Consider the following 144,179-nt stretch of genomic DNA (forward strand, 5'->3'; position numbering starts at 1 on the left):
GTTTGAATTAAATTAAAATTTTTATCTAATCGATTTCCATCTTTTCAACAATATCTTCAATCTACCGAAATAGCTTTGCATGCAATCATGTAGGAGAATGGATGTGCCTTGTATTACTACATGTGCACTACCTCGTCTGGCCCCACTAAACCACTAACTCGCTGACTACACGACAAAACAGTGCAAAATTATTATTAATTTTTAAATGCAAAATTCCCGGATAATAAATATCCAACCAAACTACTACGAATAATCTAGTTTATATAGTAAATATTGAATGCTGGAAATTGTAAAAGCACTTCAACTGCTGCCATTGAGAAGGGTGTTAGACAGGGTGAGTTTTAGCTTGGGCCTGGTTGAATTAGCTTTTGCATATGTCTCGTACGGACTGATGTGGTGTCGCATATTTTTAGTGATGCGTGTTAAAGTTTTTGGAAATCTGACAAATAGTACAAATCATGTTAACCAGGTAAATGTTGAAGAAGTTTTTGAAGGTTCATATGTAATTACTGGATATGACAAGTTAAATATCGAAATAATTTTTTGTCGGTGAAATTTTTTAAGTAACACCATTTGGGCTCGGGCTTATTAGGTCAATTGTAGGCTTGTAAAATTTTTAGCCCATTAGAAGTTGGAAAGTGATTTTTATTCCCATTTATCATAATGATAACTTCTAACCGATTAAAAATCGAATCCATTTAGAATTTAAAAAATGGAATACATTTACAAACGAAAAAAAAGGAAGCCTCAAATAAACAGTAACCTCAATCCAATATATATATATATATATATATATATATATATATATATTGTTGCTTAGTGATAGTTTGTATTGAGTTTATACTAGCTGGAAAGAAGCCAATGAACAAGTTTTAAACTTCACCTACCCAGCGTTTCATTATTCCAATAGCCATGAACAATCATCATTCTGCTTTAAAGCTAGAATGTATATGATTTCTTCGGAGAAAGCGGCAACGTTTGAACTGAGTAAGATCTCATGTGAAGCATTTGGTCAAAAGCTTTTATTGTTATGCAGTGGTGCTCGTAGGCATCCTGTTGTGACATATAAGGACCATAATGAAATTTTTCACTGTGCTCTCCTCCTTCCACCTTTTATTTATATGTTTTGTTTTGTTTTTTTTTTTGAATGTTTGTTTAATTTTCTTCTGTTATGTTATGCCTATACTGACAGGGCTTCTGGTAATTCTGGGGGAGGAGTTTAATAGTGACTTTGCCATTGTCACTAATATGGAAGAGTGGTTGTTAAAGGCCTGCTACAAGACCGAAATTCTTGATCCTTGTTTCTTCAAGCAAGAATGTTTCTTGAGAGATGATGTTTTGTACTACAGGTTCACTGTAGTTGTTTCTGGCGACCCATTTGAGATTCCACTTGCTATTAAGGGTTGACTTTCTTTAAATGAAAAGACTACACGAGAGGATGCTGCACTAGAGATGCTAGACCGCATGTTTGATTTATCTGGGAAGGAGATCCGCTACTTTAATTACTCGAAGGTGAAACTTTTTCACAACTCAAACTCTGCACTACGTGCAAAGGTTGGTCAGCTGAAAGATGCTTACGAGAAACTCATGGCTAGCTACCAATCTCTGCTAAACGCCCGCATCGAAGGGAAATCACCTTGAGGCCATTTTGAAATTTATGTTTGTTATGTGTGAAGATTGGAAGGTTATTTAGTTAGTGTTGAGATGATTTTTATGTTTTGTTTAAGAATATTATGTTATTTCCTAATCAGTTGTGCTTGTAGTACATTAATTTAGTGTATGTATGTTTAGGTTTAGTTTGTTATAAATTAGATGTTAATTATGTTTGTTTTAGTGTTTTCAATTGGAGTATAACATGCATATTTCTGAATTAAATTTCTCCTTGTTTTGGTCTACCGCTATTTTTGTTTGAACTTTAAAAAACTAATATCTTGTTGTAATTTACAAATTTTTAATGCAAATGAACCATTGTCGTTTTGTTAATTATAGCTCCGACTCTAACCTAAAGCTTGTTTTGCAACTTTGTGGGTAAATGGTATCTATCATTTTGTGTTAAGTGATTTTGCCAAGCTAGATAGGACATATTCATTTAATTCCATTAAAAAGTGGGAGATAAAGTTTTGATAGTTGGTACAGATAATAATTAATTATTGTGGTTTGTATCGCAGTGGAGAGCTTTAATGTATTGTGATCATACAAGGCTTGCTTTTTTGGAGCTTTAGTTTATCGTGGTGCAATTACGATTATTTAGTGTTGATCACACTAGACAATATTCGGTTTCTAAAAATAAACACGTGTTAAATAAGATGGAATAATGTGAACATAGAACACAAGAAATTAAAAGTTTAGCCCCTTACACGTGCCTCGAAGTAGTTAGCAAATAATTAAATTGTCATCTATTCTTACCTTTTCCATTTTCTTAATAAACTCGTAGTAGTTAATAAGCCCTTAATCACTTCCTTATCATAGCCAAATAAATTATAAAAATGCTAATGGCCATGTTAATAAGAGCAGGATGCGGCTTGCATTGTTTGACCATGGTTTACAGTCGTTCACGTTTCCAGGTCCGACTACTTTCATCGTGTGTTAGACCAACGCTAGGGTTGTGAAAGCTTTAGGTCGTTGTGAAAGTCAACAGTTTCATAGATAGGAGGCATCAATTTTTCCATATGCACAACATTTCGTAGAAATTCCATTTCCGGTAGTTGTGGCTGATGTAGTCAATTAGCTTCCGCTTTATCGTGTTCTACGACTTCACCATGAACGGCGAGGTTGGCAGTGAATATCTGTCACACCATGAGTGCATCTTGAAATTTGTTGTAGGATTAGTGGATGTTTTCTAAAATTCTATCAACTTGCAATTGGTAAGTCGGCCAGTTGTCGTGAATTCTAGGCACTTTATCTTTGAAAACAACATAGAATTTCTTTTTTACAATCACCATGTTACAATAGTAAGATTTTTCAGAAGTGTTGATAGTGAGATGAGTTGTGAGACAGCTTCGTCGAGGAGTTTATATAGTTCAATGTGAGGCAATTTTTAGATAGGGTATTCAATGGAGCAATCAATACTCGTGTTTATTTTTCCAACCATTGCTGAGGTTTGGAATAAATGAAACTAAGATAGTAATATGGCTCACGTAGATAAATGACTTCGGGCCCATATTAGTCAGGAGAAAATCTTTGTCACATATTTCCACATTTATGAACTATACAAATATTTGTTAAATGATCCTTTATTATTATTATTTTTACTCGGAAAGTTGTGAAAAAAACACACTATTAATATGTTATTTCCCTATTTTCATTCGCCCTAACTTGTTCGCATAATATCCATTGCTAAGAGCCTACCATAATGCACTCATCCAATCGTTGCTTTACCTTTGAGACCAATGTTATGAATGAAGTTATCTCCAATCCTAATGGTTCAGTGCAAGAACCAGGTTGGTCTGTTGAGATCTTCTCGTAGGACCCTGATGAGCCTGTCAGTCCAAATGTGGTCTGGCCCTGTAAGGTGCCTCATCAGGAGCACTTGATGGAAGAAGTCATTGGTCATGAAAGTACTATATTGGTAGCTCAAGACTTTGAGGATGGTGAAAATCCCAAGGCATGAAACTGCACCTGCTGTGAAGGAGAGGAGGGTATTCCACTCACGTGCCTTGCGAGCTAGTGGATCTGCTCTAGCTAAGCGGTTAAGAGTGAACTCAACTTCAGGGACAACACTCGTAAGTAATTTTCTTTTTTCCATTGGCACAGTATAGTGTATGGAAATGACGTCTATCTATATTGATATTACAGAAGTCCTCGAAGCCAAGATTCAAGCCTAGCTACGATATGAACTTAATCCAGGCAGATATCCTTTTATTTAATTTGTTATTTTCTAATGAACACCCGGAAGAGTATACATCCATGCTTTTATCTAACCCTTATTTGTTTTTGTCTGACTTATTTTCTTAAAAGTAGGGCAATGGATCTTTTTGCTTGTGTATAAAGTAAAATGATATCTTTTTACGTAGTAAAACCATGGTGAGGATGCATCAATATAGGCTCACAATGTGTGATATTCAGTACCTAGACATCCTATTGATGGTAAAATCATCAAAATAGTGGCCATGAGAAATACTTGTTTCATATAGCACCTTAAGCATCCACTTTTCTAGTGCCTTCCACCATCATTTTTAGTAGGTGTCTATGTTTACAAATTTTTTGTTTTGAAGTATTTCATATTGCTTCATGTAACTAATGTGTGTATGGTGCTTATAAGATGATGTAATCAAGGATGTTGGCACCCAAGAACTAACAGAGTGTTGCATGCCCTTTTGGATAAAATCAAGTAGATTTATTTTGCGTGAGTTATTAGATATAATTTTAGTAACATCGTTGGTATGGTGTATTAGTATCCATGTTATACTATCTTTGACAGAGACTATCATTCCTCTTATGCTATTTATTTTGTAACAGATATTCACTGCCGTCGAAGACATTTTCATGTATTGGTGTTGAATGGTGGTAGACTTTGGGGTAGGACTGTGTACCATCTCGACTCTTATCCAAATTCTAATATGATTTATGATAGGAAGCAACTCATCCGAAAGATTGTAAGTAAACCAGATAGTTCACTGCTTCTATTATTTTTTCCATGAAAATATATGCTTAGTTAAAATAATGGTGACTTTTTATATGGGTAAATTACATGAAATCATGACTTCCGAGACGTACGGATGTTTTCGGTGGTATACTTTAGACACCTTGCGAATTGGCCTGTAAAAAAGGGCCAAGGAGTTCTAAACTGCAATACAAGGTAATATATAACTTAATCATGCAATCATAAGGATTTGACGAACTATTTTTTAATGTGCAACCCAATATTAACATGTCAAAAAGTCTATCCATTTTGGTGATAGTTCAGCTTTATGGGTTATCTCCTGGCTCAACCCAAATGAAAAGTTTAATGCTTTAAAAATTAGCGGCCTGGTGAGTCTATACCAGTTAAATATAATGTTTTTAACGATTATAACATGATAGATTTATAAGTAAATGTATCCATTTGATATCAACTTTGGCAACTTGAAGATTCCAACATCAGAGGATTGATTGTGATATCTCTTGTTGGAGGCCCTTTCAACACCATCGAAAGCACTATTAGGATCAGAGAGACAGTGGCAAAGGTGTTTCGTCGTATGAAACTACAAGATAAAAAAATTTCACTGGAACACACTATTAAGGCTCTGGGTGAAGTAGTTCATAGGTCTCAAGATAGTTGATAAACTCTTGAAAAAAAAACAAGATTGTCAAGGTTTATTATACATGTCCTTGTTGGCAGTTATTTTATTTTCTTTCGTAGCATTGAATTCCCTTTGTCTGGCTAGTTTAGGCTTTTGCATGATTTGTCTCCATGGTTATGAATATAATATTTAGTTTGTATGTCCTATATGTGGTTCACTTCATATGTGAGTCACTACGTGATAAATTAATACGAATTTTATGGATCCAATGGCATGTCTAGCGAATTTATTTTGAAAAAGGATAAACATCTGCAAACATCACCATTATATTATTTATTAACATTAAATTGATTTTGAAGCATTATGAAGACATTTTGGTGCAAAGCAAATTATAATTAATAAATTTAAATTAGAATACCTTCTGGGTTTTACATACCATTAACCCGTTTCAAACATGTTATCATGGTTGAATTGAAAACTCCACGAGTCAAAGATACAACCTTTGTATTCTACTTAATTATTGGCAATAGATGTGACAACATTATCGTACTATCTTTTTGACAAGGCGTAGGATTCGAAATGTTGCTGCCATATTTGATATTCTGAGAAGAACTATATTTGGCGATCAGTCTTTAGCAGTCTATGATGCTCCTCGATATGTGATAAGGTTCAAGTTTAATCTGCCCGACTTAGTAACGTTGACTGTGTTGATGTTGTTCTATGATAAAAAGTTACTAGATACTGCATGTTACACAATAATGAAATTACTTAGACAATATCTTTATCCGCTTATGCTGGATTCCAATAGTGGTAATGACAATGGTCATCTATGTGCTGAGACAAGTGATTTTTGTAAGGCAAGCTATTACTTGCTCGGAAATGCTTTAAAAGAATCGTTGGAGTCATAGTGGAGCCACGAAAGTTAAGCCATTCTCCAATTCCTTTAAGAAATGTCATCTCACCAAAAAAGCCATTCTGCAAATCCGAATGACCAATCTCTAAAAATCAATGGAGACAAGGCCAACAAGGGTTCACCTCCTTCGGAGAAGGAGTTGGACTTCACACAACAGATGCTAAAAATCCCTAGTGAAGCTACCTTAACAGAACCATCTCATCTTGTAAGCATGGGTTTGCCTCTTTATGTATAACTTTGCGTATAACATTTATCCATGGCATCCACATTAAAGCTGTTTGCTAATATATTCTTTGTAGAGCCAAGTAACTTCTAATAGCGAGGTAACGTCGTCCATCAACGCTTAAACTGCTGCAGTAGACCACTTAGCATCGAAAGAAGTAGCATGTGAAATCAACCAGCTTGAGCGAGACCAGACACTAGACAGTATGCATTCTATTCTTCTTAATATCCAAGCTAGGGTCACAAATAAAATAGAGAAGGAGTATTGAGACGTTACTGGAAATTTGTCTACGACAACAACACCTAAGAGAACGGTATACAGTCAGAGCTATGGTAATCTGGACGAGTTCAACACAACCATCATGGTACCCATATCCATCTATGATGACAAATCAATGACAAACCCACCGATGAGGCCATCGCAGTCAACCACTATCCACGGTAGAAACCAAAAGAGTGGTGGTTTACAAAGACCAATCAAGGTATGGTGATATCTTTTTCTTTTTTGGTTCTTCTGAAAATTGACTTCAAGAACAGTGTTATTTTTTGTTAGGTCCATTGTAATAAAAAAAATGCATGTTTTTTTTGTTTGGGAAGATTCCAAAAAAGTTTTTTTTGGGATATTTTTTAACTTTTTTTACAGATTGGGGTTAAATCTGACTTGAAGAAAAGTGTGTTCTTCTTTTTGGTGTTAAAGATAACTTGAAAATGATCTTTTTTATTTTTTGGTATGGACAAAGTGTAGAAAGGATACTTTCTTGAATTCGGATATGTCATGTTTGTAATTGGATAAGTTTTTTTTAAATTGAAATGGATACGTGATTTATTTATAAGGCTCATGAAGCTTTTTGTTGGGCTACTATCCAGATTGAAAATAATATTTTAATGTTATTTTGCATTACAACGGGTTGTAACAAAAGTAATTACCTTAATACTGAACAACTATGCTCTAGATTAGAACCCTAATGCATTACAACGATGTTGCAACCAGCAGTGGACATTGTGGCACACCAAGAGAGGAAGCTGATATTCACTCAAGGGAACCATTTCACCCGCTTAGTTGGAGCCTCATAAAACCCTCACACAACTTTGCATGGATATCCTACAATGATGACCAAGAATAACTACGGGCGCATCTCGGCGAACTTACTAAGAATGGGTTCCATTGGTGGCAACTCAAAATATGATGGACTAGGAGCTGCTGAACCAATACAAGACTTCCTAGTGAACCCATCTTTCATAGGTCATGTTAATGGTTCAAGACCACCACCATCCATGAATATTAGATTGTTTGGTATTTTGATGAACACAATGAGCTTGGACGCCATGTCAGGGGTTCTGGCGGACAAACGATTCCTAAAGCCAACAGACAACAAACTCACTAACTTGTAGAGAACAGTTGCTGCATATGCGTCTAACCTAAAAAGAGACGCCATGTAAGTTTCGATCGGAAAAATTGCTCTGCAATTATGTTACCAATTTGTGAACCATATTTATTTTGCTTCTCATTGTTAATTTGTGATTTAAACACAACCTTGTAGGGAAGAGCTCGTTAGGTTTGGACCTTTTATCTTGAGGCGACACAACATAGTAACCCTCCAATCGCTTCACATGCTGAATGACTGTATTTTTGAAATGTTTGCTTTATGGATGAGTCTGGCCACTGGTGGAACTGATGGGATAGAATTCTGGACGATGGGGTAGAATTATGGACCTTACCTCCTGGATGATTAGCAAAGACAAGGACAAGGACATAGTAAAATGTAAGTTTTAATTTTTATTATCGATGATTAGCAAAGAACTGTAAAGGTTGATTTTCGGGACGGAATATCTACTGAGGAACTGGTGAGTTGGTGCAGAATTTTAGATCCACAAACTAACTGGCAAGTGCACTGGGTCGTACCGAGTAATACCTCAGGTGAATGAGGGTCGGTCCTACAAGGATTGATGGACTGAGCAACAATGGTCGAATGATTTCTTAGTCAGGCAAGCAGAAAGTGGTATTTTGGGGTTCAAAAGCATTAAACAGTAATTCAGCAAGTAGGAAAGAAAACAGTGAGAATTGTGTGAAATATATATATAGGAAAGTAGTTAGGATATCGGAGATGTTTATTCTTTCGGATTAAGTTTTCTTACCAACTAATTTAATTATGTAAGATTCATTTCATGGCAAATTGTCAGTGACTAAACGCTAATGTCTTAGTGATTTAGTCTCCTCTAACCTAGTTAACCACCAATATCTTGGTCACTTAATTTCGATTAGATGGTTAAATTCAATTCTAGTTTATAGCCACAAAAACCCTAATCACCTAGACATAAAAAGATTGTATGTCATGTATCCCGTTAAGTCCAAGTAATTAGCAATTTAGGAGGAATTTAATTTCAGGCTATTGTTCAAGTGAGATAACTCTTCCAAGAATCACAAGAACGCATATAGAATAAGGGTTATTTTTCCTATCTACCCAGATTCATAAGATGAAGAACAAAAGTAATCCTTGAAACTGAATCAATACATTAATTAAAATAGAAAAATAATAGTCTTAATCCATAGAAATAAACAGAGCTCCTAACCTTAACCGAGGAGGTTTAGTAGCTCATGCTTCAGAGAGAAAACTAAGGTTTAGAAAATTGTGAAAGTGCAAAAATGATAAGATTCTCCCAAAGGGTGAATCTTTTTCTTTTTATATCTAACCTAATTTGATTTCAAACTAAAATAAAATAATAAATTCTAAACTTAAAAGATTTTGTTTCTAATTAAAAATAACTAAAATAATATAAAATAGAATAATTAAAAGCTAAATCCAACTAAAGATGCTCCTTTGGTGAAGTTTAGTTCGCAACCCGGGTCTTTAGCGCCCTAGGAGGCAAAATCTCTCCCTTCGTTGCTGGCGCTAAACACCAGCTGGGCATTTAGCTCCTTAGTGAACAGCTTTTAAACTCTTCACTTTTGCACACGAACTTTGCCAAACTTACTCGAACTTCACCTGAAATAATTAAAAACCTAAAACAACTCAAAGTAGAATTCAAAGAGGCTAAGAAAACTAAAATTAAATTAAAACTCATTAAATTATAACTTAAAATAAACAAAAAATTAAGGTAAAGGTGCTCATGCATCACAAGTCATTACAAGAAGAGGTGAATGAGGCTTCTAATAGCCTCAATTACGTAAGTCGTTATCGTAATTGTCATTATTGTCGAAGACTCGAATCATTGAATGCCTCACAATTGTTTGTATTCTTTTAGGTTCATATCCCCGTGAATGATGTATCTAGACATTGGTATCTGGTGGTTGTGGCATTCTGAGAGCGTAATTTTGTATTATTTGGATGCTAATATTGGTGAAGAGAAGAGCATTCGTAGAAAAATGTTTGTAAGAAACCTGAGGGAGGCCCTTTCCCAAGTGATTGTTGTTGAGGAGTATTCAACTCCATTAGCTAAGAAGGCCGTAGCCCTTACCTGCTATGGCATTGCTAGCGCAAATGACCTCCCTTTGGGACAACCGAGGTAAATTATTTATCTTTATTCAAAGTGATTTTCTGCTGTTTGCTATTTGTTGATTGTCTCAATTTTTTATTTTCGTTAGGGAAGATTGTGCAGTTTGGGTACTCAATTGGATGGCCATGGCTGGCACTTTCTGACACAATCTACTACCTTATATGGAAAAAAAATCGTGAGACTACGCATAGCTCTGGGTCTTTTGATGTCACCTGTCATTGAGGCAGCTGAACGGATCAATAGTTATGTCCCTGGTGGTTGAGTACCATGGAAATGATGACCTCTTACATTTGGAACTTATTTATAAAATCATATGTTGTTTCTTTTGTTGCGCACGTAATAGCTTGGGACACTCTTCGAAAACTATTTAGTTTGATGTATTAAGTTATTCTAAGCTTATGCTCTTGTTGAGAATATTTGCTATGTATTGAGTCTTTTAATGTCTAGTTCCATTTTGACGTATTAACCTAACGATGGATGTGTGTATTAAGACTTTTAATGTTAAGTTATTGTAAGTCATTCCCCCCACTCAGCTTATTCTTTACCTAACACATATTACCTCGAACACATGTTTAATACAGTAAAGTAGACAAAAATATAATCATTCAATTATAAGTGATAACACCATGTTAAGACTTTAAAGTCGGGCGCCACCATAACTAAGTGAAACGAACATAACATAAAATTAAAACTAGTCTGAAAGCAAACAGTAGAACTAAAAGATTAAAACCACCAAAAATAAAGTAACATGGTTAAATGGGAATCAACAACTGCTTTAGAGTTGCGAGCTAAAATATGAGTTTGAAAGATGTGCATCTCCATGTCGAAGTCATCACCATCACCGTCACCATCATTGTCCCAAAAGAAAGTAGAATATTTCGCATTAGTCCATTATGGCCTATAACAATCGTCCTAGGGGCTTTGAAAAAACATATAGAATTACACATCGATAAGAATGAGGAACCATAAGTCACTAATGAAGTAGAATCAAAACGAAGGCTATAAGTCTATTTGCTTAACAAAACTCAACGTTTTGAATGTTCTCCTATAATGCATTATTATAACGATGACTATGTCTGCATCTCCGGCTGTTTAAAGTATATGACACCCTGTTATACCCAACTCAGTGACAAAGACCACACCTCTTAACGCCTCTAAGTGATGAGTGATTCATGGAATCCCTTTTTTGGCACCTATTGCGACGCATCGTTAGGGGGTTCCTAATGCAACCCTCAAGGGTGGTTGACTCTGCACGCGGCTCAAACCTTTCCCTATGAATACCTTTTTTCTTTCCTTAAGAAGTACTATCTCATTCTGGAATTTATCCATCAACTCGGAGAATTCAGCATTGCCAACAGAACCAAGAAGATATAACTCCCTGCAAAGATCGCTTAGCATCCAATTACGACAAGTGACCATTGAATCCCAGCAAAAAGGGCCATTATCCATATATGCACAAACCCATGAACACGCATTTTTTCCCACCTATCCAGAATGAGACTCTTTCGGTATCTTAGTAGCATCAAGATGAACAAGGACGACAATAACATGATGACATGGTATGCCAAGCGATTCCATCCTCAGGCAACTACACTTAAAGATTTTCTTATTTGGATAGTAAGATACCTGCCACTCTTTATGCAAGCTTCTAGACCGTGAAAGCATGTAAATCTTAGAAGTTGGTGTGTACGTGCATGAAAGTACCTTTAAAGTGCAAGCTCGTGAAAACATTGGAACCGACCTCTCCAAATCATGCAATGCGTTTTGTAGTACTAGGTCCCTAATGACTAACTGCAAATCAAATTATGTCTCTCTAGATCTCATTTGGAAAATACATCAAAAGAACTATTCAATAAAATCTCTAAGGTTATGCCTAGAATGAACGAATTTTCCAGATATAGAATATAATCTCTCCCATCTAGCGGTTGTGCAAAAGCCTCCAAAAAAAATTTCCTATAATGTGAGCAATTGCCCACATCTTACGCCTGCATAAAGGTCACATACCCATTCATTGTCATGAAGACCCAGTTAGACACCAACTTTTCCCATTTCTCTTCGAACTCTGACACCTCATAATAAAAAAGTATGCATTTTTTAAACTCAGAGGTAAACGTCAGGTTGCTGAGGTTTGATGTTGCATTCTTTATCAAGTGCCAAGCACATAGGCAGTGATAAGCACTTAGAAACACAATCTCAATGTCCTTTTTCAATGTTCCATGACCATCAATAATGACACACCCAAGCGTCTTTCCCTTCATGGAATTTATAAACTGTTCAAGCAACCATGTATAGGTGGCCTCATTCTCATTTACAATAAGCGCAGCCGCAAACACAATGGTTTGGTTTTGATGATTTACACCAGAAAACACAACTAAAGGGCACATATACTTGTTCCTTCGATAAGTCGCATCAAATGCTACAATATTCCCAAACAAATGGTAGTCTAATTGGCTATAATTGTCTAACCAGAAAATGTGGACCAATCGACCTCATCGTCTGCCAGGTATCGCATGAACATTCATGGGCTCTCTTTCGCTGTTGAGTCCAAGTACTTAAGCAAGCCATGGCATCCCCGCCTACGAGCCTCTGTTGCTTGTCTATCTGATTATACATATCTCTTTTAAAAAATTCCATATTCTGAAATCCGTCTACAGTGTGTACAAATGATGAATAAGTCTGAGGTGTTTTAATACCAACTTTCAGCATCATGTTCATCGTATTAATTATAACAGAATTCATCTTCCTATGCCCAAGAAGCATAAAAGTTAACGATTCATCAAGAATCTCATGGTTATGTCCTTCTTGAATGTAGGTTACAATCATCTGCCTATTTTCTCATGTACATGCACGCGCATCTTTGCTTCGCATCCACATCTAGTTGTAGGTTTCGATTCCTATTTTCGTTGAGCAGCATCATTATCGAAGCATGGATCTCTAAAACCCTGTCTAAAGCATACAAATGCTTGTTGTTTCACCTCTTTGTTCACATTGCATGGTATCCGACTCATCCTAGCAGCAAAATCATTCATTTTGGCATACAAATTGTAGAAGGAAAAAAGCAATCGATCGATCGGGAAAATGAAGCCTTCAAATCTGATTTGCAGTTAGCTCCTTAAAGTTGACAGTTTTGAGGTCAGCAATCTCGTCAATTGATCTTTCGTCCCAGTTACCATAGAAGTTATCACCAAGATAATCATGGGAATTGGAAACAAAATCAGGGACTCCTTTCTTGGGACTCTACATCATCCAACAGGTTCACTCCTTTGTTGCACATTAGTGCTTTTTGCTCTGCACGAAAGTCTTCCTCGCCCACTACAGAACCGTTGAAGGATACATCTTCTGCTAACCTGGCATGGACCATATTGACAGAGACAGAAGTCTGTCCTAACAAAATGTCATAAACAACATTGAGCCAAAAAATATTATTGCTAAAATGAAATATAATAACCTTACTATGAAAGTTGGCCGACACGACAGTATCCTAACACTTTAACGACTCAACACAACCACAATGCAATCACAAGGTGGCTACCATTGACACTAGCAGACTAACCATTCTAGGGTTAGTTTCAGAAAATTCAGGGGATTCATGAATACCCAAATCGTGAGGCCATGGATGAGTGGCCTTTACTTGTTTTTTTTTAATCTTACAATATGACAACCTGATCAATTTTTTGACCAAAGTGTCCATGCCTATTAGGAATTTGTCTTCAAATTTGAGGCGATTTTGCAATACGAAGAACACCATTGGTTCAAAACAAAAAAAAGTAAAATAGGACACAAATTCCAAAACCTGTGTCAAACAGTACGAGATACATGCGAAATCTGATTCAACTAGGTCCAGACTAAAACTCACTGTTAGACAATCAAAAATCCTAAGAATTAATGTGATCACACATGGGTCTTTCGCAACTCTAAACCCTAGCACTAATACCTATACTATGGATCACATGCCTCTACAAACAGAGATATACAATTGTTTTATATATTTTAACATAAATCAAAATTTCACATAAATTTCATGCTACATGACCTTCACCAAATTTAAAAAACTTCTCATGCATCAAAAAGTCAAAATGTAAAAGCTACAGGCATAAAAAGGTTAGAGTTTAGGGTTATGGATCAGGGGTTTTATTTAGGATGGGTCCAAAAATATTAAGTATTTGTTTGGATTAAAGTTTGCAAATAAAAGTTTATAATAAAATGATTTTACAAATTCGATTTTAATAAAAAAAGGTAAATTGGAACTAACGTGATTTATGTTTGGTACTTTTATATCAAGATAAATTATAATAAAATTAAATGTTGTTTGGATTACATTATTCAAAAGTACATTAGATAAAAATTATTAAAAAAATATGAATTTATATCATTCCAAATCATATTTTTTTAGTACTCTTTGACTGTATTTTGTTTAATAGAACTTAAATTTATGTGTTAAAATTTAATACTTTTTTAGTCTTAATTTTTCAATATTCTTTTTGTATTTAATTTGATATTTCTAATAAAATTAATAATTTATATTTAAAATAACAATGGTAAATAAAGTACATATTTATTCAAAACCACAGCGCGAAAATTATACAAAGCCAGACAAAAAAATAACAAAGTTCCATACAAAAAATATGTATTAATAAAAATAATTAAAAAAATTATATAAACAATGAGTATTAAAAATTCCATTACAAAGATACAATAAATTGTATCAGATAACATAAAAAAAACTCTAAATGAAAAATTGACCCAAAAAAATTGATTAAAAAAATCAAAACTACTTAGAAAAGAATACTAAAAATGATAGTATAAAAAAATATTTGTTTATAAAAAATGATCATGAAAAAATAAATACAAGAATTCTAATGATTGTTTCTTGTATCTCCTATTACAAATAAGATTGAAGGGCAAAATTAATAAACAAAAAATAAAGGAAAAGTCTAGGAGACCAGCAGTTTTATTGAATTTTGGCAAGCATGTAACCAGCAGTTTTATGCAATTACTTCTCAATCTAACAAACGAACCAAAAGTTATAATTTGTTATTTAAAACATAGAATTATGTTTGCCTTAACAGTTAAATTAAAAATCTGAAGTTTAAGAAGATTAAACATGCTTTCTATGTTTTAAACACTAAATTAAACACACTCTAAATCATGAGGATAAATATATAACACATTTTAAAAAAAGATATCAAAATGTGTTTAATTAAAATACATAAAAATAATAAATATTAAGTATTTTTTATTTATTTATCATCATATTAATAGGTACTAACGTCATTACTAATGGACTTTTTTTATGATTTAAATACATGTAATAATAGTAAATGTGAAATTAGCACGGATGGTAACGTGATTGTTAATTGACTTTTTTTTTATGATTTATATATGATAAAGACTACTTCAAAAAAAATTTATATGTTAAAATCCTTTACATTCCTCTTATATAGTTTAAGTTTAATTACTCAATTAATTTTTATAATTTTATTAAATTTTTAATTATATTCATACAGCTTAAAAGTTTGTAATTAAACTCCTATGTTAGAACAGAAAGCTTCACTTAGATATCCTTTCTAATTATATCTAGTTTTTGTTAAAAAAATAACATTTTTTTTCTTGAAATCACATACTCATTTTTGTGTTTAATGTTCAACAATTAAAAAATATTATAAAAAAAATTATTTTGCAATTAATGTGTTTTTTCAATTAATGTTTAAATGACTCTTAATCAAATTTAATAGTACAAAAAATTTTAATTTACTAATAAATATTAAAATTAAGTAGAAAAAATTCAACAATGTGATTTCACCTAAATAAATTTTTTAATTGAATAGTATCACCATATTCTATTTTGTTAACTTCATTTCATATACATATATATTGTATTTTTAAACAATTTAATAACATTTTCATTTCTTCTATGACATTAGATTTAATGATATAAAATTTGACCTCAAATTTTGGCATAATTTTAGCTTTTTACATGAGAGCAAAGAGCTACGTAGCAAATTCAAAGCTGTAGTAAATCAACTGGGCTTTGATAGTGAGTTTTGTTTCTTTGACTTGAAAACATGGCACTTGGATGAAATAGTTTGATAGATATCTCAACAATGTGTACAATGAATTATTTATTTAGGTTGAATTTAAAATTAAAAATAAATAATAATTAATTAATTTAATTATTATTTAATTTCAATTACAAAAATATTTTTATTGTACACAATATACACCAATTACATTATTTCTTCATATTTTTCTTTATGTAGTATATTCCAAATGTGATGTTTCAAGCTGGTATTAGACAGTTGAATCCAGCTAATATTTCAAGTGATAATTCTTTATCTGGATTCACAATTAATAATCCACTGCTACAAGGAAAGTATCCAGAAACTCATGAATTAAATACATTTAGAAATTATTCTCCTCTTGGAACTGCTTATGTGAGAGCAGGCTCATTCGACACTGGCATCAGTGGTTCATCTAATTTGCTGGATTATTATCCGTGTAGCGATGTCACACAGATAAAAACTAAGTTATCCAGAGTTCGTGTCAACTTTTTCCCGTCTAGTCAGTCTTTCAACAATGATCAACTGCCTCATAGTAACTTGAAGTTTTCCTCATGTTGGGAACATTATAGTTGATCTTTCTTCAAGAAGTGAAGGCCTAATTGGGAATATCATAGAGGCTTCATGTAGTATCCCTCAGCAAGGTTTGGAGCAACATAAGAAGTACTTAGATGCACGCATTTCTTCTTCTATTGGAGACACAAGTTCTTTGGGACATGCTTCAAACCAAAATAACAACATTGGCATAAAGAGAGTTGATGCATTTTTTGTCAGCCAGCAGAATGAGGCTACTCCTTCATTCGACCAGAGCGCTGAATTTGAGGATGTCTGTGTCTTGCAGCAGAATGACTTCCATTCTTTGGATGACATATTAATTGATAGGGTTATTCTCGGGTGGTGATGAAGGTAATTCCCTTCTTCATATGATGAAAGTGACGTGGGTGCATTAAATAAATGACACCAGCGGGGACAACGATTTTTCATAAAAGTTCTATCAGCTTTTTTTCTCTTTAATTGAAATTGATAGTTAAGTTTAATCTTATGGTAATGACTAATTTGTTTATTGGACTGTTTTTGATAGTGTTGACTATTTTTGTTAGGGATTACCATTTTTTGTTTCTAATATCAAGTGTGTTTCTCAATTTCTTTTTATTTTAGCTGGTTTAGATTGAAGTTTTTGGTACAAGGACAAGATTTTTAAAACATCGTTTTGGATCACAGAAAGGACGACAATAATTGCATATAAAAAAATAACAATAATTTTTAAATAAAATATAAAAATTAAATAGCCGAAATCACATAATCTCTTTAATTTTTGTATTCATTTAAAACACTTAAAAGATTTAATTTTGTATTCATTTAAAACACTTAAAAGATTGTGGATTCGATTCTTCTTATCTTTAATAAAAAAAAAAAAAGAAAAAAAAAGCAAGTCATGTGTCAATGTTTGAAGAATCTTTGAAAATCGCCTAATTTCCTAATCATACATATATGGTAATTTGGACGAAAAAAATAATAAAGTAAAAAAAATAACATACACAAAAATATCCAAAATTTTAGTATCAACATTATCCAAAATATCCAATAAAAATTTACAAATTATACAAGTAAATAATTTATTAGTGTTACTACAGTCCGCATACTGCTCTTTTATATAATTATTAATTATTAATATATTGATAGTTCTAACACAGAATATAAGAATTCTAATCCTAATATAATTGGTTAAATCATTCTCTCTTGTTGCTAATGAGTAATAGTTCAAATGGCATAATTTTTTCATATTCAATTAAGAGGTTGTGAATTCGAGTCTCCTATCTTTGGTAAAAAATAAAAAATCATCCTCTCTTATTTTACCTTTTCTATTTTGAATTGAAAACATATCTTTCAAAAAATAAAACAAAATTATACTATTGTTACTTTATAATTCATTAGAGAAAAATAATTTTACAATCACTAAACTTTGGAGAAAAACATCCTCCTTACTCCAACTAGGCTTAGGAACCAACACCATAACTCTAAAATAATTTTACCATTTATTGCCTCCATCATATATTCTTGGTTCAATTTTAATTTTTTTATTTTTTTAAACTAATTCTCATTTTTAATGTTGAAAATTATATTTTTTACGCGGTATAAATTCAATAATTAAACAAAATGTCCTGTCTTAATAAAGTTAAAATCCTAATTCACATTTCACATTCAAAATTTAAATTAAAATATTCAACCATAATTTGATTATTTTTCTTCACGTAGATTTTATGACACCTTTTTTTACTTAACTCTAAATCTTATAGACTTCAACAAACCTTAAATCCTAATTGCCTCTGCTCAACCCTAAACTCTATTTGACTTCAACAAATCCTAAACCCTAATTACATATTGATATTGCTAAACCCTAAATCTTAGTTAACATCGCTAAATCCTACATAACCTCACTAAATTCTATACAGTAGTTGACCTCACTAAATTAAACCATAGTAAAAATTCCTAAATTCTTCTTCAATAATAAACTCTAAATCCTTACTTAAGGTTTTTTACATTGGATCTTATCACATTCTACAACATACTATAATTGCTTTATAGCCAAATTAAAAATACATAATAAATTAGCCAATTACTTTGTTGCCAAACTGAAACTTAGTCTTTAAAACACATACAGGTCAAATTATTATTATCTTTCTTAATTATTATTTTCTTTTTAAGAAAATAAAATTCTATTTTACATTTAACGTTAGATGTTTCAAATTCAAAATTTAAATATTTTTTAATTAATATTACAATAAATAAAAAGTCTATATTATAAAAAAAATAGTATATATAGATACTAATAGAAATAACAGAATTTTATATATATCAAAAATATTAGAAAGATGGAAGAAAGAGAGAGAAAGAGAAGAATTAATTAGCATTAGAGAGATCAAATAATGCTTTTTCGATCCTAGTGAAGATTAGGATATGGTATCTCAATTTACATGAAAATTATTTTAAAATGTTCCGATTCTGCATAAATTTAAAAAAAAATCTACGATGAAAAACTTTTTTTGAATTGATTTATTTTACGATTTGAAGTTGGTGAAAACTCAGATGCAATACAATTAAGTGTACTTGAATTTTCACTTTTAAAATGATCTTTTATTTTATTTTAGAAAAATGTCCTATTTTACTTCTTTAAATCAGTTAGTTATAAAACAATATATCTCTGTTGATCAAAAAAATATTTTCGATATAAATGAGTTGAATCGAAGAAATAAAGTGCAGTTTTTTGAGAAGACATACACGTGAGTATGAGGTTAAAAGTATTCTGCGCCGATTGAACTTTGATTGATTGAATAAGTTAAATCGAGTCAAAGACTTGATTCAATAAATTGAGTAAAGTTTTTCGAATAAGCTGATCGAATACTTGTGGAAGCGGAAAAGTTCGTGGCTTTTTCACACGAGGAAAATATGGGAAATGTCTAGAATCACGCAGTGGGAACGGTTACCAAGAGTGATTGTATTTCAAATTTGTAATTCTTCATTTAATTGTAATTAATTGTAATCAAATTAACTGTTATGTAAGATCGTCTATAAATGCTGTGAAGTATTAGGGAATAAGGGTTGGAACTTTTACTCAGAAAAAAAATACTCTAGCACTCTCACATCCCAGCAAATTCCCGAGTTTGCAATCGAGTTACATTTTTCTGTAGGATTCCTTCCATCTTCTTCATTTTCTTAATTTATCTTTGATGTAATTTTAACATTTCAATTAATTATATTTATCAAGTGTTATTCACTTTATTTATCTAATTTATCTTCTTGCATTTCGTTCTTTCTGTTAAAGTTCTTTGATTTATTTCAAGGTATCTTTGTTGTTCTCTTCTAATTTTCATGCAAAACTTGCTCTTCGTCATTTATCTAACTTTCAAAACTTTAATGTCTAGGTCTCATTTATCAGCTTACAAATTTATTTTGTTTCTTTTATTTTTAATATTTGTCTAATCGGAGACGCTTTGATGCACTTCTAGAAAACTGGTACTCGCACAGAGGAGTAGGTTTCGCTCCCAGACCATTAGATATCGAACCACCATCGATTTGTTAAAAATCGACAAAACAAATTGGCACACCCGGTGGGACAGTTTTTAAATCGAAGTGTGTCAAATACATTCTTTTCTAGTAATTTTAGTGTATGCGATTACGAAGTGGGAAGATCATTCACATGGCTGATGAATTATCAAATATGAATGGTGGCTCTTTCACCAATGATAGCATACCGGTATCCATGCAACAAGCCAACGTATCTTCGCGTTCGGAAGGTGTAATTGGAACTGAAAGTATAGCCGTTAAAATGTTGGACATAATACTCATCCACGTGGTCCTGTGCCACCATATCAACCTCCATTAACCGCTGGTTGGCCTCTTTATGGTCTTTCTCCTGGTTATACCCCACCGGTGGGTGGTTTCATGCCGCCTGTCCGTTTTGGGAATATAAATGGAGTGAATAATGCTCAAAATCCACAACAATATTCCGAGTATTCTCGTGATTATCATGTGGACTCCACTTCGAATGCCGCCAATTCAATGGCAGTATATCGACAGCAAGTGGAGGAAAGTCATCATGACTTAGTTAATTTATTGACTCAGCAAATGACTACAATTCTGAATCCCATGATGGCTGATCATGAATCGAGATTCGAGCGTCTTGCCAGACAAGTCGAGAGGATTGCTCGAATCGTCGATTATGATGAAGGCGAAAGGCATAATGCCCGGGGAAATAACGAGGGGGTGGAAAATATTTTTCAAAATGAAAATCATATTCCAAATCAAGAAAATCCTCGCGTGGTTCTCCGAGGAGAAAATGTTGATGATGTTTTAAATGGATTGCGTGGTGATCGCTATCAAGTCACTAGAATTGTAGAAAAGGTACTGAATTGTGTTGGATTGAATGTTGGTTTTATGAATCAACCACATTTTTTATCTGCTTTTCCTTAAGTGATTCAGATGACTGAAGTGCCAAGAGGGGTAAAAAATCCAAAAATAACCACAAAATTTGCTGGAGAAGTCGGAGAATCCACTACTGAACATGTGGCTTGGTATTTGGTCGAGATCGGGAATTTAGCCAATGATGAAAATTTAAAAATGAAATTCTTTCCTTCATCATTGATAAAAAATGCATTTACTTGGTTCTCGAATCTTAGACCAAATTCAACTACAATATAGAATCAGTTGAAAACTGCTTTTCACGCTCAGTTTTACCGAGGGGAGATGAATGTAGCAGTTACCGATCTAGTAGCTTTAAAACGTGAAGATGGTGAAACTATCGATGATTATTTAATATGTTTCAAAAATGCTAGAAAGTTGGTGCTATGTGACATTACCTGAAAGTGAGATTGTGAAAATAGCGACTATAGGGTTAGAATTTTATATGCGCAGAAAATTGCTTAATGTGCATATTCCTGATTTGACCCATTTGGCTGAGAAAGTTCGACAGAACAAACTCATGAAAAAGGAAAAAGAAAAACATAGAAATGAGCAGAGGTCGAAGAGTAAACCGTTTACTCGAAAAGAAAAGGTTGCTTATGTAACCATGGAATCCTCAGAGGAGGAATTCGATTTCGAAACAGAAGTTGATTTAGTTGAACTTAAGAAAGGTCCTCCATATGTTTGCTCTTTACTGAAAAAACTTTCTAATAGTGAAAAGTCGAATGATTCAAAACTTAAGAGTGTGAAAAAATATAGTTTTGATATCTCGAAATATAATCAGATTTTCGATGTGTTACTTAAAGATAAACAGTTAGTTTTACCTGAGGATAGAACTTTACTTTCTGTTAAAGATTTAAAGGGAAAGCCTTACTGTAAATTTCATCAAGCAACAAGTCATTCGACTAACAGTTGTGTCCGTTTCAGGGATTTGATTCAAGAAGCAATCATGGAAGGACGGTTGAAATTTGATGATGGCAAGAAGGAGATGAAGGTTGACGTTGATCCCTTCAAAGTTGATACTAGTTATGTTGAGCCCTACTTGGGGGTGAACATGGTTGGCATGTCTTATGATTTCGATGTGACTCTTGATGATTTTGAGTCACAGGTGAGATCTGTTTATCCCAAAATGGGGGATGGCTTGCTAGATTTCTTAGTGCAGCAGAAGATCAAAGACCGAGACGTATCTATGTGTCCTCGGTGCAATGCTGTCTTCGATGCTGAGGCGGCAGAAATCTTTGAAAAAAAGAATGAAGAAGAAATTGGCTCATAGGAAAGAGCAAGCGCGTCAGAGGCAGCCAATTCATCGTATGGAGGGTTCTAGTTCAAAGATTCCTCAGTGTGATGTAACTACATCTTTGAGTCAATCTCAGGCCATAGGTGTTCAGTGGATAAGAAATTGTCAAGAATTCCAAAGGCGTGATCATTTGTATCGATGCAATCCTCAGTGGGGGCATCGAGCTCCGTCTCGAAATCAATATGCTTTCTATCGAGGACGTGTCAGGAGTTACCCAAGAGGAAGAGGTGGAAGAAGGAGTTTTACTCAAAGTAAGAAACTTCAAATAGAGACAGGTAAGGAGGAAAGCGAGGGGACAACACCCTCTGTACATTCTCGAATTGTCTTTCCTTTTGATGGGGAGACTTATCCTAAAGAAATTCCATCACTTATAAAGATGAAGAAAGGCAAAGCAGTTGCTCAGTCTTCTGGAGTCGACAAAAATAAGGATGTCGACATTGATGAGGAGTATTTCGATGAAGGGGATGATGACATGGTGGGAACAATTTCGATCATTACAACTGAATATCTTGGAGAATTTGAAAGTAATCCAGATGAGGATTATGACCAGGAAGACGAAGAAGCTTATTCCTTCATACGTATTGAAGATGAGCCATGCTATTTTCCTCAGCCTATTGAGCGGCAAATGTCCCATTTACGCCCTCTTCATATCATCACTGTACTGAATGGATTTAGAATAAACAAAGTGTTGATCGATGGTGGGGGAGCTATTAGTCTTCTGCCTGAGAGGATGTTGGGAAAGATAGGAAAACATCCTAATGATTTGGTTCCTACAAATATTGTTGTGACTGATTTTAGTAGGACTTCTACGCCAACAAGAGGGTTAGTCACTTTGACTATAAAAGTGGGGTCATCAGAAAGGCACTCCGTGTTTGTAGTAGTGCCATTGAAGGCCAGTTATAATGCCTTGTTGGGTAGGGATTGGATCCATAGTGTAGGTGTGGTACCTTCTACAGTGCATCAGAGCGTGCTCCTATAGACTAAGGAAGGCAAACCTGAAGTTGTCAAAGCATATTCGAGTTTTTATGTCAAACAGATGCATGTCGATTTTATGATATATAACCACAAGTTAAAGCCTTTAAATGTTGATCGATCTCTGAATCCTTACAATTGTGAAGGGTGTTATCTGACTTCGGAAGGCCTTTTGGTGAAGCTGCGTTACCCAGACTTAGGTTTCGAGCTGACAGGTTGGGACTGTCTTTCTTGAAAGCCTTCGAAGGCGGAACTATGGACCAGGTTGAAAAGGTTTTCGACTACCTGGTAACTCTGCATAATTATTTAAATAATTTTCAAGTTTTAGAAAATAAAGATGATTCTCCTGATAAAGTCGAATCAGATAGGATTAGTAAATTTACTTATTTTAGTATGTTTGATTCGACATTTCTAGTCAAATTTAGTTATGATTTCCCTATTACTTGTAATAAAACTAATGATGTGAGTCAGCTACCGATTTAGTAGCAGAAGCTCATTGTGTAGAAAATAAAAGTAGTGATGAATTAATCAAAGATCAAGTTTCTTTTATTTCTAATGATTCTATTGATTTTACTTTTGATTGTATTTATGATTTGGAACCTTTGGGATTTGAAAAATATTCGACTAAAGAGGATGATCATTATAAAGGGTTCGAATCTCAGGATCCTTTAGAAGAAATTAATTTGGGGACTCATAATGACGTTTGAATTACGTATATTTGTAAAGATCTTGTTGATCCTTTAAAGATTGTTTTGCATGGGATTATCATGAGATGCCTGGTCTCGATCGTTCATTAGTAGAACATCGATTAGCATTTAAACCTAATGCTCGACCAGTGAAGCAAACTCCGAGACGGTTTGCTCCTGAAATCAATGTTAAGATTAAAGAAAAAATAGAACGCTTGATCAAAGCAAAGTTTATTCGAACTGCTCGATATGTAGAATGGGTATCGAATATTGTTCTAGTAATGAAGAAAAATGGAAAATTAAGAGTATGTATCGATTTTTGCAATTTAAATAATGCTACTCCAAATGATGAATATTTTATGCCAATTGCCGATATGTAAATCGATTCTACAGTAGGAAATGAAATTCTTAGTTTCATGGACGGTTATTTTGGATACAACCAGATTTTCATTGCAAAAGATGATGTGGCTAAAACTGTCTTCTGTTGTCTTGGAGCTTTAGGTACATATCAGTGGGTAGTTATGCCTTTTGGTTTGAAAAATGCTGGAGCGACATATCAATGAATAATGAATGCTATTTTTCATGAATTTATCGAAAAGTTTATGGAAGTCTATATCAATAATGTGATGGTCAAATTGATTTCTGTAAGTCAACATATTGACCATTTAAGAAAGGCGTTCTTTACTATAAGGAAGAAAGGATTAAAAATGAATCCTTTGAAATGTGCATTTGGGGTATCGGCTGGAAAGTTTTTAGGTTTTGTTGTTCATAAAAAGGAGATAGCTATTGATAAAAATAAAGTTGATGCCATATTAGCATTGTCTGCGCTCAAATTGAAGAAGGAAGTACAGTCGTTTTTGGGGAAAGTGAATTATCTTCGAAGGTTCATCTCGAATCTTTCAGATCGGACTAGAGTATTTGCACCTTTAGTAAAATTGAAAAATGATTCACATTTTGAGTGGACCATAGCCCATCAGTCGGCGTTTGATTCAATTAAAACTTATTTGTCTCAAGCCCCAATTATGGCAAATGTTCGACTTTTTGAACCTTTAAAAGTATATATTGCAGCAACTGAAACTACTATAGGCTGTATGTTAGCCCAAGATGATGAAAATGGGAATGAACGAGCAGTTTATTATCCTAGTCGAGTTTTGACTGATATTGAAACGAGGTATTCCTCGATTGAGAAATTGTGCTTATCTTTATATCATGCTTGCATAAAATTAAAGTGTTACATGGTGGCTAAAACAGTGAAAGTTATAGCACAGATTGATCTCGTAAAATATATATTGAGTTTCCCTATGTTAAGGGGACGGTTGGAGAAATGGATGTTGGCATTAACAGAATTTGATTTACAATATGTTTCAGCTAAGGCTGTGAAAGGACAGATCATTGCAGACTTTCGTGTGGATAATTCAAAAGCTCTGAATAACCAGGGGGACAAATATAGTTGATGTGGAAATCAACTATTGGAAATTGTATTTTAATGGATCTAAGCATAAAGATGGCGCAGGAGTTGGAATCCTCATTATTTCACCAGAGGATACTCCATCAGAATTTTTATTCGAGTTAAAGTATCCTTGTTCTAATAACGTGGCTGAATATGAGGCTCTGATTTTGGGTCTTGAAATTTTAATCGCAAAGGGAGCTTTAGAAGTTCAGATTTTAGGAGATTCACAGTTAGTTTTAAAGCAGTTGTCAAATAGAATATAAGTGTAATAATGAGACGTTACAGAAATATTTAGTAACTACTTTGGAGTTATTAACGTCTTTTCAAAAAGTTTCTCTAGTACATATCCCTAGAATTCATAATGAAATTACTAACGAGTTAGCCCAAATTGCTTTGAGATATCGGGTTGGTCCAGAAACTTTAAAGAAATTATCTGGTATCCATCAAATTTTAATTCCAGCAAATGAAAGAAAAGTTTTATGTGTGGATGAATGGGAGGATTCTGATTGGAGAAAACTTATTGTTCATTATTTGAGAGATCTCATTATTACGATCGATAGAAAGGTTAAGTTACAAGCAATGAACTTTATTTTAATGGCTGATGAGTTATACAAAAAAGGGATTGATGGAAGTTTATCAAGAAGCTTAAGTCGAGAAGATCAAAATATTGCTTTGGGTGAAGTTCATAATGGAATATGTGGTGCACATCAAGCAGGAAAGAAAATGAAATGGGTGTTATATCGCAATCATGTATATTGGCCATCTATGATAAAAAATTGTATCAATTATGCAAAGGCATGTCAAGAGTGTCAGAAATATGGCTCGATACAATAGATTCCAGCAGCCGAGTTACATTCGATAATAAAGCCATGGCCATTCAGAGGTTGGGCTTTGGATTTAATTAGGTTAATTCATCCTCCTTCATCCAAACAGCACATTTATTTTAGTAGCTATTGATTATTTCACAAAATGGGTCGAAGCAATTCCCCTAATAGAAGTTGGTCAAAGTAAAATAATAGACTTTGTCGAGGAACATATCATTCATCGATTTTTCCTCAGACATTAAGTACTGACCAAGGAACCATGTTTACTGGTCAGAGAGTTAAGAATTTTGCAGCCTCAAGGAGAATTAATATGATTACTTCGACTCCTTATTATGCACAGGCTAATGGGCAAGTAGAGGCAGCAAATAAAATTCTGATAAGTCTAATTAAAAAGCATATTGGAAATAAGCCTCGAACATGGCATGAAACTTTAAACCAAGTACTATGGGCTTTTCGAAATTCGCCAAGAGGGTCAACAGGAACTTCACCTTATAAGTTGGTGTATGGTCATGATGCAGTATTACCATTGGAAATTAATTTAAATACTTTAAGGGTATCAAAACAGAGTAATTTGCCAGTTGATGATTATTGGAATAAAATATTTGATGAGTTAAATGAATTAGATTCGGAACGAATCCTGGCACTCAATAATGTGATTCGACAAAAAGAAAGTATGGCTCAAAGTTACAATCGTCGAATTAAAGAAAAGTCTTTCAACATAGGCGAATTAGTTTTAAAGGTAATTTTACTGATGGAAAAGAAGTCGAGATTTCTAGGTAAATGGTCCCATAGTTGGGAAGGTCCCTTTCAAATAACAAGGACATATTCTGGAAATGCCTATCAAATTAAAGATATCGAGTCAGGAAAGGTGATTAATTTGGTCAATGGAAAATACTTAAAACTCTTCTATTGTTGGCAAACTTAGAAGTTCAACATATATTAAAGTTCAGAAAAGATAGAAATTACTACAAAATAAAGTTAAAAATAAAAAGGAGTTCAAGGTGCCAATAGTTTTGCCAAATCAGAGCGCAGTTTTGTTCTTTTGCTTTCCAGGATTGTAAGCAATTAAATCTACCTGAGCTTGTCAGTTTGGATTTTCTCAAGTTATTTTTCGTATTCTCCCCGTTCGGTGTCAATTGAGACAAGTTTCTGGATAAGAAGATGTTGCTCTTGTTGGTCTGCGGCCAGAGGTTTGGCTAAGGTGGCTCGATTTTGGCGAACAGTGATAAGTTGTTCTTGAATCTGACCCAATTCTACCTCGAGTCTTGCTTCTTCTTGATCATGGAAAGTTTGAACAGAAATAGCATGGGAGATCTTGAGATCAAACTCTTCACGGGAAACTTGGATTGGTTGTGCAATTGCAAGACAGTTTTCTATTTTAGATTTGGATGTAGCCTCCTCAGTTTTGGTTTTTTGGAGTTGAAATTGAGATGCAACACTTTCATTGAGAAGTTGTTGGAATTCTTGGATTGAGGCAGAATGTGGTGTGTTGGTTGGCAATACAAAGGACGAATTCAAGCAATCTTCCAGAAGTTTGTTGAGAATAGGGTCATTAACCCATGTGGTAAGAGGATGATCCAAGAGTTTGATGAGTGATCGAAGTTGTTCCCAAGTGTTGGGATCTAATTTGATTGGAGGCTTCAATGTAACAGGCCTTGAGATTGCTGGTATAGGCACCGACACTTTGTTTTCTTTGATGATTTTATTTAAAACAGAAGTCAAGTCCTCCAAGGTAGCACTAGTTGGAGCGGCAGGAACATTCGATGTCCCTGGGTTTAGTCTTGGAAGAGTCTGGAGTGTAGGATCAGGTTGTAACTCTGGAGGGGTTTCTAAAATTTTAGATCGAGAAGAGTCTAAATTGGTGTTGTCAGCAGCCTTAGAAGCAGAGTCGAAATCTAGGACTGCTTGGTTCTCTTTAGTAAAAGCCGCTTGATCATTTGGTGAAGTTGATTCGAGTCTGTGGGTTTCTTCTGGAGAGAGTTGCAAAGGATTTGTTGTTGAATCAATCACCTGTGTTGTATGAGAAACAGGTGGAAAAGCGGCTGAAATTGTTTGAGTGGATCTTGTGAATTGAATGGAGTCATGTGATGTAGATTGTTCTTGACCTTGCTGTTGTGGCAGAATTGATTGGTCAAGAATCCCAGCAGTTGATGTCGAGTGGGCAATATTGACAGGCTAGTATAGAAGGTACACAGTTACAAATTTGAAATTTATTTTAAATTAAAGTATGATGTGTGTATAGATAATGGTATTACCTAAGAGAATCTGGATCTTAATACTAGCTGAGAACCAGGATCAGAATCGGCTGCATCTTCTGATGGAGAAGAGACAGTAATAGCATCTTTATTGATTGGCTCACTCTCATCAGCGCTCTCATTCGATGTCAGTAGTACTAACTGATAAGAGATTCAGAATTGAGTATAGATAGAAATATATAACTTATAGGGTTTTTAAGTTAAAGTGGAAAATTCAAAATTATTACCTTTCGAGAAGTTCTGGTTGGTGTTCTTCTACTCTTGGATGGTGGTGGTCGAGCAGTGTCGGCTTTCCTTTTTTGAGTTCTTTTTGGAGAACTCTCAGCGACAGGGGCAGTCCAAATCACAGCTTGTTGAATCTCTTCCAAGGTACGGGTGTACCTAGAATAATAAGCAGTCCACCATTCAAAACAAGATTTGGTGATATAAAAGCTGCGATCATACACCACAAAATTCAAACGGTCCCTGCGTTGTTGATTCTTTAAGAGGCAAGAATTAAAATCCTTTTGAGTAGTCAAAACAATATGGTAGAAAGGATCATCATTTCGAGGTTATGGTGTTGGAATGGCCTGAGAAAATCCCAATTGTCTGGCTGTCAAATGTGGGGCATACAAAGTAATTTTGAATTTTTCTTTCTTATGCAAAGGTAACCCTATTGGTATTACTTGTAGAGCCAACATATTTGCCCAATGTTGATTTACAAGTTTGTTCTCTTCATTAGTATCAGGGAAGAGTAAACGCTCCAACCAAGCAGGGCCACGGTTGTGACGCAAGAAAGGGGTGAAATTGAGTTGGTCATTGTCAAAATCTTTACAAGTATGAAAAAGAGAAAAAACAGCCCAAAACTTATCTTCATCTGATTCGGTGTTTGGAAAATTGGGCTTGAATTCAGACAATCAAAAGCCATCAATCTATTGCTTATCAGTATTGCCACTTTCAGATTTTGTCATGAAAATTTCAAAAACGGCATTAAGCCATAGTTGAAGAAGCCATAGGGACCTCCTGTGCTGATGATCTTGTTGTCTCGAAGATCACAGACAAATTGACCAAGTTTTTCGAAAATATATCCTAGAAGAAGCTTGGCCAAATTGAGGATTTTTTCTTCGTGGAGAAGAGTAGCTAAAGGAAGATAAAATTTTGATATTTGGACACTTCGAGAACAGAATAGGATGGCATTTAACGAATAAAACAAGAAGGTAACATGTTTATTGTCAGTGATTTTCGCACCTTCTACGCCCATGTTGTGGGCGATAAAGTCACTGTAAGAATTGGCACATTGTAGTGACGCTTTAATTGCATGTCAAGAGTACAATCTGAAAAATTGATTGGGAGTCCAGTAATAGCAGCCACGTCCAGAAGAGACATTTCGATCATTCTACATAGAAGGTGGAAGTTGTTGGTTGTTCTATTCCAGAAACAGGTTACGGCCCCAATCATCCAAGGGTATGTGGTAAGCGAGAAGTGGGAGAGCCTTAGTAATTCATGAATTCCTAAAGCTTTCCAGTCGGTGCTTTTAATTGGTTCAAGACTTCGATACCAAGCTATAAAATCGTATCCCTGGGGGTTAATTTTTGGATTGTTCCTGAAAGATTTTTGATTGATAAAATGGGAGATGTTAAAGGCTTGGTTTATCAATAAGTCTTCTCCTCCAGCGCTTGGAAAGTAAGAGAGTTTCTTATTTGCTTTTTCCAGAGATTCAATCAGTCCGAGAAAGCAATGCGTATCAGTACCAATTGTAAAAGGGTTAGGATTCTGGTATCATTAGGTTGCAAGTGAGGGTCATTAATGACTTCATCATGGACTTGATTGAAAATGTGGAGAGCTGGCAGTGGTGGCGGTGCTATCTCATGACCTTCATCATTGTCTTGGGTGGTAGTCTGGGAAGAAGAGCCAGCCATTATCAGAAAGAGAAAGAGAGAATAAAGTTGGAGACTTTGTGAAGAGTTTCTCAATGTAAGGAAAACTTAGAGAATGATGAGGTTCAAGAGATTTGGACAAAGGAGAGAATGAGAAATTTAAAGCATTACTGTAGCTGTTACTGTAGCCGTTACTGTTGAAATGAATGGAGGTAACTTCACGAGGAAGATGAAGTGGTAGAGAGAGAAGACGTAAGTCTCGGGAGACGTGTCGAGTGAATAAGTAGTAATGGGGTGATAAGTGGAAAATCAGATTCCAACACAAAACTCACCGGCAAGTGTACCAGGTCACATCAAGTAGTAATTACTCACATGAGTGAGGTCGATCCCACAGGGATTGATGGATTGAGAAATTTTAGTTAGGTGATTAGTTTAGTTAAGCAAACAGTTGATGATTTGAGTGAATTGTGATCAACAGGAACTAAATTGCATGAAAATAAAAGGGAGAGGGGAATTTGACAGAATCTAAAGGTGCAGAAGAAATAAAAGAGCTGAATCTTAAAGTGCAAGTAATGTAAATGAGTGAAGCTTAGATTGCCATAAACGTAAATAGCTGAAGCTTAGAGTGCAACAAATGTAAATTACTGAATCTAAATAATTGAGAAACTTAAATTGCTGAATGAGTAAAGGGAGTTGGGAGCTGGAATTCAGAAATTAAACAAGAGAATGTATAGAGCAATAGATCAGAGAAGTAGAAGATGAAGTAAGTTGCAGCAGATCTCAAAATAAATGGAAAATTTGCTTGAAGAAACAAAACAGAAAGAAACTTAGCTCAATTATAAAATCTAAAAGAGAATTTGAAGATCCAAGAAAAGCAATGAGCTCAGGAAGCAGATTTGGATCTCAATTCTTCCTTTGATCAAACAGAAAACGAATTGCAAAAGAAATGTAAATGAAAGTAGTAAGTGAAAGTTGGATTAAATTCTTCAAATCTCAGAATTATGCAAAAGAAGAACAAAAAGGAATTTCAGATCAAGAATTGAAATAAAATTCCTTCAATCTCAATCCAAAATTCAAAAACAAAAGAATGAAGTTACAGAAGTAAGAACAAAGAGGAAGAGAACTTAGATCACAATCCCAATTCCCAAATTCAAAGTGAAAACTAAAAATTCAGCTAAAGGAAATCAAAAATGCTAAAAAAAGGTCCTTTACAAATCAAACTAACTCCTATTTATACACTTTCTATTTTTTATTTTCAGAACTTGGAGTGGGCTTTTCAAATTCGTGAAGAATTAGATCCAAATTGGTTTTTAATTGAAATTGAACCAAGGCCACATCCCAGGGGAGCGCTCAGTGAATTAACCAAACGTAGCGCTCCCTTTGCTTTGTTATTGGGTTCGTGCCAAGCTTCCCATAGCACTCAGTTCATTATTTTAACGTAGAGCTACAAGCTTTGGGTGGGACTCCTCCTTCGAACCATGGTGAGTTCAATTGTGCTCATCTCCTTTGTGAAGAGTAGCGCTCAGTTAGTTGTTTCAACGCAGCGCTACATGCTTGAGTGGGACTCCCCCTTCGAATCCTAGCTCTCCCATTTGTGCCAATTCCCTTGCACACTAGCGCTCAGTTAGATAAGTTAACTTAGCGCCCTTATTTGCTTGCTCTTGTTCCCTTCTTCGAATCTTGGTGAAGCCATTTTGATCAATCTCCTTGCCAAGCCTTGTAGCGCTCTTTCCTTGCTAGCACAAGGTCCCCATTTCGAATCCTGGCTCCACCTTTCCTTGATATTGCGCCTTGCTTTCTTCATGAGGAGGCCACGAAAAAGTTAACTAAGTTAACTGAGCGCCATGCTTTTGCCTTGTGAATTTTGGTTCCTTTGGGCGCTCAGTTACAAAAAATCAACGCAACACCTTGCCTTTTGCTTTTGGTGCTGGGTGCTTGGTCTCTAGCGCTCACTTTTTGAGCGCTACGCTCATTATTCGAGCGCTATGCTTGCTTCCTTGAGTGAGTGCCACGCTTGTATGTCTTAGGCCACGCTTTGATAGGCACGCTTTCCTTGTTTATTTTTTTTCTTCACCTACAAGTAATCAAAACAACCAATCAAAGCATCACTAAATTCACAAGGTTTATAAATCATTCAAAAACCAACTAATTCTAGCTTAAACCTTATGATTTTGTGTCAAATAAAGGATGGTTGATTGATTTAACATAACCATGAAATTTCATTCCAAATCACTTATAATGCAAGAAAGTGCATAAAACCTAATGAAACAAGTGAAGAATGCTTGAAAAGCTAGCATAAAATGACTTGTCATCATGGGGTTTAAATGACAATTATTCCTGATTTAAAAAAAACTGACGTCTTTTGGATTAAGTGCTTTATTTATCAATAATATTATCGAAAGCAACCACATTAGTCCAAGGGGGCAATTTGTTGATCGAAAAAATATTTTCGATATAACTGAGTTGAATCGAAGAAATAAAGTGCAGTTTCTCGAGAAGACACGCACGTGAGTATGAGGTTGAAAGTATTCAGCGCCGATTGGATTTCGATTGATTGAATAAGTTAAATCGAGTCAAAGACTTGATTCGAGAAATTGAATAAAGTTTTTCGAATAAGCTAATCGAATAGTTGTGGAAGCGGAAAAGTTCGTGGCTTTTATCACACGAGGAAAATATGGGAAATGTCTACAATCACGCAGTGGGAACGGTTATCAAGAGTGATTGTATTTCAAATTTGTAATTCTTCATTTAATTGTAATTAATTGTAATCAAATTAACCGTTATGTAAGATAGTCTATAAATACTGTGAAGTGTTAGGGAATAAGGGTTGGAACTTTTACTCAAAAAAAAAAAAAACACTCTAGCACTCTCACATCCCAGCGAATTTTCGAATTTGCAATCGAGTTACATTTTTTTGTAGGGTTCCTTCCATCTTCTTCATTTTCTTAATTTATCTTTGATGTAATTTTAACATTTTAATTAATTATATTTATCAAGTGTTATTCACTTTATTTGTCTAATTTATCTTCTTGCATTTCGTTCTTTCTGTTAAAGTTCTTTGATTTATTTCAAGGTATCTTTGTTGTTCTCTTCTAATTTTCATGCAAAACTTTTTCTTCGTCATTTATCTAATTTTCAAAACTTTAATGTCTAGGTTTCATTTATCAGTTTACAAATTTATTTTGTTTCTTTTATTTTTAATATTTGTTTAATCGGAGACGCTTTGATGCACTTCTAAAAAATTGGTACTTGCACAGAAGAATATGTTTCGCTCCCAGACTATTAGATATCGAACCACCATCGATTTGCTAAAAATCGATAAAACAATCTCCATGCTAAATATTCAATACATTATTAGTCAAAAATCTGTTTAATTCTTTTACAAAAACTCTAATTTATACAAGGTTTTATACTCCAACCCACTCGAATTCATTTAACTATATGCTTTGTAGTTTTTTTTTCGTGAAGTATAGTTTTATAATTCAATCTTAACAGCAAAATAAAAGGATAAGTATTTCTATGGAAATCTTATTTTTAACACAAAACCAACCGCGTGAGTAAAATTTTTTTTTTCTATTCAAACTCAAACCTAAAAGATACTTTCTGGATACTAGATTTGTTTTTACATGCACATCCAAAGTTTCTATTCAACAGTCCTTCTCGATATTTTTATATGCACATCCAGAGTTATTCAAAACTACTCAAAAAACACAACGAAAATTAAAAGGAAAAAAAAAATTATGATGTAATATTTTCTTTAGAGATGTACCAAATTAATAAGAGTAGACCTAATATTACCAATAAATTAAATCGATCATAACTAAAAAAAAGTCCAATATTATTAACACGAAATGTTTATGTGTTAACTCTACGAAAAGAGGATAGAAGAAAAATAACGTCTCTACTTTAACAAAGATGGTGAAAACTCAGGTAAAGTAGACTTTACGTGAAGTTGATATCTAAAAGTCGTTGGATGAAAATTTAGTCAAATTATCTAACGATTCTCAAATATCAACTTTACGTAAAATCGACTTCATATGAGTTTCCACCAACAAAGATTATATCTGAAATTCCAAAATTAAAAATACACGGACTAATTCAGTGTATAAGTCACATCTTTTCATTCCATGAAGAACGCAACGTTTATCACCAGAGTATTGGACTATTGGCCTTATATTATTTGTGGTTTTATGGTTCAATGCGAAATTAAAATGCGGCACGGGTCGGTGTGAAAGCTAGGCCATTTTGTGCGTTTTGTCCCATTCATATAAACCACAAAAGTTGAAAAAATCGTGTTCTCGAAGAAATCTGATCTGTTGATGAGGATCCAGAGTTACTAACCCTAGATTTCATATCCTCATCATATCACCGTACCTCCAAATTAATAAATCTTACCTAGCTTATTCAATTATTTTTCGTTTTATATATATATATAGTCAATTAAAAGCAACTTAATTTTACAGCGTACCATCTAAAAACTCGGGACCGACTTTTTTTAATTCGTCAATCTTTAATTCTTTACTACCCACTTGTATGATAGGTTTGGTTCAGCCTCATTTCATTGTCGTTGCTGTCATTACTATTCTTGAGATTATTGGTTCTTTTGTGTTTTGGTCAAACCAAATGAGTCTCGTTCTCATTTTGCTTTTATTTTATATTTTATAAAATATTATATCAACAAATATTAACGTAATATTTTGTAGAATAATATATTATAAATAATTATTTAGAATTAAATATAAAATTTGTCATAATATTTAGTTTCAATTTAATTAAATTTTTTATTATTTTATCAATATAATTATATAAATAATAAAATTTTATTGAATTTTTATTATTGTCTGAGATTCATTTCATTATATTTATCAATTTTAATTTTAAACTAATTATTTTTTTAAAAATATTAAAAGATATATTCTAAAAGTATTAAAATTGCTTTCAACACTCAGCACGTGCACATGCAAGTTTCAATCTGGGCCCCTCCACAGTGACATTCAAAGAGCTAATATTCATAGGTGGTAGGCCATTTTCTACATTCTCGATCATGTAAATAAATAACAAAAACTATCCTAACTTAATGATAAGAAAGAAGAAAAATAGAAAATAACTAAGTCTATTTGATCACTTTCTGATCCTCAGTAGTTAGCATGAGTCCTCCTTCCTCTAGAATCTGGGATCAAGTATGGTGGGTTCCAATTTCTGTCTCTTTCTTAAGAATCTCATGCTACGGACGTAATTAGAAAAGAAGGAAACTCTGTTTACTAAGAAAAAGCACCCCTTCAGCTTAATTTCAATGCAAACTAGCCACGCGTCACGTTTCTCCAACACTTATTACATGAAAATTTTCAGCGACATTACTTGTCTTCTTGATTTACCCGAAATATCTTTCCATGGGATCGTGTCTCCCAAAATAGTAAGAGAAAAAAAAATACATGTTATACGATAATTACACTTTCTTTGTTGAAAAGTTCTATCTCATGAGATTTTTTGGGCATTAAGATATATATCAGATTAAATATTTCTAAAGTCTTAATAGACCATCTACCTATGTAAATGATTTATTTCACTCAGTTACGTAATTATATATATCTTATTCTTTCTATAATACAATGCAATTAGATGATGAGTCGATCAAAATTTACACTATATAGTGTTATTTTAAAGATGAAATTGTTTTATTTTTTTAAAACTTACGTAAGTTTTGACAATTTCATTTAAATAAATTAGAAGTCTTATGTTTTATTCGGGATTTAATAATTTAATCTAACATTAGATCATAAAAATGGGTCCAATTCTGAATTATTATTTTTCATAAAAAATTAAATTAGAAACAGAGGACATAGAGAAAGCACAGGATAATTGTCACCCAAGGAGGTAGCAACAGAATCGTTGAGCAAATAAAACTTGTTATTTAATTAAGTGTTAAACACGTGTCAACAATGTAAAGGCTTTTATTACTATGCAGAATTGAAGATATCTATAAGTATGTGGCTTGTGGCCAAACATTCGTAGGTGCTTTCGGCCGCTGGCACCGTTGAAACCGAGGGTAGAATCCAAGACAGCGTTGATTAAAAGAAGTAAAGAACAGAGAGAGAGAGAGAGAGAGATGAGGGTGTTTCCGAGGTTGAGATCTCTATCAAGAGCAGTGCACCAAGAACAAGTAGAACAAGAGAAGGAGAGAAACAATAATGATGAGTACCCTGTAATCAAAATCCAAGAAGAAGGAACATTAAAGAGCACGTGCTTAACAGTATGGAGAAAATCTCTTGTCATGAATTGCAAGGGTTTCACAGTCATCGATTCCCACGGAAATCTTGTCTATAGGGTCGACAATTACATCCACAACCCCAACGAGGTTGTTCTCATGGATGCTTCTGGAAACTCTGTTCTCACCATGTGCCGGCGCACCAAGGTATGTAATGTCAGAATAAATTGTTCTTAGCTATAATATATTAAGACGTGTTATGTTTGATGTGATAATACTTGTATATGCAGAAGCTTGGGTTCGGACATAGTTGGTATGTGTATGAAGGGGAAGGTAGGGAGAGTCCAATTTGTTGTGTAAAGAAGCATGTGAATATTTTACAGGGAAACCCCAAGGTTCAAGCCTACGTGTACCGGCGGCATAAGCCATGTGTGGCGGCGTTTACGGTGGAAGGTTCGTACGCGCAACGGACGTGTAAGGTGTTGGACGAGTGTGGAAGCGAGGTGGCTCAGATCAAGAGGAAGGAAGCGAATACGAAGAACGTTAACGTGTCGTTTGGGATGGACATTTTTCAGTTGCTTGTGCATCCTGGCTTTGATCCTGCTTTCGCCATGGCACTTGTCTTGCTTCTCGATCAAATGTTTTCTTAGCACTGTTTCCCCGTCCCCTTTTTTTTGTTCTACTTCTTGTACTTGAGGAAATCCATTTTCAAAAATAAGATGAAATACAAAAACTATCCATTATTGAACTGCTTGATTGTGTGCTAATAATGAATTTATAATTTTAATTTATTTTTACTTTTTATTATACAATTTGACTAAACCTAGTTTAATCTAAATGGTTGCAACCTTAATACTTTGTGAATTCATAACACTGAATTTAAATTTTAAACTATGAATATAATGAACAGAGGTGATAGGTTCGAATTGGTGATAGATTCGAATTAAAATTAAGGTTGTGTTTGGTCAGTATCTTTGAGATTTACAGACATATACACTAATATATAGAAAAATAAAGACACAAAAATACACTAAAATTTTAACATCAACTTAAATTACTACTAGAAACTCAACAAAAAATTTATATCAATAATTAACTCAATAATTCTTATTTTTAAAAAATAAAAATAATTTAACCAAGGTAAAAAGAAAGAGGAGTATGCCGACAAAGGTGGAGGAGCGAAATGGAGGTGGCGCAGAGTTGGGAATACTCAACGTCTAAAGCCTCAGTGAATTGCTGATGGTTTGTGATCCGGTCTTGCCATCGTCCTCGCCTAGGACGCTAGCCCATCCCTCTTTTGCTGCTGATAATCATAAAATGGGTTATCTACGCCAATGATCTCCGGTCTAGACAAAAGAAAAGAAGATCTGGAGAATGAGATAAGGAGGATGAAGAGAGAAGAGTATTGATGGTTGAGAGAAGAGGAAAAAGGGAGGAGGGAGAACAAAGAATGAAAAGGTAAAAAGGTCAAATTTTGTGTTATATGTATATCCATTGTGTATTAGTGTCGTAGTTTTAAAAAAATACAAAATACATAATTTTATATGTATTTATGTACTATGTTCATCAAAAATTTATATCTCAACAAATAAACAGTAAATATGTGTCACTGTGTCTATGTATTAGTGTTTATGTCTTGACAAACAAACACAGCACAATAGAACAATAGACCAAGCTTTCGAACCAAAAATAAATGTGAAAAGTGAACCATCTCCTGATAGCTCAACCAAGCTCAGGCCGCTTCGCACCAAGAAACAGTCTATATGGACAAAGGACTATATAACACCATAAGCTAAGAAGTAGCATTGCAAACCCCAGAAATAGGAATATGAAAATTTCATGAGTTTTTTCATTAGGATAATGAGTTTTCACTTGAATAGGAATGTTTCCTTTCTATATATCGTTCTCGTAATTTCAAATTTCACTCTTCCATTTCTACAATTAATAATACATATTCACACACCTTAATTCTTCATCATTCTTCACTCTAGACTAACACGAGCACTTATACTTCAAATCTTTCTTCAGTATTTTTTTTTTTTTGAACTAAAGGAAGCTCAACACATTAAAGTGGAGCATACATACGAAAGAACATAAACATACATAGCAACACCCATAACACACCACGCTCCTAGCAATCCAGGACTGCCATCAGCCTCACATCGGATCCCCCCCCACACCACTCTGTGCAGTTCAACACCGTCCTTGTTTGAATTATCTCAATACTTGCCCTTGTATTATTGAAGATCCGTGCATTACGTTCCAACCATATGTTCCATATCACTGCAAAGAACGCTGTCATCCACACCTTCTGTCCTTGTTGTCTATTGTGTATGCCACGCCAACTCTCAAACAGCTCTTTAATGGTTCCAGGAATTATCCACTCTCGACGAAACAACCGCACCCAATTACACCACACCTGTCATGTTACCTCACACCGAAGAAATAGATGCTCAGCCGATTCGGTTGCCTTGGTACATAGCACACAATTGCTATCACTCTGAATGTTAACTCCTAGTTTAGTCAATCTCTCCTTGGTGTTGACTCTACCTACTAGCACAAACCACCCAAAGAGCTCAATCCTCGGAGGTACAAAGCCTTTCCAAAGTGTACTTGTAAAGCTATAGCTTGTGATCTCATCCGACAACGTTTTCGATTGTAAGACCTGTATAATGGATTTCGTAAAAAATACACCTTTATTGTCCAACTTCCACATCACATTGTCCTCGTGCCCAGCTGACAGCTTCACTGGCCTTAACCTCTCATGGAGCTGACGGAGAAGTTCCAGCTCCCATTGAAACAGCTCTCTCCTCCATTGAAAATTCCATATCCACTCTAACCCATTCCAAAATCCGCAGTCCCCAATGAAAAACCCCTGTTGGCTTGAAATAGAGAAGAGTCTTGGAAAACTCACTTTCAGAGCACCATCCTGAACCCAGTTATCCTTCCAAAATCGGGTTTTCCTGCCATTGCCTACTTCCATTGCCAGGCCACTAACCACTTTATCACGAATGCGTGGTTCTTTGATATTCAGCTGACAAATGTCTTTCCAAGGCCCTCCTCTAACTGGCAACGACTGAGTTGGAAGCATTACACCCGGGTTCAACTTGTTGCATGAACATACAATCTTCTTCCACAGCAGACAATCTTCCTTGGAAAACCGCCACCACCACTTAAATAAGAGCGCTGTATTCCGCAACACTGCATCACCAACCCCTAATCCCCCCGCTTTCTTTAGGGCCTGGACCAACTCCCACTTAACCAAAGGTATACCAGAGTTACCGTCCTCCTTGCACCACATAAAATTCCTTTGTAATGCTATAATCTTGTCCGCCACCGCCTTCGGCATCCTGTACAGACTTAGGTAATATATGGGTAGGCTATTCAATACCGATTTGATAAGTACAAGCTTACCCGCTTTATTTAACACATGTGCTTTCCATAAACTAAGCTTCTGTTCCACCTTATCGATGATTGGTTTCCAAGTTTTCACTAGGCGCGGATTCGCTCCTAGAGAAATACCCAAGTATCTAACCGGTAACGCGGCTTGCTGGCAACCCAGTAGTCAACATGCACGATCGATCCATCCCTGCTCACAGTTTACCGAGATCAGACTCGACTTATCAAAATTGATGCTCAACCCGGACATCAACTCGAAGCACCACAACAGCCTCTTATAGTTTACAATTGTTTCAGTCTCCAGCGGGCAAAACAAAATTGTATCATCCGCAAACTATAGATGCAACAGTTCAATATGATCTCCCCCTACCAACAGTGGAGCAATACGCCCATTCCTCACAGCTTCCCCCACCATCCTATGCAAAATGTCAACAACTAGTACGAACAGGAATGGAGAAAGTGGGTCCCCTTACCTTAGTCCCCTCTCCATCTTGAATGGCTTGGATGGTGACCCGTTTACAAGGACTGCCATAGTAGCCGTAGTAACACACTCCTTCACCCAATTCCTCCACCTTTGGCCAAAGCCCATTTTCTGAAGCACAACATCCACAAAACTCCATCTTACTCTGTCATAAGCTTTTTGAAAATCCAATTTGATAATAGCTGCTGTCTTTTCTCGAGTCTTCAGCCAATGAACCGTCTCGCAGGCTATGAGTGCACCATCATGAATTTTTCTACCCTTCACAAACGCCGTCTGTGTCTCTCCGACCAACCCCGGCATGACAGCTCGCATCCTTCTCACCAACACCTTTGAAATTACTTTATACACACATCCCACCATGCTAATCGGCCGAAATTCCTTCACCTCCTTTGCACCTTCAAACTTTGGGGCTAAAGTCGCCCATGTTACATTCACATCCGTTGGCAGCTTAGCACTTTGAAAGAACCCCAGCACCGCTGCTATGAATTCCGGCCCAATATCTTCCCAACATTGCTTGATGAAGTTCATATTATACCCATCACTCCCTGGGGCCTTGAAAGATTCGCAGTCCTACACCGTCTCCCTAATTTCCTCCTCCGACGGCATCACTTCCAGCGCTTCAGCCTCCTCTCGCTGGATATTCTTCACCAAACCATCCCTCAGTCCAATCCTCAGAACATATTCCTGTCAATATAAATCCTTGTAGAACTTCCTAATTACATCTTTTATTCTCGCCGGATTATGCACAAGTCTTCCCTGTACCATCAGGGCATCTATCCTGTTATTCCGTCTTCTGGCTGAGGCAATGTTATGGAAGTATCTGATATTCTTATCCATGTTGGCAGCATGCTTGGACCGAGACATCTATTTCCAGTGAATTTCCTTCCGAATGTACCATTTTTCACAAAATCTCACAAGCGCCTTCCATCTAGCCTCTATTGTACCATCATAGATCCCATCACTCACCAACCTGTCCAGCCTTGTGATCTCCTCCTCAAACTGCTGGAGTTTCTTATCCATGTCCCTAAAGTTTTCCTGGTGCCATTTCCGCAGTGGTACTGTTAGCGCCCTCAGTTTACATGTGAATTGGGCCTCTCCCAAGCTTCTCCATTCATTCTTCACCATTCGCAGAAATCCCTTATCGTAAACCAGGAATCCAGACTTCGGAATGATCTAGGGGCCCCCCTCCTAATCTTGTACCTTCCAAAATCAGCGGGCAATGATCCGACAACCCCCTTGGGCCCCCTTTTAGCCGAATATTCGGAAACCTCTCAGTCCATTCAATATTGACCAGCACCCTATCAATCCGACTGCATGATCGTCCCCTAAAACCATGTATACTTTCGATCAGTAAGAGATAAATCCATCAATTGCATGTCATGCACCCAACTCTTAAACTCTTCCGCTGATGCCGGCAAACTAGCCCCCCCTTTTCGATCCTCAACATGTAAGATTTCATTAAAGTCCCCTAAAAAGCATAATGGAACCTGACATAAACCTGCCACATAGCTTAGCTCTTCCCACACCACCTTCTTCGCCTCCCTCCCATGCGCCCCGTACACCAAACAAAAAGCACAGGGGAAGTTGGTCCTGGTTAACACTCCTTTAACGCATAGCCAACGCTCACCTTTATATCTATTATGTACTTTAAACACTCCATCATCCCACATCAATAACAGCCCCCCAGCCGATCCTACAGACTCCACAAATTCCCACCCAGCATTACTACTTCCCCAAAGCCGTGCAACATCATATTTAGTAAGTACTTCTCTTTTTGTTTCAATCAGTCCTAACATGTTCAAGTTATATTTATTCTTCAAAGATTTCACCATGCTCAACTTTCTGTCCCCCCTCAACCCCCTAATGTTCCAACAACTCACAATCATTTAAACAAATTTTTACTCACCTTGTTCTTATTCTGTGGGCGACTCCTTCTTGCCTTTTCTTTTTGCTTCGTTAGTCTCCGCTTCGCCACTATTTCTTCATTTTGTGCTTGAAAAATTCCTATAATATCGACTTCTTCATCATACAAGACCGCACCCGATTTCACTGCCAGTGCCCAGGTTGCGTGATTTTCTTGTACCTGCTCGTCCTGTGTCTCCTTGTACTCATCCCCCTCTGCCTCCCCCTGTTTCTGTTTCCTCCCCTGCTCCTACCCATCCGGGATCACCACCGTTAGGCACAGCCGGCATGTCACCCTCCATTTTGCCGTTCACGCCCAAAGTCCTCCCTTCCCTGCCTGCCGTCTCAATCTCATTGTGGCACACTGTTTCCCATCGACCATGTCCGAACGACCCCCTTCCTGGGTTTCCTGCGGCTGCCGCTGTATTGCCACTCAGGCGAACAACCCCCATGCAACCCACTCACTCTATCGCACTCTATTGCCTCCCCGGTAGGCGGAACAATGCCCTCCACCTCCTTCTGCAATTCGTGGGTCACAGCCACTACCGAAGACCAAGCTACGGGCATCGCTCCTCCCAGCTCGGCAGCAACCTCCTCGGAGTACCCTGGCCAGTCTCGCACATCATCCCTGGGCGCCGCTGCACTCAACACACGCGAAGCCTGGCAGAAACCCGGATCCCCGACCCGCTGGCATCCCCAAGGGTGTCCGATCCAAGCGCCCTTGAACCCAGCCTCCAACTTTGGCCCAGCTCAATCTCTGGCCCACTCACCAACCTAGCCTCTGCCCTTCTCACCCAACGCTCCCTATATGCATCCCCCAACCCAATTCCACCCTTGATAGCTGTTGGGCCAGATGAAGGACAGCCCAATTCATGCCCCACACACCTCCCAGCCTGGCATCCCACCAGACCCACATGGTACACCCCAAACGGTCTCACACACGCTATAGGAACCCCCCGTCTCGCAGGTCCACACACCTGCGAAACTGTTCTTTCCGACTCACCCTCATTAATCCCCTCAACTCCCTTAACAACCTCATCTCCATCTTCCTTGGTACCACTAACTGAATCTGGTACATGACTAATCTTTTTGAAATTCAAATAATCAACGTTCAGATCATTCAAAATCACCTCTCTAATTACTCTTCTGTCCTTCTCCGATTCATCCACCATAGTACTTCCGGCGATCAGTGTCACCGCCGGATCCCACTGCTCCGCCACCTTCTCCCGAACCTTACCAGGGGCCCTAAAACTATATTCTGAGCCCTGACCCTGAGACTTCCCCCTCAGTGTCCTCACCACCTCCCTGGGCACCCACCTCCTTCACGAAGACCCCAAAGACATTATTCCCAATAGCAAGTTGCATCCATTCTCGAATTTCATCAAACACCTCCGTCTCAACTTGAATCCTCACATCACACTGAAGCACGTCTCCCCACTGTCCTCCTATCTTTTTAAATGTGTCCGGCAACCATGCATGTAGAGGGATTCCGGAGCACTCCAACCACACTCTGCAAGTGATACAGCGTTCCGATTCCTCCCAACGCCCGATCTTGTTAAAATAGTTCAACAATGTATCCATTTTGAAAGTAAATGCTTCGCCGGCGTGCTCCACTGTATCAAAGGTTAACAGAACTTTCGACGCTCCGATCTCCCGGACATCCACAATATGAGGCACCTGCTTACACACCCTCTCCTTCACCGCTCCCAGGTGCAACAGTTTTAAAGTTTTTCCCACTAAACTCCGCACCAACCAATCCATATTTGAGTCAGCTATGGGCACCTCAATCCTTTTCATATCGCCACCCCTCGTTATAGGTGTCGTCTGGTCCCGCAGCAACTGTCCCGCAACAATGTGGGCATTAGCATCGCCATTCCCATGATGGGAATCCCCTGGCTCCCCACCAGGCTTGCCTAAGAGTACCATTCTCCTTGGTCCTACCCTCGTCTGAGATGGTCTTCGAAACTTAGCTTCACCCACGTTGATTACCTTATCCCGTATTCTCCAATGGTTCATCTCTGCAATAGCCTTCAGAGCATCACCTTTTGTCGTGTATCGAACAAAAGCAAAAAGATAAACCATTCCACGCTTCCATTTGCGGCAAAGATATATGTTGTTAATTCTTCCCGTCCAACAAAACAAGTGATACAATTCTCTCCTTGAGATACTCTCTGGTAGATTATCCACGAACACAGAGAACAAATCATTTTCCAGTCGTTGGTATTCCTCACGATTCCATACCCTATGATCCTTTTCTTACGGGTGAAAGCCCCTAGTTCTGCCTCCCCTGCCGTTTCCCCCTCTATCCCGTTCTCGATCGTTCATATCCAGAAGTTACATGTGCTTCTTGACTCCTTCATTTATTAACCCACATGACACTTAATTGAGTATCAAAAGACAAATTAATTTTTATGATGTAGATTAAACTAACAAGGTGTTATTGCTTATTAGATACCAATAGAATAGCAAGAAAGGGTAACATAGTGCAATTCTATTGTTCTGAAAATAATGCCTTCATTTCATTCCAATATGATTGCTAATCAAACATTACATTTGATAGATAGGGGTAGATATTTCTTTTGTTTTCTTTTCTAAAGTCTAAAAGGCATGATCCACTTGACTTCATGTGCTTAATTTTTTGTCAATCCATCAATAAACTGCTTAACCGAAATTTGTTTCGTTGATAAATAATACTGTGTTATTTCTAAGTAGTTAAAATTAACCAAAATTTTCATATCATTTTATTTATCTAACTTAAAGAGATTTTTACCTTTAAAACTGGGTCTTTAAAAACAAAAGGACAAAATGTTAATTGAAAAAACTAGATTAACTAAAAGAATATATTAAACATGCTAGTTTATGGGCTAAATAGGTAATTCGTTTAATTTTTTTTATCATGTTGCATTTCAGAAGTTAATTTAGTCCAATCTATCTATTCTATTATATAACAATCAGATTTCTGCACTTAATGATGGAGTTGACGTGGCATGTTTCTGAGAGTGTTTTTCAATTTATTTCTTTCAATTCTGTAAAGCAAATCAATTATAAATAATTAATGATATCAATTAATTAATTTGATTAAACATTCAAATCTCACAATTTATTGTAATTTATATAAATTGATTAATTATAATTAATTATATCAATTAATTAATTTAGTTAATTATATTAATGATTTGATTTGATTTGATTGGAGTAAATATCAAATTATTTTAGTAAATAATAAATATGATAACAAAATACATGAATTAATTTAATTAGTTTATTTTTTTCAATGACATCTATTTATACGAAATCATAATGTGTTTTTTACTCATTCGTTCTCTTTTCTCTCTTTTCTCTTTTTCTTTCTCTCTCCCATCTCTTGTGTTTAGGACTTTAGGGTACAATTTTGTAATTTATTTCATTTTTATTTCTTTTATCATTATTTATACATTTTATTTTTTATATTTTTTATATTTTTTATCTATTTTAGTTGGTCATCATTAGTTGCATATTTTTCCCTTCGAGCTTTTGATTAACAAAAGAGATGTGTCTTTTTTACGGTATTTTTAAATAATCTTACTATAATTTTATTTTGTAATATTCTCTTTTATCATGTGTACTTCATGTGTTTAAGGAGTTGACTTAAAGTTATAATATGATATATAAAATTATAGTATGACTTACATTATGCTGAAATATTTGGACATTATCGTATAGATATTTTTGAATTTGTCCATTAAATTCAATCATATAGGATCTTGAAAATTATGCAATTATGTAATTATTTATTTTTTCATATAATTATTGTATTAGTCATTTACATTAATAAGACTATTTTTTTATTAATATTTATAAATATACTATTATCTGTATAATTAATTGAATCATCTTATTCGTTTAAGTATAATTTTATTGAATTAATTATTCGAAGTGTCATCGCTATTTTTATTTTTAAAATTTTTTTAATATTATTTAATAATTATAATAACATGATGATAGTTAAAAAAAGACAGAACAAAAAATTTTTTAATGTGAAAATAGGATAAAAAAATAAATTTATTTAATGTGAAAATAGAGCAAAAAGAATAATATATGTTTCTTTTTTTATAGATAATTATTGTAAGGTATCAAAAGTTCTAACAATTATTAAGAATAAATGATCGCTATAAAAACAATGCCAATTTAAATGATATACAAATAAACCATGTCAAACATAACGTACAACTTAAAAAAGTTACTTACGAAAAAATATAATTTATGACATTTATTTTTTTTTACTATTTATTTCAAAAAAAATCATAATTACTTAACAATCTTTATTTTTTAAATTCACTATATATATATATATATATATGCAATTTTACTCTTTTTTTATAAAATTCTACTTGTGATGCTAATTCTTCTAATGATGTAAATGCTGATAATTATATTTTTACTTTTTTTATGATAGTTTCTATTTATTGATGTTAATGGTTGATTGTTTTTTTAAAATAAAGTGCATTATAATTTTAGGTTATTTCATAATTAACATTAATGTTTGATTATTTCTTTAAAAATAAATTATATTATGATTTTAGGTTATTTTATAATACATAATTAATGTTCATAATACTAAATTACTCTAAATTTTCTATTTTCTATGGTTATTAGTTAATCCCAAATTAAAAAGATTATGTTGAATTATTAAATAGTCCAAAAGTATAATTGAGGTAATTAATTTAATTTATTTGTTTATTAATATATTTGATCGAAAGCATGAATGATAAATAAGACAAGAAAATAATTAAAAAAATAAAATTTTAGTAATTACTCAAAATAAATAAAAAATAAGTTATAAGGTAGTCTTTTATTTAAATTATTAATAATTATAAAAATAGAAGATCGGTAATTATTTTAAATAAACATTGAATTCAGTTTTATGGTACTAATTTATTTGAATTGTTAATAAAATTTTATAATTTTCAAATTTATATCTATTCAATTTATGTATTTTATTTGATTTTACTTTAACAAAAAATTAAAACGTGTCTTTTTAATTTTTTTTAGAAAGTATAGTGAAATGAGTTATATCAATTATAATTAATTATATATAATTAAACTAATTGATTGTGTTAATTTTTAAGATAAATAACACATAATAAATGGTGTGAAATTAATTATAATAAGTTAATAATTAATAAATAAATAATATTGAACCAAATCAAGTATACTAATTATTTGTACTAACTAATTAAGTATTTTTTTAATAGGCTCTGCTAACTGTGCCCTTAGAACATAGGCTAAAAACATTATAAAAAAATATTTTATGAAAATTATTAAAAAATAAATATTTTTAAATGTATCCCTAAGAGACAAGTTGTAACATCCTAAGTTAATATTCTACCTTTAAAGACCTTTAAGTAGGGTGTCACACTTAATATGAAAAAGCAAAGAACTAAATCATTAGTTAAGAAAAGAAGGAAAACACGCGCGAAACCTTGGGTGGAAATAGAGTAGTACTAAAAGGATGAAATTGAACAAAACTCAAAGAGATTCAAGCAAACATAAAAGAATTTCCATGAACACGGTTCTAAAGGAGATAGTGCTTAAAGGTAACTATGACGAAAAGGAAACTAACGCATCCTAACTAGTTTCATCGAAGAAACTTCCATCCTTGTGTCATGTCCTATCCTTGGCTCGGGTTGTCGGATTCCTCTTCCTCGGTTTCGGAATCAGACTCGAGGTGTACCACCTTAGATGACCGCTTCTTAGATGCTGAAGCGTTCCTGTCTAGGAAGCTTACGACGGGCAGCTAGGGTTCTTCTTCCACGAACTCTCGATCTAAGTAGATAGTTTGGAGCACGGTAGTAGTGGTCGCAACTACCCACGCATGCTTCGAGGGGTCATACTCAGAAGTTACCTTCGAGGGACACTGCGTCGTCTCTATCCGCTGTGCCATGTTCCTCTGGAGACAGTATGGGAAAAGAAAGGGAGTGAGAACCTAACGTCTCAGTAGGAGTGCTATGCAACACCTCCATATCCATCTCCAGCCCACGTGCGGGATTTTTAAAAAGAGCGTATAACGTGGCATGTAATATGTATCTTTCTTGTAAAACATATGTGCAAAAAGGAAAAAAATAGAAGGATAACATCTTAAGTAACATCAACATAATCACAATTAAATCTAAAGAAAAAAAACATAAACATCAAACTTTCATTCATGCTTTCTTAACTTTTAACTTTTATGGAAGGTATTGAGCTCAAACCAGTATAAATGAGAGTCCCCTTCCCTTACCGAAGGTTCTTATCTCGAGTGTCTTGGCGATCACCTTCCCTTACCGAAGGATCATCTCGATCGATCACCCTCCCTTACCGATGGATCATCTCGATATCTTGTCTTTGGGAGTCACCTTCCCTTACCAAAGGATCACTCCCTCAGTTCAATTTACAATCAAGGTTATTTAGACATACACAAGAAAAGAGTTATATCAACAAAGATATATTATTATATAAAATTGATGGGAGTTCCCTTCCCTTACCGAAGGTTCCCAAAGGTTTGCCGATCACCTTCCCTTACCAAAGGATCATCTCGATTCGATCATCTTCCCTTACCGAAGGATCATCTCAATTATCTTGTCTTTGGGGGTCACCTTCTCTTACCGAAGGATCATTCCCTCAGTTCAATTTACACTTAGGTTGTTTAAACATACACGAGAGAAAAATCATATAAGAAGAGATTATGGAAGAAAAGGAACAATTGTGATAATAAAGGGATATATAAAAATCATGAGACTCTAGCATGTGTATAGATTTTTTAATTAAAAGATCTTGGTAATATAATAGCATGGATTGAAAGAGGTCATATCAAAGTGCAGAAAATAGGGCATTTTAAATAATTACACAAAATATTAAAGAAATTATGTATTCTCGATCCTAAAGGAGTAATATAATGGTGCAACGATCATATAATAAGAATAGAGTATATTATATATTTGAATAAAACATTTAAGAAAGCATGTACTCTTGACTTTGAAGGAGTAATAATGACATAATGATATGCACATAGTAGAATAGGGTATATTAGATGTTTGAATAAAATATTTAAGAAAGCATGTACTCTTGGTTTTAAAGGAGTAATAATGACATAATAATATAACAGGTCACATAGATGCACATAATAGAATAGGGTATATTAAATTTTTGAATAAAATACTTAAGAAAGTATGTACTCTTAACTTTAAAGGAGTAATAATAACATAATGATATGCACATAAAATATTTGAATAAAATAATATAAATAGTAATATAATAATGTAAGAGATCACACATATGCATATAATAGAATATGGTATATTGAACAAGACAGTATAAGAAGGCATGTACTCTCGGCCCTAAGGGAATATTAATATAATAATATAGGAGATTGAATAAGCATTATAAGAAGGCATGTACTCTCGATTTAAGAGAATATTAGCAATATAATCATATGAATGAGCACAAAATGAGTATAGTGAATAATTGAATGAACATCACAAGGAGACATATACTAACGATTCAAGAAGACATGAATGACATGGTGGACAGACATGATCAACATGAATAAAGGATGAGTGAAAGATAATTAATGCTATGATAACATTCGTGAATGGAAGAAAATAAAAATGGAACATAACACATGCCAAGCATTTTAAAAAAAACATAATTCCCTACACTTTTTCTAACGCTTCCTTGTTGCCTATGAGCTTGCCTCTTGTGTTCCTTGTGTTTGCACACAGAATATATTTTTGTAGAGAGAGAAGGGAGAGGATTAGTGTTTGAGAGAAGTAATTTTCTACCTATAGGTGCACCCCTATTTATATACATTTGGTGATAGGATGGTTGGGATAATTTTAAATTCAAACGGAAGGTGGTTACTAGATTCTTATCCATAAATTCAAAATTCGAAACCCAACTCCCAACTGACTTTCGAATTTCGAATTTAATTTTTGTTTCTAGAAGGGGTGGTTGTTACATTATCACCCCGTAAAAAAAGAATTTGTCCCCAAATTCCATATCCGAAATTGGTCGATGAGGATTGTTAAATAACTTAGGGATCTTATTGTAATCTCCTACTGTTGGAAAGGAAATCTTCACCATGATCGTTACCTGTAAATAATTTCGGGAACTTCTGTCTTATGTCAGCATCTCTTTTTCCATGTGTAGTCCCTTGAATTGCCACTACCCCATGCCACTTTTACCAGTCGTATCGTCTTGCTCCTTAGTTGCTTCATGCTTCTGTCTACAATCTTCACGGCTGGTAGTTCAAAGGTCAGGTCGTCTTTGAGTGTTACATCCTCTTGCTGCAACACATGGCTTGGATCGTGCTGGTATATATTTTTTTTTTTGGAGCTGGGACACATGGAACACGTTGTGTAGTCTTGATAGATTCGGTGGTAGGGCGAGTTGGTATGTCGACTTTCCTATACGCCGGAGGATTTGGAATGGGCCCAGGTACCGGGGGCTTAGTTTCCGTACCTTAAGGGCCATTCCTACCCCGGTGGTAGGGGTGATTTTTTTTGGAACACGTGATCGCCCTCCTGAAATTCGAGGGATTTTCTTCGTTGATCTGCATAGCTCTTTTGTCGACTTTGGGTGGTACGTATTCTTTTCCTTATCCTTTTGATATCTTCTGTGGTCTGTCTTACTAATTCGGGTTCTAAGTAGCCTTTCTCTTCTGGTCTATACCAGCATAAAGGAGATTGGCACTTTCGCCCGTAAAGTGCCTCATATGGTGCCATCCCGATGCTATTATGGTAACTGTTGTTATAAGCAAACTCGATCAGTGGTAAGTGACTTTTTCGCTCTCCTAGTCTGTCTAGGACACAAGCTCGTAACATATCTTCCAACAACTGAATGGTCCTCTTCATTTGTCCATCTGTTTGCGGGTGGTATGACGTGCTTAAGCACAATTTTGTCCCGAACGCCTTCTGCAATGCGTTCCAAAACCTGGAGGTAAATCCGGGGTCTCTGTTCGAGACTATGGTTGATGGTACCCCGTGTAACCCCAGGATCTCTTTGATATATAGCGTGGCTAGTCTTTCTAACGAGTCGATCGCCTTGATTGGTAGAAAATGGGCAGTCTTGGTAAGCCGGTCCACAATGACCCATATGGCGTCACGTCCTGCTTGAGTACGAGGTAGTCCCATGACGAAATCTATCGATATGTTCTCCCACTTCCATTCTGGGATGCCAAGAGGTTGCAATACCCCCGATGGTTTTTGATGCTCGATTTTTACCTTCTGATAAACCAGACATTTATTCACGACTGTAGCCAAATCCTTTTTCATCCCTGGCCACCAGAACATCTTCTTCAAATCATGATACATCTTTGTCATGCCTGGGTGAATGGTAAAGTCTCCTTTATGGGCTTCTTCCGCAATCTTGTTTTGAAGATCGCCTTCTCTTGGGACACAGATTTGACCTTGGTATCTCCATACCTTGTCCTCTCCTTTGGTGAAACCTTTCAATTTTCTTTCCTTGACAAGGCGCATGATTTCTTGAAAGTCGGGGTCGGAGCTCTGTGCCTTAGTTATTTGTTCCTTGAATTGACTTGTCACTGTTAGGTGGCTCAAACGTATGCTTTCTGGAGCGAGGGTGACTTGTAAGTTCATGTATCTGAAATTCTTTATCAACTTTGCCTCTTTTATCATCAGCCATGATGCCTTGAGTACCTTCCAACTTGGAGCGTCAGCCACCAAGTTAGCCTTCCCCGGGTGGTAGTTTAGAACAAAGTCGTAATCTTTAAGAAACTCCATCCACCTCCCTTGTCGCATGTTGAGTTCCTTCTAGTCGAACAGGTACTTTAAGTTCTTATGATCGGAGAATACTTGAAACCCAACTCCGTACAAATGGTGTCTCCATGTCTTCAGTGCAAATACTATTGCGGCTAGTTCAAGATCGTGAATTGGATAGTTGGCTTCGTGGGTCTTTAGTTGCCTTGACGCATATGCCACTACCTTCTTGCATTGCATTAGTACGCAACCCAAAAGACATTACTGTAAACTTCGTTCGAAAAGCCATCTTCGGAATGTCTTCTTCTTTTACCCTTATTTGATGATACCCTGATCTCAGGTCAATTTTTTGAAAATGCCGTTGCATCTTGTAGTTGGTCCATTAAGTCATCTATTCTTGGGAGGGGATACTTGTTCTTCACCGTGATTTTGTTGAGTTGTCTATAGTCTACGCAGAGACGCATACTGCCATCATTTTTGAACAATACTGGAGCTCCTCAGGGAGAGACGCTTGGTCTGATGAATCCCTTTTGCAGCAGTTCTTCTAGTTGGTTCTTTAGTTCAGTGAGCTCCAACGGAGCCATCCGGTAAGGGGCTATGGAGATTGGCCCTATTCCAGGCACCAATTCTTTGGAGAACTCAACTTCTCGTGTTGGGGAAAAGAGGGTATATCTTCAGAAAAGATATCTGAAAAGTCTCGTACTACTGGTATCTCACACAACTCCTGATTGGGATCTTCTTTTACCGAATTTAGCAAGGCACATTCTTGTCTCGTACTTGTACCTTTGGAGGATCTTGGAAGGTCATTTATCACTTGTGTCATGTATGGATGGAGAAAGAAAGATGACTTTTCTCTCTAACAAGACTCGGTTTTTGTTGAGCCAATCCATTCCTAGGATGATGTCTAGTCCTACTAAAGGAGGCACACTAGGTCAGCAAGGTATGACCTATCTGAAATGAGGATGCAAGTCCCCTGACAAACCTGTCGAGTTTTAACACTCTTACCGGCTGGGGTAGTCACCAGTAGGACATATGGTAGTTTGGTCATGGGTAAACTGATTCTACTAGTAGCAGAGAGAGATATAAATGGATGAGAAGCACCAGTATTGTAAAGAATAGTTAAAGGAACTCCATTAATTGTGCACTTACCCTTGATTCAATGTTCTGACTGGTGGGCTCCTTTGGCTTGCCATAGGTTTTCCTGTTCATGGGTAACTATAAGGAGAAGTTCTATCAGTCGTACCTTCTAAAACAGGATCTCTAGGATCGACTTTGCTCTGATACCAATAATGTAACATCCTAAGTTAATATTCTACCTTTAAAGGCCTTTAAGTAGGGTGTCACACTTAATATGAAAAAGCAAAGAACTAAATCGTTAGTTAAGAAAAGAAGGAAAACACGCGCGAAACCTTGGGTGGAAATAGAGTAGTACTAAAAGGATGAAATTGAACAAAACTCAAAGAGGTTCAAGAAAACATAAAAGAATTCCCATGAACACGGTTCTAAAGGAGATAGTGCTTAAAGGTAACTATGACGAAAAGGAAACTAACGCATCCTAACTAGTTTCATCGAAGAAACTTCCATCCTTGTGTCATGTCCTATCCTTGGCTCGGGTTGTCGGATTCCTCTTCCTCGGTTTCGGAATCAGACTCGAGGTGTACCACCTTAGATGACCGCTTCTTAGATGCTGAAGCATTCCTGTCTAGGAAGCTTACGACGGGCAGTTAGGGTTCTTCTTCCACGAACTCTCGATCTAAGTAGATAATTTGGAGCATGGTAGTAGTGGTCGCAACTACCCACGCGTGCTTCGAGGGGTCATACTCAGAAGTTACCTTCGGGGGACACTGCGTCGTCTCTATCCGCTGTGCCATGTTCCTCTGGAGACAGTATGGGAAAAGAAAGGGAGTGAGAACCTAACGTCTCAGTAGGAGTGCTATGCAACACCTCCATATCCATCTCCAGCCCACGTGCGGGATTTTTAAAAAGAGCGTATAACGTGGTATGTAATATGTATCTTTCTTGTAAAACATGTGTGCAAAAAGGAAAAAATAGAAGGATAACATCTTAAGTAACATCAACATAATCACAATTAAATCTAAAGAAAAAAAAACATAAACATCAAACTTTCATTCATGCTTTCTTAACTTTTAACTTTTATGGAAGGTATTGAGCTCAAACCGGTATAAATGAGAGTCCCCTTCCCTTACCGAAGGTTCTTATCTCGAGTGTCTTGGCGATCACCTTCCCTTACCGAAGGATCATCTCGATCGATCACCCTCCCTTACCGAGGAATCATCTCGATATCTTGTCTTTGGGGGTCACCTTCCCTTACCGAAGGATCACTCCCTCAGTTCAATTTACAATCAAGGTTATTTAGATATACACAAGAAAAGAGTTATATCAACAAAGATATCTTATTATATAAAATTGATGGGAGTTCCCTTCCCTTACCGAAGGTTCCCAAAGGTTTGCCGATCACCTTCCCTTACCGAAGGATCATCTCGATTCGATCACCTTCCCTTACCGAAGGATCATCTCGATTATCTTGTCTTTGGGGGTCACCTTCCCTTACCGAAGGATCATTCCCTCAGTTCAATTTACACTTAGGTTGTTTAAACATACACGAGAGAAAAATCATATAAGAAGAGATCATGGAAGAAAATGAACAATTGTGATAATAAAGGGATATATAAAAATCATGAGACTCTAGCATGTGTATAGATTTTCTAATTAAAAGATCTTGGTAATATAATAGCATGGATTGAAAGAGGTCATATCAAAGTGCAGAAAATAGGGCATTTTAAATAATTGCACAAAATATTAAAGAAATTATGTATTCTCGATCCTAAAGGAGTAATATAATGGTGCAACGATCATATAATAAGAATAGAGTATATTATATATTTGAATAAAACATTTAAGAAAGCATGTACTCTTGACTTTGAAGGAGTAATAATAATGATATGCACATAATAGAATAGGGTATATTAAATATTTGAATAAAATATTTAAGAAAGCATGTACTCTTGACTTTAAAGGAGTAATAATGACATAATGATATGCACATAGTAGAATAGGGTATATTAGATGTTTGAATAAAATATTTAAGAAAGCATGTACTCTTGGCTTTAAAGGAGTAATAATGACATAATAATATAACAGGTCACATAGATGCACATAATAGAATAGGGTATATTAAATTTTTGAATAAAATACTTAAGAAAGCATGTACTCTTAACTTTAAAGGAGTAATAATAACATAATGATATGCACAAAATATTTGAATAAAATAATATAAATAGTAATATAATAATGTAAGAGATCACACATATGCATATAATAGAATATGGTATATTGAACAAGACAGTATAAGAAGGCATATACTCTCGGCCCTAAGGGAATATTAATATAATAATATAGGAGATTGAATAAGCATTATAAGAAGGCATGTACTCTCGATCTAAGGAAATATTAACAATATAATCATATGAAAGAGCACAAAATGAGTATAGTGAATAATTGAATGAACATCACAAGGAGACATATACTAACGATTCAAGAAGACATGAATGACATGGTGGACAGACATGATCAACATGAATAAAGGATGAGTGAAAGATAATTAATGTCATGATAACATTTGTGAATGGAAGAAAATAAAAATGGAACATAACACATGCCAAACATTTTAAAAAAACATAATTCCCTACACTTTTTCTAACGCTTTCTTGTTGCCTATGAGCTTGCCTCTTATGTTCCTTGTGTTTGCACACATAATATATTTTTGTAGAGAGAGAAGGGAGAGGATTAGTGTTTGAGAGAAGTGATTTTCTACCTATAGATGCACCCCTATTTATATACATTTGGTGATAGGGTGGTTGGGATAATTTTAAATTCAAACGGAAGGCGGTTACTAGATTCCTATCCATAAATTCAAAATTCTAAACCCAACTCTCAACTGACTTTCGAATTTCGAATTTAATTTTTGTTTCTAGAAGGGGTGGTTGTTACACAAGTTAGCTAAATTATTTTTTAATTTAATATATTTGATTCATTCAATTGTATTAATTATAACTAATTAATTATATTTAATTTGATTTTATTAAAATAAATAATATTCTATCATTTAATATTTTATTTGATTCATTAAATTACATCAATCATAACTAATCAAATATTTAATTTAATTAGAATAGATATTAAATTATTTAAAATTTTGTTTGATTCATTAAACTATTTAATATTAAATGATTTAATAAATAATATATAAGACAATGAAATAAATGAATTTCTTTAATTTAATTTATTATCTTATATATATATATATATATAATAAAACGAGTATTAATTAATTGATACTTAAATAAAATGAATATTAATTATTGAGAAGGTAACGAGTTTATACTATGTATTAATTAATTAATATTTAAATAAATTATTTAAATTGATCACATATATTTTTTAATTGCTCTCTTTAGTACAGTCCAGTAAATAAAACGGGTATTAATCATTGTAGTGAATGAATATTTATTATTTTTAAATGAATTCATTTAAAAATATTGAAGGATTCTAATTCTATATGCCATGATTTTATTTTGTTATTAATGTATATATACTCCTATATTATATATTCTATGATTTCTATATTATCAGATAATATTTTTAAATTTTTTTTAGTTTAATTTATTATTTTTAGTCATAAGAATTTATTGTTTTTAGTCATCATTTTTAGACATCAATTCAATTTTTTTAATTTAATAGTTCAACAATATATTTTAATTATATATAATTAGAATGTGCTTTCTATCCCTTTTTTCTCTTTATTTTGTGCTTCGGGTGTAATGTTTGTATTTTTTTATTTTTTCTATCTTAATTTTGCTATTTTTTTATAATTTTGTTTTATATCAATTATTTTTTTATGTATTTTGATTAATATAATTATTTTATTTAAAGACATTTTAAATTTTGTATATCTTTTTATAAAAGTTGATTAATAGGTTCTTCTTCAAAATTTTTTTCTTAAAATTTGTTTAATGAGATCGTATTTTAATTTTTTTTCTTTTATCTTTTATATTCATTGATTATATTAATCTTCTATTGCAATACATTTTTTATTTATTCCACACATTATCTTTTTTTACTTCTTTTAATTGTTCTCTTTATTTTATTTTAAATTTTTTATTTTATTTTAACTCCTCATATATAAATTTATTATAATTCATCACATGCATGTTCTTTTTGAACTTAAGTAATTTTTTTAAGTCATATTTTACCATTGATGCTCTATGTTGTTTAGTGTGTTTGTTTTTAATTTTTTAGTTATCTGTAAATATATTTATAAAAAATATGATTTTATTTTGTCCAGTATTTACTATCGCGTTTAGTAGATAAATAACAAATTTTTTATTTATTAATTGAGTTTGAAGATTTTATTTCTACTTTTATGCATTTGTTTATATTGTATGATTTGTATTTGTGTTAGTGACATTACGGTTCATACATTTTAATATTTGGTAACAAATCTTATAAATTATTTTTACAAGTTATAATTTATTTTAGTTTTATCTAGATATTCAATTTTTAATAATAATTTTTATTTATTTATAAATATATTATTTCCTATTTACTAAGTGGCTAGAGTAGTTTCACGTCACGAACCAACAAATGCTAGCAATTGAAATGATAAAAAAGACTAGCCAAATGAATATTCGCCGGATTACTTGCAATTTGGGACTAAATGGGGATCAGTGAAATTTTTACGGGTAAAGACCTGTCCACATAAAATAGACTAGGATGGGAACATGGGTCCCCTACCCTCTTCAAGGGACCTGTAAATTCACGTAAATATAAAATTACTGATTTATCCTTTTATATATATATATATATTTTAAATTTGGCAATCTTAATTCCTGTCTCCAATTTAAACTCTTTTTTCTCTTTCTAAACTCATCCTTAGTCTTGATTTTGTATCTACTCTTTCTTTAACTCACTTTATCTACCTCTTAAGTTCATCATTATGTTGCTCAGTCTCGCCCTAAAATATTATATTATGTTATTATGTTGGAAGATATTTTTAATTTTTTTAAATGTTATTTTTTATTATAAATATATTATGAGTTGTGTTGAATTATATTCAATTGATTATTTTATGATTATTATATTATAGTTTTTTTTTGTATTTTCTCAAAGAATATTCATAAATAATTGTGGGTATTTGTATTGAGTTTCAAGATAATGAACCTAATTCGGATTTAGGATCCTAACAATAGACCTAGGTTGATCTTACTCACTTGAGTTAATATTTTGAGTTATTACTGTAATAAATATTATACTATTAAATATGATTATATTTAGTATATACAAAAGTTAGGTATACTTACAATAGATTTTATAATCAAACTAAAAAAATTTTAATTATCTTTTTTTTTAATTTTAAATATTATTTACTATCTTAATGAAAAAGTGAATAATAATAATCACTCACATAATTAAAATAGATCATCCTAATATATATATGACACTACATATATCAAGGATTATTATATGTGATAAATTATTTCTTTATTTTTCTAAAGATAGTTTATATGTAAATTAACTAATCTTTATAACATATGATTTATTGCATAATTTTTCTCCTCTTAATATGGATAAATTGATGAATTTAATATATAAAATATAATTTATATTATTTAACATACGAAACAAGTAACTTAAACTATTATCTAAGACAATAAATATAATACTACAAATACCTACATATTTATTAGTATTAAAAAATATACAAATAATATCAACATGATTTTTTTTTTGTAGAAAAACAATAATAAAGATTATTAATAAAGTTAATTACATTATAAAAAATTATGAATAATTTTTTAAATAATAATAAGAAATAAGATTACTATTTTCACATACTACAAAGTTTATAAAAAAAATTAGACAATAAATCAATTCTCAATAAATTATACATTAGCTCTGTTAAAAAAATTAAAGTATATGTTATATATTATTATTTGTGTACTAATATATATATATATATATATATATATATTATCGATTATTAAGTTATACTTAATTTCTAACTCAATTTTGGTAATTAAAATTTAAATGATTAAAATTATTAAATGCTGAATATTTTGCAGCTAACTAATTTTGTTTCTGTTATTAAAATTTTAAAAAAGGTGAGTTGTTAATCAATTCTGAATTCAAATTTAAATTTAAATTTGTGTAAGAAAATATTTTAAATTTTTTTTCACTAACCAGAATTAATTTTGAAATAAAAAATTATTTTGTACATCATATTATAAGATAGTGTAGTCATTCATTTTTTCATTAATGGTAATTATTGTCAAATAAAATGATATAAAAATAGAAAAAAATATATTTACCAATCTAGGAATAATAATTCATTTTTCAATAGAATAAATTATATATTGAATAACAAGTTATTATAGCTTCTTTTTACACAAACTAATATACTGAACGACAGTGTTTTGGAAATATTACCAAGAAATATTAATCAATTTAATAGCTTTTGTAATGACATAAGTTTATAAGTTTAGAAGCTTAAAATCATGTCATAAAATATAAAATTTTAACTGGTAACAACGTTGATCATATTGTTTGACTTCCTAAATGAATATAATACTAGTAAATAAAACTGTCAGAGTTAAATTTTAACAAAGACAAATCTCCATAAGTATTGCTATTATCAATGAGAATTGTTCTACTTTCAAAACAAATAATATTTTCTTTCACTGTATTTTTCAACTCGGCAGGTCGAGAACTAATCCTCAATGGATTGAAGCTCCATTTATTAAGGTTCTGCCGCTAGCCAATGAGTTGTTACATATACAAGACGGGGTTTAAAATTCTAATACTTACTTAGGTAGACGGATGAGATCAGATGACCACTCAACCAATCTAAATCAATTAAGACAAATACTAATAATTTTTAATATTAAAAATAATTAAATTTTGATTTTAATTATAAAATATTTATAGTAATAATTATTATATATATTTTTTATTTAATCTCTTTTAATAAAAAAATTTATATATTTTTATTAATTATCCTGTACAGTGTACGAGAATCTACACTAGTTTCAATCTAAAACTCGATGTAACTCAACTAACACATATTTAACACTAGCACAAAAGAAAAATACCCTTAATAATTAGTCCAGTACTCATTTATTATATTCTATTATATCTTACTAATTTTACACTAAAAATGTGCCATATGTTATTTTTTTCATTTGTAATTGAAATTAAATATTTTTCTCAAAAATTAAAGAGTTCTCTCCTCATTTCTTTTCCTTTCTGTATCTCTGTCATTCTTCCACCTACTCTATTTCTTTTATATATCATTATCAATGATTAATCACAAATTTGACAATTAAGATATATAACATAACATTCTCTAATTACAATTAAAATTAAAATTAAAATTAAAATACAGTTATATTATTATATTACTAATTTAACAACCAAAATATATCATAAGACATTCTCTCATTAAAATTGAAATGAAATAATTTTTTTTCCAAAATTAATAAACTTTCTTTCTCTATACTCTTATTTATCTTTCTCCCCTTCTCTTCTTTCTGTCATTTTCACTTTATATATAACATATAATTTATATTTTATATTTTATATTACTAATTTGACAAATCAAAATGTGTTACGAAATATTATTTTATTATAATTAAAATAAAATATTTTCTTCCAAAATTAACAAACTCCCTCTCTCTCTTTTTTTAAATGTTTTTCTCTCTTTTTTTCTCTCATTCTCTATCTCTCTTTACCTTTCTATTTCTAAAGAAAAATTATAAAATAATATAATTTAAATAAATTTATAAAATTATAAAAAATACATTAAATTTATAGTTAAATATAATTAAAAAATAATCTCATAATATTATTTACATTAAAAAATATGTTATTATATTTTTTTTAATTTTTTAATTTAGCTTCAAATTTTTGCTGTTTATCTTTTTAATCTATATTTTCATTTCTCTTTCTTCAAATATTTACTACATCTAATTTGTTGGAGAATACTAATATTATAATTAATAATTCAAATCAAGATTTAATTATTTCAAAAAAAATTAATTTTGAGTTAATTTTATAACTATAAATATAAATTTTTTATAGTAATATCTAATTATATTTATTTATATATATACAAAAAATATTATTTTTAAATAACAAGCATAAGAATTAATTATTTTTATTTATACAACAAATTTAATATCTAATTAAATGCAAACGTATACATACTAAATTCTTTCAAGTTTTAGATAATAAATGTTAAATTAATGATTAATAAAAAATTTAACTCTTTCACATGAAAATAATAATTAAAAAACTTATTATTTGATATTTTTTATGGAGATCTTGATTTTCTTAGTCAACAGAAATTTTTGTCTCCTATAATATTTAAAAAAAAATAATATAATTCTATAAATTTTTATGATAACAAAATAAAATCGACATAATTTTAAAAAATTTATATTCTCGTAATATTATTGACAAAAACACTGGTTATAACAAAAAAAATGAGTATTTAAGTTCTTTTTCACTTGGCTCTTGTTAAAAAAATTTTAATAAAAAACTAAACAATAAATGAATCTGCCAGTATAATCTATTGAACTGACACTAATTAGGTCGGATAAAATTAAAGACATCTACTTAAATAAAAATATTAAAAATATTTTTTGACTAAGAGTCTCGTGTTAAAAATATGTTTTGTTTATTTAGCTATATTTAAAAAAAATATAATATATCAAAATTAAATTCTACAATTTATCATCTAATAATAAAAAAAAATATTTTTATATAAAGACAATTGTAAAATTTTTATGTTATTATCCACCAAAATTAAGAATAATGTTACACATTTAAGTCTTTTTATGAATCAAGTCTAATCAAATTAAATAATAAGACTTGACACCGGATTCGATGGTCCCAGAACGTTTGGACCATTAAATGGTCCCATAACAAAACATGTTTTTAAAGTCTTTTTAACAACTGCTACATAGTCCTTTAACTAATTTTAATTACAAATTAACCCCATATATTTTATTTAATTATAAAAATAGTTTTTTATTTTATAAATTATTATTTTATCAATCATCTATTATGTTTATTAACAATAAAAAATAAAAAACAATAACGAATTAGATCTTCCATTGATCGTAATAAACCTCTTGGCCATTCCAATGGATTAAAAGTTTATATTTGATCCGTGACGTTCGTGATCAACAATAAAATCGTGTTTCCTTGAAAATCAATCGATTGGATTACTGTTTATCACAAAACAATCGATTGAAAATTGCAAGGCAGCATAGTTTTTGCATAAATCAATCGATTGGTTATATGACCCAATTGATTAAACGATGAATAAAAAGTGGATTTTTGTAATTCAATCGATTGTTTATACTCACCTATCGATTGAATGCTTGAAAACAACTTGAGGTCTCACCAAAACAATCGATTGGTTGTGTATGTGAATTCCAATTCAATCGATTGGCATGAGAATTCAATCGATTGGAAAGCGTGTACTACGCCTATTTCAATCTTGTTATCGTTTTTAGAAATTATCTTGTTATTCATCTACTTATCTTTAAAATTCTATCTTCCATTTTTAAGATTTTATTTTGATTTAGATGCTCTAATCTTATCTTTTCCTTAATATTAACATTATAAATTGGTGAATAATCCATCACCAATTATTCAATCCCACCATTGAAATCGTGTATCATTCTCTTTGATTATAAAAAATTTCATTGTTTTTCTTTCGAACATCTATCTACTCAATATCCAATTTTTTTTCATGTTTTATCCGTCTATTTAATATCCAATATTATTCTCGGCATTCCTTGGGGATTCTTTATTTGTACTGAGCTAACTATTGTCCAAAGTCGAATTTCTTTGGTTAATAAAATCCAAAGGGTTTATCGATCCCAAGGAGTGCATATACATAATAGACATAAAGATTTTGGTTATAGTTTTCCTTGCGATGGTCCGGGACGAGGTGGTACTTGTGATATTTCGGCTTGGGACGCATTTTATTTGGCAGTTTTCTGGATGTTAAATACGATTGGCTGGGTTACTTTATTCATCGTTAATTGACAATCATCGTTGCAGCAATCAGCAAAGGTCTAATCAATTTTTTTCATTGTAGTGTTCAGAAAACAATCCATAGTTTTGATTACAAAATCGAGGTCAGTGAACAGAATATCTAATTTTGCAATTATTCGTTTCGATACTTTATTTGTGAAATTGATTGTGTAATGAAAAAATATTTTTTTTTATCTTTTATTAATTCACAGACATTGAGAAATACTAAAAAGTAAATAGATGTTATTATTTTTTGTTATAATTAGCTAGCAATCAGGGACGAACCTAAAGGGGGCGAGTAGTGGCCTGGACCCCCCAAAATTTTAAGAAACTATACTTATATATAAGATTTGTGTTTAAAAAATAAAAAAATATTATGTAATTTAATAGTCTTATGTGTATTATTTTTCACTATGTAATAGATATATGTCTTAATTGTTTAATTCACTAATATTTTTACCCAACTAATTTAATATCATACCCTCAAGTCTTTGTACCTTTCAAATTAGTTTTTATTTAATAATTTCTATATCTATTTTCTTAAAAAATAATTTGTTTTTTATATTAATATATTTAACATTCATATTTTTATATTAATAATAACTTAAGTAGTTATGTTTTGGTAATCATATTATGTACTGTAAAAATTATTTTCTTGTAAAAAATATTAGTTCTTCTTCTAAATTTATGTTGGTAAAAGAAAAATTTTATAAAGATATCGTATATCTTGTATTCTATAAGGATACTGTGTCTTTCAAATAATTAATAATTTATAATTTATTTTCAAATTTTTTAAAACTTTTGAAAGAATGAATTTTAATAATAAGATATGGGATAATTTTTAGCAAATCTCGTTATAAATTATGGGTGTTTTATAAATTTATAATATACAATTGATATTGTTATATTTTATTTATGTAATTATCATATTAAAATAAAATTGTGGAAAAAAATTATAATTATATGTATCTTAATAAATATGTTAAAAAACTAACTCCAATAACTATATGTTAAGTATTTTTATAGATTAAAAAAAATTATATAAAAATTGGCACCTCCATATTAAAATCTCTGGATCCATCCCTGCTAGCAATATTAGAATCTATCTATTTTATGTAATGTTATAAGACGGAGTGTACTGAATTATTTTTTTCATTGGACATTTTTAAGATGTCAGGTATATTTACGGACACTGAGATGAATGAGCAATACCAGGAGGACGATGACTTTAACCAACAAGAAGAGCTAGTAAGTGACCAAGATATGATGGATGAACAGAATAAATTCGAACAAGATTTCAGAGATGAATTTACTGAGGGAGCGTAATTTTTTGAATCTGATCAGTTAGAAGATATCCTTGAAGCTGTTTATGCGGTTGACTCCGTGCAAGACATTACAACTTTTAAATTTAGTAAAAATTTTGCGGAGGAAATTGGCAAATATCACTTTTCTACTTTGCAGCTTGCATTTGATTTTTATCTGAAGTACTCAAAGTCAAAGGACTTTAGTGCAAGGAAGAGCAAGACCTTCAAGAATAGTATTGGCGAGATTTACAAACAAAAGTTTGTATGTCATAGGCAAGGATTCAGGGAGGAGAAATATTACACGATGGAAAAAAGAAAGAAGGAGCCTAGATTGGAAACAAGAACTGGATGTGAAGCTCGAATGGATGTTAAATTTGTACCAAAAACTGGAAGGTGGCATATTTTTTATTTCTTTGACGAACACAACCATGATCTATTGGATACACAATTCAGTGCTTTGTTGCCTGCCCACAGAAAAATGTCAGAGGCAGATATTATGCAAATGATGAACATGCTAAAGTCAGGGATTAGCACTTCACAGATATTTGGTCTTCTAGCTAGTCAAGCAGGCGGGTATGAATTTGTTGGCTATGGTCCCAAATATATGTACAATGAGATTGCTCGGCAAAGGCGTCAAATTTTTGGTGATGCAGCACGAGTGTTGAAGAAGTTGGAGGCTATGCGGTTGAAGGACCACAATTATATTTCAAGGTATGTCATGATTCAAGAGGTTTGTTACGTAACTTGTTCTGGTCTGATGGGATTAGCCAACTAGACTACCGACTCTTTAGGGATGTTATTGCTTTTGATGCTATGTACAAGAAGAACAAGTATAGTTGTCCATTAGTCATATTCAGCGGGGTTAACCACCACAACCAGACAATTATTTTTGCTGCTGCGTTAATTGTGGACGAAACTACTTATACATATATTTGGCTCCTGCATCAGCTCATGTTTGCAATGAAGGGCAAGACCCCGACCTCAATAATAACTGATGGGGCCATGGCGATTAGGAATGCAGTAAGAGATGTATTTCCCGAAGTCAGACATAGATTATGCGCTTGGCACCTTATTCGAATTGCAACTAGCAATGTTGGAAAACCATCGTTTACATCTAAATTCAGAAAAATCATGTTGGGAGACTATGAGATTCCCGTGTTTAAGCGTAAGTGGGTTCAGCTTATTAAAGAATTTGGCCTTGAGGATAAGCCGTGGGTGATCAACATGTACAAAGAGAAGCATATGTGGGCTACTGCATATATAAGAGGAAATTTCTTTGCTGGCTTTAGAACTACCTCAAGATGTGAAGGTTTACACTCAGTTATGGCAAGATATGTGGGATCGCGGTATGATTTGACAAGTTTTGTAGAGCATTTTCAAAGGTGTGTTGCACATTTGCGCTTTAAAGAATTTAATGCTGATTATGAATCTACACGTGGGGTGCCCGTCATGCAGACTTGTATAGAGCTGCTAGAGAGATATGCTGCTGAGTTATACACTCATGAGATATTTCTTTTCTTTCGGCCATTTCTCTCTAGAGTTGGACCAATGCGGGTGCTAAACATAGAGAATAACGATGATTGCATAAAGTATATTATGTGTAAGCATGGGAGGCCTGATTTTATGTGAACCGTTGATTTTCGTCAAGAAGAAATGATCTTCATGTGTACCTGTTTAAGAATGGAGTCATTTGGAATTCCCTGCGAACATATTGTGAAAGTTCTAGTTGACAGAGACATTTGTGAGATTCCCCAGTCATTGGTATTGGATAGATGGACAAAAAAGGTTAAATCAACACTCAATGATCCAAGTGGGTTCACCAGGGATGCTGTTGTTATTAGTCGTCAAAGTGCCTTGATAGAATTTTCTAAATAATTGGCTGTTGTTGCTGCTAAAGTACCAGAGAGATATGAAGAGACACGTGACCTAATTATGGGATTGTACTCATCTTACAAGGCTGCAGACGAAGGCACTAATCAACCTCAGTCAGGTGTAGCTAAAAGTAGCAATCCGTATGTGCATCAAAGCGGTGTAGGCTCAGGACAACCATCTAGGAAGAAGCGGCAACGTTGTAGTGTTTGTCAAATGGAAGGACATAAGAAGACAACATATCCTTGGCAAAAGGACATCGACAACAACGTTATTGAAAATGAAGCTAACAGTTCGGATGATGGCGACGTATATCCAGAACCGACGGCTGAGTTAGATAGTGATAATTAGCCACCTCCATATACTTAATATTTTTGCAGAATGAATCAGTTCCATATTTGTATTTATTTATTTTTTTGTACTATATTAATGAAATTATATATATTCTTCCAATAGTCGTGCGTATGCTTTTTAGATGAAATAAAGTTCAACTAAATATCGGTTTGCAAAAAAGGGTAAAAAAATCGGTCAAACCGGCAATGTAAACGGTCTGGTCCAGTATTTAAAATCGTCAGATTGAAAATCGTTAAAAACCGTTGAACCGACCGGTTTGACCGAACCGTGCTATACGACCGGTTCTTAAAAAGGACGCCGGTTTGATTAAAAACAACACCAAACGCGTAACACGTCAACCCACCTTCCCCTAACTCCCTCCCCACCTTCGTTCCTCATTCAGAATTAGAATAAAAAAAGCAAATCTTCAAAGTCTGTAAATTAGGGTTCTACCGGTAATGTTCGTTGTTATCAGCGCCTCCGCGGCCTCTTCCTTCTTTCTGACTAAAAGTAATTTAAATACGAAAAAAAAGTGTTATCACTTTAACTTTTTTTTTCACCATGTCTCTCATTGACTAGGGGTGCTCAAAACCGATCCAGACCAAACAAAACTGACTAATCAAACCGAAAAACCAAAAACCGAGTAAACCAAAAATGGAAAAAACCTAAAAAATTATGTTTTGCTGTTTTTTTGCGGTTCAGTTTGGTTTTCGGTTTTGCCACTAAAAACCTGAACCGAACCGAACCGGTCAAATAGAAAATCCAAAAAAACTATTAGAAAGTTTGGTCGAAAAACTGGATCGGACCTGTCGGTCGAACCGGTCTAACCGCAAACCGGAAGCTTAGGCGGTTCGATTTACTAGCAGAAACCGTTGTTCTAAAACCGACACAAACCGTTGAACCGACCAAAAACCGGCCAGTCAAACCGGACCGAAACCCGGTCGGTTTACTAGAAACGACGTCGTTTCCTGTGTTGAAAGGAAAAAAAGGGATTGCACGCATTTGGATCCTTTTTCCAACTCCTTCCTTACTCCTTAGTCATTAGCAAAATGCCCTAGCCTCCACCAATCTTGTCGCAGTCTGTCGGAGTGAGAGACTGCTGCTGCCACCTCCGTTGCACTCAAGAACTTCCATCTTTGTGCTATCGGCATTCGTTACTTCGCTTTCACCATCCCCTGTTCGCTCTCATCAGTCACCTTTTCGCTCTCCATCCCCTTTTCGCTCTCATCAGTCGCCTGTTCGCCGTCGTCCATTGTGCTCAACCACTCTCCATTGTCTATCGAAGGTCAATGCTCACTGCTGGTGCTTGTTCTTCCATGGTTAGCGATCGTCGTTTTTTAATACTCACTGTTGGTATTTTTTTCATTGATTGAGGATTATTGATTAAGTGATATGTTGCTGTTTTGTTTTTTTACTTTGTGCTTGAGTTAATTGGATGCTCTGTCAGTGCTTAGTGCTTGTTCTTAGTTGATTGGGTTTGCTCACTACTCTGGCTTGTTCTAGCCTATTCTTGATTAATTAACTCTGTTACTGGCTTATTGATTGATGCTAAATTGGTACTGATAAACTGTTACTGGCTTGTTCTTGGCTTTTTTGTCTGTTGTTAAGTTTCTTGATTTTGTGCTCATTAGCTCATTCAGTGCTTTTTTGTAGGTTAGTGAAAATGGAAGCTCTAACATTTTTGTCAAGCTCCCTCTGCCTCTAGTTTAACAATGTATATTTGTTGCTGATTGTTCTTCATTGTTTAATTTAATTCTTGTTGATTTACTGAAATTACTTCTGATTATAGTTCATTTATTTGTTGTTGATTTATTGAACTTGCTTTGATTGTTGTTCTTTTGTTGACTATTCATTATTCAATGTTCAGTGTTCAAGCTCAAAGGAAGTCCCTAACATATAAAGTTCTTGCCTAAGCCTCAGGTTTTGTTTTTTGTTCTGATTCTATTTTATTTAGTTTTGGTTCAGTCTTATTAATTCTAATTTGTAGTAACACTTGGTTGGCTTGTTCTTGATTCTATGGTTGAGTTGTTGATTTTGATTTTATTTTTTAATTTAGAACTTTTTGTTCTGTTTTGATTTAGGGTAATTTTGACTTAGAGTTGATTCTATACTTTTTGTTTACTTAATGATAATACAGAAAAAGAGAAGGTGAAAGAGGAAGAATTTTTAGAATTGGTGGACCACATGAATATTTTTTAAATTAGTTTGTTTGTATTTTTTATTCATTTTGGTTCTATTTCTGATTCAGTCCCTTTTTGCTTTTCTTATTGCTTCTTGATTTTTCTGAGTCAGGTTCATTATCTAATTTGAATTTGTGGTTTGGTGTTCTAATTTATGTTGTTATAATTTTTGGAAGACAAAGTTTTAAATCACCTAATATATATATACATCGTATAAAAGTAGTATATGATTGATAATAGTTGTTGCTTTCCACCACCCTTATTCTTATGGCTATGATTTAGTCAATTTTTTTACAGCTTAAGTTTTTCATACTATAATTCATATGTTCGTATTATGGCTTAATTTTATTAGGTAAGAATGGATAGAATTTTACATTTTCTAAATGATTGAAAAAACCGAATCGAATCGAACCAAATCGATTTTCTGCGACGTGTACGTATTCATGATCATTATTGCAAATTAAAAGCTTATTAATTGGGTTTTGAATTTTGACCTTCCATAAACATGCTTATTTAAAATATATATTATTAATCATGTTTGTATCTTTTGATTGAAGATAATTCATGAGCCACGAAGTATTCACAGACAAAATATAAATATATTGCAATTGCAATCTATTCCCACTCCTGGTCAATAGGTAGCATTGTTGAGTGAGCAATGGTATAAAAATGAAGACTTTGATGATTCGAAATAAATTACCTAAAAATAGATATTCTGACTTTTAAGAAAGTATATCTTTCCAAATGCAATATATAGTAATCATGATTTATTGTTTTTATGGTTACTGTTATTTAGATTTTTTTTCTATTAGCAATATATAAATTTAATTAAAATAAAGAGGTCAAATCTTGATAAAATGAAAACTACAAAATAGAATACAAACAAATAAAAAGATCTGGATTTTTTTTTACATAAATTAATTACATAAAATAAAATATAATTCACAAGACATAATATTTGTATGCCATTGTTGCTGAAATAATAAATGAAAATAACATTACTTCTTCAAAATAATATGAGTTTTTTAAACTAAAATATTTATATATTGCATAGAAATAGAGAAAAATTGTAAAAGCCACAAAACGATAAATATCTATTTAAGAAGTCATTGAAAAATAACTAAAGAAGTACATCCACCAAACATAACAAATAAATAGGCAATAACCAAAGTATTAAGTTTTATCTAGATTACTACTATAATCTTTACATCTCATGGTTTGTGTGCAAATTCCAAAACTCATTGGCCGACGCTATAATTTGTAACTTCTTATGGTTGATCCGACTCCGGAGTAAATGCACAGCGGTTATCATGCGAATATCGTGATCCTCAAGCTGCAATTTATTCACTATAAATTAGTACAAAAAAATGGTGAGTAAATATTAGAGAGTTGTTTTATAAATGCGCACCTTATTGTTACCATTTGGTTTAAACTCAAAAGTCATATCCATCCACTTCATCACCCAAGTTGCAGAGTTCGAGCTTGAACTACATTGAGGTATATCTTCTGGACTTGTAATTTTGTAGTCAAGAAATTGTTTATTATACTCTTGAATGCCATCATCTTTGTAAAAGTTCGACTTGATGACTTGCTCCAGTAGGTTTTCCTAATTTTATTTAACTAGTTAGATAATAAAAACAAAATATCAGCAAATAAGCTTAGTAAAATTTTTTCAAATCCTTACTAGTGCCTTGATAACACGTTCATGATGGTGAATTCTGTCATCATTAAAATGGGTGTCCAAGTGATAGATTGTACGATCGCAAACCGAGATTACCATTAGATACCAGTGGTCACCCTCTTGAATAGGAACATATATCTAGACCATAAAATTTGCCCGTGAGTTATGTTTGTTAATGATGAAAAACTACATTCAACCATGAATATTCAAAAAAAATCTTACAAATTTTAAATCAGGAGTAGGTTGCATAAATTTATAAATATAGTGTTCCATCTTCTTCTTTAAATTTATCTTGCTGAAGACATCCACCTAATTCATTAATGCAAACTGTTAGTACACGATAAAGCATGATTCTATATGAGCATTACATTTATAACATATAATCAGTAAAATTATCTTGTTAGGGGTTATATAACATACCACAAATCTCGGTGGAAGTTGCCACGTTGTCTTGAAACTTACGTCAGATTGGTCATCAGTGCATTTCAATGCCGCTAATTCAAGAAGCTGAACCATAATCCAAATATAGTACTCGTTTGTGCGAAAAATCAGATGTTGTTTAATGAATAGATTATTTGTGTACCTTATCAGTAATGGGTCTGTCAGGTATGAAATGTTCAAAGTCTGATCTAGTTGCTCTGATTATATCTGTTATCACAAGTTCTTCCCTATATCAGTTAAAGACCAAAAACACATTAGATTGGTCCTCATTCATCGACAACAAATATAATATCATATTAACTTAAGATGGATCTAGCGAGGCTGAAAATGCATATGCACAGGCCTTTATCTGATCTTCCAAAAGACGCATGGTTGGAGTTGGCATAAATTGACAATGCATTGACTACGAATGTTTGACACAAAAGTATTAGCAATACACAACTATATGGTTAATTAGCAGTACTCACAACAGACTAGATAATTAAAGATTGGTGTCTAAGTGGTAATTATGTCCGTAATGGAAAAGAAATAAACAAGTCTTCTATATCCACTTGTGGATTGGCTCAGTGCATAAGATGCCTTGGATATATTGGATGATTTGGACTCAATCTTTGGCTTTCTAATTTTGCCTGGGGATTGAACGGTAATTTTTTCTGTGTCCCCATAGTGGTCTTACCCTAAGAAAAAAATAGATTCAGTAAATTCTTGTTATCATTTTAAGAATATAATAGTAAAAAATATGAGTTATTGTCCATTAATGCACATGCATTATCTTTGATATGTTTTTCTTTTCTGTTGCGGCTCTTACGGTTGGGGATACTGAGTTGTCTATATTGATCTCAATTTTGAATGCATCATCGTGAATAAAAGACCTATTGTCTAGTTCGATAAGATCATCCTCATCGTCTGATATAGCAGTATGAATATCAATAGCTGAACTCTTAGCCTTCAATCTATTTGAGAATGGACGTGTCTTTTGTACAGAAAGCTTGGTCGGAGTCTTGAAATTATTGTTCAGACTGAGTTGTGAAATCATTATCTTAATACAGCTTACAGATTCAAGGATTTTATCAATCTGTTCGTCCAGAGCCATGTTTACAACTCTCATTGACTGCAAAGATTTTAGGTAAAATAATGTCATATAAATGTAAAAATACAAAAAGAGTGATAAAAAATGTTTATACTATATAGATTGTATGACATAATATAAATTACATTACTGGTTGTCAAATTAAATTACCTCCATGCTACGGAGGACCTCTTCCACTTTACTAGACAATTCTTCACTTTTATTTAGATCCTTGCTTTGAATAACACCATCATTGATAACTAGGTCATCCTGTAAAAAGAAAACATAAAAGATTAAATTACTGATAATACATTCTACTAAAATTTAAAAATTGATTACGTCTTACCTTAGTACTAGGAATTGTAGTTCCAATTTGATCATCAAGATAAACTGTGATAAGATCACAGTCTGTAGCCAGTGACATATTCTGTGTATTACATGCATCGTTGAGGACTAAATCTTCTTTAGGAGGAATATCCATGATTATTATCAACGGAAGAATATTTTATGAGTAGATTTGGTTGAAAGGCAATTACTTAAACTAATTTGTCAATGTATAAAAAATTAGTCGAGTTGAGCAAATGTATATACACTGAAAAAAGATAATCAAATTAATTAATTCTATCTTATTTAAAATTTTTAAATTAAGTGAACAATTTAAAAATTTTTTATGTTATCTTATCTTTTGGTTAAAATCAAATACAAATCAAATTTTGTCTTGATTGTTATTTACAATTTAACAAAGTAAATTATATTAATTCATAATTTTATATCTTATCTATAATTATTTTTAAGTAGCTAAATATTCAGATAATAGTAATACTGATAATATTAGACGAATCACTAATAATTAAATAAAAACACTGCTAAACTGGTTAATACCACTTAATATTTCAAGCAAAGTGAACAGTTTCAGTACTAGTTGATACGCACTAACAAAACAATCGAATGAAACATTAAGTAAGTGTATTTCAATCGATTACAATAACAATACAATCGATTGAATTAGTAATTGAGGATAATTCAATCGATTGCACTAACAACCCAATCGATTGAAACAGTAATTAAGAGTACTTCAATCGATTACAATAACAGTACAATTGATTGAATCATTAATTGAGGATAATTCAATCGATTGCACCAACAAACCAATTAATTGAAACAGAAATTAAGTGTACTTCAATCGATTACAATAACAAAACAATCGATTGAAACAGTAATTAAGTGTGCTTCAATCGATTACACTTAAAAAACAATCGATTGAATTAGCAATTGAATATACATCAATCGATTGCACAACCAAAACAATCGATTGTATCCATACAAACACCTTATTGCAAGCAAATTTCAATCGATTGGTTTTCTAATCAAATTGATTGAATGCATCTCAATTCAAGAACTGAGACATTTGCAGTAACCACTCCACATTAGGAATTGATTCCATTCAATTTCACCATCAAATGAAAAAGAATATCCAGAAGCTCAAAATATAAAAAAATTGGGGCATTAATAAATATAAATAACTAAATTCAATCCAGCAAATCCATCAACGAAAAATAGCTGATAAAATCCAAAAGCTTTTTTTAAAAGATACTACAAAAGAAAGGCAATAACATGAATGCAACATAAGCAATAAATTCCTCAAGGTTTCCTCAAATATCAAACCCAATTCAACAAGTTGCAAAACTTAGCCTTGAATTAACTGATCTATTGCCCAATTTGGAGTGTCAACAAAAAAAATACAGTAAATTTAAATCATTCATTCAATGATTTAAATAAGCCAAATTCATTAAATTTCCAAACATAAGTCTCAAACACAAGCAACCCCAATATCATACACATAATGACACATTCATAACTGATAAAAGAATTTCTTCATTCTTCGACAAAATTTCTTCATGGTCCAGGTCTTGGGATGATGCCCCTTGGGTTTGTGATGCCTAGATTAGTGTATAGAAGATCAATTGCTTCTCCTTGACGATTGATAGCTTCAGTTTGCCTGTCTTGACGTTGTCTCATATCAGCAAATTGCTCCTCCATATATACTCTCATGCTTCACAATTCATCCATCAAATCTCGCATTGATGGCGAAGGAGGGGGTGGTGATGGGGGTTCCTATGATTGTGCTTGCACCTCAGGGTTTTGTGGTTGTCCTTGGATCTGAGGTTCTTGGGCATCCCGATCTCTTCCCATCTGTCTTAGAGTGCTTTCATCAATCTTGGCTACATTACTCAAGGAGACACTTTTCTCTTCACCCAAGTCAATTCCAAGCCAGGTGAAAATCTTAGTCCAATGGCAAGCATATCCTAAACCAACACTTGATTTTCCTTTCTTCATTTCAAGCATATGATGAACCATAAAATAAGGCCAGTTTATCTCCTTTCTAGTCACCATAGCCTAAAGCACTAGAATATCTTCGTTAAAGAAGATTCCATGGTTGTGTTTTCTTGGAATCAACATGTATGAAAACAAATACATCAATATATGCTGCTCATTACTCAACCCACTGCAACTTATATTACCTCTAGCATCCATATGTGGATTCTCATACTGTAGACTCTCCAAACCAACCGATCTATTATATTCACCCCATTCCTCATCTGCCACAATACCTCCAGTAAATGTTGCCCCGTGATAAACTAAATTCTATTGTTCAGCTAATTCTTCCAAAGTAGCTCTATAATGCTCTGACCCTAAATCAAACTCAATCAGCAGTATTACCTCACCTTCTTCATCAGGTTCAGGAACAACATAATTTAAAGTACTATAAATAGCCCTAACCAAGTGCGGGTAATAATCATCCTTAGTTTGTACAAAATCAGTTAAGTGCTGTGTTTGCAAAGCATTCCACACCAAATTATAATGTCTATTATGAATGAACTCGGCTGTTATATATCTGGGAGGAACAATTTTCCTTTACTCGAACTTCTCCACATAGTTGTTCAATGCCCTCGGAGACGGCAGCCACCTTGCCATGTAATGGAATGAAGCAATTAGTCTGGCGGAGGCAGAGCTTTCTCCCTCAACCCTAGCTCTTTTGGTGTTCTTAGTTCTGGCTATTATGGGAATATTGGCTTGGTGGGTTTGGTAAGGATTTGGATGAGGATTTATATTATGTATGTAGTTTGGAGTAGATGCTGGTGAGATTAGAGAAGAAGAAGTGAGAAGCTTTCTGGATTTTAGAGAGAGGAGAGAGGAACCGAACTGGTGTTCTTACGTTTCAAAACGGGGAGAGAAAGAAGTGAGAAGCTTTCTGGATTTTAGAGAGAGGAGAGAGGAACCGAACTGGTGTTCTTACGTTTCAAAACGGGGGGAGACTGGGTGTGAATACGCATGGTTTTCTTGTTTAATAGATAGGCATTTCAAATTCCAATTTATTGGAATATATTAACAATCGATTGAATTCAGAAAAAAAATCATTTACAACGCTTTCCAATCGATTGAATTGGAATTCACATACACAACCAATTGATTGAATTTGGCAAATCCATATTGTTTTGGTGAATTCAATCGATTGAGTAACAAAACCAATCGATTGTTTTGGTGAGACCTTAGGTTGTTTTCAAGCATTCAATCGATTGGAGAGTATAAACAATCGATTGAATTACAAAAATCTACTTTTTATTTATCGTTCAATCGATTGGGTCATATAACCAATCGATTGATTTATGCGAAAACCATGCTGCCTTGCAATTTTCAATCGATTGTTTTGTGATAAACTGTAATCCAATCGATTGGTTTTCAAGGAAACACTGGATTACATTACCAATGATTGAATTTGGCTAAAACTTCAATGTCATCACTTTTCAATCGATTGTATTTAACAAATCCATGTTGTTTTCGTGAATTCAATCGATTGAGTAACAAAAACAATCGATTGTTTTTGCGCATTCATTCGATTGAAAAGTATAAACAATCAATTGGTTTAGGTGAAAACCATTATACCTTACCACTTTCAATCGATTGTTTTGTGATACACTGTAATTCAATCGATTGAGTTACAATTCAATCGATTGTTTTGATAAATCAATCGATTGAATTTCAAGGAAACACAATTTGGAAGCCATGGACGAACGTCACGAGATCAAATTTAATATTTTAATCGATTGGAATGGCCAAAAACTTTATTAGGATTAATGGAGGATATAATTGGTTGTTGTTTTTGTATTTGATTGTTAATAAATATAATAGATAATTGATAAAATAATAATTTATAAAATAAAAAATACTTTTTATAATTAAATAAAATATATGAGGTTAATTTGTAATTAAAATTAGTTTAAGGATTATGTAGCAATTGTTAAAAAAATTCTAAAAACATGTTTTCTAATGGGACCATTAAGTCGTCCAAAGGTTCTGAGACCACCGAATCCTGAGCCTACTCACCATGATCTATACCCTCACATGCTCACATTAATAATTTTCATCCAAATCTAAACAATCGTTATTTTTAAATTAATATATCCACGATTCATATTCATTGTATACCAGTGTACTAGGTGTACATGAAAATCTTCCAATATTATGGCCTATATCCTATGGATATAATTTTAATGCTTAATTATTCTATTAGTTCTTATAATTTCACTGAATTTTTAATTAGGTCTCTACATTTTTCTCTTTTTCGATTGAGTCCTATACCGTATAAAATTTTGTAATTAAGTCACTGCCGTGACAAAAATACTAGAATTATACAAAATAAATATGCCTAACACTTGAGTGGATATTTAGTATAGTTTAACAGAATATTTCGTTAATTTCAATATTTTTTGTCAGACGATAAGAACGTAGTTATAAAATCTGATATGATATAGAGATCTAATTAAAAAGAAAAAAATATAAGAACCTAATTAAAAATTCGATGAAACTATATAGACCAACAAATTAATTAAACAAATTTTAAAAGATAATTAAATTCCAATTTATCAAAGTCAAATGGTCATTAAATTACTTAATTCCTTTTTCCTAAAACAAAAATGATATTCATACACTAAAACCAGTTACTAATGTATTTATATATAAATACAAGTGTGATTTAATTTATTTTTAATGTGTATTTATATTCCAATATATATTTTACACTAATAACTTACTTTAGTAGCTAATTTTAGTATACACATAATATAATCGTTCTTAAAATTGTATAAAATTCAAATTAACGAAAAACAAAAATTGATAAATGGAAGAAATATTTAAATGACTAATACACAATTTAATGTTTTTTTGTGGGTGTGAATTTCCAGTATTTCCAAATGAACAAAAAAACTATTTTACCAAAAAACTAATAAAATCAAAAATATTATTTATACACTAAAATTAACTACAGATAAATTTGTGTACAAATACACCCGAGCAATCGGTAGGCAGTAGCTAACAGATTCCCCAGCTTCGCCCACGATACCCCTTCTTTTTCTTTGTTTTGGACTTGACGATACTCCTTCGTTGCCAACGGAAAAAGTACATTGGGCTTAGTCCTGGGCCTACTTTTTTGTTCTTTATTTCTGTCTTCTCTTTTGGGCTCTTTAACCCATAAGCTTTAACAAAAAAAAAGGGTTACACTCCAGAGAATTAAGAGCGAAAGCTGAACCCCTTTTACACCAAAAAAACAAAAAGTTGAATCCCCTTTCATCAGCTGAAAAAAATAAGGAAAAGATGAGTGGTGAGGAAGATCCTCTGGGGCATGGCATGAATATGACGGCGACAAACAAAGACTTTTTTATCGGTGAGGGACTGAGGGAAAACGGCCTACACAACACAAGCGAGAGCTAGTAAAGTTTAAAATGATAATAATTTTAGAGCAATGCTAGGGGCCAGCAATTTTTGTGATTGTTAGCCATCAACTAGCCATCAATGATGATTTGATGGTGTGAGATTGGTGTAAGATTTCATCCAATGGTTCACCTTCCTCTGCTGGTTACATGCTGGCCAAAATCCAACAAAACTGCTGGTCCCCTAGACTTTTCCATAATTTTATTGCATACTTAATTACTTATTTAATAATATTTAAATATCTACTTTATAATCATTTGATTAAATTATAATTTTTATTTAGTTTACTTATGTCATTTTTGAATTTAATAAATTGTCTCAAAATAGATACCTACTTATATAAATGCACGAATAACATTATTGTCTCGTATCAGATTCTACATCCAAGTGTATTATTATAGTATTGAGTTAAATGTTAGGTATAGCATAGGATATGAAGGCTGGCCGAATGGCCGAAAAAAGGGGCTTCAGGATTAGACTTTCACCCTTCTGACTTAACAGTAAGTCAACTCAATTATTCTATAGGGTACTGTATGTATGCATGTATTACTCCTAGTTTGTATTTGTATTTCACTTGTTCAAAGGGCCAACAGTTCACCAAAACGGAAAAAACAGAAAAGCTCAAAGCACGAGGTACGCTAACGTACAGGTTACAATTTTTGACAAATCTTATTATCTTAGTCCTTTTAATAATATAATATGTTATGGCCGAAAACGTTGTTTGTCATCTTGCACAAAACTTCTGGCTTGTGAACTGTGAGTTTCATTCATGCTCCCTTGTATTAATATATTGTATTTGTAGCTTCTTCTTCTTCGATGAATGAGCTTCATGGACTGGGATTTGCACGCTATAGTGAGAGGATGCACCAATACTCATCAACCCGACAACATCCTAGGTGATCTTAACTATTTCCAGTTAAGTCCTCAACAAGAAATAGATGAACGTTTCTTCAAGTCTCACCAATTCTCAGAAACAGAAACCATCACTACTGCCATCGTTGATGATGAATTGGAAGAGCTTTACAAACCTTTCTATCCTTCTACTACTGTTGATACTACAACTAGTTCCCACCCTACCTCCGCTGAAGTCAACAAAGTACTCCATCTCAAACCTTCAGATCCAACACCATCTAAATGTAAAAGAAGGTACGACATACATATATATAGTACAAAAGATTGATTTGTTTTATTTGCATCAAGCAAAATACAGGGTTGATGGTAATTAATTATTGTGTGAGTAATAATTACAATTATAAATGAAGGAAGAAGAATGAAGAGAAGAATAAGCGGGTAGTGAAGCGGATGAGAGAAGAAGAAGGGTACAGTGATGGATGGGCATGGCGTAAATACGGGCAGAAACCAATAAAAGGATCAGAGTATCCGCGGAGCTATTACAGGTGTAGCAGCTGCAAAGGATGCTTGGCTAGGAAACAAGTTGAACGGAGCCATTCCGATCCACAAGTTTTCATAGTTACCTACACAGCTGAACACACCCATCCTCCTCACCCCATCACTACTATTCCAACAAACTCACAAGCACAAGGAACAGTAGTAGGAAGAGGCTGGAAGAGGAGAACCAATCTATAGATGAGGCGCCAATTGTGCTTTCAATCAACTACTTGCTTTAGATGGGTGCGCCTTCATCAATATATAATTTTGCTTTTCATACAACAAGTCAAGAGAACTTATTATATATTGTTTTATTAATATTATATATAGTTTGTACGCTGTTCGTCAAATACTAAATATCTATCCTTGGTTCAAATTTCGGTCCAATTAAAGTAGTATGATTTAATTTTCTGAATTATATCTTTCACAATGTTAACTATATATATTATGCATTTGAAATGAGGGCTTGAAAACAACGTAGACAAGCTCATGATATAGTTGATAAAAATAAAGAAACTAAGATCATAACATCTTGATTTCAAATTTTTATTGTATATAACTTATTAAAACAATAACGTACAATACTAGTTTATTTGAAACTTAAATTTCAAATGACATATATGTATACATGTGGCTGGGGTACCTAGGTAGTATCACTCAGCTTATATAATGAATTATTAGTTGATGACACATGCAATGATGATATTAAGTAGCGTTGCTGTGGTGTGTGGGTTCATTCAGCAAGCAAAGCAGCGACGGAACCGACGAAAGCAGCATTAATATAGGTTGTAGGTTCGCTGTGAGAATAGTCAGATCTTTCATCACCGAAGTGGTCATTGGAATCAGGGCCTCCAACAATGGCACCAACGTGAGTATTGGGATTTGGATTTGGTGAATTGTAATAGTTTGACATACCATCGCTGCACCCCACTTTTCCCTGCTGATCTTTGATTGAAGGGATTGATGAGCCTCTGTGGTGTAATTTCTTTGGGTAGTTACTGCCAAATCCAACCATGTACGACATACTCATTGGATTCTTTCCCAGTATGTAGTCCACCTGAATTAATAATACATGCAGTGCATATACATAACATCATCAATATATTCAGATATTATATATTCAGATCAGATTAATTAGTATATTATATATTAGATGGACCTGTGTTTTTGCAAAGTCTCTAATTTGGGGGGCAGTGAAATGTGAAAAGCCACACTGGATTCCACTGACGTTGTTCCTGCTTAGGATTTTGGAGAAAATGAATAGCACCATGGTTGAGCTTGTTGTATATTGCAAGTTGCTACTGTCTCTAGTATACAATAGACCGCCTGATCAGTAGGCACAATAGTTTGTTATTAACTTTATTCCTTCATCCAGAACAGTGATTAATATGTATGAATAAATCATTAGTTAATAATTTGATGGATAATTTTCCACGTACAAACGTTTTTTTATATAAGTTTTTACAAGTCTTTTGTATTAACGCGCTTCGAATTGTTACTGTACGTTTTTACTGTACTTTCTTCTTCTCTTGCTGCACATTTTTTTCTTCTTCTTCTTCTTCTTTTCTTTCGTTTCTTGCCTTCTCTTTCTTCTTCTTCATTTACGTGTTTTTCTCTCTGTTTTCTTTCTTCGTTATTCGCGATTTCCATTGTTTTTTGACATCAAGCTGTGAAATCGTTTTTGAAGAAGAAGAAGTAACAGAAGATGAGGAGGGAAAAGAGAAAGAGTTCTAAATTATGCATAAAGTATAGTTCAACGAATTTTGGGTGTATTTCTTAAATCTTTTGGTTGTAGTTTTGTAATCCTTTGTGTATATTTCTGTAATTCTTTGGGTGTATTTCTGAAGTTCCGTTATCTTCAAATTTGGCAAAAAACTCGTTTTCATTGAGTAAGAAGAAGAGTCGTTCATAATGCATGGTGAGTAGCGCGCTTTGGAAACAGGAAGTGGTTGAAGAACGTGCATTTATTTACTCTTAAATGTGGGAGTGTAATGCGTGTATTTTGTTGGACTTGTGCCAACGTGTAAAACTTGTAAACCAAAAAGACTTGAATGTGTAGCGGGCCTCTAATTTGATAACTAGTAGAATTAAACAAGAATACTGTGTACCGGGAGTCGTCTTAATCTGTTGAGAGCTACTTCCTGGCATCACTGCGCATACAAATGATTCAGCGTCACTCTTAAACTTGCCCAGTTCATTCTTCCCCTCATAAAATTCCTGGAGAAATTTTGATCAAGGTAAAAAGGATGATTATTATATATAATTAGTTTCTTTATTTTAATTATTTGAGTTACTATGTAATGTAATAATATATAAACCTGGGTGAGTATTGTTTGAGCTCCAATAAATTTGTTATCCCAGCTGAACTCATTTACGGCATGACTCCATCCTTGGTTAGAAGTAATATAGTTCAAATACTGGCTTTCTCCGGTGGCCTTGTATAGCCAAGACGCCGCCCATAACAGTTCATCCTAATTTTCTCACACAATCATTATTCAACATGAAATAATTAAGCGAATATATATATTCGCAAGCAATGATACATCATCAATAAATGTTATATTTTTTATTAGTAACACTTTATATTAATATTTATAAAAATTTTATATTTAAAACATATATAGTTTGCAGTTATATCTTTTAAAATTTATATACATAAATTTATATTATTTATTAAAAATAATTTAATATTTATATTAATTAAATAATAATAAAAAATTACTAACTCCAAGAGATTCTCTATGTTCATATCGCACTGAAGGTAGATTATACCTGGTAACCTGAGTAGGAGCAGTAGAATGGGCAAGAAAGCGAGTACGATCCTCTATACTTGTCAGCAAAATCTAACAGCTACAATGAACATGCATGGACAAATTAAAGAACGTAGTGTGTTATATATATAGAGGTAGCAAATTCTTCAAGACGAAAGATTCATATATAATAAGACATAATGAATTGTTGGTCATTACTGATTTAGAGTGGGTTAATAGGGTTGATGAATAAGCGGGATCTGTTTTCTTGAAGGCAATGGAGGCAGCAGCAAGAGCAGCAGCAGATTCAGCAGCAGCCTCGGTTCCAGGGGAAGAAGAATCAATCTTGTAGAGTGTTCTTGGAGTATCCATGTCCTCTGGGCGCTCCCAACATTGGTGATCGGCGTTCCCATCTCCGATCTGTGTGAAGAGCGTAGTCGGCGAAGTGTGGGCTTTGAGTATGAAATCAGTGCCCCAGCGGATTGCACTTTGGAGGTTTTGATCAGTCTGTTTCTGAGTCTGATACTCAATATTTGCCCAACTCAATAACGTCACTGTAAATGACATTGGCCATCCAAACTTCACATTATCACCAGCGTCATAATATCCTCCGGTCAAATCCAACTGTGGAATATAAAATACATGTTAAAATATAAAATATAAAAAAATATATGGTGACCAAATATGTAAGCAATCAAGCATGCATACATTTTGAAGTTTGCCGTCAGAGAGAGCTGAGTCTGCTCTCCAGGTGACTCTTTGATTGGACGGCAACTGTCCTGAACGTTGTCCTTCAAGGAATAAGATAGCCTTTTCCAGAGCATCTGCGTAGTCATAACTACTACTATTAGCTGCTGATGATGACGACCTTAGCGGCGTCTGATCCTCCATCACCCCGGGCCTCATGGCAAGCCCAACTATTGCACACCACAACATTAATACGCCATACACCACCATTGTCATCACGAGATCTATCTCTTAAGCTTAATTTCTGTATGCCAATAGTATTATACAGGACCGAATGAATGGCCGTTACTTGTATATAAGTTATAACTCAATGCACTACTACTTAAACCAACGTCCATATATATATATATATTAAGGGATGGAGTGGGTGCTAGTGTCACGTGTACTATAGTTTGCAGTATAACTTCTTCCAATTGATAATCTCGAATTTTTGTACATAACGAAGAATGTTACTAGCCGAGTAGCCGGTTTTGGTATTTGTGAATATGAGATGGAATGGGACTAAATTGTTCCGTGACTTATACTCTTACCTTGATCGACCCTATTACTCTATTCCTAATTTCCTATTGTATTCGGTGATTACTATTCCTATAATCAACATTCAACAAGTCATGGCTCTAATCTTGCTAAACATATCAATGCCCATCACATCACATCATCACATGGATCTCTTACCTTCCTTTTTCTCAGCAAAATTCTGGTGCAGTACGTTGTTCTGCTTGCAAAATCATCGTCATATCCCCATTTGACCATACTCTCATATACTTATATAGTAATTAATTCCCGTAATTTTCGCGATTCATTTGGATGATTTCCTCATATTTTCTTTCTTGTTCAGGTAAAAAACCAAAATCACTAGCATATGTGATCTAAGCATTCCCCAAAAAACTGGCATACATCCAAAAGAGGAAGTAGAGATACTAGTAATCTATTCCATTATATATTATTAAAATCGAATTTCTTAGTTATGAATATCATAATTCTCATAATTGTATAAGAGATGGATTTTTAATAATTATTTAATGACGTATATAAAAAGAAAAATATTTAATTATATTAATTATGAAAAGAAAATATAAAACTTAAAGAAATTAATTTTAAATTATATGTTATTATTTAAATTATTATTTTAATATTTTAATTTATTATTTTAATTATTTAAAAATTAATTATATTTTTATAATAATAAAATATAATTTATAAGAGTTATTGTCATGTTATGTTATGTATATTTTGCCTTCACTAATAAAATTTTTTGAATCTATCACTATTTTTGTTTTTTTTTTTTCTTATCTCTACCATCAATTATACCTGCGACCTACCTATTTTGGCATAAAGTGAAGGGTGAAGTTTTTGTAAATAGTGAATATTTTTTTATAATAAAAAAAATTACCAATAAAAATTTATTACGTACAATGCACATATTTATTCCAAATTTAATAAAAATATTCACTTTTAATCTGACTCTACTTTTTTACTAAAAAAATTATTTATTTGACTCTAACCTTACAATACGAAAGATTAAAGTCACGATAAAAAAAAAGAACATAAGCTCCACTTTTATATCATTTTGCTTTTATATTCACTTATGATATCTTATATTCATTATTTATTTTTTTTTATTTCAAGTATGTGTTTATATTACATTTTTTTTTTACCAAAGATAGAGAAATTCGAATCCGTGAGTATAAAACAGAAATAAGTTATAATTCAAATGACATAGTCTTCCTATACTCACTTAAGAGATCGCAGGTTCGAGTCTCTATATCTTTGGTTAAAAAAAAAGTATGTGTTTATATTATTATTATTATTATTATTATTATTATTATTATTATTATTATTATTATTATTATTATTATTATTATTATTATTATTATTATTATTATTATTATTATTTTTAAACTGAACCAATCTTAATATTATTGGTGTATAATTAATAGCTATCATTTCTATTATTTGTACAATTTTTTTATATAACTTTTTTACTTTTCAATCACTAATAATCACATTTGTTTATAGGCAAATTTTTTCTTTTGTTTTTCTTTTTTATTTTGATTAGAGTAAATTGTATGTATAATTTATACTTTTATTTGTGCATTTATTTAGGCATAAATGCAAGAGACTAGATATAAAGAACTATTTGGGTTAATAAAATTGTGAGATATAACTATTTTTGTAATTTAGAGTGTAAAATGATGATTGTATTTCTAGTTATATTTTTATAATTAACTTATTAGTGAAGCATCTATTGATCAAGTATATATTCATTCTACAAGAGTTAAGATAAAAGATTGTGCATTTATTTTATTTTTAATAATTTTAGTAGATGTTTAAACTAACAAAAAATATAGTCACAAAAAAAAAACAAAAAATATAACATCGTTTCTATTTTCTAGATATAAATACAGCTATTTTAACTTAAGAATAGACAAAATAATTTAAGAAGTTTCATCAGATAATAATATTAGTCATATTACTTTGATTCAAAAATAAATATGATACTAGAAAATAATTAATTCTAGGTAGGTTTTAGCTTTTAACAAAATTAATTCTCCATAATAGTTTTTTTTTTTTGCGATAATAATAAAAAAGGTAATTCAAAGATAAATTTTAACTCACATTAAATTACACTTGTTCAAATTGATTTTAATATAAGAGTAAGAAGGTTTGAAAATTTTATTGATAAATAATGACAAAATATCTACAAATTCAACCACTAAATTATTTAAAAAATATATTTAAAAAGATAAGATTTTAATATAAATATTTTAATTTAATCACAAATAATATATTATTATTAATTAATTAATATACTTTGTAAATAAATAAAATTATTACTCGTTGATATTTTTATTTTCAATATTAAATATTTAAATTTTAAATTTAATTAACTTTATAAAATCTTTATAACAAAAATATTATTTATGTTTTTATTTAAAAAATAAAAAATATATTTTATATATATATGTATGAGAAAAATTTGAGGATCAATAAAATTTATCATTCTTAACTAACTTAATCATCAGTTCAATTACTTTAATTTAATAATTCAACCATATATTTTTAGTCTAAATTTTTAAATATTATTAACTACCTACTAATCAAAACCAACAAATTCTACCAATTTTTTAATATTTTTTTTATATATTATCTCGTACCGAACATATGTGCAAATACCAGTTATGATTATAAGAAATTGATATTTATGTCCTAATAATACCGTGGACATGCAAGCCATATGCGATTCAGGATTAATGATTACGGACTATAATATATATTAATTATGTTAGGTATATATTAAAATTAATTATTAGTATAAAATATATATTAAAATATAAAATATATATTAAAAATAAATTAAATAATATATGTATTTATACACAAATATATAATAATTAATTTTAGTAACTTATCTTTACGTAAAAATAATATTTTTAACCTCCATATACATTCTTGGCTAGAAACTAGAAAGTCGAAGTAATGACATTGACACATGGAACATACTAGAGTTGTGCATCCTAACGTTTTAGGGGAGTGCTAGGAGAACAATGAAAATTTTGAACAACATGAACAACCACCAATCAAATGAAAATACACTACATCCTAATTTAATGCTACTAATCAAATTTACTCTTTTAACCTTATTAATTCACATTGTTTACACATTGTTCAAAAATCTTGTTTGTTACCTATACTTTTCCTTCGGTAAATTAGCACCAAGAAATCAGGAATTCAGAATCAATTAACGAAAGCTGAAAAATTGGCCTTCCGATTCGTCTACGCATCATTATATCCTATCAGCAAAAATGTTCTGACGATACAATTCTACTGTATGTGAGCCCATAACTGCAAACTAAATACATTCAACTTCAAGTAACTCATCAAATATTCAAATGGAAGCCCACTACGAATACAAGACTATGTAACTTCGATAGATATATATGTAATATAAAAGTCCTTGAAATTTCAAGTGACATTAACATACACATCCATCAGTTACGCACAATACAAACATAAAAAGTAATAAAACCGGAATTTGATCTTAAATCCTTTTTCTTTTATTTTTTATTGTATTCCCCCAATGCGACATGTCAAAGACTAATCTGCAGTAATAATGAGCTTCATTTAAAGGTTTATTACTAGTCAATAGATTATTGTATGCACAAGGTGGGATTCAAATCCCAACACGAGCTATAATCACTAGACCAACCCAATTTAGTCTTAAATCTTTACATACACTTCCAAAAGACTTTTTTATCTGTCGAGTTAACTAACACGTTTACTGAAAATTTATAATTATTTGCGGCTGATTATCTCATTAAACTGAATCTAATTTCGTAAGGTCTTTGTATTTTCTTAATTTTACTTTAAGAGTCACATAGCCTGCTCCAATTTCATGCTTCAGAACAAACTTTGAATGTCTGAAGGCCCAGTTATGTGTCCCAAACCCAAGTTTTTAAATTAGAAACAAAGTCTGACGACTATGCTAAGGAGCAACACACGTAAGAAAGAATCCAAACACATCTTATACACATTATGATACAAAATTCATTGTCAATCATATAACAAATGATTAGAGGAAGGCCTGCATTATAAAACTTACCAGATCAGAGAAATGATACTCCCCCTTCTCACTTGAAATTCTTGTTCTCCGCGCTTCCCTCTTTAATTTCTGTTGTATCGGTCTCTCTCCGTTATGTTTGACTTTGTTGCGCTTGCAGGAGGACTGGAGAAGAGTATTATAGTAAGAAGCAGAAAGAGGAGCATTATTATTATTATACCTTTAAGTTCTGATGCATGATGCATATATAATAGGGTGGCTGCACTACTTGTAGTGAATAATTAACTTCATACGGTGCCTGCCTCTTTTTTTTTGTAATGCGTATCATAATCAAATCTATGTATGGATCACAGTTATCGTATTGAATTTTGCCCAAAGGTGAACGTGATCCTGTTACCTGTACTCCAATCTGTTGGGAGACTCTCTTTAATTGTTTCCGCCTCTATTTTTTTTTTCATTATTTTATTGTTCAGTTATCATCATTTCTACTTTTTCATTATTTTGTTTAGCCTACTCCACATTGAAGCAACATTTTTCACACAAATGTTCAAATATGTCCACTGTTATGTTTACCTTTTATCTACTTATTTGTAGTAAATTTATATAGTGAGACGGTGTTTTCTGAATTTGGTGACATCACACTTGATACATATACCGATATGAGACCACTTTAATAAAGATATTAAAAATATTTTTTTTAAAGAAATTTACATATGTCAAGTTATTATTGGACATTTTTATTAAACCGATTAATAATTTATTTTTTAATAAATCAGCATAAAATTAGTTTATTATAGCAATAATAATAAACTCAATTGTCTGCATTATAATTATTAAACCCAATTTGATCCGATCGAATTATATCATTTAAATCGAATATCTTAAAATTTTTTGATAAAAAGACAAATATATCTCTAATTTTTTGTTTTGTAGATATTTGAATTCTTAAAAATTTAAAAATATAATTAGATTCCTAAAAAAATTAGGTTTATTGTTATTGTTATAAAAAAAATTAGTTTTATTCTAATTTATTAAGAAATTTAAAAATAACCAATTTATTAATACGTCTAATAATAATGCAGTACATAAACGTTTTTACAAAAAGACATTTTACGCGACTTTATGGAAGCATTTCCCGTATTGATATATATGTGTTTAACTCCAATGTTATAATACCATAAACATATAGATATCATGCACAGGCTTTTTTTAGCCAAATTAACTAGGAACATACATATAACAATAAATTGGTGGTATTTGATATTTTAGTTTAATTTGATTCTTCCAACTTGGTTGACCTGATGAGTGATGGACTGATGACCATGTTCAAGGTAACGAGTTGGTCCCGCCCGGACATCTCAATGAATGGTCAGGCCAAATGGGAGGGATGTGATGTTTTAAAAAAGCGGAAGCATAAGGAAGTATAAGGAGTGAATACAATATTTGTATAATGTGTATAATAAAAATTTAAAGATGTTTAATTTTATTATTTCTAGTATTCGGATAGTTATTTTGGATAATATAAGTGTATTGTATTTAAAAAATTAGTAATATTTTATTTGAATGTTTATTTTTTAACTCATATTGGACCAAATAAATAATTTATTATACACATTATACAAATACTCCATTAATTTTCTAACGAAATTCTTTAAAAAAAACTTCAATTTTATCTTATATTTTTAATATATTTGTAAAAGAAAATTTAAAAAAAATCTTATGGTATATAATTATTTACCCTGTATAAAAAATGGGTAATACTAGGAAGACAAAAAAATATTAGCCAGAACTTATTTTATTTAGTATTTATTAATTATTGCAACAATTAATAAATATCAAATAAGATAAGTTACGATAATTTTTGGCTGATTTTCTTTGGTTACAAAATATTTATGATAAAAAATTATGATCACTTAATATAATCTATTAAAAACTTATTGTTTCATCCAATTTAAAATATTTTATCATAATTTTAGAAATATAATTTTCCTCGCTTTCAAACTATCAAAGGTAACAAAAAAGTATTAAATTTTATTTTGATTAGATAAAAAATAAAGATAATTTATTTATTTATATTTATAGAAAAAGGTATATTTTTTATTTAAATAGCATAGTTTCTACGTACTTATTCAAGAGGCGGTGGATTAGAGTGTTTTTATCTTTGGTTATAACCAAAAAAAGGTGTATTTTTGGTAGCGGAACCGTGAACTCCAGACCGGTGAGGGTTAGAGAAGGGAGAGGAGGGTGGAAGCGGGTTGAGTGAGTGAGGAGGCCGAGACTGCAAGACAAGAATAATAATATTTAATAATAAATAAATAAATCACAAGAATAAGAGCGAAGAGAAGCCTCTAGAAACCAGAAAGACACAAACGGGCGAGATTCAAGTCTCAAGTCTCTCGCCTCAAGTGTCTAGTTTACTAGTTTGCAGTCTCAAGAATGGCGAAGGAACTTGAGAACAAAGCCAAAGAGGCATTCTTGGATGACGATTTTGCCCTCGCCGCCGATTGCTACTCAGAAGCCATCAACTTGGATCCCAGCAACCCTCTTCTTTATGCCGACAGAGCCCAAGCCCATATCAAGCTCCAAAACTTCACAGGTCTCTCTCTCTCTCTCTCTCTCTCTCTCTCTCTCTCTTCCTCTCTCTTCCTCTACGAATTCCTGTTTTGTGTTTACGGTTTACCCTACTAACTAACAATCATGGCGTTTCAACGAACAGAAGCCGTTTCTGATGCGAACAAAGCCATTCAATTGAGTCCTTCGCTGGCTAAGGCCTACCTTCGTAAGGGGTACGCCGTCCTCTTCTTCCCAAACCCTTTATTTATTTTTCTTTCCAATCATTCGAACATCAAATTGGTTGCTAATTTTCAACGATTGATGCAGAACTGCGTGCATTAAGCTGGAAGAGTATCAAACTGCAAAGGTAGCACTCCAAACCGGTGCCTCTTTTGCTCCCGACGATTCCAGATTCACCAAGCTCATTCAAGATTGTGATCGCTACATTGCAGGTTACCTACCTCTTTTGCAACGCATTGATATCTGCTTTTACCGATATTTGCTTTTTGCTTCTTTCTTACTTTGCTGTTTGTTGTTCATTGTTTGGATTTGCCATGTTATTGTAGCTCCCTATTTGCCCTTACTGGTCTGCAACCACAGTTTCTGTTGCTTGTGATTTCTTGTTCGTTTCTTGTTTGCAAATCATTTGTAGTAGCATTTGTGGTTGTCTTCTTTCTGTATTTTAGCTTGATATTTATACGATTTGTGCGGCCTCTCTTTCTCTGGCAGAAGAATCGAATGATCTTGCTAGCACCTTATTGCCCCGCGTCCCCACAACTCCTGCCGGTAATGGTTCGCATTCGACTGATAGAAGTATAGATTCTACTAAAGAAGCTGAAAGAGACAGTTCGGTACCCCAAATCAATGAAGTTGCAACAACCAGGCCAAAATTCAGGTTCTAACTGCTTTTTTTCTTTTGCCAATTATGTTATCTCGTAATTTGTTACATTTTGTAGGGAAAAAGTGACTGCAACTTTTGATCTGCTATTAATTCTGTGAGTTGACTTGTTTTTGTCATCTCATTTTATCTTGCTTCTCATTTAATTTTACCCCTGGACTCCCTGAGATGGATGATTAAGGGACTGAGAAAATTCAATATGATAATGGATGATCTTATAGTCACAATATCACGAGTTTTTTGGGTATTTATTGCACCCTGTCACAATGTGAAAATTTTCATATTTAGTTTGTGCTGGTTTAGTTATGTCTATCCTTCCTGAGGTATATCTAGGTAGACTCGTTGCCATGCATGTTGGTATTGCTGCCTCAAGTATTTGGTAACCTTTTGATTGATGGTTGAACAGACATGAATACTACCAGAGGCCAGAAGAAGTGGTTGTGACGATATTTGCTAAAGGCATACCAGCAGACGACGTAATTGTTGACTTTGGTGAACAGATTGTATGTTCATGAAGAATTCCTTCTTTCCCTTTCATTGTTGCTTGTTTGATTAATTTATGCACTAACTTGATATAGTTTAACATTGCAGATGAGTGTTACTATTGCTGTTCCCGGACAAGAACCCTATCGTTATCAACAACGATTGTTCGGAAAGGTAACTTACTGTTAGCTGGAATTTACTTCACTGTGCTTGGAAATGTATTCATGTTCTTAATTATCACATTAAAATACACACAATTTTCCAGCAATACTGTAACAAGAAGATCCTATTTTATTTACCTTGTGGTTGTATACTTGTATGCTTGCTTGATTAATTATCATGTAGTCACTGGATATGTTGTGTAGGAACCAAGGGAATGTATACCCCCATCCTCTCAATTTTTTTGGGGGGTTCTTGATTTGAAATACTGAAATGTGTTTACTTATTTCATTCATAATTTATTACTTTGAGCTCTGACAGATAACAATCTCAGAATCATTTCATGATCTTTGTGTAATTTAGTCCTTTTTTTTTATATATATATATGAACAAAACAGATAGTACCCGATAAGTGCAGAGTCCTGGTGTTGTCAACTAAAGTTGAAATCCGCCTTGCAAAAGCTGAAGCTCTTAATTGGACATCTCTGGAATATAGCAAGCATGTGCTTCCTCAGAAAATAAATGCGATGACAAGTAAGCCAAACTAATTAATGTAGTTTATACTTGTGTGACATTCATATTATTGTTCTTATGAGATGAGCTTTTTAAATGCTTTGACTTTCCTGGTGGTGACCTGACTTCCAATGTGTATTTCTGCAGATCAACCTGAAAGGCCAACATACCCATCATCAAAGCCAAGGACAAAAGATTGGGATAAGTTGGAAGCTCTGATGAAAAAAGAGGTTTCCCAGCTATAGATGTTTTGGAATAATCTTTCTCAAATAATCTATATCCATCTTCTTTGATAAACTCTTAATGTTTATCCTCTGGTTTCAAGTTTTACAATATCACCATCATGTTATGCAAGCTCTGTTTCTGTGCATCCTATTAAACATTGATATTTGGATATTTAAAAAACAGAATGGAGAAGATTCAGTACATCATAGATGTCTATTTGATGTGACATATCACTCAAATTAATTATTGACAATAATGGTTATCTTTCAGGAGAAAGAAGAGAAGCTAGACGGTGATGCTGCTTTGAACAAATTGTTCCGAGATATTTACCAAAATGCAGATGAGGACATGAGAAGAGCTATGAGCAAGTCATTTGTGAGAATCCATTCTATGCTAACTTCACAATTAATCAGCATTATTTTTATCAATTGTGCTTAATTTCTTTGTTTCAAACACATTGATCCCTGTCCTCATTGGACAATGTTATTTTTGCAGTTGGAGTCAAATGGAACAGTGCTGTCAACTGACTGGAAAGAAGTAGGATCAAAGAAGGTGGAGAGCAGTCCCCCTGAAGGCCTGGAGTTGAAGAAATGGGAATATTGATTTGCTAAGATAATTCCAAAAAATGAATAGGAATTGTGTGATCCTTTTTGTTATTTTGATACTTGCTGTTTGTCTGTGTTATATTACATTGCCTGGTAAATGACCGAACTTGTATTTGTTGATAAAGTTAAGTAATTGTGAAGTTATTGCTATTCGCTAATGGCAGTGATTTATTGTTGCTAAATGTAGACGAGTAAATTTAGTATCATAATTGAGAAAAGTTTAAGGCTTGTCAATTTTAATTTATATTTGGCTAGCGTTCTTAGGCGTGGTTGTAAAGCTTTTACTTTGCCAAAGTAGTTTATGACAGTCTTTTAAAAGTTATGTCATTTGTTTTTTGTAAAATCACTTAAAAATAGCTTTTAATAAGTACAAGCATTACAATTGTATTTGGTAAAATAGTTTTTAAAAATTAAAAAAAATTATAATAAACATATTTATAACAAAGAATAATTTTTTTTTTAATTTTAGAGACTAATAATTTAAATATTTATTTGATTTATTCTCTATATGGATATAAATAGAGTTATTATTAGTCAATAATAAAATTTATATGTAATTCAATGTTAGTACTGATATTTTTATTATCCATCTATATATATTGATTCACTCTTACAAATCACAGAAAATGGGACACATATCTTAAGTTAAATTATATATCTATATGAGAAAAACAAACATTTACTAAAAAATACAAAAACAACTAACAAAAAATAATATAAATAGATAGAAGTTCATACCTAATACGTGCTAGAGATGTATTTGGATTGAAATTGTGAAGACATGGTTGAAAAATAAAAAAATATGAAGATTGTGTTAGAATTTGTGAAGGTTAGGTTGAGAAATTAGAAATATGAGTATTTCAATGGTAATATAATGGCAGAAAATATGTGTAGAAAAATAAATAAAATCTGGTGTTAATAATTAATAATGATAATTTTAAATATATATTATATTAGATTTTTTTTATTTTGATAAGTACAAGCCAATTTTAAAAAGCTCTCTCTTAGGTATTTTTAAAAGTATTCATAACTTTTAAAAATTATAAATACAAACACTTAAATTTTTTAATTTACCAAATATAAAATGAGATATTTATGCTTTTAAAAAACATATCTCTTCAAAAAATTTTACCAAATTCAGTCTTACTTCTTAGTCAGCCTGTCATTATTTTTGGTATAGTAGGTAAATACTATAGGAAAATTATCCCGTGTTCTATGTACGAAAATGAGATACTTTGATGTTCCATTGTACAATCAGTTTGTCTAGAGTTGTTTTGTCATGTAGTAAAGTATAATTGACGATATTATCCCAATATTAAGAAGGAATTTGTCCTAAATGACCCGCTGAAAAAGATGTATGCTAATTGCTAGCTGTTGACTTAAAAAAGGTGAAAAAATTTTCTTGACTAATTATTTGACCTCAAATAATAATTAGTCTAACAATTAAGTATTTTTTTTAAATATTCTTTTATATATTTTGTTTTGGGTTGTCAATACTCTTTTATATTTAAAGATATTTAATTATATTACCAATTAAATTTAATTTTTATTTAAAAATATTAAAATATCACAGAATTTATTTTAACAAATTAAATAATTTTTTATTATTAATTTTAGAAAGATTAAAATATCCTTTAAATAATAATTTTTAAATTACTAAAATATCTTTGTCGGATTAATTATTTTTTTATTTATTAGCAATAAGGAAATTTAATTTAATATTAAAATACTAAATTATCTATAGTTAATTTTTAAAATACCAAAATAAATTTTTAGGATTAATATTAAAATAATTAAAATAAAAGGTTGATTAACTGTATTATAAATTATAGATTTGATCTTTTAAAACAACTAAAATATGTTAAAGAATAAAATATTCTTTTTGCTCGTTTTAAATGACTAAAGTACTCTCTTTAAAACTAAAAAAAAAATTAGGATTAATTTTAAAAAGACTAAAATTCTCTTTAAGTTTAAATATGTTTAATTGTATTAGAAATTAAAATTAAAATTTAATTATAAAAAGACTAAAGTTTTTGCATAGTTCATTTCAAGAGACTAAAAGACTTTTTTTACATTAATTTTAAAAAGACAATTCTTATAGTTTATATTTAAAGTACTAAAATATTCTTTAACCATTAATTTTTCAAAAAGACTAAATTATCCATAAAGGATTAGTTAAGATTGTTTGATTTGTATTAAAAATTAAAAAATTTAATTTAATATTAAAAATATTCAAGTACTCTTATACTTAATTTTTTAAAAAATAAGATAACTTTTAAATATTAATCTTAAAAGGGCTAAAACCTCTTTTATAAAAAGTCGTTTAACTATATTAGAAATTATTAATTTAAAAGAACATAATAACCTTTTGAAGGTTAATTTGAAAAGAGACTTAAAAAAATCATTATGAAATTAATTTATATTTTGTGATTGTATGAAAAATTGAAAATTTGAATTTGATTTTAAAATGCTAAATTGTCGTTTTAGTTTATTTTTACATAATATTCATTGTTAACGTCACCACCTTTTTTTTACTCTGGCAGCTAACATCACTGTTAATCCTAATCTTAATTTTTAATTTTATATAGTGTTCATAGTTCATAGTATGTGTCTTTTTTTTAGTTTGCTTCTAATTCAATCACACTAAAATTGTATAACCAATTATTTTACATACTAAGAAGTAGTATTATATTACATAGGTTTTTTTGGGAAAAAATTTTCCGTATACATATAGATTCATTTTTATTTAAATATTTTTTCTAAAATTTAGATACTTCAAAAAAAAAGCTACTCATTTTATGTGAACATTATTTAAAAATTTAGTATTATATAATAAATAAAAAAATAAAATAGATATAACAGATTAGGTACAATTTGATCAATATTTTTATTATTTTTTTTGGGTATTAATGTAAAAAAAATTATCACAAAAAATAAACTTTTGATTTAATGTCAACAATTTATTAATAGTTTTAATTTGAAAAAAAAAACAGATGAAAAAGATGTAGATGAGTGAGTTTGATTTCAAAATTTAATCCTAATTATTTATTTAGAATTAATTGTTAAATTTATATCCTCTCATTTTTTATATAAAAGATTTTTTATTGGATATTATTGGTTATTCTAATATTTTATATATATACATACAGAATACATCAACATATATTATTGATGATTATTTATTAACATATTGAAACATTAGTTACAAATAATAATTCATATATATATATATATATATTATATATTATATATATATATATATATATATGTGTGTGTGTATTTTTTTTATATTTTAATGCATTATATTACAATAATAACCATGGATCCAATCACACTCAATAATACATGTGCTCATTTATAAATTTATTCTCCAATAATATAAAAAAAAAATCAACTGTTTCAAAGTTACATCTATAATTATATATAAATAATATAGTATTAGTTTCATGATTTTTTAAATTAAATTGTCTAATTTTATTAAAAAAATAGTATAAAGAATGTTAATTTATATTAATAATTTGAATTTTAATATTACATATCATATTTAGAGAATAGTTGAAATCATATTTAAATTCATAAATGATTTATGGCTTTATATAATAGTTGATATATTTTATTTTTTTATTTTTTTATCTATAGTTATAAATATAAATACAACTTTATTTTTCTCCAATTGCATTTATATATATTGATATTATTATTAATGTGTTTTTTTATATGAATAACCATAATTGATAAATATTTATCTAACTAATTACAATTTTCTTTTAAAGGGAGGTTTATATTCATGGAATCAAAAGTTACACTACAAAAAAAAAGTAAAAGCATAAATTATTACTTTTAATGTTAATTTATATAAATAATTCTAATTAAATATAAAATTTTCAAATAACTTAATAAAAATAATTTTAATATTAATTTTTTATTTGTTTATTAAATATTTTTTATATATACAAATTAATTTATTTTAATTTTACAAAGATATAAATCTAGTTGTATATAATTTTAGATTTTTTGTCACTTAAATTTTTTTATTATATGTCCAAAAGAAGTCTAAATGATTAAAAGCTAAAATTTTCTACTAATACCTGCTTATATATTTTCTGAAAAGTGACATTTTTTTTATTTGCTCTTACTTAACAGTATTACAAAAATTTGTGGTAGAGATAGAAAATATTGTTTTAATTTATGATATTTTCATTTTATTAACGTTTTTGAATGTCAATTTTTTGACCATACACGTTTTTAAAGTATCGAAAATGTTATGTATTTTTTATTTTTTATCCTTAGTGTTTTTTTTTTAATCAAAATTTTATTGTGATTTGTATCTTTTTTTTTTAGAATTGTGATTTATATTTTAAAAGTTGAAGCACTCCAGCCAAAATTTATAAAATAAGGCCTAATGAATAAAGAAAATTCAATCCAGCTTTGCGAAAGGTCCATGAACTCAACTTGTTGACCTATACTATTCAGAATAAGCATCCGGGTACTAGGGATAATACGGGTACTAGGGATAATAAACATCTCATCTGAAAAGCTTAAACTGATTTTGGAGTTCACCAAAGATCGAACTCTTGACCTTTCGGATCTAGAGCTCTGATACCATGTCATGATACCACTCATTCCAAAAACTTCAGTTGATGGAAAAAGATAACACTAATGGTTATATCTCTAATACTTCCCTAAACCTCCATTGTACAAATTGTTTTGTCGATTTTTAGCAAATCGATGGTGGTTCAATATCTAATGGTCTGGGAGCGAAACCTACTCCTCTTTGCAGGTACCAGTTTTCTAAAAGTGCATCAAAGCACCTTCGATTAGACAAGTAATGGGATGAAAAATGAATTAAAACTTATAAAGCAATAAGAGAAACAAATAAATAAGATTTTTAAAAGAAGATGTACTGAAATCGAAAAAGACTGTGTAAAAATTAAAAGAAAACAGTAAAATGCCTTCAATTGGATTAAAGGGCTTTGACATGAAAATTAAAAGTGCAGAAATGTAAGTTGAACAAGGAAAATAATGAACACTTGGAAAATAAATTTACTTGAAATGTAAAGTTTACAGAAAGATAAATTGAAAGAGTGAAAAGATGGAAGGAACCCTACAGAAAAGTAACTCGATCGCAGACTCAGAAATTTCCTGGGATGTGAGTGTGCTTGAGTGTTTTTTCTGAATAAAAGTTCCAACCCTTATTCCATAATATTTATTGGTATTTATAGGCTAATCTTACATAACTGACAATTAATTCCTAATTAATTACAAATAAATACAGAATTACAAATTTAAAATACAATCCCTCTTGGTAACCGTTCCCACCGTATGATTGTAGACATTCTCCATGATTTCCTCCTGTGATAGAAGCTACTAACTCTCCCTCTTCTATGACTATTCGAACAGCTCATCGAAGGCCTGCTCGATTTTCCGAATCGAATCTCCTATTCGATTAGGCCTATTCGACTGACTCATTCCGAATCAACTCACTCTTATCGAAAATATTTTCGATCAACAAATTGCCCCCTTGGATTAATGTGATTGCCTTCGATAATATTATCGAAGAATAAAACACTTAATCCAAAAAGAAACGTCAGTTTTCAAATCAGCAATAATTGTCATTTAAACTCCCCATTACTATTGATCCACTCAGCACGTCTCTCAAAACTTGCAATTTCTCTCTCTACCACTTCACTTTCCTTGCGAAGTTACCTCTATTCTCATTCCTTCCATAGTAACAGCTACAGTGATACTTTAAATTTCTCACTTTCTCCTTTGTTTGAATCTCTCGAACCTCATCATTCTCTGAACTTTCCTTACACCAAGAATTTCTTCACAAAATCCTCAACTTTCAATTTTCTTTGACAATGGTTGGTTCCTCTTCTCATGCCATTACTCAAGATAAGGGTAAAGTTCATGTAATAGCACCACCATCTCCACCAGTCCTTCGCATTTTGAATCAAGTCAATGATGAAATCATTGACGACCCCCATTTGCAGGTCAATGACACCAGAATCCTAATCCCCTTTGTAACACCCTAACTTTTGGCACGTTATGATCGTACCAAAAGTGAGGCATTACTGACCTGTTTTCCGTATTTACTATTTAATACCGAGCCTTTAGTTCGATTTCACGTTTCAGTTTTTGAGAAAAAGCCAAAAAATTTTGTTTCTATTAATTAAAATCGTATATAAAGATCTCCAAGCAATACTAGTCACATAGTTGTTAATAATAATAAATATCATACAAAAGAATTCAAGTGAAACTCAGATACAACTCCTATTCCTCTGTATAAAATAAAATCTTAACTAACAAAGGCGAGGGAATTCTAGGAAAGCTACTCAACACATAAACTTAACTCAAATAAGACTAATAACCGCTCGCAGCTTCAAACTGAGTCTTCGAACCTGTGTCACCGAAAGGGTGGAAGATTTTGCGGTGAGAACAAACCACGCGTTCTCAATAGGGATTGGGGATGCCGTAAGAGTAATGAAATAAAATGCAAATAATTAACTTACTTAGTAAAACTATTATGTTAAACATTTGGAAATACTTTTATTTCTACCTTAGATAAATAATTACTTTTCTTTAAATTCCTAAACTCAAAACAGATCTTAATCACAAAATTAGCCATACCAACCATCTCTCAGTCACATAATCACTTTTCAACCACAACATCTCACCTCAATATATCCGTGAACTAACAGCATAAGTAAGGGATTCAAACCATCATACAAACAAGTCACAACAAGGCAAACAGCACAATCACAAAGAAATAGGATAAGCAAGCGCAATCAAATACAAATGTGCAAACAACATGATGCATGTCTATCCCTAATGCAGGCCATGAGCTCATGTGTCGGTTGCCTACTGGTGGACGAAATTGTGATTGCCCTCTTTGTATTTACATGAGATTTATTTAATGGCTCTTTGGCATATGTGATCACAACTACGTTCAACTTAACCAGCAAGTGTACTGGGTCATCCAAGTAATACCTTACGTGAGTAAGAGTCGATCCCACAGAGATTGTTGGTATGAAGCAAGCTATGGTCACCTTGCAATTCTCAGTCAGGCGGATTCAAGAATAATTGGATTATTAGTTTAAATTTGATTAATGAAATAAATAGAAAATAAAAAGGGATAGAAATACTTATGTAAATCAATGGTGGGAATTTCAGATAAGTGTGTGAAGATGCTGTGCTCCTCTCGTATCTCTATTTTCTTATTATATTCATCCAATCCTTCCTACTCCCTTCCATGGCAAGCTGTATGTAGGGCATCACCGTTGTCAATGGCTACATCCCATCCTCTCAGTGAAAACGTTCCTATACTCTGTCACAGCACGGCTAATCATTTGTCGGTTCCCAATCAGGTTGGAATAGAATCCCTTGATTCTTTTGCACTTGTCATCACGCCCAGCCTTCAGGAGTTTGAAGCTCGTCACAGTCATTCAATCCCAGAATCCTACTCGGAATACCATAGACAAGGTTTAGACTTTCCGGATCCTCATGAATGCCGCCATCTATCTAGCTTATACCACGAAGATTCTGTTGGGGAATCTAAGAGATATGCGCCCGGCCTAGAGTAGAACGGAAGTGGTTGTCAGTCACGCGCGTTCATAGGTGAGAATGATGATGAGTGTCACGGATCATCACATTCATCAAAGTTAAGTGTAACGTATATCTTGGAATAAGGATAGAAGAGAATTGAATAGAAAGTAATAATAATTGTATTGAAACTTGAGGTACAGCAGAGCTCCACACCCTTAATCTATGGTGTGCAGAAACTCCACTGTTGAAAATACATAAGTAAAAGGTTCAGGCATGGCCGAATGGCCAGCCCTCTCCATGATCAAGAGACCGAATAGTCAAAAGATTAAACTGTCAAAAGATGTCTAATACAATAGTAACTTATCCTATTTATACTAGACTAGCTACTAAGGTTTACATGAGTAAGTAATTGATGCATAAATCCACTTCCGGGGCCCACTTGGTGTATGCTTGGGCTGAGCTTGATCTATCCACGAGCTGAGGCTTTTCTTGGAGTTGAACTCCAAGTTATAACGTATTTTGGGCGTTCAACTCCGGATCATGACGTTTTTCTGGCGTTTAACTCCAGACAACAGCATGTACTCGGCGTTCAACGCCAAGTTACGTCGTCAATTTCCGAATAAAGTATGGACTATTATATATTGCTGGAAAGCTCTGGATGTCTACTTTCCAACACCGTTGAGAGAGCGCCAATTGGAGTTCTGTAGCTCTAGAAAATCCATTTTGAGTACAGGGAGGTCAGATTCCAATAGCATCAGCAGTCCTTTTGTCAGCCTTTTTCAGAGTTTTGCTCAAATCCCTCAATTTCAGCCAGAAATTACCTGAAATCACAGAAAAACACACAAACTCATAGTAAAGTTCAGAAATGTGAATTTAACATAAAAAGTAATGAAAACATCCCTAAAAGTAGCTTGAACTTACTAAAAACTACCTAAAAACAATGCCAAAAAGCGTATAAATTATCCGCTCATCACAACACCAAACTTAAATTGTTGCTTGTCCCCAAGCAACTGAAAATCAATTAGGATAAAAAGAAGAGAATATACTATAAATTTCAGAATATCAATGAATATTAATTATAATTAGATGAGCGGGACTTGTAGCTTTTTGCTTCTGACAAGTTTTGGCATCTCACTTTTTCATTTGAAGTTTAGAATGATTGGCTTCTCTAAGAACTTAGAATTTCAGATAGTGTTATTGACTTTCCTAGTTAAGCATGTTGATTCTTGAACACAACTACTTATGAGTCTTGGCCGTGGCCGTAAGCATTTTGTTTTCCAGTATTACCACCGGATACATAAATGCCACAGACACATGACTGGGTGAACCTTTTCAGATTGTGATTCAGATTTGCTAGAGTCCCCAGTTAGAGGTGTCCAGAGCTCTTAAGCACACTCTTTTTTGCTTTGGATCACGACTTTAACCACTTAGTCTCAAGCTTTTCACTTGGACCTTCATGACACAAGCACATGGTTAGGAACAGCTTGATTTAGCCGCTTAGGCCTGAATTTTATTTCCTTGGGCCCTCCTATCCATTGATGCTCAAAGCCTTGGATCCTTTTTACCCTTGCCTTTTGGTTTTAAGGGCTATTGGCTTTTTCTGCTTGCTTTTTCTTTTTCTTTCTATTTTTTTCGCCATTTTTTTCGCACAAGCTTTTGCTTTTCACTACTTTTTCTTGCTTCAAGAATCAATTTCATGATTTTTCAGATCATCAATAACATTTCTCTTTGTTCATCATTATTTCAAGAGCCAACAATTTTAACATTCATAAACAACAAGATCAAAAATATGCACTGTTCAAGCATTCATTCAGAAAACAAAAAGTATTGTCACCACATCAATATAATTAAACTAAATCCAAGGATAAATTTGAAATTCATGTACTTCTTGTTCTTTTGAATTAAAACATTTTTCATTTAAGAGAGGTGAAGGATTAATGGAATTATTCATAACTTTAAGGCATAGTTATTACATACTAATGATCATGAAGTAGAGACACAAAACATAGATAAACACAACATTAAAAACCGAAAAACAGAAAGAAATAAGAACAAGGATTGAATCCACCTTTAGTGGCGTCTTCTTCTTGAAGGACCAACAATGTCCTTAAGCTCTTCTATGTCCCTTCCTTGCCTTTGTTGCTCCTCCCTCATTGCTTTTTGATCTTCTCTTATTTCTTGGAGAATGATGGAGTGCTCATGATGTTCCACCCTTAATTGTTCCACATTGTGGCTCAAATCTTCTAAGGAAGTGTTGAGTTGCTCCCAATAGTTGTTGGGAGGAAAGTGCATCCCTTGAGGCATCTCAGGGATTTGTTGATGATGAGCTTCCTCATGCATCTCTTGAGAACCGTGGAGGATCTCTCTTGCTTGCTCCATCCTCTTCTTGGTGATGGGCTTATCCTCCTCAATGGAGATGTCTCTTTCTATGATAACTCCAACTGAGTAACATAGATGGCAAATAAGGTGAGGAAAAGCTAGCCGTGCCATTGTGGAGGACTTGACGGCTATTTTGTAGATTTCATTGGAGATGACCTCATGAACTTCTACTTCCTCTCCAATCATGATGCTATGAATCATGATGGCCCAATCCACCGTAACTTCAGATCGGTTGCTAGTAGGAATGATGGAGCGTTGAATGAACTCCAACCATCCTCTAGCCACAGGCTTGAGGTCCAGTCTTCTTAGTTGAACTGGCTTGCCTTTGGAGTCTATTCTCCATTGAGCTCCTTCCACACATATGTCCATTAGGACTTGGTCCAACCTTTGATTAAAGTTGACCCTTCTAGTGTAGGGGCGTTCATCTCCTTGCATCATGGGCAAGTGAAACGCCAACCTCACATTTTCCGGACTAAAATCTAAGTATTTCCCCCGAACCATTGTGATGTAATTCTTTGGATTCGGGTTCATACTTTGATCATGGTTCCTAGTGATCCATGCATTGGCATAGAACTCTTGAACCATTAAGATTCCGACTTGTTGCATGGGGTTGGTTAGGACTTCCCAACCTCTTCTTCGGATTTCATGTCGGATCTCCGGATACTCATTTTTCTTGAGCTTGAAAGGGACCTCAGGGATCACCTTCTTCTTTGCCACAACATCATAGAAGTGGTCTTGATGGCTCTTGGAGATGAATCTTTCCATCTCCCATGACTCGGAGGTGGAAGCTTTTGTCTTCCCTTTACCTTTTCCGGCCTTAGGTGCCATTGATGGTAGTGGAAAACAAAAAAGATTGTGCTTTGACCACACACCAAACTTAAAAGATTGCTCGTCCTCGAACAATAGAAGAAAGAAGAGAAGAAGAAGAAGAAGATGAAGAAAATATGGTAGAGGGGAAGAGATGTAGGTTCGGCCTAGGTGAAGAAGAAGGGGTTGTGTTGTGTGAAAATGAAGTAGAATGGAAGGGTATATATAGGGAGAGGGGGTAGTGTTTGTTCGGCCATTTAGGGTGGGAATGGGTGGGAAAATGGTTTTGAATTTTGGAAGGTAGGTGGGGTTTATGGGGAAGAGTGGATGGATGTGAGTGGTGAAGGGGGTGATTGGGAAGAGGAATTGAGGTGATTGGTGAAGAGTGTTGGGAAGTGTGACATGGGGAATACAAATCACAAAAATAGGATTAGGAGGTAAGGTGGGAATATAGTAGGTGGGGATCCTGTGGGGTCCACAGATCCTGAGGTGATCCTGTGGGGTCCACAGATCCTGAGGTGTCAAGGAATTCCATCCCTGCACCAAATAGGCATGTAAAATGCCTTTGCACACTATTCTGGCGTTTAAACGCCCATTGGTGCACATTCTGGGCGTTCAATGCCCATGTAAAGCATGTTTCTGGCGTTGAACGCCAGTTTCATGCTTGTTACTGGCGTTCAGCGCCAGCTTTTCTTCTCTAGGCACATTCCTGGCGTTCAGCGCCAGAATGTTGCTTGTTCTGGCGTTCAGCGCCAGAATGATGCTCTGTTCTGGCGTTGAACGCCGGCCAGATGCATCTTACTGGCGTTGAACGCCAGCCTGTGCGTCCTCCAGGGTGTGAATTTTTTCTTCTGCTGTTTTTGATTCTGTTTTTAATTTTTATGATTTTTTCGTGACTCCTCATGATCATGTACCTAATAAAACATAAAATAACAATAAAATAAAAATTAGATAAAATTGGGTTGCCTCCCAACAAGCGCTTCTTTAATGTCAATAGCTTGACAGTGGCTCTCATGGAGCCACAAGGTGATTAGGTCAATGTTGTATAGTCCCAACACCAAACTTAGAGTTTGGATATGGGATCTTAACACCAAACTTAGAGTTTGGTTGTGGCCTCACAACACCAAACTTAGAGTTTGACTGTGGGGGCTCTTCTTGACTCTGAACTGAGAGAAGCTCTTCATGCTTACTCTCTTTTGTCACAGAGGGATGGCCTTGTGCCTTAAACACAAGGTAGTCCCCATTCAATTGAAGGACTAATTCACCTCTATTGACATCTATCACAGCTTCTGCTGTGGCTAGGAAAGGTCTTCCAAGGATGATGCATTCATCCTCTTCCTTCCTAGTGTCTAAGATTATAAAATCAGCAGGGATGTAAAGGCCTTCAACCTTTACTAACACGTCCTCTACTATTCCATAAGCTTGTCTCAATGACTTGTCTGCCAATTATAATGAGAACAAGGCAGGTTGTACCTCAATGATCCCCAGCTTCTCCATTACAGAGAGTGGCATAAGATTTATCCCTGACCCCAGATCACATAGAGCCTTTTCAAAGGTCATGGTGCCTATGGTACAAGGTATTAAGAACTTGCCAGGATCTTGTTTCTTTTGAGGTAGAGTTTTCTGAATCCAAGAATCTAGTTCATTAATGAGCAAGGGATGTTCACTTTTCCAAGTCTCATTACCAAACAACTTGGCATTCAGCTTCATGATAGCTCCTAAGTATTGAGCAACTTGCTCTCCAGTCACATCTTCATCCTCTTCAGAGGAAGAATAGTCTTCAGAGCTCATGAATGGCAGAAGGAGATTTAATAGAATCTCTATGGTCTCTATATGAGCCTCAGATTCCTGTGGATCCTTAATAGGAAACCCCTTCTTGCTTGAAGGACGTCCCAGGAGGTCTTCCTCACTAGGAGTTTCGTCCTCCTCCTCCCTTGTGCATTCGGCCACATTGATCACATCAATGGCCTTGCACTCTCATTTTAGATTCTCTTCTGTATTGCTTGGGAGAATACTGGGAGGAGTTTCAATGACTTTCTTACTCAGCTGGCCCACTTGTGCCTCCAGATTTCTGATGGAGGATCTTGTTTCATTCATAAAACTAAAAGTGGCCTTTGACAGATCAGAGACTAAATTGGCTAAATTAGAAGTGTTTTGTTCAGAATTCTCTGTCTGTTGCTGAGAAGATGATGGATATGGCTTGCTATTGCTTAGCCTAGTGCGTCCACCATTATTAAAGCATTGTTGAGGCTTTTGTTGATCCTTCCATGAGAAATTTGGATGATTTCTCCATGATGGATTATAGGTGTTTCTATAAGGTTCACCCATGTAATTAACCTCTGCCATGGCAGGGTTCTCAGGATCATAAGCTTCTTCAGAAGCTGCCTCTTTAGTACTGTTGGATGCATGTTGCCATCCATTCAGACTTTGAGAGATCATGTTGACCTGCTGAGTCAACACTTTGTTATGAGCCAATATGGCATTCAGAGCATCAATTTCAAGAACTCCTTTCTTTTGAGGTATCCCATTATTCACGAAATTCCTCTCAGAAGTGTACATGAATTGGTTGTTTGCAACCATGTCAATGAGTTCTTGAGCCTCTTCAGGCATTTTCTTTAGGTGAATGGATCCGCATGTAGAATGGTCCAATGACATTTTCGAAAATTCAGATAGGCGATAATAGAATATATCTAATATGGTCCATATCGAAAACATGTCAGATGGACATCTTTTGGTCAGCTGCTTGTATCTTTCCCAAGCTTCATAGAGGGATTCACCATCTTTTTGTTTGAAGGTTTGAACATCCACTCTTAGCTTGCTCAGCTTTTGAGGAGGAAAGAATTTATCCAAGAAGGCAGTGACCAGCTTATCCCAGGAGTCCAGGCTATCCTTAGTTTGTGAATCCAACCATATTCTAGCTCTGTCTCTTACAGCAAAAGGGAAAAGCATGAGTCTGTAGACTTCAGGATCAACTCCATTCGTCTTTACAGTCTCACAGATCTACAAGAACTCAGTTAAAAATTGATAAGGATCTTCAGATGGAAGTCCATAAAACTTGCAGTTTTGTTGCATTAAAGCAACTAGCTGAGGTTTCAGCTCAAAGTTATTGGCTCCAATGGCAGGAATGGAGATGCTTCTTCCATCAAACTTGGACGTTGGCTTTGTGAAGTCACCAAGCATTCTCCTTGCATTAGTATTATTTTCGGCTGCCATCTCCTTCTCTTGTTCGAAAATTTCTGAAAGGTTATTTCTGGATTGTTGTAATTTAGCTTCTCTTAATTTTCTCTTCAGAGTCCTTTCAGGTTTTGGATCAATTTCAACAAGAGTGCCTTTATCCTTGTTCCTGCTCATATGAAAGAGATAAGAAAACAAGAAAAGAAAGAAGAATCCTCTATGTCACAGTATAGAGATTCCTTTATGTTAGTAGAAAAAGAAAGGGGAGAATTTCGAAAATAATTTTTGAAAAAGAGGTTAGTGATTTTCGAAAATTAAAGATAAAATAAGATTGAAATTAAAATTTAAAACAAAAAGAATTTTTTTTTAAAAAAAAGAGAAGTATTTTCGAAAATTAGAGAGGGAAGAGTAGTTAGTTGGTTTTGAAAAAGATAGTAAACAAACAAAAAGTTAGTTAGTTGATTGAAAAAGATATTAAAATCAAATTTGAAAAAGATAAGAAGATAAGAGGTCAGATAAGATATTTTGAAATCAAATTTTGAAAAAGATAAAATTTTTGAAAAAGATAAGATAAAAGATAAAAGATCTAATTTTTAAAATGACTTAACTAACAAGAAACTACAAGATAAGATTCTAGAATTTAAAGATTGAACCTTTCTTAACAAGAAAGTAACAAACTTCAAATCTTTGAACCAATCACATTAATTGTTAGCTAATTTTCGAAAATTAGATGTAAAGATAAGAAAAAGGTTTTGAAAAATATTTTGAAAAAGATTTTTGAAATTTTCGAAAATAATAAAAATGAAAAAGATATAATTTTTGAAAAAAAGATTTTGAAAAGATAAGATTTTTTTAAAATTGAAATTTTGACTTGACTTGTAAGAAACAACTAATTTTTAAAAATTTTTGACCAAGTCAACCCAAAATTTCGAAAATTTGGAGGGAAATAAGGAAAAGATATTTTTTTGATTTTTGAAATTTTTAAGATGAGAGAGAAAAACACAATCATGACCCAAAACATGAAAATTTTGGATCAAAACACTTAATGCATGCAAGAACACTATGAATGTCAAGATGAACACCAAGAACACTTTGAAGATCATGATGAACATTATGAATGCATGGAATTTTCGAAAAAATGCAAGAAAAATTTTAAAGCATGCAATTGACACCAAACTTAAAAATTAACACAAAACTCAAACAAGAAACACAAAATATTTTTGATTTTTATGATTTTATTAATTTTTTTTTGGATTTTTATTAATTTTTTTCGAAAATATTTTTGGAAAAAACGAAAAAGAAAAGAAAAATTTTGAAAAAGTTTTTGAAAAGAAAATTACCTAATCTGAGCAATAAGATGAACCGTCAGTTGTCCATACTCAAACAATCCCCGGCAACGGCGCCAAAAACTTGGTGGACGAAATTGTGATTGCCCTCTTTGTATTTGCATGAGATTTATTTAATGGCTCTTTGGCATATGTGATCACAACTACGTTCAACTTAACCAGCAAGTGTACTGGGTCATCCAAGTAATACCTTACGTGAGTAAGGGTCGATCCCACAGAGATTGTTGGTATGAAGCAAGCTATGGTCACCTTGCAATTCTCAGTCAGGCAGATTCAAGAATAATTGGATTATTAGTTTAAATTTGATTAATGGAATAAATAGAAAATAAAAAGGGATAGAAATACTTATGTAAATCAATGGTGGGAATTTCAGATAAGTGTGTGAAGATGCTGTGCTCCTCTCGTATCTCTATTTTCTTATTACATTCATCCAATCCTTCCTACTCCCTTCCATGGCAAGCTGTATATAGGGCATCGCCGTTGTCAATGGCTACATCCCATCCTCTCAGTGAAAACGTTCCTATGCTCTGTCACAGCACGGCTAATCATCTGTCGGTTCTCAATCAGGTTGGAATAGAATCCCTTGATTCTTTTGCGCTTGTCATCACGCCCAGCCTTCAGGAGTTTGAAGCTCGTCACAGTCATTCAATCCCAGAATCCTACTCGAAATACCATAGACAAGGTTTAGACTTTCCGGATCCTCATGAATGTCGTCATCTATCTAGCTTATACCACGAAGATTCTGTTGGGGAATCTAAGAGATATGCGCCCGGCCTAGAGTAGAACGGAAGTGGTTGTCAGTCACGCGCGTTCATAGGTGAGAATGATGATGAGTGTCACGGATCATCACATTCATCAAAGTTAAGTGTAACGTATATCTTGGAATAATGATAGAAGAGAATTGAATAGAAAGTAATAATAATTGTATTGAAACTTGAGGTACAGCAGAGCTCCACACCCTTAATCTATGGTGTGCAGAAACTCCACTGTTGAAAATACATAAGTAAAAGGTTCAGGCATGGCCGAATGGCCAGCCCTCTCCATGATCAAGAGACCGAATAGTCAAAAGATTAAACTGTCAAAAGATGTCTAATACAATAGTAACTTATCCTATTTATACTAGACTAGCTACTAGGGTTTACATGAGTAAGTAATTGATGCATAAATCCACTTCCGGGGCCCACTTGGTGTATGCTTGGGCTGAGCTTGATCTATCCACGAGCTGAGGCTTTTCTTGGAGTTGAACTCCAAGTTATAACGTGTTTTGGGCGTTCAACTCCGGATCATGACGTTTTTCTGGCGTTTAACTCCAGACAGCAGCATGTACTTGGCGTTCAACGCCAAGTTACATCATCAATTTCCGAATAAAGTATGGACTATTATATATTGCTGGAAAGCTCTGGATGTCTACTTTCCAACGCCATTGAGAGCGCACCAATTGGATTTCTGTAGCTCCAGAAAATTCATTTTGAGTGCAGGGAGGTCAGATTCCAATAGCATCAGCAGTCCTTTTGTCAGCCTTTTTCAGAGTTTTGCTCAAGTCCCTCAATTTCAGCCAGAAATTACCTGAAATCACAGAAAAATACACAAACTCATAGTAAAGTCCAGAAATGTGAATTTAACATAAAAAGTAATGAAAACATCCCTAAAAATAGCTTGAACTTACTAAAAACTACCTAAAAACAATGCCAAAAAGCGTATAAATTATCCGCTCATCACCTTCCCGCTCCGGACATTACCCGAGCACAAGTTCCAGATATGGCTTTTCAGATGCATACAGTGTGCTTATAAGTCATACGGCTAGGCCGCATACAGTGTAACTTTAAGTCGTACGGCTAGGCCGCATACAGTGTGACTTTCCAAATCAATAAGCGTACATCTGGAAAACAGTTCTCAGTGTGTGGGCGTCCCCACTTTACATTTGGCACTAAGGCCCAAACAATGTCACATCTGCTCTCCTGTGGCAGTCATTTCATTAATTCATACATTCCTTTAATCTTTGTTCTCTGCTCTCCTGTGGCAGAGATTCCTTTAATTTTCTTTCTTTCCTTTACTTTTTGTTCTTCCTCTTCTTTTCTTTCTTATCAAATCGAACTTAAAACATAACTTAAAACAAAATCTCTTCTCAAAAGATTGAGTTTGAAACATCATACTTTTCCTAATAAATCGGTTTGAAAACAAAACTCTTTTCGTAATAAATCAAAAACAAGTAATATTCTTAAATTAAATTTGCTTTTAAAACTAAAGGAAATTCATTTCTTCATTTAGACTTTACAAAGCCCTCCAACCATACTCGTTTAACATTTAATACTAACCAAAATCACATTCTTCCGTATTTTTACCAGCCCTTCATCATCACCTATTCATCATCATGCTAATACCAAAATTAGTTACCATCCACTTTCATAACCATAAATTTCAGCATCGAACACAGTCTCAATTCAAATCCAATTCATAAACTCAAATCACATTTCAATTTAACAAGTAACACCAAATTGACCAACACTCACAACTACAATCAATTCTCATCAATTAAACACACAAAACACGTGTAAATTATTTGCAATTACTCAATAAGCTTTTTGGCATTCTTAAATTAAAAACTTGTAATTTTAAAATAAAATCCCCTACCTCCGTATGAAATCAAAATCAACGAAAGCTCCGGAGAAACTTTTTGACCGAGCTGCTGAAGAGGAAAGCTTCAGAAATCATCTGTGCCTCCTAGAATTCCAGTTGGCCGAACTCAAGGGGAAGAGGAACTACGTCAACGTCAACTTCCACTGATCAAAAGTGACGCCAATACGTAGAAGAAGAGGATACGAACACTTTTATCGGATTAGATTTTTTATTGGAGTTGCGGATCTCAAGAAATCGAAGTTGGAAACCTTATGGTCATGGAGGTTCTCTCTTCCTCACTCTCGGTTCCTTTCTTTCCTTTCAAGTTCAGTGACAAATGAAGAGAAGTGAATATGGATTCTTGGCATCGGTGGAAGAAAGAAAAGGGTAATGAAATTATATGATTATTAAGATACATGTGTCATGTTTATATATATAATAGCTAAATTTGGCTTTCCTTATCTTTCCTTGGTTTCCTTAAGGCTTCGGCCAAAGGAAGCATAATAATAATAATAATAATAATAATAATAATAATAATAATAACAACTATAAAAGATTAACTTAATTTTGCCTATCAAAATAGTTTTTAATAAATAGTTCAAACTAATAGAATAAGTTATAATTAAATTAAACTTCAATAATCATAAAATTTTATTTAATTATTTTTGTTAAAAATAATTTTCTTAAAAATAAATTCTCAATATAATATAATAATTTCTAAATAACTAATTACTTATTTTTTTTTAAATCCGAGATCTTACATCCTTCACAATCGGTGCAGATACACACTGCTTCCTCGCACCGATTGAAACTCTTGAAAGAACAAACAAAAAACTCTCTTTCTTCCCTAATGCTGAAGGGGAAGATTTATTGATAAATCAAGCTTTTAACATCTCTCACTTCATCAACCAAAAATCCTTCCGAAATAATCCAAAAATCAATCCTCGAGGATTTGATTTCACAACTTGGTATCAACGTCTCGAACCCACAAAAGGTGCTATCTGGGGAGCCCTAGGAATACAGGAACTACTAAGGCTCTCTCATTTTTCACTCACTACTCATCATTGGATGATTGGAGCAGTGACTTATATCTGGAATAGGACTACTAACAACTTCCACCTTCCTTGCGGAATGATCGGAATGTCCCTCCTCGACGTGGCTGTCATTATAGGACTCCCAATAAATTCTCCAGATTGTACCCCTGACATGCAATCTCAGCATCAATACAATGAACATGGGTGCAGACGGTACAGAAATTACAGATAATGAACATGTAGCCTTCTTGTTTTACTGGCTAAATGCAATTTTGTTCTGTTCCCGAAGCATACAGATGTCAAAGCTTTTCCTCCCCCTGGCTGCTCTTCTACATGAAGGAAAAGTTCTCAACTTGGCCAAACTTCTTTTGGGACATATTTTCGAAGAACTTTGTTTACTTGTCTGTGACCTCCGAGATAATAAAATAATCAACACAGGAGGTCCACTCTGGCTTCTTCAATTATGGCTCAATGCCATTTTTGAAAATTTTATGACAAAATCTGAAGGTGGTAGTACCGATAAACAACACATCGAGGATTTTCGTTTGTCTAATTACAAACCCAATTTTTCAAACACCCAATCAGATGAAGACAGATTCTGGGCTGTTTTCTCCCTTTTTCACTCCTGCAAATATTTCGATAACGATCAACTCAATTTTATTCCCCTTTTGCGCCGCAATTGCGGCCCTGCCTAGCTTGATCGTTTGCTCTTTCCAAATACCAAATGAGGAGAATGAACTTGCAAATCGAACTTGGGCAAACCTATTGGTTGTTCAGGTGATACCAATAGGGTTACCACAATATCGGAAGGAAAGGTTCAAGATAACCTTGTATGCTCCTCACTTAACCGCTAGGCAATTGGGATTTTCTCAAGCTATCCCGACTCCACAACCTCGACACAGTGAATCATTCTGTCACATTACTCTGACTTCTCAAGAAGATTTCAACAATTGTCTCTTAAAAAATAAAAAACGAAGAGACCGCTTCAACTTCTTGATTTATGAACGCAGTTCATTTATCACCAAGTCTTGTTTCGAATGGTGGGCTGCTTATTATTCAAGGTATATCCCTACCTTGGAAGATATTCAGCAAACTGCTGTTCGAACGGCTGTCATTGAGAGTTTCCCAAAAAGAACTCACAAGAGGAAAGCTGATACTGCTCGACCACCACCATATAAGAGTAGAAGGACACCTACCAGAACCTCTCGAAGGGTAACTCCTCTATTCATAATTTTTTTTTTAAATTCGAAATGCTCTTCGAATTGTATTTTCTTAACCATAATCGATTCTGAACTTTTATCAGTTAGTGTTGCCATCATCAAGCAAAAGCGCTGATGAAAGTGAGCCAACCAACAAGGACACTCTCGCTGCCTCCTCCCAATCGGAAGATGCAGCCGATTCTAACCCTGGCTCTCAGCTAATACGAAGATCCAGAGTTCCTCAGGTAACACAATTGTCACTACACACATTTCGATTAATTTAAAATAAATTTTAAACTCATAACTGTGTACCTCTTGTACTAGACCATTATTGTTGCCCATTCGACTTCATCCACTGGAGTTCCTGATCAACCAGTTCCACAACAACAAAATGACCTAGAGCATTCCACATCATATGATTCGATCCAATTCATAGGGTCCCTACAATCAATTTCTGCTGCTCATCCACCTCCTTTCCATACAACACAGGTGATTGATCCAACATCAAATACTTTGCAGCAGTTTTTAGAAGAAACCCACAGACTTGAATCAATTTCACCAAACAATCAAGTTGTATCTTCTGCAAAAAACATAGTGGTTCCAGACTCCGATTTTGCTTCTAAAGCTGCTGACACCACCAATTCAAATTCCTCTCGATCGAAGGTTTCAAAAACCCCTCCAGAGTTGCAACCTAATCCTTGACTTCAAGCTAATCCTCAGACCCCTCCAAGACCAAGACCCAGAACATCGAGTGCTCCTACCACTTCGACCAGTGCTACCTTGGACAACTTGATTTCTGTTTTGAATAAAGTTATCCAAGAAAACAAAGTACCGGTGCCTGTACCAGAAATTTCAAGACCTGCTACATCAAGGCCTTCAATCGAAGTAGATCCTGATACTCGGGAACAACTTCGATCACTCATCAAGCTCTTGGATCATCCACCTGCCACATGGGTTAATGATCCAATTCTCAACAAACTCTTGGCTAATCTTTTGAATTCTTCTTTTGAACTCCCAACTAACACACCATATTCTGCTTCAATTCAAGAATTCAAACAACTTCTCAATGAGAGCATTGCATCTCAGTTTCAACTTCAAGAAACTGAAAATGAAGAAGCCACAACCAGATCTAATATAGAAAATTGCCTTGCAACTGCTCAACCAATCCAAACCTCTCGTGAGGAATTTGATCGGAGAATCTCCCATGCTATCTCTGTTCAAGCTTTTCATGATCAAGAAGAAGCAAGGCTCGAAGCAGAATTAATTCAAATTCAAGAACAGCTTGCCACCATACGCCGAAATCGAGCCACCATAGCCAAACCTCTAGCCGCAGCCCAACAAGAACAGCATCTCCTTATTCAAGAACTTATCTCAATTGATACCCAGCGGGGAGAATATGAAAAACAACTTGAGAAAATTCAAGCTGACAAGTTCAAACAAATGGAAGTGCTTTCAATTCTAGAAAACAAAAGGGCAAAGCTGCGCTCCGATTTGGCAAAACTAGTGGCACCTTGAATTCCTTTTCACTTCTAATTTTATTTTGTAATAACTTCTGTCTTTTCTGAACTTTATATATGTTGAACTTCTATATTTGCCAACAATAGAAAAGTTTTAAGTATTTCCCATTAATCGAGTTAATCACTTTTCCTGACTCGATATCTTTGACCTGATAGGCATTTCCAGAATACGTCCCTGTTACTTGAAAAGGGCCTTTCCAATTATGGGACCAATTACCTAGAAATCTCGATTTCTTTTCCATCGGTAAAATGACTTTTAAAACTAACTTGCCGATTTTGAAATTTTTTCCTTAATTCGACGATTATAACTTCGAGCAACACTTTCTTTTTGTCGAATTACATTATCGAGTGCCAGGATTCTTTCTGAATCCAATTCATTTAACTCATCGAACATTGAATTCCAATAATCATCAACTGGCAACTCATTCTGTCTTGATACTTTTAAAGTATTCAAGTTGATTTCTAATGGTAACACTGCATCATGGCCGTATACCAATTTATAAGGTGATGTCCCTGTCGAACCTCTTGGCGAATTTGGATAAGCCCATAATACTTGACTTAAAGTTTCATGCCACGTTCGAGGCTTATTCCCGATATGCTTTTTAATCAAGCTTATCAGTATCTTATTTGCCGCCTCTACTTGCACACTAGCCTGTGCATAATAAGGAGTTGAAGTAATCATATTAATGCTTCTTGAGGCTGCAAAATTTTTAATTCGCTGGCCAGTAAACATAGTTCCTTGGTCAGTACTTAACGTCTGAGGAATTCCAAATCGATGGATAATATGCTCCTCGACAAAGTCTATTGTTTCACTTTGACCAACTTCTACTAGCGGAACTGCTTCAACCCATTTTGTGAAATAATCAATTGCTACTAAAATAAACTTGTGTTATTTTGATGAAGGAGGATGGATCAATCCAATCAAATCCAGAGCCCAACCCCTAAATGGCCATGGCTTTATTATCGAATGCAATTCAGCCGCTGGGATTTATTGTATCGAACCATGTTTTTGACATTCCTGACATGCCTTCGCATAATCAATACAATCTTTTATCATGGACGGCCAATAAACATGATTTCGATATAATACCCATCTCATCTTCTTCCTTGCCTGATGGGCACCACATATTTCATTATGGACCTCACCCAAAGCAATGTTCTGATCATCTCGACTTAAGCACCTTAACAAACTCCCATCAATTCCTTTTTTATACAGTTCATCAGCTAATAAGACAAAATTCATTGCTCGTAATTTTATCTTTCTATCAACTGCAACATTGGGGTCCTTTAAATAAAGAGCAATAGGCTTTCTCCAATCAGAATCCTCCCATTCATCCATACACAAAACTTCTCTCTTGTTTGCTGGTACTAAAATTTGATGGATACCAGATAATTTTCTAAGAGTTTCCGGACCAATCCGATAAACATAGTTCCTTGGTCAATACTTAACGTCTGAGGAATTCCAAATCGATGGATAATATGCTCCTCGACAAAGTCTATTATTTCACTTTGACCAACTTCTACTAGCGGAATTGCTTCAACCCATTTTGTGAAATAATCAATAGCTACTAAAATAAACTTGTGTTGTTTTGATGAAGGAGGATGGATCAATCCAATCAAATCCAGAGCCCAACCCCTAAATGGCCATGGCTTTATTATCGAATGCAATTCAGCTGCTGGGATTTGTTGTATCGAACCATGTTTCTGACATTCCTGACGTGCCTTCAGATAATCAATACAATCTTTTATCATGGACGGCCAATAAACATGATTTCGATATAATACTCATCTCATCTTCTTCCCTACCTGATGGGCACCACATATTCCATTATGGACCTCACCCAAAGCAATGTTCTGATCATCTCGACTTAAGCACCTTAACAAACTCCCATCAATTCCTTTTTTATACAGTTCATCAGCTAATAAGACAAAATTAATTGCTCGTAATTTTATCTTTCTATCAGCTGCAACATTGGGGTCCTTTAAATAAAGAGCAATAGGCTTCTCCAATCAGAATCCTCCCATTCATCCATACACAAAACTTCCCTCTCGTTTGCTGGTACTAAAATTTGATGGATACCAGTTGATTTTCTAAGAGTTTCCGGATCAATCCGATACCTTGAAGCAATTTGGGCTAACTCATTAGCAATTTCATTATGAATTCTAGGGATATGCACCAAAGAAACCTTTCAAAAAGACGTTAATAATTCCCAAGCAGTCACTAAATATTTATGTAACGTCTCGTTATTACACTTAAATTCTTTCGACAATTGCTTTAAAACTAACTGTGAATCCCCAAAAATTTGAACCTCTAAAGCTCCTTTGCCGATTAAAATTTCAAGATCCAAAATCAGGGCCTCATATTCGGCCACATTATTAGAGTAAGGATACTTTAATTCAAGCAAAAATTTTGACGGAATACCCTCTGGTGAAATAATGAGGATTCCAACCACTGCACCATCTTTATGCTTGGATCCATCAAAATAAAATTTCCAATAATTGCTTTCTACTTCAATTATGTTTGCCCCCTGGTCATTCGATCTTTCGAATTGTCCACAAGAAAATCTGCAATGATCTGTCCTTTCACAGCCTTGGGTGGAACATACTATAAATTAAATTCCGTTAATGCCAGCATCCATTTCCCTAAACGTCCCCTTAACATAGGAAAACTTAACATATACTTAATTAGGTCAGTTTGTGCTATAACTTTCACCGATTTAGCCACCATATAACATTTTAGTTTCATACATGCATGATATAAAGACAAACACAATTTCTCGATTGGAGAATACCTTGCTTCGATATTAGTTAATACTCGACTAAGGTAGTACACTGCTCGTTCTTGCCCATTTTCATCATCTTGGGCTAACATACACCCTATAGTATTTTCAGATGCTGCAATATATAATTTTAGAGATTCAGATGGTCGAACATTAGCCATAATCGGAGCTTGAGACAAATAAGTTTTAATCGAATCAAACACCGATTGATGCTCCGCTGCCCATTCGAACTTTGAATTTTTTTTTTAATTTCACTAAAGGTGCGAACACCCTACTTCGATCTGAAAGATTCGAAATGAATCTTCGAAGATAATTCACCTTACCTAAAAATGATTGTACCTCTTTCTTCGACTTTGGTGCAGACAATGCCAATATCGCATCTGCTTTATTTTTATCAATGGCAATCCACTTTTTATGAACAACAAAACCCAAGAAATTTCCAGTCGATACTCCAAAAGCACATTTCAAAGGATTCATTTTTAATCCTTTTTTCCTCATAGTAAGGAATGCCTTTCTTAAGTGGTCAATATGTTGACTCACGAAAATCGATTTGACCATCACGTCATCGATATATACCTCCATAAATTTTCCAATAAATTCATGAAAAATGGCATTCATCGCTCGCTGATACGTTGCTCCAGCATTCTTTAAACCAAAAGGCATAACCACTCATTCATATGTACCTAATGCCCAGGACAACGGAAAGCAGTTTTAGCCACATCATCTTCTGCAATAAAAATTTGATTATATCCAGAATAGCCGTCCATAAAGCTAAGAATTTCATTTCCGGCCGCAGAATCGATCAACATATCTGCAATAGGCATGAAATATTTATCTTTTGGGGTGGCATTATTTAAATCCCGAAAATCGATACACATTCTCAACTTCTCATTCGTCTTAATAATAGGTACGATATTCGATACCCACTCAACATAGCGTGCAGTTTGAATAAATTTTGCTTTAATCAAGCGTTCAATCTCTTCTTTAATCTTGATATTGATTTCAGGAGCAAAACGTCGTGGCGTTTGCTTCACAGGTCGAGCATTGGGTTTCAATGCTAATCGATGTTCCACTAATGAACGATCGAGACCAAGCATTTCATGATAATCCCAAGCAAAACAATCTTTGAACTCATGTAAAAGATTAAAGAGTTCAGTTCGAAAAGGATCAACGAGATTTTTACAAATATATGTAATTCGAACATCGTCGAGAGTTCCCAAATTAATCTCCTCTAAAGGATCTTGAGATTCAAACCCTTTATAATTATTACCATCATTTACTGAATGTTTCTCAAAACCCAATGGTTCGAGATCATAAATGCAATCAAAAGTAAAATCAACAGAATTATCAGAAATAAAAGAGACTTGATCATGGATAAGAACATTATTATTTTTACTTTCTACACAATGAGCCTTTGCTATTAAATCGGCAGTCCGGCTTGCATCACTACTTATATTACAAGAAGTAGGGAAATTATAATTAAATTTGACTAAGGATGTCGAATCAAACATATTATAACTACTAGTATTACTAACCCTATGTGATTCAACTTCATCAGTAGAACCAACTTTATTTTCTAGTAATTGAGAATTATTCAAATAATTATATAATGTTACCAGGTAGTCAGAAACTTCCTCAACCTGGTCCATAGAGCAGTTCCTTCAGAGTCTTCTAGAAAGGCAATCCCAGCCCGTTGGCTCAACATCCAACTCTGAATAACGTAACTTCACTGAAAGGCCTTCCGAGGACAAATAGCACCCTTCACAATTATAACGACTCAGTGATCGATCAACATCTAAGGGTTTTAATTTACGATTATATATCCTGAAATCAACATGCATTTGTTCGACGTATAAATTTGAATCTGCCTTGACGGTTTCAGGTTTACCCTCATTCATCCATAAAAGCACACTTTGATGCACGGTAGAAGGTAAAACTCCCACACTATGTATCCAATATTGTCCTAACAAAGCGTTATAACTCGCTTTCGAAGGGACCACCACAAAGAAGTATTTCGCTCAGACGAGCCAACCTTCACAGTCAGAGTTACCAACCCTCTGGCTGGAGTCGAAGCCCTACTGAAATCTGTCACAGCAATGTTTGTAGGGATTAAATGATCAGGATGCTTCCCTACCTTAATTAACATCCTTTCTGGCAACAAGCTGATTGCAGCGCCACCATCAATCAGAACCTTATTCACTTTTATCCCACTTAAAGTAGTTGCTATATAAAGTGGGTGGAGATGAGACATCTGCTTTGCTGTAGGCCATAAGAAATAACCCGGCTCATCCTCAATCCGGATAAAGGAAAAGGCTTCCTCATCCTCTGAATCATAATCTGCATCAGGGTTGCCTTCATATTCCCCCAAATATTCGGTGGGAATGATCGAAATTGTCCCAACCATGTCATCATCACCCTCATCGAAGTATTCCTCATCCACATCAACATCTTTGTTTTTATCAATTCCAGAAGATTAGGCTATTGCCTTACCCTTTTCCATCTTAGCAGGCGATGGAATATCTTTAAGGTAAGTTTCTCCATCAGAAGGAAAAACAGTCCTAGAATGCACAGAAGGCGTTGCCCCCTTGCTTAATTCTTTGCCTGTCTCAATCGAAAGTTTCTTGTTCTGATTGAAACTTCTCCTTCCTCCTCTTCCTCGTGGGTAACCCCTAGCACGACCACGATAATAGGAATACTGATTCCGAGAAGGTGCTCGATGCCCCCACTGTGGATTACACCGATACAAATGATCACGTCTCTGGAACTCTTGGCAATTCCTAATCCACTGAACACCTATGGCCTGAGAATGGCTTAAAGGTGCAGATATATTCTCCTGAGGAGTTTTTGAACTAGAGCCCTCCATACGCCTGATTGGCTGCCTCTGGCGTGCTTGCTCTTCCCTATGAGCCAACACCTTCTTCATTCTTTCTTTTTCAAAGATTGCAACTACTTCAGCATCGAAAACAGCATTGCACCGCGGACACAGAGATACGTCCTGGTCTTTGATCTTTTGCTGAACCAAGAAGTCCAACAGACCATCCCCTGTTCTGGGGTATACTGATCTAACCTGTGACTAAAAATCATCAAGAGCTACATCAAAATCGTAGGACATCCCCACCATGTTTACTCCAAAGCATGGTTCAACATAATTGGCATCAACTTCGAAGGGATCCACATCAACCTTCATCTCTTTCTTGCCATCATCGAATTTCAATCGACCCTCCAGTATTGCTTCTTGAATGAAGTCCCTGAAACGGACACAACTGTTAGTCGAATGACTTGTTGCTTGATGAAATTTACAATAAGGCTTTCCTTTTAAATCTTTCACAGAAAGCAAAGTTCTACCCTTAGGCAAAACTAATTGTTTATCTTTAAGCAACACATCGAAAATCTGATCAGATTTCGAAATATCAAAACTCTATTTCTTTCCACTTTTCAGTTTTGAATCATTCGACTTTCCATTACTTGGCAATTTCTTCAACAAAGAACAAACATATGGAGGGCCTTTCTTAAGTTCAGCCAAATCGATTTCGGTTTCGAAATCGAATTCCTCCTCTGAAGACTCCATTGTCACATAAGCGACCTTTTCTTTTCGAGTAAAAGGTTTACTCTTCGATCTTTGTTCACTCCTATATTTTTCTTTTTCTTTTTTCATGAGTTCAGTTTGTCGAACCTTTTCAGCCAAATGGGCTAAATCAGGAATATGCACATTGAGCAATTTTCTGCGCATATAAAATCCTAATCCCATAGTTGCTATTTTCACCACCTCATTTTCGGGTAATGACACATAGCATCTACTCCTAGCGTTTTTGAAACGTATTAGATAATCATCGATAGTTTTACCATCTTCACGTTTCAAAGCCACTAAATCAGTAACTGCTACATTCATTTTCCCTCGATAAAATTGAGCGTGAAAAGCAGTTTCTAACTGATTCCATGTTGTGATCGAATTTGGTCTAAGATTCGAGAACCAAGTAAAGGCATTCTTCGTCAATGACGAAGGAAAATTTTTCATTTGCAAATTTTCATCATTAGCTAAATTCCCAATCTCGGCCAAATAACGAGCAACACGTTCAATGGTTGATTCTCCAACTTCACCAGCAAATTTTGTAACTATTTTTGGACTTTTTACCCCTCTTAGCACTTCAACCATTTGAACATCTTGGGGAAAAGCAAACACAAAATGTGGTCGATTCATAAAACCAACATTAAACCCAACTCGATTTAAAACTTCTTCCACAATTCTAGTAACTTGATAACGTTCACCACCACGATTAGCACGTAATCCGGCTAGAACGTTATCAGCATTTTGACCTCGGGGAACTACATAAGGGTTTTCTTGATCTAAAACATTGTTTTCATGTTGAAAAGCATTTTCTACTCCTTCGTTGTTTCCATGATATTATGCCTTTCACCATCATCATAATCAATAATTCGAGCAATCCTTTCGACTTATCTAGCAAGACGCTCGAATTTTGACTCATGATCAGCCATCATGGGATTTAGAATTGTGGTCATTTGCTGAGTCAACAAATTGACTAAGTCATGGTGATTTTTCTCTACTTGTTGTCGATACACTGCCATTGAATTAGCAACATTCGAAGTAGAGCTCACATTATAATCACGAGAATATTCATAATATTGTTGTAGGTTTTGAGTATTATTCACTCTATTTGAATTTCCAAAGCGGATAGGTGAAATAAAACTACCCACCGGAGGAGTATAACCAGGAGGAAGGCCATAAGGGGGCCAACCAGCGGTTAATGGAGGTTGATAAGGTGGCGTAGGGCCACGTGACGAATATTACGTCCAGCATTTCCAGTTTGAATAAATGTAACAGCTATACTTTCGGTTGCAATTGCAGCATCCGAACGTGAAGACACGTCAACCTGTTGCATAGATACTGGTATACTATCATTAGTGGATGAACCACCATTCACAGTCGATATCTCATCAGCCATGTAAATGATTTTTCCACTTCGTAATCGCATACACTAAGTAATACTGGAAAATATTTTTGACACACTTCAATTTAAAACTGTCCCACTGAGCGTGCCAATTTGTTTTGTCGATTTTTAGCAAATCGATGGTGGTTCGATATCTAATAGTCTGGGAGCGAAACCTACTCCTCTTTGCAGGTACCAGTTTTCTAGAAGTGCATCAGAGCGCCTTCGATTAGACGAGTAATGGGATGAAAAATGAATTAAAACTTATAAAGCAATAAGAGAAACAAATAAAATAAGATTTTTAAAAGAAGATGTACTGAAATCGAAAAAGACTGTGTAAAAATTAAAAGAAAACAGTAAAATGCCTTCAATTGGATTAAAGGGCTTTGACATGAAAATTAAAAGTGCAGAAATGTAAGTTGAACAAGGAAAATAATGAACACTTGGAAAATAAATTTACTTGAAATGTAAAGTTTACATAAAGATAAATTGAAAGAGTGAAAAGATGGAAGGAACCCTAGAGAAAAGTAACTCGATCGCAGACTCAGGAATTTCCTGGGATGTGAGTGTGCTTGAGTATTTTTTCTGAGTAAAAGTTCCAACCCTTATTCCCTAATATTTCTTGGTATTTATAGGCTAATTTTACATAACTGACAATTAATTCCTAATTAATTACAATTAAATACAGAATTACAAATTTGAAATACAATCCTTCTTGGTAACCGTTCCCGCCGCATGATTGTAGACATTCCCGATGATTTCCTCGTGCGATAGAAGCCACTAACTCTCCCTCTTCTATGACTATTCGAACAGCTCATCGAAGGCTTGCTCGATTTCCCGAATCGAATCTCCTATTCGATTAGGCCTATTCGACTGACTCATTCCGAATCAACTCACTCTTATCGAAAATATTTTCGATCAACACAAATATTACATTGGCTCCCTATACTTTCTCTTTTAAATTATATCTATACGCCTATAGTTTTTGGAACAAAATGTTCCATGTCCGTACAACGGTTTAGGGTTCCAATACTGTATGTTTAGCCAACACCAGGGCTCTTGCAGGAAACCAACTTAAAATATATAGGGCTAACATTACCCAATAGTCCAATATCGGGCTAACATTACCCAATACCCATCATAAATTTCGAATCAAACAGATGAAAAATTGAAAACACTCCATTCAAAATAGGATTAAATTTTTTGTAGGGGCTGTAATGTTATATTACACCTCCTGAATGTTACAACAATGTAATATTAAAAGCTGTCGTTCAGTTAAAAAGAGGTGGTGACAAATATACCTATTAAGGTGATGATAATTTTTTCCCTAATTGTTTAAACAATCCATTTTACTCATTGACGATAAAATTCGTATTAATCTGCCGAAAATGCCACTCATGCCCATAAATTAGCATCATTCCTGCATAAAAGTGGTGACCATGCCATTACCGAAAGCTCTATCTATTCTTGAATGCCACAAGAATTTTTGGAAGTGCAAAATACTCCAAGCGAGATAATTCTTCTTTCACTATATGTTAATTCAAATCCCCATATTTCATGTGGGTTCATTATCAAAATGCCTTAAAATTAATATATACTTAGATTTCACCACGTATTGAAAATTCTATTCCCCATACTTGTTTACATGATAACTCAATTTCCCAAATAGATTACCGTATTTTTCAGTCTTAGCTCTGAATCTATTCAGCTGCAGATCCCCCGAACCTTCCAGCAAGTAAAACCTTCAAAAAATATTACGCGTTCGAAGGATGGTTATGAGCATTTCTGTTGTTTGCAATAAGCACATCAAGTGGTAAACCTGTTGGTCGGAAAGGCGGCGGACCTTGTGGCCTTTGGAGTGGCTGGGAACCATGCGGCCTTGAACCTTGAACTGGCAGGGGACTTTGTAGGTGTTGCCTTGAAGCTGGAACTGGTTGAGTACCTTGTGGTCTTGTATTCTGAACCAACTGCGTTGGTGCAATTATACGCTCCCTAACCTCATCAGAATATGGACGACCTGTAAGACTTCCACGCATTCGTTGAGTGGGGCGCCAGTTCTGCTCCGATTGCAAATTGAGTAAATCATCAGGCCTAGAAACCGACTGTGGTGTTACACTTCCTCTTTGATCTCTGGAAACCTGTCCAATAGCATTAGCTCTAGTTTGTTGGCTATTTGCAGTAGTTCCAGTGGACTGAGCAACTGAACCACCTTGCTGAATGTGAGACCGCTGGATATTTGTTCGCATTACTGGGTGTGCCCTTGAACTCAGAGATTGGCTCAGGTGAGGATTGCTCAATTCACCCAATCCCACCCATGGCCTGTTTGAGTTTGGCAACTGATTTGGTGCAGGGTTATTAGGTGGTGGCACTCGGTTCTGAGTTCAATGAAAAGTAAAATAAAAGCAAACATGACGTGAGTATAAGAACTTTTAAGTAATGCATATAAAGGCAAGTTTCTTCTAATGATATCCAACTTAGATTAAAGATGAAGCATATTGCAGGCACTGATGAGTATCAAAATATAATAAATAAAGAATAAATAATCTCGCCAAAAGCACAGTATGGACTTAAAATAGTTGGAGAAAAATGCAACCAAAATAGGACATAAATCTTTAGAGTTTCAATTCACATCTTAAATAATTTCTTAAGCAATAATTGCTGGTAGTTAAGAACTACATACATCTATTTGAAAAGTTTTGTAACGTGAGAAAAGAATTTTATTCCATTAAGAAATAATTTATTTTTATTTGAAACTCAATTCCATGGTTATGAATGATTTTAACATATAAGTAGAATTGAATTCAATTTTGTAATTCGAATGACTTCTAAATGAGTTAAATTCTCTTCTCTTTTTTTTTTTTTTACAATTTAACCCTTGATAAAACCATTTTCATTAAATATTCATTCTTCGGCCAAATCAATTTTCTGACTTACCAAATACTGAAGTGGAATTGAGTCCCCAAGACAGGAATATAAGGGGTTTGTATTGTTTAGATGGGTAACTTATGATAAATGGGGTGGTTTGTTATGGAATCCATCTTATTCCACAAAAATCCTACTATTTTATTCCCTTCAATTTGGTGTGTGTAGTGTGTTAGCCCATTCTATCCAAAAAAATGGTGTGAAAAAATAACACCACTCTCCGTTGCACTCCCTTGAACTTCTATCGATCCAAACAGATATATTACAAAACAAGATAAAACAGGTGACCAGTAGAGTCATTTAAACTGAGGATTAGCACTTGTAACAACAGAGAAGAGAGTTGGTATACATCCCAAAAACAGCATGCCTGATAAAAGTAAAATAAATAAATATATCGAACCTGTGTTGCTGAATGATGCGGCAATCCCAATGAACTTGCACCTGACATCTGGGGCAGATTCATTTGGGATCGTGAAAAATGTTGTTGCCTTTCTGTATCAGTCAGTATGGGATTGGCTGCAGTGGCTGTATGGGACAAAGGAACATGAGTAGTGGCAGGGGAACTGCTGGGTAGCGAGGAATTCAAAGTATTTCCCAAACTTTGCTCTCGTCCAGATATTGAAGATGGGGCTGCAAGGGCCTGAACTGCTACTGGAGTCCTATTAACATGTCTGGGTATTGAGGCTGACCTTCCATACTCATTAACAGACGAATTCATATAAATAAGCTGCAAATTAGTTGGTGCAGAAACTTGATTATGCACAAGAGAATTCACAGCACTGTTATTGTCATGACTGTTAGATCCCTGATTAAAGGCAGGAGAAACAGAGTCAGGCAGAACAGGATTCTCAGAGATACCCAATGATGGGGTATCTGACCTACCAAAGACAAGATCAAGTCCAGCCCAAAATTCATCGTCTATATGAGAAGCAACATTTTGATCAACGTCAGTGGAGTTTAGACCTAAAGAAGTTGAACTTTGGTTAACAAACTGAGTCTCAGCAGATCCCGGGACAGGTTTCGTATCTTCAAGTTCAATAGTGTCCATTATGTCCATGCAATCATCATCATTGGTGAGGTCAAAAATGTTAGAAACTATATTATTAGGGGAGCAAGTAGATTCTTGCAATTCAACTGGCTTCTTTTCCCCATTGTGGGCCTTATTCTGCGTCTTATCCACATTATGATCCTCTTCGAAGACCGTCTTATCCACATTATGATCCTTTTCAAAGACCGCCTTCCACGATCCATCACCAAGAACAATCACTTCCAGAATATTCTCCCCAACATCTTTCAGTATCTGTAGTATTAAAAAAACGGAGGAAAAGGGTGAGAGTTTTACTTTTCAACTCCACTTCTGCCTTTATGTTATCCTTGGGGTCAATTTGGTGTACTCTCAAAAGTGAAAATTTTAGGGATTACTGGATAAGATCAATATGCAAAAGTAATCACCAAATTTTTCACCAACTTTACCGTGACAGTAGACTGACTATACAAGTGAGAAGATAAACAAAAGTAACCAGATTGAAAGACTCGAGGACTAAATTTACTTGCCTCAACCATGTTCCGATCAAGACGAATATCTTCATAGCTGACATGCTGATTACAATGAGGGCAGCGCCACCATGGCCTCCTTGAATTCATATTGATGAAATTATCAAAATCAAAACACTACAGAGAAAGGGACAACAGATATATGTAAGAGGCTATTAATTGCATAAACATTTAAGCAAAATTTAGAAGTTCTTAATTGTGCAAACGAAAACATTACAAACAACATACCAAAGAAAGGCATAAGTTGCAGTTAAATAACACTTTATTGCATAAAACAGAATTCAAAAGCCACATTTACTACTTATTATAAGCAAAAAAACTAGGAAACACCCTCTGGATTCTCCATCTTCTGTGATGCTAAAGGAGGAAACTATCACCTGGAAATGTTTGCATGAGCACCCTTTAACTGGAGTCTTGATACGTGCAAAGCTGTTTGGCAAAAATGAGGAACACAAGAATATGTACGAGTTTTCATAAATAAAAAAGTAAAAACATGTTAAGAAGAGAAGCATTAGCATAAAGAAAGTAAGATCCCCATGTAATTTTGATCTGAAGCCTAACAGAAAAAACCATAATAGAGATGCTTGTTACTGGTTTAATAGTCAATGTTGATACTAAATTACTAGAGATGCTTGAACCATAGTTAACAAAACCAGTTGCAATTTTAGCTTAATGATCACAGAGGCCATGGACTAAGGTCCATAAAACTCAAGCCAATTCCATTGCAGAAAGGATCAAAGAGAGAGGAAATCAGAAGACGTTATATCTTCTAAAATGAAGAAGCCACTTCAAAGAACTTCTCAATTACAAGACTCTGAGAAGGAAGCTACCTTTAAGTATTTAACCAGACATTATTAAACCATCAATATGTTATTGATCAGTGTCAACTTCTTTCTATGAACCATAGTCACTGAAGTGGTTGGGGAAATGAACAGAGAAGATCACTGCATACCTTATCGGACAATTAAGTGAAATTCGTGATGCCCCCTCAATAAGATCTGAATCTAAAATAAAATAATCATAAAAAGTAAATAAAAAATAAGCTTAAGCACTAATCAATAAAACTAAGGGCTCGTTTGGGTGAGCTTCTAAGAAAATATCTTTTTTCAAAAGATCTTATAGAAAAATAAAAGTAATTTTATGTTTGGATATCTCATGCAAAAAGATCTTTTTATTTATCAATTATGTTTGGGTATAACCATATAAAAGTACGTTTTTGTTTATTTATTAAGTGAAAAACATCTTTTTTTTAAAGAAAAAAAATCTTTTAAAAAAAGATGTAAATTGTAACTTCTCAAAAAAGATGTTTTTTTTATTTTTCTATTGCTTTTACTTTTACTACTAGAAATTTACCAAACATGCTAAAAATAAAAAATATCTTTTTTCATTGAAAAATGGTATTTTTTATCTACTTAATAGCGCACAAACAAGCACTAAATAAATAAGAATGAGAAATAAAACACTTTTGGAGCATAAAGTTAATTGTAAATATCCTAATTACCTGTGTCAACTGAAGTAACAGCAGGCTGAACATAATCTTGAAGAACTGGATCCTCGGGTAAGGATACAAAACTCATATAGGCAACAATAACAACATAATGACCTTCACAATGAGAACGGTCAAGTAAGTTACACACGCTGAAAGTCAGGATGATAAGAAAGGAAAAGGAGACACTACTTTTACTTGCTTACCAGTGAACTGGCCTACAGCTTGAAGAAGATTCGTCCCATATTTAAGCATACCAGATACAGGAGTTGGCATCTGTGGGACAGTGTCCTAAGGAACGAAATGGCATAACAAGAAAATGAAATCACACCTTGAGAACAGACTAGAGTAAATTCTTTAGAATATAAGTGCAAATATACAGACCATGAAGACATTAGTCCTTCTATCTACTCCTTTTCCATTGAGCAGAAAACTACAATAAAGGCAAATTCAATCAGCATCAACTTTGAACTGCTCTACTCACTTTATAAATTTTAAAAAGAAAAATCAACAGCAACCATACTTCACTTGCTGAGGATTAATAAGGCATGCAGATGTCTCAACATTGTCAGTTTGTGCCACGAATAACCACTACAAGTTGAAAAATGTGAAACAAGTTAGGTTTCCAAAAAAGGATTCAAGGTGCATCCGAGTTACAAATATTATTGACATAACATGAAAACCAAGTTAACAACAAAGGGTGTGAAAGAAACTAAAATATACTAAAAACTTGGATCAAATAAGAAGCGTGATAATGGTTGTACATAAGAAGTCGACCAAGCAATCAAATGCCAAAAGATAGGAAGAAGAGGACCCAACCCAATATTTTCTTCCAAAAAAGAGAATAGCAAATGTAGAAAGGAATATATAAACAAAGGAATATATTTTCACCATCCAAAAGTTAGTTAGCATAGCTCAACTAACTATGACATGCGCTGGCTTACATCACCGGTTAAGAAATAACTAGGTATTGTATTAAACTATTAATCACCAATGACCACACTATGACAATTTTTATTTAGGAACCATAAAATCCTTGCCATCCCAAGAACTGAGGGCCTCACAAGTTTAGAGTTGCACCAGATTTTTCAAATAGGGCCAAGTGAAATTACAACCAAACTTTGAATTTTTTAAGAAACACACAATTCAGTTATATACAACAAGTAAGAATAGCTGACTCCTTTTGGCGGATTTGTTCAGGGCAATGTCACATGTACTATGCTTACACAAACAAGTCAACACAAAATGCTTACTATTCTTTCATGCTGAACATTCCTCTTGGTAATGTGAAAGTCAAGAGTATAAGCTCCATATCCGGGCTGCAATGCAGGTCAAAAATATGTTAGAGTTTGGGCAGCACTCTATAGAAACTAAACAATTAAGATAACACCATTTTTGGCTATTGTTTGGCAACTGAATTTTCTGAAAATAGATTTATCTAACAAATTTTTAGGTTGAAAACTAATTTTCCAACAAACATTTTAAGTTGACTTCATGATTTTATCTAATTGCTCGTCTCCCTACCTTATCATCATTCCATTTATCTTGTCAATAGTATATATCAAAAGCTAATCTTTAGGTTAGTTTTAAATCAAGCATTTGACTTTAAATCAGATCACTTTTATAAAGTCTACATATCCTGTTAAATTGGCTTTTCAAGTTGCCAAACAATCTTAAGCATGTTGTCAAAACAAAATAGTCAAATAGGAGCAGGATTGACAAGGCACAACCTTGGCTTCAAATGACACAAGTATTTGACCCAGTTTCATTTTTGGATAGAACCTGCATGGGAATCTATGTTATTGCATGTTGCATATATCAAATACAGTGAGAAACAATTTAAAGTGAAAAAACATATAAACTCAAATGCATTTTTCCATATCAAATGGCCCTTTGGTTGGTCCTAGTAAATAGGTAAAGCAGTGCAAGTAACATGAAACACATAAAGCAAAATATTTTGATTATCTGGGGTGGAAAAAGGGAGAAGGGGAAAAGAGGAAGTAGGTAAAACAGATGCAAGAGAAGATATGTAGTAAAAATTGTAAGGATCCTAACCTCTCCATTATTCTTGTTATTGTGGAATGGCTAGAACTAGGTCCAGCACTTATCTTCCCCGCATTACAAAATATCTTTGCTACCTACACTAAGAGATTGTCAGAAATGTGCAGATGACAACATTCCACGCAGCCCCAAGAAAAAACAGAGATAATATATTAGCAAACCTCATCAGCGATAGCAAGAAGCTCTTCCTTCTCTTTTGCTTGGAACCATCCGAGTTCACAGGCATTCTATGATAAAAGAAAGGGGAAAAATCAGTAAGAGCATAAATCTGGACATTTTAAAGAACACTTCTGGATGTATACAGAAGAGCTGGTACAAATCTAAATATTTGGCCACAGCCAACACCAGGTACTTGCCTAAAGACTGATTAATTGTTCTTTCAAAAAATTAAATACAGAGTGATTTATCATTAGCCACAGCTGATGGAAACTCCACAAATTACTCATAATTATTGACAACAACATGAAAAACTGGACATACCTTTACAGAGATCATAACAACCATTAAAGCTGCTTGTGACAGTTCGTCATTCTTCCGTTGATGAAACTGCACGGAAAAGGAAAAGCAAAGGCCACAAACCATCAAGCATAAAAAAATTGAGAAAATATGTCAGAATTTCTTTGTGCTTCCAACTGGCAACAAAGAAGGCATTGGTATTCCATGAAACAAAATTGAAATTACCAATCTCATCAATGCAGGGAGTTCTTTGGCCTTGGGTGAAATTTCCCCATTGGCAAGTGAATAATCAATACCTCTGCGTTTCAAAATAATAAATAGTTAGGGTAAGAGGAAAAACTGTACATTTGCAGTATCATGCCGTTCAAAGTTCAAACTCCATTATCTCCCTATTCGCGAAAAAGGGTTGAAGCTAAACCATGTAAAACTACTATATCAAGGAGGGTTGATTTTTTAAGTATTTTTTCACAACTATAAACTTCGGCATTCCACCACCCCTAGGTCAAATTTCAGTTCATCACCAAAACTCCAACATAAACCAGCTTCAATTACAGTTCCATAACAAAAAAAGCTAGGGCATTTCTAATGTACCACAATAAGAGTATCAGAGACGTGAAATATGAGTAAATGGAAGTGGAAGCGATAAAAACCTCGAGAGGGAGATGCATTGATTGTAGAAATCTAATGCGCCTAACTGGTTGTGGTTGCCATCATGAAGGTGCGCAGCCAAGCGCTCCATAACAGCCGTGATTCTTAAGTTGTTTATGAACGACGGTGAGGTTCTGGCGAGGACAGCGGTGTCCAGTGGCTGAAGAGGCGGTGTAGCGGTCGTACCGTTGCTCATCACCTAATATGCCCCTTATTTAAGTTATTGGGGTTTTCTTTTGGGTCTGTTTATGAATTAATACCCGACGCGCCACCGTGGGTCACGCGCTTGTCGTTTTAGCTCTCCCGGCTGTTGGAGACTTGGAGTGTGGGAATTTGGGGAAGCCGTGAAAGAATAGAGAGAAAGAGGACGGGGGAGGGTGTTCACCGGAGAGGTGAGCTTCTGATTCAAAGTACGATCGTTTTCGTGCCCCCAAGGCTCCCTTTAGTTCACGTGTCAGAAACGCTGAGACACAGATACAAAGACATAAATATTGAGAGAGGCACATATATAAAGACTCGGTTAAAAAGTATCGTATTTGGTAATTATAATAGACAGAATACATATTATTTTAAAGAATAAATTACCAATTCTGTCATCGAATTATCAGAACGCTGACAAAAATAATCTCTATTTTATAACGAAAAAAATACACCTAAAATATTGAAAAATGCTACAAAAATATTCAACCGTAAATAAAAATCTATTTCGTTAACAGAGTTGGCTGAACTGTCAAACAGATTCCGTTATATCCTTTTTCTGCTTCTCCTTTATTCTCCCTCACTCCTTCGGTCCCTCCCTCCCCCAAATCTCCCCGAAAAAGCTTATGTCTTACCTTCTTCACTCTCACTCTGAATCCATGGCTGTTGCCTTCTGATCTTCTTTGTCTCACGCCGTCACACTCCACTCCCTACTCCTTTATTCTTCTCACTTTCACTTCTCCAACACACAAAACAGTTGCTCATCAACCCACGCAACTTTCTCTATCTTTAATGGTAGAATCTCGTTGTTGCGAATGCTACTTGCTCGCCGCCCCTGCCGTTGTCGTCAGAAGTGGATCTCACAGCTCCTTACCCTTTTCACTCTCTCAGCAGATCTCTCGATTTTTCCTCTCAGATTCGTCATCATTGTTGCTGCTTGCTCGCTGCCCCTCCATCGCTGTCAAAAATCTGTCTTGCAGCACCTTACTCTTCTCTCTCGCAGTAAGCCAGCACTGGACAGTCTCTCTCTCTCCAACTTCTCTCTTTGTCATTATTTCTCTTTGGATTCTATCTTTAATATATTATTAAAAAAAGTATAATGAGAAATGTGAAATTGGTGATTATGAATGATTATCACTGATTCTGGCTGATTATTGCGGTGACTGAGATGAAGATGGTAAGGCGAAGGTCTATTTTGGGAGGTTTGGATGAGGGAGGAAGTCACTGAGATATTGCTTATTGTTGTTGTAGTTATTTTAGGGAGAGAGGGAGGACGGGAGGAGAGGGTAGCATCACTGCAAGCGCCGTCGTTGAGGAGAGAGATGAGCAAAACAACAAGGAGAGAGAAAGAGAGAGGCGACGAGAGAGAATAATCGAAGAAGGAGAAGTGGATGAGCAAGATGATACTGGCAAAGAGTAAGATCATTGTCGTACTTGAGGGAAAGAAATTGTGGAAGAAGAGGCAACATCGTATTTGAGGAGAGAAATAGTGAGGAAGATGTTGTTGCAGGAGCTTCAACTAGGAAGATGATGTTGTTGTTGTTATTGCAATTTTGGAGTGACAGAGATATGTTGTTGTTGTAGCTTGCAGCGACTTTTGGGAGGGTTGGGGGAGGGAAGGAATATCTGAGATGTTTATTATTGTTGTTGTAGTTGTTTTGGGGAGGGAGGGAGTGAGGGAGAACGAAGGAGAAGCAAAAGAAGGGATGTGACAAAATCCATTTGACAACTCAACCAATTCTGTTAACAAAATAGTTTTTTATTTACGGCCGGATATTTTTGTAGCGTTTTTCAATATTTTAGATGTATTTTTGTCGTTAATAAAAGTGGAGGTTATTTTTGTCAGCGTTCTGATAATTCAAGGGCGAAATTGGTAATTTACTCTATTTTAAAAGTCTATTTTATTCTTGATATATGAAAAATTTCATTGACTATATCTTTATTCCTTCATCTTCTTCTGTCAACCTGATTCGTATTTCCAACAAAACTAACTTATAATTCCATTTTCATTATCTACAGCAAATTCAAACAATAAAATAAAATTTTATATAGATATATATTATTACGGTTTGTGTCAAAAAGATTAAAGAAAGCAGAAAAAAGAAAGAGAAATAAAATTATAAATTGCAAAGATGAATGTAAAAATAAAATTATAAATTGTAAGAATGAATGTACTCTACTTCAGTAACTTGTACTCAGCCAATATATATACTCAGGATGAAGGTGAATAATAATAAAGATGAAGAAAAGAAAAAAGAACCTTATTCGTAGAGAAAAAAAAGAGAAAAATGAGATAAGGATAAAATAGTATAAAAATAAAACTTCATTTATGTCTTAAGTAAAAAATTTGTGTCTTGCCTTTTTGAAGAGGCACAAATTATATATATTTTATGGGTATTCATGTATAACCGTGTCTCTCTCAATTTTGTGTCTTAATAACCAAACAGTGAACATGTATACCATGTCTATGTCTTTGTGTCTTGTCTTAAAAAACAAACGCTACCCAAAGGCCCAAACTCACCTCCACTATTAGCTGTTAATTATCGATTTTTTTAAATAAATATTAAAATTATTGAAATACGTAATTTTTGAAATTTTTACTTTTTTCTATTTTTAACTTGTAAACGAGATAATTATGGTCATATCTCGTTTACACTGTAAATGAGATATGACTAGACTTATCTTATTTATATTGTAAATGAGATAAGATTAAAAATACGTCGTTGATACGGCAAACGAGATATAATAGGACAAAAATATGACTTCTATAAAAGGACCAACAAACCGTTAGTATTCTTCACAAAATCATCAAATATTCCTTCTCCTTTCTTTTTCTTTCTAGAGATATGAAAAAATGTCTAGTAGTAGTGGTTTTTTTTGTTGTGATGGTTTATCCTAACTGTCGGATGAAAAACAGTGACATCGGGGTGATATTTAGTACAAGAGTCCGTCGCTCTTCCGAAGTAAAAGAGCGGATTCGTTGTCGGAGCGAAAGAGTATGATATTGTCTCATGTCGGTGGTGCGGAGGCAAAAGAGATTGGTCGAGTTGGGTGTACTAACACTGATGGGAAATGGGGTGTTTCGATTTCGTCTATTTTGACTCGATGGCGACAAGCATGTGCGTCTTATGTTTGATGTGCATGGGAGAATTATGGTTGAACAAGTGGTGGAGCTTTCAACGGAGGTTCGTGACATTGGTGAAGGCGGTAGTGGTACCTCGGACTTCATACCGGATGACCCTCTTCTCGCACCACATCCATTGCATTGAGCGAGTCCAGTGCAGGACATGGAGGTGGAGGGTGAGGAATCGGACGATGACTACGTTGCCGATAGTAACAGAAGTAGTTCATCTGAGGGTAATGATGAAGATGAGTTCGTACTAGAGACTCCCGTTGGGGGATCACGTCGATACCTATTGCCACCTCCCAAGCCAATCCCAGAGTTATCATTTGTGCCCAGCCACTACCACACATTGAACTTGGATGCGATGTATGAGAAAACTCCGTACTCGAACACGGGGGTCGAGGATTACAACACAGATGGCGGTATGGAGTTTAGGGTTGGTCATAGATTCAGGAGTAGAGAGGTAGTGCTGCAATGTGTAAAGAATTATAGCATTCGACGAAGCGCAGAGTATCGAGTATTTGAGTCGGACCGGCTGAAGTACCACGTACGATGCAGGCAGTTCACCGATGGTTGTCCTTGTAAAATTCGGTTAATTAACGACTAATTAACCCATAAATGAGAATTTATTCTAGAAAGCCCAAAATGTGATTTTTATGGCTAAATGTGATAGAGGAGATTGAGATGAGAATTTCGGTACCAATTTTATAGAATTCGGACCAAGATTGGACCGAACGGGCCAAACCGGGCCAACCAGACCCAAAGTGGGCCCTTGGTCCAACATAACTAAACCAAAACTCTAGTTTTCAGCACTCTCTCTCCTCACACAACACTAACACACGCTGAAAATTAGAAGAGAGGGGGGAAGAACACTCTCTCAAGTTCTATCTCTCCCTTGATCTTCAAACCACCATAATTTTTGATCTAGAGCTCCGATTGCCGCACTGTTTGCGGCCACGCGTTCACCGCGGAGAGCTCTAAAAAACCCATACAATTAATATTAAGGTAAGCCACGTTTTTCTCTTCGAATTTCCAGCTTTGATTTCGAGTTTCATGAGCAAAAATGTTGAGATTTTAGGTTCTTTGATGTTATAGGACCCAACTCTCTTGAAGGAGAAGGTTAATCTTGTCTCCTTGGACCTTGGGTGTGGTAAGATTCTCAACCCTAGTGTAATTTGTTGTTCTATGATGTTTGGGTATTGAGATGTTGTGTGTGGGTATGATGATTGTGGCTTACGTTGTGTATTTATGAATATTGGAGCTTGATTAGTGATATTGAAAAGCTTGAAAAGGGATTTAGTGGTGAAAAATCTGTTCTTGGAGGTGTTGAGACCTTGAGAGCTTGTGGATAAGTGATTTGGAAGTGCTCCGGTTGAGCTTGGAAAATCGGCTAAGGTATGGTCTCGGTTTCCCGTATCTAATATGTAATGTGGTAGGAAATACTTAGGCTAGAGGCCCTAAGATAGGCATTGAATTGTTGATGTTGTTGAATGGTTGATATATATGATGTGGTCATATATGTGATGATGATTATTGATGCCTTAATGGTATGATGTATGAGAAATATGCATGTTGTGATATATGCTTGATGATTGATTATGGTTGAATTGTGGGTGGAACCATGTTGATGGTGAGTATGATATTGATTGTGTACAATGATGATTTATTGGAATTGGTGTTGTTGAAAATTGGCATGAGGAAGAGTATATGATATGTCAATGTGTTTGGGTGTGAGCCACTTGGGTGAAGTGGGTTAAAATGATGGGATAGTGATTTTGTAAATTGTGGTAATGTGTCAATGTGTGAGTTGAGGAGGCTTGATGTTGAATTTGATATATTTTGATTGATTTCAAAGAAAAGGGATGAAATTGACATATTTTGATTGATTTTGAAAATAGTTAAAAATGGCTTGTTTTGAAAATGGCACTTTGTGGTTTTATGAAAAACATGGCTTTTGGGCATATTTTGGTGGGACATAACTTGGACTACGGATCCCCATTTTGTGCCAAATCTGTTTAGAAATAAATTGGATCCGGGATGTCCATGCCGTTCGAAGAACGGGTGAAAAACGATTTAAAATGAGAAAGTTATGTCCGTTGGAAGATTGGGGTTGAATCTGTGAATTCTGCAGCTTTTAACTTAGAAAATTTTTAGCAGAATGACCCCTCGCGCGTAGGCGCACTTGGCGCGTACGCGCCGTTCTTCCAGAAAGCGCCATCCACGCGTGCGCGTGGTGTGCGCGGGCGCGCTGACGTGCTGCATCCAATGCCCAGCCATTTTCCAGAAAGTTGTGCCAGAACTGTGCCAGATTTGTGCCTGGGGCACGAGAGCACCCACGCGTATGCGTGGCTGACGCGTGCGCGTCGCTTGGCGATTTTTCAATCCACGCGTTAGCGTGCATGACGCATACGCGTCGATGAGTTTTTTGGCCATCCACGCGTGCGCGTGGAGTGCGCGTACGCGGGGCCCTGTTTTCATCCCAAAGTTGATTTTTTAGTTTTAAAAGCCAAATCTCATACTTCTAAGCCTCCGATCTACCACTTATGTCTTAAATAATTATGATATGCCTAGCAATGAGTAAAGGAGCTAGAGAATGTGGTAACTTGCGAGTGAAGCAGGGGAAAAATGAATGATTAATGAGGATCAAAGATGATTATGTGAGATGCGAAGGATGGCGGTGGAAGTGCTTGTTATGCCATGGGCCGAAGGGCCGTAATTGTTGATGAATTGGCTGGTTATGCATTTAACCGTGAGCCGGATGGCTAGATTATTGCCGTGTTACGGCAGAGCCATGATTATGGCTAAGTATAAATGCATATATGCTGTTGAATGAATTGTGAATGTTGCACTTCCACTATTGGAGATGAGAGTTTCCCTGGGAGGAAGCAGTGGCTAGCCACCACGTGCTCCAGGTTGAGACTCGAAGCTCTTTTGAACCTATGTCGTAAGTGTGGCCAGGCACTGTGAAAGACCCGGATGAGCTCGCCCCCGTAAATATTCACCAGTGAGGGTGATGGATATGGATCATGATTATGATCCAGTTTATGATGAGTATAACTCGAGTTGGGGATGCGCGACAGAGGGACAGTCCAATGGTTAGCTAGCAGGACTTGTCGGGTTGGCTCTATAACCGACAGATGATATCATCAGCCACTAGGGACAAGCATTCATCATATGCATACTATATGAATTATTTGAGATTGCCTATTTGACTGCATATTACTTGCTAATTGTCTAAATGCCTTAATTATTCCTATTTGTATATTTCTTGTTTGATATAACTGTGTTTGCTACATTATACTCCTGCTGGTGGTTGGAAGGTCTGAAGGAATTGGAAAGGGAAGTATTAGTTAGACTGAAGAATCTTTAGTCAGTCGCCACATATGGTTTAGCTTGTTTATAAGTTTTGATATTATCTGGAGGAAGTTCTAGGATTGCCTTTGGCTTTCCTCTATTATTATGTATTATATATGTGGAAGCTGTTACCATGCTGGGGACCTTTGGTTCTCACCCATTCGAATTTTGTGGTTTTCAGATGCAGGACGTGAGGTTTCTCGTTGAGGCCTGTTGGAGACTTCTGGATTAGCGAAGATCCTTTGTTCTTGGGGACTCTGTGTTAGTTTATATATTTTGCTAGGATACTTTTATCTCCACTAAATAATACAAACTGGGATGACTCCTCTTATGGGAGATTTTGGAGAATAGGTTTTTGTATTTGTGTCCCTTCGGGTTTCCTTGGGGTATCTTATTCTATTTATATGTATATATTGCTATGCTCGGGCCGGTTATCTTCGCAACCAGATTTTGAGTTTTGATATTCTTGTTTTTGACATTCCTTTGTATATATATAATCTCGCGTTGGTATATCCTTGTTCGTTACGTTATCGACCGGAGTGTTGCACTTTTGAGTTGCGATTTTTGTTTACCCCTTTTTCTACAAAGGCTCCTAGTTATAATCAATCATTCATACTACTATACTTACTAAATTTTTATTTTAGAGGTCGTAATACCTTGCCATCTCTGACTTATGACTTAAGCATAAGACTCTGTATGGTAGGGTGTTACAGTCCTTGGACCCTTCGGATCGCCCTCGATAGAATCTCTATTGGTGAGTATTACATAAGTTTACCTTGTCTTTAAAATTGTTATGGTTATTCTGGTTATATTTTAATTCCTTGACTCTTAACAACTTTAGAGAAGTGCGTAAATTTGGTGGACTGCATACGTATCTAGCCCCACCATGTCGCAAGATCATCGGCAGTTGGACAGCCACCTCATAGGCAGACTCATCTTGCCGCTCATACAGTCAAGTCCATCAGTATCCATCCCTGTTCTACAAAGTACAGTGAGGCAGAGTTATCACTTCAAGCTGTCGTATGAGAAGGTATGAATGGAAAAATAAAAGGCAATTGCGCAAATATATGGTGATTGGGAGGAGTCGTACAACAGGGTGTCACAATTGCTCCAAGCATTGCAGAGTTGTTGTGCAGGCACGATATGTGACTTGAGTGATGTGCCATACTATGATGGACACGTGATGGTTCCGAACTGCAGTCAGTTTGACAAGGTTTTCTGGTCGTATCCTCCATGCATTGAAGCATTCAAGCATTGCAATCCCTTCATCTTGGTAGACGGCAGGCACTTGTACGGCAAGTATGGAAGGATGTTGCATTATGTTGGCAAGTCGGTCACACTTGACGTAGTTGTCTGAATCTACCCATGGATGACATGTAGTAGTTGTTAATGTTGTTGTCATTTTATTTTGTACTTCAAGGCGTCGCAATGTGGTAGTGGATCCATTATGTTTCATTAAGTTGTTTTCATTTTAGTTTTGTCGTTGCCATTATTAATGTTGTTTTCGTTTTAGTTTTGATAGTTGCCATTGTTAATGTTGTTTTCTACCTTATACTAATGATTTGCATACATAACGGGTGACAAAAAAAGGATAATAAGTAAATAAATAAGTCAAGTAATGCCAATTCATACAACATTTTCAACCAATGAGTTACAAGATCACTACAGTAAACATACATAAAAAAACTACTAAAGTATCATTCTATCACTGTAGTAAACAAAAAGGATAAACTACGAAAGTACTAATCGTCAACGATGCTGGTCCCCATGGTAATGAAGACGCTCCCTGGTCCCACAAGGTGGAGGCCGTGTCTAACGAGCAGGTCTGCAGGCATGCAGGTCTTGCTGAGCTGGTGGTGGAGGAGGGGCTGATCCATGTGACAGGGCGAAAAAGGCTGAGAATAGCACGAATATGCAGCATCAGAGGTTTGAGCCTGAAACTGTGGTGGATGTGGTGGATACTGCTGTGGAGGAGGGAAAAGAGAAAGGAGAGAAATGTGGGTCAGGAGTGGTCCCAACCCATCTGTCAACAAGTTGCTTTTATAGGCACCATTTGACCTTATCTCATTTACAGTATACATGAGATAAGTATGGTCATATCTCCTTTATACTGTAAACGTTTATAAACGTGATACGTGGAGACGTATCACAACGTGTTTATAAACGTGATGCATAGAGGTGTGTGCGTGCCTTATCTCGTTTACTATTTATAAACACGAAAACGTGATAAGTTAAAAATGGAAAATGGTAAAAATTCCAAAAATTACGTATTTTAGTAATTTTAATATTTATTTTATTTATTTAAAAAAATTCTGTTAATTACTATTTTAGTTTTTGGTTACCAAATCCTTTTTTTATATTTTATATTACAGTTATAGTGAGTATATATATCAAAATCAGTTATTAAAATCAATTATTAACATAAAATATATACTAAAATATAAATTTTGATATACACAATATTTTTTATATTAAATGCTTTTTCTATAACTATTTGCCAGAAAAATAATGCTATACATCCAAAATTTTTTATGGACTAAATTTAACCAAGTTAAATAATAAGATTTAAAATAATACTAGCTATAACTATTTTTTGTTATGTTAGACCAATTTGGATGGACTTGGTCAATAAAGAGATTTGGATGTCTAGTATTATCCTTACTGAAAACTATGAAACATAGACACTTTAATGAGTTACCGTATCTGCGTGTCAGATATATTTTGGACAAGACCCTACTCGCGTGTCTTAATAAAAAAAATAAAAGAATTTTTATGAACATGTTTGAACACATTTAATATCATCACGTGTCAACATGTACAACCTTATTTTTAATATGTATTATTGAAATGAGTTTAAAAATAATATATATTATTATTTATTAAAACAAAAAATATTTTAAAAATTTTATATAATTAAAAAATATTACAAATAGTTTAAAATTTAATTTATATTTAATATCTATAAAATATTAAAATATTATTATAAATTATTTAAAAAATATTTTATATTTTATATATATAATGTGTCTCCGTATTTTATAAGAAGAGTAATGTTATATAACTAAAAATCACAAACAATAAATAAAATATATTTTTAATAACACTCTCTCTTACAAAAAAGTGTGAATCATTTTTCTTATTTAATTGACACTAATTTTTTTTATAGATATCTCTTTTCATTTAATACACCAAAAATCTATTTAGTTTTTATGCAATTAAATCTCAAAAATCTGTTCCTCATTATTAGCTTATTACATCTATAATTATATAATTTTTATTTCAAATAAAAGTCTTAAATTCTTATATTATTAACCCTAAAAAATATTTTCAAATTACCACAACACATTTTATAAAAAAAAAATCCAAAATATCAAATTCAATTAGTTTCAATTTATTAAAAATAAAAAACATAAAAAAATTATTAGTTTATGACTTGTAAAATAAAATTATAAATGTTATACATATAAAATTATGGATATTAAATTAAAGATATTTTAATAACTTCTACTATATATACAACTCATATTTTTACATATAGATTATATATTATAAAACAAAAAAGAAAATGAAATATGAACAAAAATTATGAAATAAGTTATTAATTGTAATTATTAACTTATCAGATTAAAATCAATAAATAAACATATATATGAATATCAACTAAAAAATATTAAAATAATTTAAAATCATAATCTATTGACGCACATGTGAAATAATTCAAAAGATACATATCTTGAATTGGATATTATTAGTTGTAAAATTTGTTAGTTATGGATATTATACGTATGAAAATGTAACACCCTACCACACAAACCTTTACACCTAGGATGTAAAATAGAGGTGACGAGGCGCTACGACTTCTAAAATAAAATATATACGTATAATAGCAGAAAGAATATAATAAACTAGGAGTCTTGAAAAATGGGTAAAACAAAATCGCGAAATAAAAAGCGTAACGCTCCTGAGACGAAATAACTTGCGTGTGAAGAAACCTCAATATCATAAATACGAGTAAGCTAAAGAGTGAATAGAGAGCCAAGAAATGCAGTATAACTAGCTCCTAACTTAGCCTGCGAAGCCAAGGCTGGCCGGAGAATATATATATATATATATATATATATATATATATATATATATATATATATATATATATATATATATATATATATATATATATACAAGTATCCCAGAATACTCAAAATACAGAATCAAGTCCCTAACTCTCCTGTAGCCTCTATGAGGAACAAAATAAACAAGTTTCTTGGAGAGCAAGCTAAGTACATGAGTCATATATATACAAACAGAGAACCCAAAATGTCCCAGGGACTACTCCGCTTCAGGAATCTAAACGCCTAGCGAGGAGCCTCTCGACTTGCATCTGAAAACAACAACATAGTATGGGGTGAGAACCGGAGGTTCTCAGCATGGTAAAAGTGCCACGCGTATAATAAATAAGGTCCTGAGAATGCCAGAGGTAATCCTAGAATTCCAATCATACAGTTACAAAACTTAAACTCTAAGCAGGAGCCATAAAAGGGGTAGGTGTTCTACGGAATCCTCAACTTAGCTACTTAAGCTTAACCTTATCCCTACGCCAATCACCTTTCCTCCGCTCCTCCATCGCCAATCAGTTTACACGGACAAATAATCAAACAAGGCATGCACAAGTAACTTACAAGTAATACAGATAACAAGTACAACAAATAGCATGTTATAATCACGTAGGCATTCTCAAACAGTTCACAAATAAGCAAACAAACAATATGCACATGATGCATGCCTGTCCTATGGCTGTTGATATCAACTGTCAGTTACGTAGCTATCCCGACATGTTCTTAAGCTCAGAAATACACCATGGGAAAAATCCCCAAGCTGACATGGGGAAGAGAACGCCCCCAAGCTCAATAATATCCATGGAATGAATCCCAAGCTGACATGGGGAGAAGAGACAACACCCCAAGATGACATGGGGAAAACAATGCCCCAAGCTTAATAACAACCACGGGAAAAATCCTGGCTGACATGGGGACTACGCCCCAAGCTCAAGTTATTTAGTCATTTCTTACAACTTATCATTTTCATTCTCAATACTCATTCATGTCTCATCTCATCATTCTCAATTTCACTTAACTCATTGAGCATACATTTTATTATTCATGATTGATTAACATCATCAATTCTCAACTTTTCTTTCATTCCTTGTTCCTCATTCTTCCTTCTTCTCTTTATCTCTCAATATCATTGTCTTTAATGTTAACCCTTCCTAGGGGCAACTTACATTTCTTTTCATTTCCTAAGCTTGTTTAATCTAAAACTTTCTTGTATTGTAAATACTTATGCACGACCTATTTTTCTTAGTAAGGTAACTCTGGAGATCCTAATCTTCAATTTAAGTTAGGTTTTGCTGAACTTGGATTAGAATTGAATTTTTTACAAAATTTAGAATTCTACTACTGCATTTACAAAATTCCAGAAAAACAGACAGCAGCAGTATTTTTATAAATTCCACAATAATTCTAATTCTAATCCATTGCCTATAAATTTTGGTGGGATTACAGTTAACATTCCCAAGTTTAGAAACTCACAAGTTTTAGGTTCATATCACTTCATTTGAGTAATTAATTATCAATTGGAAGAGGTGCCCTGTTTTTATGAATCAGTTCAGAATTTTCAGCAAACAACTCATCTTTCAAATGACTTATCTAAGTCTACAAAATAGATATGGACCTGAAACGTGTTCTCACTTAAAATAGACTGATAAATCTTTAAATCCCTTTTAAAAGCAACTCAAAATTTCATTTAAATCCGAAGTTATAGCGTCTGGAAGTTGGTACTACAGAACCAGAAAACCAGAAAAATCTGCAGTAACTACTAAACTTCAAAAAAATTATATCTTCCAAACCACTTGGCCAAATTTCTTAAAATTTTTATGGAATAATCTTGACTTATAGAAATTTGTTATAAAAATAGATTAGTTCGAAAATCATGTTCAGATTATTCCTAGGTTTTGTTTTAAGTTGCTGTCCAAACAGATTAGGAATTTCTGCAGCAAGACTTCTCAATTTCACTAACCAAATTTAGTCCTCTAGGTTTTCAACTTATACTAATCCACCATTCCTCTAATTCATCACCATATCTACTTCAATTATATCATAACCCTACTCCAAAACTTCAGTTCCATGTACCTATCAAAAATTACCATGATTTATATCATACAAATACACTTTAAAGTATTAAAATTCTGCATTTCTCCTAACAATAGTAAACTAACCAATCAACATAATTTTAGCAACATCAACCTTACTAACTCATCACCTTCAACTAGAAATTGCATCTAACCATTACCCATTCCCTTCATTCATTAATAACCAATCATAAATCACCTTCAACTAATTAAACAAGCCATAACCACCAATTCTATTAACATATATCAACAATCATCATCAACC

At 33.9% G+C, this 144,179-nt stretch overlaps 7 protein-coding genes across 8 annotated transcripts; 5 read left to right on the plus strand and 2 right to left on the minus strand.

Moving 5' to 3' along the window:
* The first annotated feature begins 36,141 nt into the window (after nt 1-36,141).
* LOC112801447 (protein LURP-one-related 8) lies at nt 36,142-37,163 on the plus strand. The gene is made up of 2 exons (XM_025844168.2): nt 36,142-36,622; nt 36,706-37,163. The coding sequence occupies exons 1-2, from the start codon at nt 36,317-36,319 to the stop codon at nt 37,063-37,065; spliced, it is 666 nt and encodes a 221-aa protein (XP_025699953.1). The 5' UTR covers nt 36,142-36,316; the 3' UTR covers nt 37,066-37,163.
* A 15,365-nt stretch (nt 37,164-52,528) lies between these two features.
* On the plus strand, nt 52,529-65,988 carry LOC112803508 (protein FAR1-RELATED SEQUENCE 5-like). Its single transcript, XM_025846998.1, has 4 exons — nt 52,529-52,871; nt 64,233-64,303; nt 64,400-65,070; nt 65,127-65,988. The coding sequence occupies exons 1-4, from the start codon at nt 52,529-52,531 to the stop codon at nt 65,986-65,988; spliced, it is 1,947 nt and encodes a 648-aa protein (XP_025702783.1).
* A 12,441-nt stretch (nt 65,989-78,429) lies between these two features.
* Nucleotides 78,430-79,606, plus strand: LOC112799680 (probable WRKY transcription factor 29). Its single transcript, XM_025841738.3, has 2 exons — nt 78,430-78,847; nt 78,964-79,606. The coding sequence occupies exons 1-2, from the start codon at nt 78,522-78,524 to the stop codon at nt 79,286-79,288; spliced, it is 651 nt and encodes a 216-aa protein (XP_025697523.1). The 5' UTR covers nt 78,430-78,521; the 3' UTR covers nt 79,289-79,606.
* A 14-nt stretch (nt 79,607-79,620) lies between these two features.
* LOC112801448 (endoglucanase) lies at nt 79,621-82,908 on the minus strand. The gene is made up of 7 exons (XM_025844169.3): nt 82,549-82,908; nt 82,060-82,464; nt 81,863-81,940; nt 81,409-81,561; nt 81,199-81,307; nt 80,250-80,416; nt 79,621-80,147 (listed from the first exon to the last, which is right to left on the minus strand). Exons 1-7 carry the CDS (start codon nt 82,801-82,803, stop codon nt 79,824-79,826), a joined length of 1,491 nt encoding a protein of 496 aa, XP_025699954.1. The 5' UTR covers nt 82,804-82,908; the 3' UTR covers nt 79,621-79,823.
* Nucleotides 82,909-89,275: 6,367 nt separating this feature from the next.
* LOC112801449 (protein SGT1 homolog B) lies at nt 89,276-92,818 on the plus strand. 2 transcript variants are annotated; one of them, XM_025844172.3, is made up of 11 exons: nt 89,276-89,744; nt 89,865-89,934; nt 90,029-90,153; nt 90,431-90,596; nt 90,658-90,696; nt 91,006-91,102; nt 91,191-91,256; nt 91,640-91,775; nt 91,902-91,984; nt 92,250-92,354; nt 92,475-92,818. In XM_025844172.3, the coding sequence occupies exons 1-11, from the start codon at nt 89,585-89,587 to the stop codon at nt 92,580-92,582; spliced, it is 1,155 nt and encodes a 384-aa protein (XP_025699957.1). In that variant the 5' UTR covers nt 89,276-89,584; the 3' UTR covers nt 92,583-92,818. The 2 variants fall into 2 exon arrangements, with proteins under 2 accessions (XP_025699957.1, XP_025699959.1); XM_025844174.3 differs by lacking the exon at nt 90,658-90,696.
* A 30,592-nt stretch (nt 92,819-123,410) lies between these two features.
* LOC112801450 (uncharacterized) lies at nt 123,411-131,566 on the minus strand. The gene is made up of 16 exons (XM_025844176.3): nt 131,057-131,566; nt 130,632-130,704; nt 130,431-130,496; nt 130,112-130,177; nt 129,945-130,027; nt 129,620-129,671; nt 129,143-129,208; nt 128,413-128,480; nt 128,274-128,322; nt 128,096-128,180; nt 127,905-128,006; nt 127,356-127,407; nt 126,781-126,832; nt 126,404-126,520; nt 125,250-126,149; nt 123,411-124,302 (listed from the first exon to the last, which is right to left on the minus strand). The coding sequence occupies exons 1-16, from the start codon at nt 131,248-131,250 to the stop codon at nt 123,682-123,684; spliced, it is 2,646 nt and encodes an 881-aa protein (XP_025699961.1). The 5' UTR covers nt 131,251-131,566; the 3' UTR covers nt 123,411-123,681.
* A 7,050-nt stretch (nt 131,567-138,616) lies between these two features.
* LOC112803509 (uncharacterized) lies at nt 138,617-139,087 on the plus strand. Its single transcript, XM_025846999.1, has 2 exons — nt 138,617-138,760; nt 138,854-139,087. Exons 1-2 carry the CDS (start codon nt 138,617-138,619, stop codon nt 139,085-139,087), a joined length of 378 nt encoding a protein of 125 aa, XP_025702784.1.
* Nucleotides 139,088-144,179: the final 5,092 nt, after the last annotated feature.

This window comes from Arachis hypogaea, chromosome 5, assembly GCF_003086295.3.
Source record: "Arachis hypogaea cultivar Tifrunner chromosome 5, arahy.Tifrunner.gnm2.J5K5, whole genome shotgun sequence".
In the NCBI taxonomy this organism is placed as follows: domain Eukaryota; kingdom Viridiplantae; phylum Streptophyta; class Magnoliopsida; order Fabales; family Fabaceae; genus Arachis; species Arachis hypogaea.

What these genes read in the sequence shown, in the direction of transcription:
- LOC112801447 (XM_025844168.2), top strand. Translation starts at nt 36,317, where the DNA reads ATGAGGGTGTTTCCGAGGTTGAGATCTCTATCAAGAGCAGTGCACCAA. An exon ending in CCATGTGCCGGCGCACCAAG is followed by an intron (nt 36,623 to 36,705) that starts GTATGTAATGTC and finishes TTGTATATGCAG; the next exon opens with AAGCTTGGGTTCGGACATAG.
- LOC112803508 (XM_025846998.1), top strand. Translation starts at nt 52,529, where the DNA reads ATGGAGATTGGCCCTATTCCAGGCACCAATTCTTTGGAGAACTCAACT. An exon ending in AGGCACACTAGGTCAGCAAG is followed by an intron (nt 52,872 to 64,232) that starts GTATGACCTATC and finishes TTAAGATGTCAG; the next exon opens with GTATATTTACGGACACTGAG. An exon ending in GACCACAATTATATTTCAAG is followed by an intron (nt 65,071 to 65,126) that starts GTATGTCATGAT and finishes TGATGGGATTAG; the next exon opens with CCAACTAGACTACCGACTCT.
- LOC112799680 (XM_025841738.3), top strand. Translation starts at nt 78,522, where the DNA reads ATGAGCTTCATGGACTGGGATTTGCACGCTATAGTGAGAGGATGCACC. An exon ending in CCATCTAAATGTAAAAGAAG is followed by an intron (nt 78,848 to 78,963) that starts GTACGACATACA and finishes TTATAAATGAAG; the next exon opens with GAAGAAGAATGAAGAGAAGA.
- LOC112801448 (XM_025844169.3), bottom strand. Translation starts at nt 82,803, where the DNA reads ATGACAATGGTGGTGTATGGCGTATTAATGTTGTGGTGTGCAATAGTT. An exon ending in CTGACGGCAAACTTCAAAAT is followed by an intron (nt 82,465 to 82,548) that starts GTATGCATGCTT and finishes TATATTCCACAG; the next exon opens with TTGGATTTGACCGGAGGATA. An exon ending in ACAGATTAAGACGACTCCCG is followed by an intron (nt 80,417 to 81,198) that starts GTACACAGTATT and finishes CCTACTGATCAG; the next exon opens with GCGGTCTATTGTATACTAGA.
- LOC112801449 (XM_025844172.3), top strand. Translation starts at nt 89,585, where the DNA reads ATGGCGAAGGAACTTGAGAACAAAGCCAAAGAGGCATTCTTGGATGAC. An exon ending in ACAACCAGGCCAAAATTCAG is followed by an intron (nt 90,597 to 90,657) that starts GTTCTAACTGCT and finishes TACATTTTGTAG; the next exon opens with GGAAAAAGTGACTGCAACTT. An exon ending in AACAACGATTGTTCGGAAAG is followed by an intron (nt 91,257 to 91,639) that starts GTAACTTACTGT and finishes TGAACAAAACAG; the next exon opens with ATAGTACCCGATAAGTGCAG.
- LOC112801450 (XM_025844176.3), bottom strand. Translation starts at nt 131,250, where the DNA reads ATGAGCAACGGTACGACCGCTACACCGCCTCTTCAGCCACTGGACACC. An exon ending in ATAACAAGAATAATGGAGAG is followed by an intron (nt 129,672 to 129,944) that starts GTTAGGATCCTT and finishes ATTCCCATGCAG; the next exon opens with GTTCTATCCAAAAATGAAAC. An exon ending in TGTTACTTCAGTTGACACAG is followed by an intron (nt 127,408 to 127,904) that starts GTAATTAGGATA and finishes ATTTTATTTTAG; the next exon opens with ATTCAGATCTTATTGAGGGG.
- LOC112803509 (XM_025846999.1), top strand. Translation starts at nt 138,617, where the DNA reads ATGTCGCAAGATCATCGGCAGTTGGACAGCCACCTCATAGGCAGACTC. An exon ending in TCAAGCTGTCGTATGAGAAG is followed by an intron (nt 138,761 to 138,853) that starts GTATGAATGGAA and finishes CAAGCATTGCAG; the next exon opens with AGTTGTTGTGCAGGCACGAT.